Raw genomic sequence first — 144,179 nt, 5'->3', positions numbered from 1 at the left:
AGGCGCATGAAGACAGCAACAATGAAGAAAGCCCAGAGCCAGGAATGTCCTGCTCCCGGCAGAGATTTAAAGCCTCTAATATGTCCTTGGGTGAGATGGCGGAGATGAAGGACATCTTGTAGAGGGCCGACTATGATGGGAAGCATGGATCTTACCCAAACCCAAATGTCAAAAAGGCCAAGATCATGACTAAAGTTGTGAAAAGTCTGCAGAACACTCAGCAACTGTTTACACATCTTGACGCAGAAGCACTAGTGTGGGACACCAGAACAAACTTTTTAGGGTGTCCAACAAAGGTGCTCCAGTGGATACTAGGGGTGTCTCCATATGTGAAACTTTACCCAAATAGGTAAGTATTCAGCTTTAATAAAGGAAAAAAATAATGTCTTCAGTTTGGAATTCTGCCAAAACCGACAATTGTATAACACTTCAAGCAATGTTTCATATTCCTATTTCTTGCCTCAAATATCTGTGTGCTAAGTATACCTTTATTTTATTCACATAGGGGAGAAAAGATGTCAATGGACACAAGGGACCCCCAACCTCCTAAAGAAGGCGAACTCCCAAAACTACAACCTGTGGATGTGGAGGAAGGAGAGGTTTATGAAGTGGGCAAAATAGTGACCACTACAGGTGAGTGTCTGAGACCACAGCTTCAGGTAATCAATGTATGCCTGCATATTTGTATTACATGGTGTGTTTTTTCTTTTAGGTAATGTGGATGTTGTGGAAGAAGAATCTCATTTCACAAGTGCAAGTGCACACATCCTCATCAGGGCAATCATGGTGTGCAATCGGGATTTACAGAAAATCAAGGAAGACATCAATGATGTTGAAAAAAGACTCAAAAACATCATTGATGTTTTAGGCAGAATATAAAATGCACCAAAATGTTATAATTTTTAGATTTTTATTAGAACTTTTCTAAAAAATGAGAAAGCCAAATTTTGAAGATGCACACAGTGTGTCACCATGTGCTATCTGCCATCACGGATATCAAGGTACGTGTTTTGTCGGTGCAATCCCTTCCTTGCAACTAAAGTAGATGAGTGTAAGGGGTTGTACCCCCGAAACACATCCACTGATCCTCCATGATGGGAGCTAGCACATGTTGACTGTGGACATAGGGTCAGGAGGGATATCCCCATTTTGACTCTCAATTTGTGTGCATCTTCAAAATTTGGCTTTCACAGGGGTGACATCACTCCATCTGATGAAGGCAATATCAACACAGTTTGTCTGTTATTGCCTTCAATTTATCAAAGTTAAACTTTGTAAGTTCCTGAGTTGTGTATTGTTTTATGTTTTGAAAAACATGCCTGTTTACCATAAAAAAAGGATATTTCTACTGTCCCAAAAAAAAAAATATATATTTTAAAAATATGTTGGTTTGTTCAAAAACCTTTTTCTAAATGCACATGTGAATGTGCATAAACATTTTTCTTCTCAACAATGTGTGGCTTCTTTTTTCAATGCTCAATAGCAGTTTTTTGCTTAAGTTGGTGTTTACAGTGACAATGGGGGTTATTTCCTAAAGGCAAATCCACTATGCACTACTACTTTTGCAGTGCACTTTTAGTGCAAAGTGGATTTTCCTTTAGTAAATAACACCCACAGTGCTTTATAATTTGCATAATTCAGGCCATTATCGTCACTCCAATTAATTCAGGGTGCTGAAAATGATGAATATTATTATCATTAATGCATTACATACATTAATAACAAAAAGAAGATGTTTATGTAGCAGAATCACAACATCAATAATAGTTAGCTGAAGAAGAGATTGTCACCTCACGTATCAAAGAAATTACGTTGGAAATATTGAAGAAAATGGCTAAAAAAAAGCCCATTGGAGAACCTAGGAGACAGCTAAAAGAAACACAAGCAGTAAATCAAAGGAAATATTTTTCATTTTTTAATACAAATTTATTTAACCACTTGCCGACCGCCTCACGCCGATGTACGTCGGCAGAATGGCACGGGCAGGCATAAGCACGTACATGTACGTGATTTGCCTCCCGCGGGTCGGGGGCCCGATCGGGCCCCCGCCCGGTGCCTGCGGCGGTCGGTTTTCGTTCGGGAGCGATCCCGGACGAGGGGACGGCCATTCATTCATGGCCACCCCCTCGCGATCGCTCCCGACGAATGGAAATCCCCGGTGACATCACTTCCTCTCCTGTAATGTAAACACAGGAGAGGAAGTGATGTATTCTCTCCTCCGTGTCGGTATTTTTCGTTCCGACACGGAGGAGAGCGGATCAGTGAGTTGCACCAACACATCCCACACACAGTAGAACATGCCAGGCACACTCACACCCCCCCTTTACCCCCCGATCACCCCCCCAATTACCCCTGCCCCCCAGTCACAGTGACACCAATGTCATTTTTTTTTTTTTTTTTTTTTTTTGCATTGGTGTCATTTGTGACTGTAATAACTGTTAGGGCAGTTAGGGTTAGCCCCCTTTAGTTCTAATGTACCCCCCTAACCCCCCCAATAAAGGTTTAACCCCGTGATCACCCCCCGTCGCCAGTGTCACTAAGGCTGGGTTCACATTGCAGCGGTTTATGAGAACGAATGTGATTCGCACCGCACTGCAGTGCAAATCACATCCGATCTCTGTGCGATTCGAGTTCAGCCATTCGCCGCACCCGCCGCACCCGCCACACCCGCCGCACCCGCCGCAAATTCGCACGGGACCCTTTTTTTGGCCCGCAGCAGAATCGGATCGCATGGGTGTTCACACCATGCGATCCGAGTTTGCAGATCGCACTGCGATATGCGAACTGATCTGGGGGTGTCAGTAACATTTCACTGACACTCCCAGCAGTTCGCATAGGGCAGTGTGAACTGCCGCCGGGAGGCATGCGATGCGGGAACCCGCCGCGGATTCGCGGCGTTTCCGCATCGCTCCAGTGTGAACCCAGCCTAATAAGCGATCATTTTTCTGATCGCCGTATTAGTGTCACAGGTGACGCTAGTTAGGCAGGTAGGTATTTAGGTTCGCCGCAGCTTTTTATAGCGCTAGGGACCCCCATATACTACCGCATAAAGCCCCCTGATTGCCCCCTAGTTAACCCTTTCACCAGTGATCACCATATAACTGTTACAGGTGACGCTGGTTGGTTAGTTATTTTTTTATAGTTTCAGGGCACCCGCCATTTATTACCTAATAAAGGTTTAACCCCCTGATCACCCGGCAGGTGTCATTTGTGACTAATAACTGTTAGGGCAGTTAGGGTTAGCCCCCTTTAGTTCTAAGGTACCCCCCTAACCCCCCCAATAAAGGTTTAACCCCGTGATCACCCCCCGTCGCCAGTGTCACTAAGGCTGGGTTCACATTGCAGCGGTTTATGAGAACGGATGTGATTCGCACCGCACTGCAGTGCAAATCACATCCGATCTCTGTGCGATTCGAGTTCAGCTATACAGATAGTATGGCTGAATTCGTGTCGCACCCGCCGCACCCGCCGCAAACTCGCACGGGACCCTTTTTTTGGTCCGCAGCAGAATCGGATCGCATGGGTGTTCACACCATGCGATCCAAGTTTGCAGATCGCACTGCGATATGCGAACTGATCTGGGGGTGTCATTAACATTTCACTGACACTCCCAGCAGTTCGCATAGGGCAGTGTGAACTGCCGCCGGGAGGCATGCGATGCGGGAACCCGCCGCGCATTCGTGGCGTTCCCGCATCGCTCCAGTGTGAACCCAGCCTAATAAGCGATCGTTTTTCTGATCGCTGTATTAGTGTCACAGGTGACGCTAGTTAGGCAGGTAGGTATTTAGGTTCGCCGCAGCTTTTTATAGCGCCAGGGACCCCCATATACTACCGCATAAAGCCCCCTGATTGCCCCCTAGTTAACCCTTTCACCAGTGATCACCATATAACTGTTACAGGTGACGCTGGTTGGTTAGTTATTTTTTTATAGTTTCAGGGCACCCGCCATTTATTACCTAGTCTCACTAGTGTACCCCTAAATTTAGGGGTGTCTACTTTCTAAAATGGGGTCATTTGGGGGGGGGGGTTTGTGCCATCTTGGCATTTTATGGCCTTCAAAACTGTAACGCCCTTAGAAAGCCTGAAGGCGGTGCTTGGTTTTTGGGGCCCCGTACGCGGCTAGGCTCCCAAAAAGTCCCACATATGTGGTATCCCCGTACTCAGGAGAAGCAGCAGAATTTATTTTGGGGTGTCATTTCACATATGCCCATGGCATGCGTGAGCAATATATCATTTAGTGACAACTTTGTGAAAAAAAAAAAAGTTTGTAATTTTCCCGCAACTTGTGGCAAAATATAAAATATTCCATGGACTCAACATGCCTCTCAGCAAATAGCTTGGGGTGTCTACTTTCTAAAATGGGGTCATTTGTGGGGGTTTTGTGCCATCTTGGCATTTTATGGCCTTCAAAACTGTAATAGGTAGTGAGAAGTGAACTCAAAAAATTACGCCCTTAGAAAGCCTGAAGGCGGTGCTTGGTTTTCGGGGCCCCGTACGCGGCTAGGCTCCCAAAAAGTCCCACATATGTGGTATCCCCGTACTCAGGAGAAGCAGCAGAATTTATTTTGGGGTGTCATTTCACATATGCCCATGGCATGCATGAGCAATATATCATTTAGTGACAACTTTGTGAAAAAAAAAAAAAAAAAAAAAAAGTTTGTAATTTTCCCGCAACTTGTGGCAAAATATAAAATATTCCATGGACTCAACATGCCTCTCAGCAAATAGCTTGGGGTGTCTACTTTCTAAAATGGGGTCATTTGTGGGGGTTTTGTGCCATCTTGGCATTTTATGGCCTTCAAAACTGTAATAGGTAGTGAGGCGTGAAATCAAAAATTTACGCCCTTAGAAAGCCTGAAGGCGGTGCTTGGTTTTCGGGGCCCTGTACGCGGCTAGGCTCCCAAAAAGTCCCACATATGTGGTATCCCCGTACTCAGGAGAAGCAGCAGAATTTATTTTGGGGTGTCATTTCACATACGCCCATAGCATGTGTGAGCAATATATCATTTAGTGACAACTTTGTGTAAAAAAAAAAAAAAAATTTTTTTTTTGTCATTATTCAATCGCTTGAGGCAAAAAAATAAAATATTCAATGGGCTCAACATGCCTCTTATCAATTTCCTTAGGGGGTCTACTTTCCAAAATGGGGTCATTTGGGGGGGTTTTGTACTGCCCTGTCATTTTAGCACCTCAAGAAATGAGATAGGCAGTCGTAAACTAAAAGCTGCGTAAATTCCAGAAAACGTACCTTAGTTTGTAGATGTGACAACTTTTGCGCAAACCAATAAATATACAATTATTGACTTTTTTTTTACCAAAGACATGTGGCTGAATACATTTTGTCCTAAATGTATGACTAAAATTGAGTTTATTGGATTTTTCTAATAACAAAAAGTAGAAAATATCATTTTTTTTCAAAATTTGCGGTCTTTTTACGTTTATATCGCAAAAAATAAAAATCGCAGAGGCAATCAAATACCATCAAAAGAAAGCTCTATTTGTGGGAAGAAAAGGACGCAAATTTTGTTTGGGTACAACATTGCATGACCGCGCAATTACCAGTTAAAGCAGCGCAGTGCCAAAGTGTAAAAAGACCTCTGGTCATTTACCAGCAAAATGGTCCGGTCTGAAAGTGGTTAAAAAATACATTTATTTAAATACAAATAATGGGATGTTAAAAGATAAAATGTACCCTAGTATAGTCCTTCTGCAGGACCTGAATGATGGCAGAACAGGTCTCTGGAATAAAGATTCACAGAGCCTGGGGGGAGATGCCTGTAGAGAACTTGAAGTCCTGCAGACTTCTCCCCATCGCCAAGTACCATAAGGCGGTGACAAGCCTCTGCTCAGGAGTGATTTCTTGCCCCATGTAGGTGTCCTGCTTTGCAATATAAGGGGACAGCAAAGCCAACAGATGGTGAAAAACGGGGTCCGTCATCCAGAGATAATTCCTGAAATCATCAGGATTTTTCTCACGGATCTCCTGCAACAAAGGCATATGAGAGAATTGGTCACGCTGGAGCAAAGAATTCTTCGCCATGAACTCCTCCTCGTCCTGTTCATGGACTGGACTTGGGACAAAGTGAGAACCCCAACACCAAGCCCCTGCACAGCACAAACTGTACGATGAGTATGTACCGCAACATGGCTTCAAAATGGTCGGCTGGTCAGAACGAACTAATAGAACGCACTGAAAATCAGAAACAAGTGGACAAGAATGCACTGAGAATCAAATACGTAATATAAAAATACACACTGAAAACCAGATGCAAAATGACACACGTTCTGAAGAACAGATACAAACCCACAAGCACAAACTGAAGAGCAGTAACGAACTGAAAAGCATGAGGCTGAAAATTGCAAATTTTCATCTCTCACCAAACTTCTAATAACAGATTAGCAGAAGGAGTCCAAAGTGTGGAGCACTAGCTATTGAACTTCCTCTTTATAGTGCCATCGTACGTGTTGTACGTCAGCGTGTTCTTGATGATCAGAATTTCTGACAACATTTGTGCGACCATGTGTATAAAAAACAAGCTTGAGCTAACATCCATCGGAAAAAAATACCAGGATTTCGTTGTCAGAATGTCCAATTGTGTGTATGCAGCATTAGACTCATGGGTCCTCAAAAGAGCTAAGCTTTGTTATTTTGTAAGCCATTGTTTAAATTTTTTAGGGATTCTTTAATCACTGGCATAGTACCACTGGATTGGTCAATGAGGTTCCTGTTTTCAACCACTTGCCTACAGGGCACTTCCACCCCCTTCCTGCCCAAGCCATTTTTCAGCTTTTAGTGTTGTCGCACTTTGAATGACAATTGCCCAGTCATGCTACACTGTACCCAAACAATTTTTTTATCATTTTCTTCATACAAATAGAGCTTTCTTTTGGTTAATCACTGCTGGGTTTTTAATATATCAAAAAAAAATTTACTTAGTTTCTGTCAGTAAATTTTGTAACTAAGTAACTGTAGGTTTAGGAGATATTTCTTTGACCTACAAGTAAGCCTTAATCTAGGCTTACCTGTAGGTCAAAGTGGTTTGTAAGGGTTTACAACCACTTTTATGATTGTTTTATTTTAAAAAATACCTTTGATTCTGCTTTCTCTGGGATTCCCATCTTACTTGTGGACAGGCGAAGCTCACAAGTATATTCTTCCAGGATACAGCGCTGCTGTATTCCCAGCATGCACCACCTCAACTCACGCATGTGCAGTAAAAGCACGTAGCAGCGCAGGAAACTATGCAGCATGCCATCACAACGGGTGTCATCGGCAGAAGTGCCCGCCGCATTGTTATGGTAAGCTAGCCCTCGGCGCTGCCCATTGACTCCTGGGAAATTATGACACACATATCCCAGGAGCAGTACCGAGGAGAGGCGCCAAGGGAAATGACATCAGGCACCGAGGGGAAGATTAGAAGGGACCACATAGCAACAGGCATTAAAAATTAAGTAAAAAAAAAAAATTTTTGTCCAAATATCATTTGTTAGGTTATTTTCTGCACATTAATGTATACTTATTTTAATGGGTGGAACTCCGCTGTAAATGCTCAAAATATAACTGGATACTAACATTAACACTTTTTAATGTATTTTACTTCAACATTTAACAATAAATTAATTAAATTTAATTAAATAACACCAGGGATTGTTGATACTGGGAATATTTAATTTCCTCCAGGGGGATCAAGAAGGATTTTTTTCTCCCAGACTGGAGTGAATTGGATCATGCTCGTGTCTTTTTTCAACCTTACTAACTATATAACAATTATTACAATTAAAATGTACTTTATGACAGATTCTGTATTAGGCGTATTGACAATGTTACATCATCATTACTATTTAAAGGATTCATGCTTTTAGAGGCAAAAACATTTTTTTATCACTTAACCTGCTAGTAGATTATCTCATCACTACAGCTAAAAATCCATAACTTAAAAGGGACAATTTTTTTTTTACCTAAGTTGCAAAATATCCTGACACGGGTGGATAGACTTCAGTCAGTTCAGTAGGGATCGACCGAATTTTGATCAGTGTGTGTCTTTCCCTGTTAGGCAGAAGTAAATTTTCAGTACAGACAAGCTGTAAAACCTTTCTTGATCAGTGGCGGCAGCTGCTGCTCAGTGTATCCTGACAGTCCTGGGTCCCACTGTCAGAATACAATGTCCCGGGCGCGGCGGAGGGGGGGTTCATCCACCTAACTTTTTTGTGGATAAACAAAGGAAGACGTACTATACCATTGTACCATAACTGCTTGAAAGAAAGGACATTTCATAAGAAAGAATGGGGTGGGTGGAAATGTGTTTTCTCACTTTATACTTTAGTTATATTTTCTTTTTAGTATCAAATAAAAGATAGTACTTATGCTCTAGTAGTCTTTATTTTAGGTAGTAAGTAGTAGCAGTAATTATGAAAAAGTTCTAAATATGTTAAACATTTTAATTGAGGACCAAGGGATGTATTTGTCCCATGTTTTTAATTGCCTGTATCATCTGATTAAAAACTTAAAATCTTTTTCTTTTGGTTTGAGTCAAAATATTAGTTCTTATCAACAAATGGATCTAACTTTTTACCAGTTATTTCATGAAATGGCTTAGTTACAGCAACTAAAGTGTACGAACTTAAAAAAAAAATGACGGTAATCTTATGGTCATCAAAGGGTTAACACCTAAAGTTACATTTTCATTAGTTGTTTCTACTTGATGTAGTTTATTGGCAAGTGCAAAATAACATGGCTATTACATATTTAAAGTGCATTTGATGATAAAAACTTCCAATCATTATATTTACTAGACATGTGCAGAGTAAAATATTTCGTTTCGGAATTTCGTTTTCGTCTGAAAACTTAATTTATTTAGTTACTCCCGAAATTCGTTTTTATTTATTTCGTTTTTCGTTCAAAAATTGCATTCGTCCGAAAATCCACATGAATCACGGTCGAATCTGTCTTTGAAGGCTTATGGTGTCTGTCGAATGTATAAAGAAGATTCGACGGAGCTAGTATATAGCATACTTTAGAACCCTATTAAAGTCTATGGGACTCCAACGTTCAAAATCTAAAGTGCTAATTTTAAAGGCTAATTTGCAAGTTACTGTCTTAAAAAGTGTTTGGGGACCCGGGTCCTGCCCCAGGGGACATGGATCAATGCAAAAAAAAGTTTTAAAAACGGCCGTTTTTTCGGGAGCAGTGATTTTAATAATGATTAAAGTGAAACAATAAAAGTGTAATATTCCTTTAAATTTCGTAGGGGGGGGTTGTCTATAGTATGCCTGTGAAGGGGTGCATGTTTCCCGTGCTTAGAATTGTCCCTGCACAAAGTGTCATTTATGCAGGAAAAAAAGTCCTTTAAAATCACTCGCAGCTATAATGAATTGTCGGCTCCCGTAATACAGAGAACACTCATTGAAAGTCATTGATAAAAAAATAAATAAATAAATAAATAAAAAAAGCGTGGGGGTCCCCCAAATTCAATTACCAGGCCCTTCAGGTCTGGTATGGATATTAAGGGGAACCCTGCCTCAAATTTAAGAAAAAAATTGACGTGGGGTTCCCCCTAAATATCCATAACCAGACCCTTTATCCGAGCACGCAACCTGGCAGGCCGCAGGAAAAGAGGGGGGGACGAGAGAGCGGCCCCCCCTCCCTCCTGAACCGTACCAGGCCACATGCCCTCAACATTGGGAGGATGCTTTGGGGGTCTGTGACCCCTCAAAGCACCTTGTCCCCATGTTGATGAAGACAAGGGCCTCATCCCCACAACCCTGGCCGGTGGTTGTGGAGGTCTGCGGGCGGGGGGCTTATCAGAATCTGGAAGCCCCCTTTAACAAGGGGACCCCCAGATCCCGGCCCCCCCCTGTTTGAAATGGTAAGGGGGTACAAAAGTACCCCTACCATTTCACAAAGAAAGTGTAAAAAATTGTTAAATAAAACAAACACACTTTTGAAAAATTCCTTTATTAAAAATAAAAAAATAAAAAAAAGATTCCAGCGGCGGTAATCCACTCTTGCTATCCAGCGACGGACGGTCATCTCTCCAGCGATGTCTCATCTCATCCAGCGCAGCGCAGCATCCTTCTTCTGTCTCCGTGGAGGAGACACTGCAAGGATTCCGGCGGCTGACGTTTGTTATATACGGAGGGCGGGGCCACCCGTCACCTGACCCCGCCCCCCTCTGACGCAAGGGGAAACCCGGGGTTCCCCGTGACGTATAGGTGACCCCGCCCCCCTCTAATGTAACGGAAACCTGCCTGTGTTACATCAGAGGGGTGCGGGTCACCCCTATGTCACAGGGAACCCCGGGTTTCCCCTTGCGTCAGAGGGGGGCGGGGTCAGGTGACGGGTGGCCCCGCCCTCCGTATATAACAAACGTCAGCCGCCGGAATCCTTGCAGTGTCTCCTCCACGGAGACAGAAGAAGGACGGAGGATTCGCTGCGCTGGATGACATGAGACATCGCTGGAGAGATGACCGTCCGTCGCTGGATAGCAAGAGTGGATTACCGCCGCTGGAATCTTTTTTTTATTTTTTTATTTTTAATAAAGGAATTTTTCAAAAGTGTGTTTGTTTTATTTAAACATTTTGTACCCCCTTACCATTTCAAACAGGGGGGGGGGCGGGATCTGGGGGTCCCCTTGTTAAAGGGGGCTTCCAGATTCTGATAAGCCCCCCGCCCGCAGACCTCCACAACCACTGGCCAGGGTTGTGGGGATGAGGCCCTTGTCTTCATCAACATGGGGACAAGGGGCTTTGAGGGGTCACAGACCCCCAAAGCATCCTCCCAATGTTGAGGGCATGTGGCCTGGTACGGTTCAGGAGGGAGGGGGGGGCGCTCTCTCATCCCCCCCTCTTTTCCTGCGGCCTGCCAGGTTGCGTGCTCGGATAAAGGGTCTGGTATGGATTTTTAGGGGGAACCCCACGTCAATTTTTTTAAAAATTTGACGCGGGGTTCCCCTTAATATCCATACCAGACCTGAAGGGTCTGGTTATGGATATTTAGGGGGAACCCCACGTCAAATTTTTTCTTAAATTTGAGGCAGGGTTCCCCTTAATATCCATACCAGACCTGAAGGGCCTGGTAATTGAATTTGGGGGACCCCCACGCTTTTTTTTTTTTATTTATTTTTTTATCAATGACTTTCAATGAGTGTTCTCTGTATTACGGAGCCGACAATTCATAATAGCTGCGAGTGATTTTAAAGGACTTTTTTTCCTGCATAAATGACACTTTGTGCAGGGACAATTCTAAGCACGGGAAACATGCGCCCCTTCACAGGCATACTATAGACAACCCCCCCTACGAAATTTAAAGGAATATTACACTTTTATTGTTTCACTTTAATCATTATTAAAATCACTGCTCCCGAAAAAACGGCCGTTTTTAAAACTTTTTTTTGCATTGATCCATGTCCCCTGGGGCAGGACCCGGGTCCCCAAACACTTTTTAGGACAGTATCTTGCAGAATCTTTTCTCTCTGTCAAATCTTTTTTCTCTGTCGAATATTTTCTCTATATAATCTTGGACTAATAGAGGTAAGGTTAGGCACATTCGAACACAGGTTCTATAGACACAGATTGTTGTCAGAGTCATGTCGAATCTCCTATTCTATATCGAACTGTTGTAACAATGAAAACGAAAATAAAGCATTTATTTATGTCGGATCTTTCGTTTTTCGGATTTTGTGCTTTCGTTATCGTTTGTCAAAACGAAAACGAAAATAGCTGAAATTCGGACGAAAATGCATTCGGACGAAAACGAATGCACATGTCTAATATTTACTTCCTTGAATTTTGCGACATGTATTCACTATGCTCTGTTGAAAGGCACAGCTGTGTTACAGGTTTCACAGAGCCTGTTTTCTGAACTACAGAGGTTTTAAGGCGAGAAATCTCAAGAGGCAGATTCAGTATTGGAATCACAGCTTGCAGGTAGCAAGGCAAGAAGAGAAAAGTAGTCCTTGGAAACCACATATAAATAGCAAATGAGAAGCATACGCAAACATGGATATCTTACGAAGATGAAAGAGATGGCCAGCAGACAGGCAGCACTCACAACAGGTTATTATTTAAAAATAGATTGCCAATTGTTTTTATTACTATTACAATGCTAATGTTATAAAATATATATGTATGATTTCACCATAAACCCTCTTTTACCAAACTAATATTAGTTATGTATTTAAAATAATTCATTTAGCCTCATTATGTACTAGATACATTTTTTAAATTGTAGTCATAGATTAGACATTGCATTCGCTTTTGGCAAAATATTAGTAAGTTTCAAATTTTCAGGACAATTAGTTGTAAATTATATAGATCAGAATTATTCCAAATGCATGAATCATTCTGATCAAAGGAAAATATCTTGGATCAAACAGTAAGAGCTTTTTGGTGAATGTTGGTTTCACCAGAGGAGTTTATAATGGGGCAGCAGTAAAAAGTGGATACAATTAAGCAAAGGAGGGTGCTATAGAATTTCTCTAAAAAGGAATTAGCAGGATCCTTTTGGAAAATGAAAAGACAATAACATAGTACCTAAATTGCTAACACTGAGAAATGGTGTGTAGACTTTTAATTGCTCCCATAATTAGGATGAAAAATTATAATGAACAATCAGCACTCAAAGAGACCAGCTTCATTTCAGAAATTTCTGGTAATAACATTTTTCAAGTGTAATGGTAGAAGGTTAATAAGACCTTTGGTGAGTTCTGGGGAGGTACAAAATTACCATGCAGTGCATTTAATCTCTATTACTATTATTATTATTTTCTGACTTGTTAATGTTTTGTATCCTTTCAGCAAAATTCACCACTTATATGTATACTTGACATGAATAAAAGTTATCAGAGACAAGCGAGTCCATTCAATCCTTGCAACATTTATATTAACAGTGTAACAATATCATTAGAAAGACATACTAAACCTTTAGACAGGCTGACAATACACAGAATTTTAGTGTATATTTCATGACCTATTTTTATTTTGAAAATAAGAAAAACCTAAAGACTTTGACTTTTGACTTTTTTTGACTTTTATTTGCTTTCTTTTAAACCAGGCTGGAAAACCATGACCTAATCCCTATTTAAATATAAAGTAAACACCAGAATGTAGTTTTACCAGATCTCAGCTCTGATCACCACAAGCTGTTCCATTCATGTTCTCACATTTTTTTACTACCTAAAAAATTAATAGGCAAGCAGAAGTAAAATAAACGATATCTTAAAAACATATACTTCTATTATAGTAAATGGGTATTCTGAGACTTCTGTTTTACTCAGTAGATCTTTACTGCAAAGATTAAGGACTTACTGGATGCAAGAGGTAAAGTTTTAAGTAAAAAGCTTCAGGAAAAAAATGAAAATGCTAATATGTTAAAATAATACATTAAATTCAATTGTAAACAGTTTAAAAAAATATATATATTTGACCATAAAAACAAAGTCCTTCCTAATTTTTAATAATAATAATAATAATAATAATAATAATAATAATAATAAATCATAGAACAGAAAATAAAAACAAATAAAAACAACAAATTGGATCTAAGTACATTTACCTTAATTCAAAATCAAGCGTATGGATGAGTTCATAAACATGAACTAGCCTTCAGCCCAAATACAGATAAGCTTAAAGTTCAGTCTGGAGCTTTAAACTGGACCTGCCATTTGGTGGGAGTGAAGCGACGGGACCAGAAAGTGTGTCAGTAGGCTTTCATCTTTCTGCAGGTCTGCAAGCATTGGGTATCATTCACGTTGATCTGTATTATTGTACAACAAACATAGGATGTACATAGAGGGACTTTTTTTTGTTAAATGACTTGTCAAACACTGTGTCTGTGTATTTACACTTTACTTTTTTGGAAATCAGTATTCATTTACATGAGGAAGGCAGTATCTGGATACCTCCTTATTATTCACAGATCCCCACAGCCACCTGGCCAGGGTTGTGGGAAAGAGGCCCTTGCTCTCACCAACACGAGGATACTATCTTGAGGGCATAGGGCCTAGTATGGCTCGGGGGGGGGGGGGGGGGTCATGCATATGCCCTTTCCTCCCTTTCCTTGCCTGTCAGGCTGCAAGCTCAGATAAAGGTCTGGTGTGGATTTTTGGGGGGACCTCGCTGCTTTTTTTCTTGATATTTGTATGGGGCTTCTTCTTATGATCCACACTAGGCACCAAAGCTTTAGTATACAATTTTGAGAGTGCGATCATCCCTTTTTTTGTTTGTTTGCATGGCCTGGTATAAATAAGAAGTGGACTCCAGACCATTTCTTTTTGTGTGGGTCCCCGCTAACATCTATATTAGACACTCATCTAGAATAAGGGTCTGTTATAATGAATGGAATCCCCATCTACTTTATTTACAAAGAACAAAGTGGCTGGTAACTGTCATTTTGCTGGCAATTTAAACACACTTTTTTTTTAATGTCAGTTTTACTGTAACAGGTTGTATAAATAGCACAGATTTTCAATTTAGGCATTGCTAAAATTGTGGGACTAATACAGCACAATGGGATCTTGTCCCTGTTCTGTGATCTAAGGAGATGAGAATGGATTGTGATCTGCATTAAGGATTTTATTTATTAAAAGCTCTGTCAGACCCTTGTGGTCTTTGATTAAAGAGGAACTACAGTCTGCTCACATAATTTGTAATAAAAACATCTTTGCCATTCTGAAGTTTCCCTCTAACCACTTTGCATTTTATTTTATATATACTGTGATTCTGTACTTGCCAAATATGCTGCAGAAATCTACCTCCACAAATTCTAGTTGCGTCCATTTTAACTGTTGGCAGATGAACCTGCTTCCTGTTCACTTTCTGGATTTACACAGACACACAAAGGCACACCTCCAGCTCTGCAGCTTTCATTGGCCCTCTTATGACTCACCCCCCTCCTTTCCTGGAAAACTCTCACAAGTGAGAGAGGGAGCTGTGCATGATGTCATAAGCCTAGGCTTTTTACCAGACAAGAAACAGGAAGTGGGTTGTATAAGGTAATTACTGGCAGAAAAATATGGTTTACTATCCAAAGTTAAAACAAGGGCAGAATATTTAATAGATGGGAAGTTGAAAATATGACTGAAGGTCCACTTTAAGGTAAGCTGCTAGGGCACATTTGTGGTGGTGTCATAAACCATGAATCAGACTGAGACAGAAGTTAAATCACACTTGTTTAATAATAATAATAATAATAATAATAAAAAGAAACATAGAGAGTTTCAGGAACCGGAACAGATAGCCGGGCAAGCCAAAATGTCAGGGAGCCAGAGATGAGCATAGTAGAACAGCAAGCAGGATCTGGAGCCAGAAGGAATGTCAGCCAAGCAAGTCTTTAACAGGAACACAGGAGAGCGTCTCTAGAGATGTAACCAAGGTGAAGGCAGAGAGTATCTGGGTTGGATGGCTTAAGTAGGGAGGACTGACAAGCAGGATGTCATCAACAGGTGAGTCACTGTGGAGAGAAAGGAGCTGGGAATTAACCGACAGCTGAGCGGCCATCTTTGAGAAGGAAGGCTAAGCACAGCCCTGACAGGTGGATTCTAATGCCCACATTTTTATAAGAGTTGATGCCTAGTTGCGCTTGGATCCTCTCACATTCTTCTATCAATCATCTCCCCATAAATTTTTGCACATGCATTTTGTTGATTGGTACTGACTTTCGGCGTGTTATTCTGTTGAATGGACTATTTTCTATTATTTACTGACACTGATTTTTATCCATCAAATGTTGTATGTTTTTTTCATATTTATTTATTTGTGTTCTTTGATTATTCAATTTGATCTTTCATAGCACTGTAGATTTGGAATCATTGCCTTAGAGGTATCATATTTTTATTTTCTATGTATGTTTAATCTGTTGATGTGTTCACTCAATCTGTAGCACCTTATTAAGCACTTTGGAGGTAGCACATATTTATCTTTATTGTTGCTATTCTTTATTATGTGCTGATGCATTTGAATGTTGGCTGCTGCCCTTATATATTTTTTTAAATTTTTTTTATTTTGTTAGTGTTGTGGTTTGCACATTCATTTTTTAATTTTTCCATTACTAAATGGACAAAAAAAAATGGCTGAACTAATATTTCCCCCAGGGCAGTACCCAGTTCCCAATGCTATTGTTTGACAATCCCTTGCCTCTAATGCCGCGTACACACGGGCAGACTGTATAGCGTACTTAGTCAGTCGAAACACATTTCAGCGGACAGTCCGCTCGTGTGTAGGCTTCAGCTGACTTTTTCAGCGTGCAGTCCGGCGTACTAAGAATTTCGGATTTTTCAAAATTCTGTCCGTCGTACTTTGGTTTCAGCGGACAATCCGCTCGTCAGTATGCTAGTTCGACAGACTAAGAATGGCGCATGCCCAGAAAGGATTTACACGGCGGAAGGGTGCTTTGCTGTGTATTGGACTTCCTATTTCTAGTCCCGTCGTACGTGCTGTACACGTCATCGCGCAAGCTTTCGACGGACTGTTTGTGCATCCGTGTGTGGTCAAGTCCGTTCAGTGGAAAGTACGACAGACTGTCTGTCGGATTGTATGACGGACTAAGTACGCCATACAGTCCGCTCGTGTGTACGCGGCATTAGCCTAGAAAATGGTCATTACTGTTCCTAAACATTTGGCTCCTATTGACTTTAGTGGAGTTTGGATTCAGCACCCAATTGTTAGCATTCTTTGCTGAACCTTTCTTGAAACAAACCCAGGTATGTTTGCTGCATCACTATTCCAAAACCTAGCCTGTTCACTTGGGCTGATCAGAACTAGCAGTGATCCTTCCTCTTTACATTTACTAGCTGTCAGGATTGGTATCATTGGACTCCATTGTCAGGGACTTTGAGCAGTGCCAAAAGCAATATAACAGGTCACTGTCCTGTTTACAGTTCAGAAAATGGGTGAATAACCTGGCCATTTTTGGCAATTTTCCCACCCTAAACTCCAGATAATTTTTATACAATATAATTATATATAATTTTATATTTTTTATACACAATTTGTAAAGGAGCACTACTGGCAGAAAATGATAGATCCCTTCCAATTTATGTTTGTAAGCAAACTAGCTGTAAGGGATTCTGGGTAAGGCCACTGACCAAATATGGTGATGACCATAATTGGTCAATGACATCACTAAGCATTCCTCAGCTGGTTTGTTGACATACAGCAGTTGCTGTGAATCTGTCAGCTGCAACAGGAGTAATGGCGGGTGCACATTGTTGGGTGCGAAGGGTGGTTATGTTAGTGAGTCAACATGGTAAGTCAAAAGATTATCATTACTGGGGTAGATCTATATGATTTGATGACATAATTGAAATCAGATTTACTGTACATGGGGAGGAGCATTGTTTATTTTTTCTAATAAAGGCCTTTCTTCCCAATGTGTGTTTTAATGTACTATATACTTCTTTTTTAATAAGTATCAAGGGAGCTATGCAACCTTACTCATTCACCTGGGAGTCTGGGTATCTGGATAAATCCTTAATCTATGTACCTTTACCATGTTTTTGAAGAATGTGACCTATTATGATTAAGAACCATTGACCACTGCACTCTGCATTTTTCCTACATACTTCTATGCTACTTATTAATGACCTCGGCACTCTGCATTGCTTATTACTGACCCATTGACCACTGCATTACCAATTACTGTTCTCTGCACTCTGCATTACTAATTAAGGACCTACTTACGGCTGCATGTTACATTACTGTCTACTGACCTTTGCAATCTGCATTGCTTATTACTAACCTATGACCTTTGCACTCTGCATTGCTACCTACTGAAGTCTGCACTTTGCTTTACTTGTTACTGACCTCTACATGCTACATTACGTATTAATGGCTTACTGTCCTCTGCACATTGTATTATTTATTACTAAGCTACTGACCTCTACACTCTGCATTGCTTCCCCCTGTCGTCTGCACTCTGCATTATTATTAATGTTCTACTGACCTCTAGACTATGCATTGCTTCTTACTGACCTCTGCACTACTTGTTACTAGAGTTGGGCAAAACACACCACAGTTTGGTTCTCACCAAAACTCCCAAAATGTAAAAAGTTTGGAGCCCAGCCACAAACTCTATTACAGTCTATGGGACCCAAACTGGAAAAATTAAAATTCCCTAAGGAATTCAAAGGCTTATATGCAAGTTATTGACCATAAAAAATGACATGGGGGACATGTATCAATGCAAACATGTTTTTCAAAAAATATTATTTTTACAGAACCTATTTTTTTAACCACTTCCCAACCACCTGGCATACATATATGGCAGCAGAATGGCAAAGTTGCAAAAACCGCCATATAGGTACGTCTGCCCCTTTAAGAGCCATAACAGGCCCGATGCGGGCATGAATCCCTGTTCTGTCAGGGGGAAGGAGACAGATTGTGTGTTCCTACTAAGTAGGAACAACGATATGTCTCCTCCCCCAGTCAGTCACATCCCCATACAGTTAGAATCACTCACAAGGGAACGCATTTAACCCCTTGATCGCCTCTAGTGTTAACCCATTCCCTGACAGTGACATTTACACAGTAATCAGATCGCTGTAAAAATGTCAAAGTAGCACTGATCAATGTAAAAATGTCAATGATCCCAAAAATCTGTCAAAAGTGTTCGATTTGACTGTGTTGCAGCACTGCTAAAAACCGGAGATCACCGCCATTACTAATAAAAAATAAATAAATACAAAAAATAAATACAAAAAATTCCATAAAAATGGCATAAATTTTTCCCATAGTTTATAGACGCTATAACTTTTGCACAAACCAATCAATATACGCTTATTGCGATTTTTTTTACCAAAAATATGTAGAAGAGAATATATTGGCCTAAACTGATGAAGAAATGTGTTTTTTGTTTTTTAATTGGGGGTATTTATTATAGCAAAAAGGAAACAATATTGTGCTTTTTTGTTTATAGCCCCAAAAAAAATAAAACTGCAGAGGTGATCAAATACCACCAAAAGAAAGCTCTATTTGTGGGGAAAAAAAGGACGTTAACTTTGTTTGGGTACAGCGTTGCGCGACCACACAATTTTCAGTTAAAATTTCACAGTGCCATATCGAAAAAATGGTGTGGTCAGGATGGGGTTAAATTCTTCCGGGCTGAAGTTGTTAATGATGCTTAAAGTGAAACATTAAAATTGAAAAATTACTTTAAATATAGTGCCTGGAGAGTTCCCTTAGTCTGCCTGTAAAGTGACATGTTTGTACCGTGTATAGAACCCGCAGCAGCAAAACTGATGCGGGTATATATAAAGAAAAAATATATATTTAAATTGATTCCCACAGCTACAAGCCATTGCTGGAAATACAAAATTGGTAAAAAAAGTGTTCCCCCAAACCATACTGGGCCATATGTCCTCAACATGGGGGGGTGCTTTGTGTGCCCCCCACCCCAAAGCATCTTGTCCTGTGTTGATGGGGACAAGGGGCTCTTGCCGACAACATTGGGCTGTGGTTGTGGGGGTCTGTGGTCAGGGGGCTCATCGGAATCTGGAAGCCTCCTTTAACAAGGGGTACCCCAGATCTCAGACCAACCAACAAGGCAAGAACACTATGCAGCTAGCCAGGCCAGAACCTAGCCCATTCAATCAGGCCACATTTCATTACAGCCAGCCAGGCAAGAACTCAATGCAGCCAGCCATGCCAGGACTCAAACCAGTCAGTCAAGCTAAAACAAAAATGAAGAATTGGTTTACTAGACAATGCATGATTCCCCTTTATTTCCTGCTTCCTTCCTTCGAGAATCAAATTCTGCTAGTTTAGAATATGCTTTTTTCAAATCATTTCATCTCTTTTTTATATAAAATAATGAAAAGAAATAATACTAATAAAACACTAATGCTAAAATCACAATATGATGTGGTGCAGCTCTGTCCTAATTTAGCTGAAATGCATTAACATGTTTCCTCTGTCCGCGTGTCCAAAGAATTTATACTTTGGGATTGATATAAAAAATGATTAATCTAAAAAAAATACATATTAATAACAATTCAAATCATGTTCTAAATTGATTTTCTTTTTTTTTTTTATTTAATAATCTCAATAGCTTAATGTTTGGTTTTGCATCAGAATGGTTTCTATAACTGTGGTATTGTGTATTGCAGAATTCTATTAATAATGAAAATATCTGTCACCTACAAACAACATGCATTCTAAATTTAATTTTAGAAAAAAAAAAAAAACTCTAGGATTGAATTAGTGGGCTTTGGAGAGAAATAAATAATTATCAAACATCTGTGTTCTAAATAGTACGTGCTTTATCAGACAAACAACTGTTACCGTCTCATTGTGCAAAATTGCTTGGGGAAAATACAGAATCAGAAAGTCTAGATCCTAAAGGAAACAAAGAATCTTGGTTAGCTGAGATGTTTAAGGCTTAAAATGCCCAATCTGCCCTCTTTCTTTCGTTTTTAGTGAACATTCTGCCTTTGTTCACAGCAACGTGTAATCTGTAGAAATGATATCCAACTTGAAGAGATTTTGCTTTAAGCTTTTAACTTCCAGTTACATGTAATTGAAGTTCTTTGTTGCTTAACCCTTCCGAGGATATGCATATCTATTCTTCTGTAGTTACTGTGTATATAAACCCAAAATATCTAAACCGAAAAACCAAAACTGTAATACTGTATTTGCTTTCTTTTTTAGCCTTTTTCCCCTTCATTGTCTCCATTACATAGAGGTAAGTTGCTTTGTAGTTCACAGAATATAGCAAGGAAAACTGATGACCATTTTTGAGACTTCAGTTAGGTCCGCAGGAGGTTACAAGGACACACAATTTCTGACAGGATCAAGAGAAATGTTTCTGTACTTAAAAAAATGTATTCAGCTTAAAAAGAATAAATCAACACAACCATCACATTAACCTCTTGAGATCCGCGCTATAGCCAAATGAAGGTTACAACGCGGACCTGCTTTGCCGGGACTACGTCTATTGATGTCGTCCCGTGCACGAGCGGCCTGCGCGCCCCCTGAGGGGCGCGCGCGGCACGCTCTGTGATCGGCAAGTCTATGAGACTCGCCTGATCACGGATCCAAGCAAGGGGTCGATCCTGACCCCTTACCACGTGGTCAGCTGTCAGCCAATGACAGGTGATCATGTGATACAACGGAGCCGGTAATCGGCTATTTTTCCTCCTCGCGAGGAGAGAAAAAAAAAGCCGATAACCGGCGGCTGTGATCGGGACATCAGTCCCGATCACGGCCAGTGTATAAGTGCCCACCTGCCTCCTGCCAGTAACCCACAGATGATTAATAAAGTGCCACACAGCAGTGCCACCCATCAGTGCCCATAGTGCCACCTAGCAGTGCCATACATCAGTGCCCACAGTGCCATACATCAGTGCCCACAGTGCCACCTATCAGTGCCCACAATCTGCCTCAAAAACATTGCTGCACCTCAGTGCCACATATCCGTGCCCATCAGTGTCATCTACCAGTGCCCATCAGTGCCACCTATCAGTGCCCACCAGTGCCACCTATCAGTGCCCACCAGTGCTGCCTCATCAGCGCATTTCAATGAAGGAGAAAAATGACCTGTTTGCTAAATTTTATAACAAACTATTAACCACTTTCAGACCGGACCAATTTGCTGGTCAAAGACCAGACCACTTTTTGCGATTCGGCACTGCGTCGCTTTAACTGACAATTGCGCGGTCGTGCGACGTGGCTCCCAAACAAAATTAACGTCCTTTTTTCCCCACAAATAGAGCTTTCTTTTGGTGGTATTTGATCACCCCTGCGGTTTTTATTTTTTGCGCTATAAACAAAAATAGAGCGATAATTTTGAAAAAAACGCATTATTTTTTACTTTTTGTAATAATAAATATCCCCCAAAAATATATAAAAAAACATTTTTTTCCCTCAGTTTAGGCCGATACGTATTCTTCTACATATTTTTGGTAAAAAAAAAATCGCAATAAGCGATTATTGATTGGTTTGCGCAAAAGTTATAGCGTTTACAAAATAGGGATAGTTTTATAGCATTTTTATTAATAATTTTTTATTATTTTTTTTTTTTACTAGTAATGGCGGCGATCTGCGATTTTTATTGTGACTGCGACATTGTGGGGGACCCATCGGACATTTTTGACACATTTTTGGGACCATTGTCATTTATACAGTAATCACTGCTATATAAATGCAGTGATTCCTGTGTAAATGACACTGGCAGTGAAGGGGTTAACCAGTGGGTGGCAGTGTAGGGGTTAAGTGTTCCTAGGGGTGTGTTACTAACTGTGGGGGGGTTGGGCTTTCATTTAGTGTACACTGATCTCTGCTCCAATCACATGGAGCAGAGATCAGCGTCACTAGTTGCTAGGCAGAATGGGAAAATGTTGTTTATACAGCATTTCCTCCATTCGGCCGCTCCGTGAGACGATCGCGGGGATGCCCGCGGCGATCGAGTCCGCGGGTCCCGCGACCGGACTCACGGGGGTCCCGACCAGCGCGGGAGCGCGCCGCCGGCGGCGCGCTCCCGATGGCACGGCGGCAACGAATATTGGACGTACATGTACGCCAATATGCCTGCCCGTGCCATTCTGTCGACGTACATCGTCGTGCGCTGGTCGGGAAGTGGTTAAACATGATTTTTTATTTTTGCATTTTTTTTGTTTGTTTAGCAAAAAATAAAAAACTCCCAGCTGTAATTAAATACCACCAAAAGAAAGCCCTGTTTGTGGGAAAAAAATTATAAAAATTTCATTTGGGTTGGGTACAGTGTTGTATGCCCGCGCAATTGTCATTCAAAGTGCATCAGCGCTGAAAGCTGAAAATTGGTCTGGGCAGGAGGGGGGTTTAAGTGCCCAGTAAGCAAGTGGTTAAACAATTAGTAAGCTGCAATGTATTCAAATATTTTTCTTGAGTTTCTAATATAATTATGTTGCAGTGACTGTTGTAACTAACAGCCTTTACTACTAAGGTCAGCAAGGGTTCATTTATCTGCTCCTCCTCCTTCCTTAGTTCCATCTTTTATTTAGTCCATACTTTTTTTCTTTATCTTCCTTTCTTTACATGTTCTAAAACATTGGAGAATTTTTTGAGGAAAGACATGATGTTCTGTTGCTTATCTTAAAATAGCTTGCAATGTGATAACATGATAACATATGCAGAGAGCCATTCTTACCCTTTGTAGGTGTTTGTGCAACCCCAGGTACCATGAAAGGAAAGAACTTAAAAAAAGACTGAAACAATATAGGTTACGTGGTAAAACCCAATGTTTGCTTTTTCAATAATGTCAGCCATCTTTTTTTTTCTCGTGACAAGTTTAATAACTGTAGGTACAAAGTTTTTTTTTTTTTCACAAACTTTTGAAAAAAAAACATTTAATTGACGTCCTCTAGTAAATACATTTACACAAGTGATAACATCTTTGTGTTAGACTATTATACATTTGAGATGAAACACTCTTATGATCCACCGAATGAAAAAGCTGCCAATATATTCTTTTGTTTTTAACCACAAAGCCTGACCTGATTTTATTAATTTCATGCCTAAGAGCATGAGTTGGTAATCTTGTTAAATAAGGAGTAAAGATGAGCTAATTTCAGATTTTTACTCTTATATTTTGGACAAAATCAGGAGATTTTTGCAAAATTTACCAATTTTGGAAAAAAGGCATTTCAATTAATTTGAAAGGTAAAATTTAAGTTTTGGTGGTTTTTAGAGATTCAAAGAGTCTTTAAATAGATGAAGAAAACAATTACACCATCCCGTGACTCTTCTGGTTTCATATAAAAGTCCTACAGTAACGTTTTAAGTAAAATGTAAATTAAAAAAATAAAATATATTAGTATCAGCATTCAGTTCCCAATGTACACGTCTGACTTTGTCCCTTCTTTCTAGGTGCACTGTAATACTAGCTGTGATGTCAGGCAGGGGGCTGTGGTGTCTGGCAGCCTTGTATCAGGGGGATGGGGGGACCCTGCCTGGAATCATAGCTAGTATTGCAGGGAACCTAGGAAAATGGGTCAGAGTACTACCTTATTCTCATCAGGAACGGAATATTGTAAAAAAAGGAAAACTTCCTCAAAGCAAAGTACACCATAACATTAAAGTATACAACAATAAGGAAGACAAGGAAAAACACAAATTTTTACAACTTTGCATTAAAATAGATTTTGATACTGTAAGATTACCCTTCTCATCCCTTAAGGTGGGAATGTTGGACAGTAAAACATTGTTAAGCTTTTTAGGAAAGTTAGTCCACTGCTTTCCATAATAAAGGAATCTGATGCTGTTTGGTTCCTTCCAAGGTAATATGTAATAAGGCTAGTTTTTAGATTTAATTTTTAATGCTCCCTTTTTTTTGCAAAAAAATAAGTTGTGCCAGCAACTGCTGAGATTCTGTCTGCATGCATCCAACCATGATCACTGTTAGTATTCACTGATTGTGCAAACAATTATGAATAGCTCAGGCTGATGTCAAGGATGTCAAGCAGTGGTGGAATTATAGGGTTTACTGAGATCGCCAAGGCAATTGGGCCCCATGCTGCAGGGAGCCCTTGAGGGCCCCCCTGTATATCTCAAGGAGCAGGCGGCTGAGTCAGAGCTCCCCGATGTCCAGCCAAACTGTAATCGGCACTGTGCGGGAAGCTCTGAGTCATTACACTGATTACAACTAAAGTGAAAGCACAGTGTGTGCTCTTTGTCTCCCCCTACAGTGCAGTACCCGGCAGGAAGAGGTAATATAAAAAAACACTGCTGTTTTTGAAAATACTTTCTGTATGCATGTGTGTGCATTTGTATGTGCATGTGCGTGTGCGTGTGCGTGTGTGTGTGTGTGTGTGTGTATATATGTATGAGTGTGTGTATGTGCATGTGTGTAGATGGCGATCGGGTTGGGGGCAAACTGGGGGCATTCAAGGGCACACTAGCAGCATTTGATGGCACACTGGCAGTGTTTGGCACAGTGGCAGCGTTTAATGGCACAATGGCTGCAATTGATGGCACAGTGGCAGTGTTTGGCACAGTGGCAGCGTTTGATGGCACAGTGGCAGCGTTTGATGGCACAGTTGTAGCATTTGAGGGCACAGTTGTAGCATTTGAGGGCACAGTGGCAGCATTTGAGGGCACAGTGGCAGCGTTTGACACAGTGGCTGCAATTTATGGCACAGTGGCAGCATTTGATGGCACAATGGCCGCAATTGATGGCACAGTGGCTGCAATTGATGGCACAGTGGCTGCAATTGATGGCACAGTGGCAGCGTTTAATGGCACAATGACAGCATTTAATGGCACAGTGGCAGTGTTTTTTGGGCACAGTAGCAGCGTTTGGGCACAGTGGCTGCGATTGATGGCACAGTGGCTGCATTTGAGGGTACAGTGGCAGTGTTTGACGGCACAGTGGCTGCATTTTATGATTTTTTTTTTTTTTTTTCGCCTCCCAAAAATTTTGACAGCTGCCGCTGTTTAGTATGTATGCACATTTTATGTATGCACATTTAATCCTGCCCACCCTCCCCATATTAGGCAATTTTCAAAAAACTTGATTCACAATTAGAATCAAGTTTTTTTAATCTATGCCGCGCCAGTCCTGAGGAGCTGTGGGCAGGAGTTTTTAGGCGAGGCTGTGGCTTCGTCCTAGTCCGTGGGTCTGGCCTCGCGGACTAGGCTGAAGCCGCAGCCTCACCTAAAAAATCCTGCCCGCATCTCCTCAGGACCGGTGTGGTGTCAGTGCCAATCCTGGTGAAAAAAATAAATCTAAAGAAATTGATTTGCTGAAAATTTGAATCGATTTGACCTCTCAACTCGATTCAAGATTCAAATAGATTTTTTCCCCAGCCCTACCCAATATGTGTACAATAAGAATTTTTTTTTTCTTGCTTGTTCCAAGTACCAGCAAAAAAAATGCTGTTCCTCTGAAAAGCGATCTGTGCTCAGATCACTTTTCAGAGGCATTTGACAGCCGGTAAAGAGGCAATATGTTGCCTCCTGACCACCTGTTTAAACCCCTTAATGTGATTGTAAAGGTTTGCGTTTTTTTTTAATAACAAACATGTCATACTTACCTTCACTGTGCAGCTTGTTTTGCACAGAGTGGCCTCGAACCTTGTCTTCTGGGGTCCATCGGCGGCTCTCGTGGCTCCTCCTCTTATCAGATAACACCCAAGGAGAAGCGTTCTCCCTGTAGGAATTTGGACCGTCGTGTCTGCATGAAGGGAGGACAGAACGAAAACATTCTTATTATCCTTCCACTTCACAGGGAGCAGGTTATTACACTTCAAGCAGGCTCTCTCCGCCAGCCTAAGACATGAATCTACAAGCCTCTGGGGTAAGCCCAGGCGATTAGATCATAGGGTGCCTCAAGTGCCAATCTGATGATCAAACAAGTGACTAAAAAGTGTGACGCTAGTGTAATAATTGTCCACATACAAATGGGTCCGAATAAGGGTGACACCAAGTCCCATACAATCTTGCCAGTGCTGCCCATGTTAGCTAGGCTTGGCGTCTCTACTTCTCTAACTTGATTAAAGTAAACAAGGCTGCAAAACGTTGGTTGAAGTGGTTTAAGAGGGGCCGAATTTTGTAGAGCCGATTGTATCCAGGGTCTCCATGAGGACAACAGAGTTCATTGTTGTTGAAGTGCATGAACCACAAGCTCTGCTCATATCAAGCCCTGGTCATGGAGGCAGAGAACACGGCATATGGGTCAGTGAACCAATATGACCGCAACATACTTGTTTTAACTATGCCCATGTCGAGGGATAGACACAGAAAGGTCTTAAATTCAGAAACCATAATTGGTTTCCAATCTCTGGCAAGGAAGGACTGGGGATTAGCGGCGATGAATTGACCAGCATACAAATTACTTTGGTCCACAATAGATCTATAGAGATCTTCAGCGACGTAAAATCAATTGTTTCCACCTGAATTACGGGTTGGCCAGGGAATGGGGGCAGTACGGGTGCTGCAGAAGTGATGGGCTCCCAATTAGGATTGGCAAATTCTGCAGGAAGGACACTATGGGCACAACGGGCCTGTCTTTGTCTTCTTGGTGGCAGCGGACCACTACTTGTGCTTGCCACTTTGCCAGCTTGAACTGCACTTATGGGACTCTCCATGTCACCACGTGATACAGCAGGCTGGATGTACAGCGAGGGTGTACTAGGCCACTGGTGATTGCCAGTTCACCAGAAGGATGAAGGGCACCAGTACTTCTCTGCTCAATACAAGAGTCCTGTGGTTCTTGCACCTCAACAACAGCAGAAGAAGATTGGAGTCTGGTACGCCTGACCTTGGCAGGGACCACAACTCCGTTGTCAGAGCTATCTGTCATGGAGCCGCTGTGGTCTATAGGATCGTATTCTGAGCCTGAATCTGACAGATGAGTGACTTCTTCTTCACTATCTGTTATGCTCAGAAACGTGTAGGCCTCTTCACTAGTGTAACTTCGATTTGCCATTTTGGGCTCTAAATTTACTTGTACACTAGTGAGACTCACAGGTAAAAAAGCTCCTAGGCTGTCAGCAACTGTATCAAACACTACCAAAAAAAACTGTTAGCAATCGCAAGTATCAGACCTAACTCTGCGAACGCTGCGGTTATGTGTTCAGTGTAAGTGATCGATCGATACTGCACTTGGGTGGGCTGGACTGGGTGGAGGGGCAAAACACAGGTGCTAGCAGGTATCTGGGCTGATCCCACTAACACTGCATTTTTTGGAACCCTAAACTGCTGGGGACACTAGTATAGATCTGATCAGATCAGAGATTGATCCATTCAGATACTATACCACTAAGGGAGGTGTATGCTGCATGCGTGGGTGTTAGCGGTCCTGCCACTAATTAGACGCTGAATGGGGCAACGCAGACCCTAACTGACCCTAAAACCTAACTGATATCACCCGCAAGGCAATCAGAGGGTTAAACCTTTATTGGGTAATAAATGGTGGGTATAAAAAACAAACTACCTAACCAGCGTTACCTGTAACATTTATACGGTGATCACTGGTGAAAGGGTTAACTAGGGGGCAATCATGGGGTTAAAACCTTTTAGTATATGGGGGTACCTGACGCTATAAAAAGCTGACGGTGAACCTAAATAACTATCAGAAAAATTATTGATTAATGACACTGGTGACAGGGGGTGAAAGGGTTAACTGGGGGGCTTAGGTACCCTAGACCTAAAGGGCCCTACCGCTAATTGCCCTAACACTTATAACAGTCACAGAATTACACCAATGCAGCGATCACTTAAAAAATAAAAACTGCTATTGGTGTCACTGTGACAGGGGTTGCAGGGGGGTGATCGGGGGTGATTGGGGGTCTCTGCCTATGTGTACTGGTGTTAGTGTGCTGTTGGTGCAAACTCACATTGATGTCTTCTCTCCTTTGAACCGTAACGAAAGGGCTCCACAAGGAGAGATGACATCACTTCCTCTGCTTTTGCTTACATTTCAGAAGCAGAGGAAGCTTCCCATTCATCAGGAGCGATTGTGAGGGAGAGGCCATGAATCAATGGCCTCCCCCTGAGGACAGATTGCTCCTGCAATGATGCCGACTGCCTCAGGCACTCTAAGGGGGGGCAATTGCGCCCCCGCCTACGGGAGGGGAGTAACATACCCATATGTTATTCTGCCTGCCCGTGCCATTCTGCCACAGTATATCTGCGTGAGGCGGTCGGAAAGTGGTTAAGGTCAATTGGGTCTGTAGGACATGGCAGACCTGAAGATATCTAAAGAACATAAGGTTAAGCAATGAGAAGTCCTCTTTCAGTCTACCAAATGTTTTGAGACTACCAGAAGATAGTAGATGATATAAGTAATACATGCCCCTTACACTCCATATATTTGTATTGGGGATAGAAAGCAGTCCAGGAAGTAATTTATTGTGCCATAGGGGGGTGTAATCATTATACTAAGAAAGTGTTAGTTTCTTAGAGGCTAAATCCTAAATTTTCCTACAGTGAAATAGAAGGGATGTTTGATCCCCCATAGAGTAAACTCCTGTTTTAATGCAAATTGTTAGATGGTGTAGATTGTATTGGCTAGCTGATAAGTGTTCTAGGAAAAGTTTTCTTTTGTTTCCGCTGCACAAAGCCTTGCCACGTGTACCTTAATTTAAAATCAGGTTATAAATTGGGATGGTTGCCATTTTTGTTTAGGAATTGGAATTGGCGGAGTGCCATTGTGCTTTGCTGGGCTTTTGGTGTGTCTCTTGCCTTTGAGGAGGAATATGCTGCCTTCAGGCATACCTGCCCTAAATGTATTTATTGCTAGATATGCCACACTATTCGGAGGTCTTCAAAGTTAGGACAGCACTAATATATATATGAGCCACTGAATTGCATTGCCAAGTTTGCATGTATATTTACAAATGTTTTGCAAAAAAAAAAAAATCCCTAAGATTTGAATTGTATTACATGGTTTGCTTCTGTAGCCGTTACTCTTCAATAGGTTTTCCTAGCAGAGGCGGCTCTAGACTTTGTGAGGCCTTAGGCAAAACTTAGACATGAGGCCCCATTCACACCCATAATGGGAAAAATATTCTAAAAACAATAAAAATTAACTGTATAAATGTGCATATATTAACTTAAATCCTATGAACTATGAATTCACAGTTTCTATAAATTTGTCTAACCAATTATTCTTTAATCAAATATTAAACATATGGTGGGTTGGTATATGTTACACGCACACAGATATAGATCAAATTGTGCAGCTGCCTGCTTATTATGCTCTGTGCTGTCTGGTAAATCTGAATTCATGCAGAGATGGTCATAGACTGCGGAAAATGATACAGGAGATGGTCAGAGCCTGCGTGTGGACAATGATATAGGAGATGGTCAGAGACTGTGTGCGGCCATAATACAGGAGACGGTTAGAGACTGTGTGTGGACATGATACAGGAGACGGTCAGAGACTGTGCAGCCATGATACAGGAGACAGTCAGAGACTGTGCAGCCATGATACAGGAGATGGTCAGAGGCTGTGCAGCCATGATACAGGAGACGGTTAGAGACTGTGCCGACAGTGATACAGGAGACAATCAGAGACTGTGCAGACAATGATACAGGAGACGGTTTTATGGTAATGACAAGCAAACCCTTACCTGGCTAACACGGTAAGAAAAGTTGAAGCCACAGACAGGGTGCTGACAGACAATCACACCAGAAAGATGCGGGAGATGGTCAGAGACTGTACGGAAAATGATACAGGAGATGGTCAGAGACTGTGCGGAAAATGATACAGGAGATGGTCAGAAACTGCGCAGCCAATGATACAGGAGACGTTCAGAGACTATGCAGACAATGATACAGGAGACGATTTTATGGTAATGACAAGCAAACCCTTACCTGGCTAACACGGTAAGAAAAGTTGAAGCCACAGACAGGGTGCTGACAGACAATCACACCAGAAAGATGCAGGAGATGGTCAGAGACTGTGCGGAAAATGATACAGGAGATGGTCAGAAACTGCGCAGCCAATGATACAGGAGACGGTCAGAGACTGCACAGACAATGATACAGGAGACGGTCAGAGACTGTGCAGCCAATGATACAGGAGATGGTCAGAGACTGTGTGGCCACGATATAGGAGACGGTCAGAGACTGTACAGCCATGATACAGGAGACGGTCAGAGACTGTGTGGCCATGATACAGGAGACGGTCAGAGATTATGCGGCCATGATACCGGAGACGATCAGAGACTGTGCGGCCATGATACAGGAGACGGTCAGAGACTGTGCGGCCATGATACAGGAGACGGTCAGAGACTGTGCGGCCATGATACAGGAGACGGTCAGAGACTGTGCGGCCATGATACAGGAGACGGTCAGAGACTGTGCGGCCATGATACAGGAGACGGTCAGAGACTGTGCGGCCATGATACCGGAGACGATCAGAGACTGTGCGGCCATGATACCGGAGACGATCAGAGACTGTGCGGCCATGATACAGGAGACGGTCAGAGACTGTGCAGCCATGATACAGGAGACGGTCAGAGACTGTGCGGAAAATGATACAGGATATGGTCAGAGACTGAGCAGCCAATGATACAGGAGACGGTCAGAGACTGTGCGGACAATGGTACAGGAGATGGTCAGAGACTGTGCGGCCATGATACAGGAGACGGTCAGAGACTGTGCAGCCATGATACAGGAGACGGTCAGAGACTGTGCGGCCATGATACAGGAGACGGTCAGAGACTGTGCGGCCATGATACAGGAGACGGTCAGAGACTGTGCGGCCATGATACCGGAGACGATCAGAGACTGTGCGGCCATGATACCGGAGACGATCAGAGACTGTGCGGCCATGATACAGGAGACGGTCAGAGACTGTGCAGCCATGATACAGGAGACAGTCAGAGACTGTGCGGAAAATGATACAGGATATGGTCAGAGACTGAGCAGCCAATGATACAGGAGACGGTCAGAGACTGTGCGGACAATGGTACAGGAGATGGTCAGAGACTGTGCGGCCATGATACAGGAGACGGTCAGAGACTGTGCGGCCATGATACAGGAGACGGTCAGAGACTGTGCGGCCATGATACAGGAGACGGTCAGAGACTGTGCGGCCATGATACCGAAGACGATCAGAGACTGTGCGGCCATGATACCGGAGACGATCAGAGACTGTGCGGCCATGATACGGGAGACGGTCAGGGACTGTGCAGCCATGATACAGGAGACGGTCAGAGACTGTGCGGAAAATGATACAGGATATGGTCAGAGACTGAGCAGCCAATGATACAGGAGACGGTCAGAGACTGTGCGGACAATGGTACAGGAGATGGTCAGAGACTGTGCGGCCATGATACAGGAGACGGTCAGAGACTGTGCAGCCATGATACAGGAGACGGTCAGAGACTGTGCCGACAGTGATACAGGAGACGGTCAGAGACTGTGCCGTCAGTGATACAGGAGTTTTATTATGGTAATGACAAGCAAACTCTTACCTGGCTAACACGGTATGAAAAGTTGGAGCCACAGACAGGGTGCTGAAAGACAATCACACCACAAAGATGCAGGTGATGGTCGGAAACTGTACAGAAAATGATACAGGATATGGTCAGAGACTGTGCAGACAATGGTACAGGAGACGGTCAGACTGTGCGATCAATGATACAGGAGACGAACAGAGACTGTGCGGACAATGATACAGGAGACGATCAGAGACTGTGCGGACAATGATACAGGAGATGGTCAGAGACTGTGTGGCCACGATATAGGAGACGGTCAGAGACTGTGCGGCCATGATAGAGGAGACGGTCAGAGACTGTGTGGCCATGATACAGGAGACGGTCAGAGACTGTGTGGCCATGATACAGGAGACAGTCAGAGATTATGCGGCCATGATACCGGAGACGATCAGAGACTGTGCGGCCATGATACAGGAGACGGTCAGAGACTGTGTAGCCATGATACAGGAGACGGTCAGAGATTATGCGGCCATGATACCGGAGACGATCAGAGACTGTGCGGCCATGATACAGGAGACGGTCAGAGACTGTGCGGCCATGATACAGGAGACGGTCAGAGACTGTGCGGCCATGATACAGGAGACGGTCAGAGACTGTGCGGCCATGATACAGGAGACGGTCAGAGACTGTGTGGCCATGATACAGGAGACGGTCAGAGGTTATGCGGCCATGATACCGGAGACGATCAGAGACTGTGCGGCCATGATACAGGAGACGGTCAGAGACTGTGCGGCCATGATACAGGAGACGGTCAGAGACTGTGCGGCCATGATACAGGAGACGGTCAGAGACTGTGCGGCCATGATACAGGAGACGGTCAGAGACTGTGCAGCCATGATACAGGAGACAGTCAGAGACTGTGCCGACAGTGATACAGGAGACGGTCAGAGACTGTGCGGAAAATGATACAGGATATGGTCAGAGACTGTGCAGCCAATGATAAAGGAGACGGTCAGAGACTGTGCGGCCATGATACAGGAGACGGTCAGAGACTGTGCAGCCATGATACAGGAGACGGTCAGAGACTGTGCCGACAGTGATACAGGAGACGGTCAGAGACTGTGCGGAAAATGATACAGGATATGGTCAGAGACTGTGCAGCCAATGATAAAGGAGACGGTCAGAGACTGTGCGGCCATGATACAGGAGACGGTCAGAGACTGTGCAGCCATGATACAGGAGACGGTCAGAGACTGTGCCGACAGTGATACAGGAGACGGTCAGAGACTGTGCCGTCAGTGATACAGGAGTTTTATTATGGTAATGACAAGCAAACTCTTACCTGGCTAGCACGGTATGAAAAGTTGGAGCCACAGACAGGGTGCTGAAAGACAATCACACCACAAAGATGCAGGTGATGGTCGGAGACTGTACGGAAAATGATACAGGATATGGTCAGAGACTGTGCAGACAATGGTACAGGAGACGGTCAGACTGTGCAATCAATGATACAGGAGACGAACAGAGACTGTGCGGACAATGATACAGGAGACGATCAGAGACTGTGCGGACAGTGATACAGGAGACGAACAGAGACTGTGCGGACAGTGATACAGGAGACGAACAGAGACTGTGCGGACAGTGATACAGGAGACGAACAGAGACTGTGCGGACAATGATACAGGAGACGGTCAGAGACTGTGTGGCCATGATAAAGGGATAATCAGAGACTGTGCGGCCATGATATAGGAGATGGTCAAAGACTGTGCAGACAATGATACAGGTGATGGTCAGAGACTGTGCGAACAATGATACAGGAGACGGTCAGAGACTGTGCGGACAATGATACAGGAGACGGTCAGAGACTGCGCAGCCATGATAACAACAGAATTAGCATAATTGATAACTTAACTGTCTAATGCTTCTTCATCGTCAACAGGTTTATGGAGAGGGTAACACTGCTGTATTACTTAACTGTAATAGAGAAGGTGGTACTGTCACACCATTCTGGGTGTACTGTCTGGCAGAGGAATATGAATCACAAAAATATCTGCACAGAATTATAAATCTTTTGGTAGAGGAAACATTTCACATATGTGTGTGAATAGATGTTTGCCTGGCGTTAATTTTGAAAGCAGAATGAGCAAGATAAGCAGCAAGATAAATAATTAAAATTAAAAATAAAATAAGCCCTCCAGTTTGAACAACAGCCAGCCTCATTAAATGGCATTCAACTGGAATGTACATGCCCTCAGCCTGTCATTCAACAAGTAAGGAGAAGGGCACAATGATGATCCCATCCAGTGGTGGCTGGCGCTCCAAATTTTTGGGGGGGGGTGCAAACAAACTGTGCCATCAAACGCAGCCACTGTGCCCATCAAGCGCAGCCACTGTGCCATCAAACGCAGCCACTGTGCCATCAAACGCAGCCACTGTGCCCATCAAACGCAGCCACTGTTCCCATCAAACGCAGCCACTGTGCCCATCAAACGCAGCCACTGTGCCCATCAAACGCAGCTACTGTGCCATCAAATGCAACCACTGTGCCAATGAAACGCAGCCTCTGTGCCCATCAAACAAAGCCACTGTGCCATCAAAATCTACTAAGGTCCAAAGAGAATAAGAGAACCAACCTTCAGTATGGTGGAACTATTTTAATCCTATTGATCCAGGCAAACCAAAACCTCAGTAAAGCAGATGACAAGTTATTTTTACAATATGGGAAAATAAAACTGTACATGATACATGAACTATTATTAATTTGAGAAAAGAAGCACTTTGCCATGAATGAAGAAGCTCCTCCAAGAATTGATAATATGACCTAAAGCCCATGCAGAGATAATATAGTCTTTGACTTGGGGGTGCATTGTATATATATATATATATATATATATATATATATATATATATATATATATACACACACACACACACACACACACACACACACACACACACACACACACTATATATATATATATATATATATATATATATATATATATATATATATATATATATATATATATATATATATATATTTATGGTCCAGAGCCCTCTGACCGATACGGATAAGGATGACAAACAAGGTTAACATAAACTCGCTTACTTGAAATGGACCTGAAAGTGTGCCCTGGTCTAACGTACGGTATGCCAAAATAAGGGGGCATACCTTAAAATGAAATGAATATGAAATGGGTGAAATGAGTACTCACTTGAGGAGTATGCTTAGAGAAATGCCCTGATAAAGGGGATGGGTGGGCGGGTATCGCGCACCGGAACCGACGAGGAAGACGGGCGGACGGCTGGTTATATATTCCACCGGGCTCCTCCCATAATTTCAGGCCACCATACTGGCCTTTCTATTTATGGTCCAGAGCCCTCTGACCGATACGGATAAGGATGACAAACAAGGTTAACATAAACTCGCTTACTTGAAATGGACCTGAAAGTGTGCCCTGGTCTAACGTACGGTATGCCAAAATAAGGGGGCAAAAACATCCAGGTAGGGGTTGCACTTTATTGAATCAAGACTGTCACTGGGTGAGTTTGACAAAGGCCTGGGCCATCTCTATTTGCAGATTGGGTATGTAACGGGCAAAACAGGAGGACTTCCATCTACCCAATTTCTTGATAACATGGACCGGGACCCCTTGGCGGGAGGCAGTAGAAGCTGCTTCGATACGGAATGAATGTCCGGAGTAGTGAGCAGGATTGAGGTGAAGGATGCCCAGGAGTATCCTGACATGCTCCATGAACTGGGCTGCGTTGAGAGGTTTCGTGTGAAAAGGCAGAAGCGGGCCAGTTCCTGGTTGGTCGGCCAAAAGGGTCAACAAGCGGATGAGAACAGTGACCGGGCACCAGCGGTTGTTGGTTTTATAGAAGTGTATGTCCATACCCGAGCCAAGCTGCTGCGTCTTGGAGACTGCTAAGTGTAGGATGAAATGGTCTTCGTATCGGACCAGGTGGTGCTTGTACAGCATGCGTGCTGTGAGGCTACTACAAGTAAACTGGCTTGGCCGTAAGAAGCCGTAGAAGGCCAGGTGTATGGCTGCTTGTAAATGCCACTCATGTGGAGACCGAAAGGTGAAGTGGCCAGGATATCTGACATAGTTCTAGAACGTCTCCTGTGAAAGGCAGTCGTTTGGTGCCGGCCATCGGCTGGCGCTTCTGGACACCGCGCATAACAGCCCGAACGGTGTGGTAAGAAAATAAGGAGGGTACGGTAGGGTCCTGGAGGGACGTGAAATGTTGTACACCGGTCAGGTATAGCCGGATCGTATTAACGGATAACACCAACTGCGAGTGGCAGTAGGAAATGAAGGCTACGACTTGCTTGACACGGGACGTCTCTGTGCTGTGATACGTGATGAAGCGGTTAAAGGCCCTCCAGGCTGACTGATAGGCCTTGAGGGTATTGCGGGAAAGGGAGTGATCGATAAGTTCGGTAGCCGCTAGGAGGTGAGGGGCTAATCCAGGGTCAGTTGAGACCAGTCCGGGATAGCTGCTGATGTTGGTCCGGCTCTGGGTACCTAATCGAGAAAAGAGACAAGGTTAAAGCGGGAGAGGGCGTCCGCTGCCTGATTGAACTTACCGTGGATAAAGGAACAATGGATGTTGAACTGAAACAACAACAAGAGCTGGACCAGTTGACGTAGGAAGGACATAATCAACAGAGAGGACGCCTTGGCGCAGCCAGGAATTGCCAGTTACTGGGGAGGCCAGGGAGCTGCGAGCCGGAGGTGGCCAAAAAACAGCCGCAAGCCCGTGGAGGCCGCTGCGTCGGTCATCACCTGGGGTGAAAGGGAAGACACGGAGGGAATGAACAGGGAGACGCCATTCCCAGACGATAGGAATTCCTCCCGCATAGCAAGGACTGCTATTGCCGCGGGATCCAGGCTGAGGACTTGCTCTGGATCCTGTGAGAGGGACAGTAAGACCAATAGGCGTGACACAAAGGCGCGACCCTGAGGGATGATGCGCATAGCGAACTCAACATGCCGTGTAGGGACTGTAGGTGTCTTTTGGACGACTAGACTGGAGAATATGCGAGGATATAATATGCCCCTAAAGATGGCAGTTGTGATGGGCGAGTGTTTGCCGTTGGCTATGGGCTGATGCCTCTGGATGCCTCGTGGTGGGGATCTTGCTGTATGGGCCGTAACGACAGATGGCTCTCCGTGCACTGTAAGGATAAGAAATGCTGAACGCTGGCTAGAAATAGCCTGGGCGTGCTACAGGAAGAAGCCAGTTGCGTGTGACAACATGATCCTGGTGCGGGACGGAAGCTGAACTCAACTGTCCTAAGGAAGAGACGGATAGACAGACAACAGTGAGTGGTTTGTAAGAAAAGCCACAGGAGACGAGTGGCCAATTAAGTGCTGCTGAAAATGACGTGTAGCCAGTTTGTGTGCCACTGAGAACGTGCTTGCCAACGAATGATTGCAAGAAGTTATGCTAAGTCGCGAGCCTTGGCATGACTAAAAGTTGTGTTTAAACATGTGCTTGCGACAATTGCCCGGGAGTTTGTCACTGGAGATGTATACGTAGTGACTGTGAGCAATTCGTGTTACCGCATGTGCACTGCGAAGACTGCAGGAGTTGTGCTTGAATGCATGTTTGGATGCGTGCTTGCGATGATTGCAAGATGTTACCCAGGATGCGTGCTTGCCATGATTGCAAGATGTTATGCTAGGATGCGTGCCTGCAACTATTGCAAGGAGTTGTGCCAGGACTCGTGCCTGCAACGACTGCAAGGAATTATGGTAGGCTTCATGGGTAGCCAGGCTGGAAAAGACAGAAGTCCATCCGGTCCAACCAAATCAAAATAAATAAGGTATCACACAACCCGACACACCCAATTCTACGCCCGCAGCTGATCCAGAGGAAGGCAAAAAAAACCCCAACAGAGCATAGGCCAATTTGCTACAGCCGGGGAAAAAATTCCTTCCTGACCCCTCGAGAGGCAATCGGATTTTTTCCCTGGATCAACTATACCTATAAATATAAGTACCCCGTAATACAACGTACATTTAGGAAGGTATCCAGGTTTTCCCTAAAGCAATCTATTGAGCAAGCCAGAAGTGCCTGCCAGCAAGGATTGCAACAAGTTGTGCCTGGACACCTGCTTGCAACGATTGCAAGAGGTCTATGCACGAATGCGTGCTTGCCATGATTGCAAGAGGACTATGCTCGAATGCGTGCTTGTAATGAGTGCAAGAGGTCTATGCTCGAATGCGTGCTTGCAATGATCGCCAGAGGTCTACGCTCGAATGCGTGCATGCAATGATTGCAAGAGGTCTATGCTTGAATGCATGCTTGTAATGAGTGTAAGTGGTCTATGCTCGAATGCGTGCTTGTAATGATCGCAAGAGGTCTATGCTCGAATGCTTGCTTGCAACGATTGCAAGAGGTCTATGCCCGAATGCGTGCTTGTAATGAGTGCAAGAGGTCTATGCTCGAATGCGTGCTTGCAATGATTGCAAGAGGTCTATGCTCGAATGCGTGCTTGCAACGATTGCAAGAGGTCTATGCTCGAATGCGTGCTAGTAATAAGTGCAAGAGGTCTATGCTCGAATGCGTGCTTGCAATGATTGCGAGAAGTCTATGTCTGGATGCGTGCTTGCAACGATTGCAAGAAGTCTACGCTTGGATGTGTGTTTGCAACGATTGCAAGAAGTCTACGCTTGTATGTGGAGAAAACAGCGAGACACGCCTAAACGAAGCTGTGTTTTCCCTTTTGAGGCAATCTATAATGAAATGAGGCCGAGGAGCAAGGCCCCCAGCAGGCATCCAAACATTGAAGAATCAACTGGACCCAAGCTGGGAAGCGGTATGTGACAGTGAAATGAGAGAACCTGCCATGACAGAGATCCGGATCGCCATGCCACCACTTGCGACCGAGCACGAAACGGATTCTGGAGCATGTACTGAAATGAGGCCATTCCTGGGGCACGCCGAGACGAATTTGGTACACAGATGTGACTATTCGTACCGGAACGTGATAGGTGAAATGAAATGAAAAACCCATGACAAAGACAAGAATCAGAGGACGAGCCCTTGAACCAAACAGATGAATCCTGTCTTTGGAGCATGTACTGAAATGAGGCGTAACAGCTGGGCGCACCGGAACGAATCGGTGCATAAATAAATGCAACAGGATTCGAATCGGAGCGTAATAAGTGACAGAAATGATATGCCATGACAGAGACAAGATTCAACGACTGGACTGATGGTTACAACAAAAGAATCCGTCTCTGGAGCATGTACTGAAATGAGGCGTAGCAGCTGGGCACACCAGAACGAATCGGTGCATAAAAGAATGCGACAGGATTCGAATTGGAGTGTAATAAGTGACAGAAATGATATGCCATGACAGAGATAAGATTCAACGACTGGACTGATGGTTACAACAAAGAATCCGTCTCTGGAGCATGTACTGAAATGAGGCGTAGCAGCTGGGCACACCAGAACGAATCGGTGCATAAGGAATGCGACAGGATTCGAATTGGAGCGTAATAAGTGACAGAAATGATATGCCATGACAGAGACAAGATTCAACGACTGGACTGATGGTTACAACAAAGAATCCGTCTCTGGAGCATGTACTGAAATGAGGCGTAGCAGCTGGGCACACCAGAACGAATCGGTGCATAAAAGAATGCGACAGGATTCGAATTGGAGTGTAATAAGTGACAGAAATGATATCCCATGACAGAGACCGGATTCAACGACTGGACTGCAGGTTACGAAAAAGAATCCGTCTCTGGAGCATGTACCGAAATGAGGCGTAGCAGCTGGGCACACCAGGACGAATCGGTGCATAGAAGAATGCGACAGGATTCGAATTGGAGCGTAATAAGTGACAGAAATGGTATGCCATGACAAAGACAAGAATCAGGGACCGTGCGTGAACCTGCGAGTGACTCAGTCTCTGGAGCATGTACAGAAATGAGGCCGAACCCTGGGGCACTTCAAAGCGAATCGGTGCACCAGAGGTGCGACAGGATTTGCGCCGGAGCGCGGCTAGTGACAGAAATGATTTGAAACGGTAGAAATGAGTGGGACTGAAATGACTTGAAATGAGATGAAATGAGATACATAACACAACTGCATGAATGATGAGATATATTCGAACTGGAGCAGACCAACCGATACGTGCGGACTGCTTGCTTTGTCGTAACAAGCAGTCGGCTGTGAGTCGAACGATTCGACCGATACTAATAGAAATGCTCGGGGAGTCGAATGGTTTCGAATGTCGTACCTGCGAATGAATCGCCTGACGTGGCGTGATCGACCGAAGGTGATAACGACTACATCGAAAGTAGAAACAGTGACATGAGTACGAGAGCCACAGTAAAACATTCGAGCGGTTCGTGAGTTCAGGGAATGTTGATGGGACATTGTAATACATGAACCGAAAAGGGGGTGCCGAAGCCCTACCTGCGACAGCCGGCCCGACGTGTAACGACAAATTCGATGGGTAAGACGACACTCCGACGGCGAAACCCACGGACGCTGATGAACGGGAAGACGGTCAAGACGGAGACGAACAACGCGGGAACTCACGAACAGGCTCACTGCGTCTGGTCTAGGATAGTCGGCCCTTGATATCTGACGTATCAGGTATCGCGCACCGGAACCGACGAGGAAGACGGGCGGACGGCTGGTTATATATTCCACCGGGCTCCTCCCATAATTTCAGGCCACCATACTGGCCTTTCTATATATATATATATATATAGTAATATTTGGGGGTTATTTTAACTTAAAGGTAGAGCTTACCAGTGAGCTGAGTCCACGCAAGATATGCCGTTTTAAGGGCTTGTAGGCCCACTTTTATTAAAGAAAGAAAAGTCCGATAACAAAATAGTTGCCCACACAGGGGTTTCAGCTTGCCACAGCAATAATGTAAGTAGAACCAAAAATACCAAGCCACCTGGCTCTCTTTAGCAGCACTGCTGCTCAGACTAATGCTGCAGCCCTCTCGGCTCTGTAACAGGGTTCCTGTACACCCAGTACCTCAGCACTCTTTACGAGTTTCTTTTTTTCAGCCTACAAGCTTGGACCCTCTGTCTGCTCTGACAGACCGACCTGTGCAGACATGCACACTTCTTCTCCCTTACTCGCCTGGACTCCTCGGGAGGGTGGAGCCCAGAACCATGGTGTTGGCTTTGTTTTTTTACCTGTGCAATCATCCAGCCAGACTGCTGGCTGGTCCCAAAACCCGGTCCCAGGATTGGAGATTCCGTACTACCACAATAAATATATATATATATATATATATATATATATATATAGAAAGGCCAGTATGGTGGCCTGAAATTATGGGAGGAGCCCGGTCGTGTATATAACCCACCGTTCGCCCATCTTCCTCGTCGGTTCCGGTGCGCGATACCTGATACGTCAGATATCAAGGGCCGACTATCCTAGACCAGACGCAGTGAGCCCGTTCGTGAGTTCCCGCGTTGTTCGTCTCCGTCTTGACCATCTTCCCGTTCATCAGCGTCCGTGGGTTTCGCCGTCGGAGTGTCGTCTTACCCATCGAATTTGTCGTTACACGTCGGGCCGGCTGTCGCAGGTAGGGCTTCGACACCCCCTTTTTTCAGTTCATGTATTACAATGTCCCATCAAACATTCCCTGAACTCACGAACCGCTCGAATGTTTTACTGTGGCTCTCGTACTCATGTCACTGTTTCTACTTTCGATTTAGTCGTTATCACCTTCGGTCGATCACGCCACGTCAGGCGATTCGTTCGCAGGTACATTCGAAACCGTTCGACTCCCCGAGCATTCTATTAGTATCGGTCGAATCGTTCGACTCACAGCCGACTGCTTGTTACGACAAAGCAAGCAGTCCACACGTATCGCTTGGTCTGCTCCAGTTCGAACATGTCTCATCATTCATGCAGTCGTGTTATGTATCTCGTTTCATCTCAGTTCAAGTCATTTCAGTCCCACTCATTTCTACCGTTTCAAATCATTTCTGTCACTAGCCGCGCTCCGGCGCGAATCTTGTCGCACCTCTGGTGCACCGATTCGCTTTGAAGTGCCCCAGGGTTCGGCCTCATTTCTGTACATGCTCCAGAGACTGAGTCACTTGCAGGTTCACGCACGGTCCCTGATTCTTGTCTTTGTCATGGCATACCATTTCTGTCACTTATTACGCTCCAATTCGAATCCTGTCGCATTCTTCTATGCACCGATTCGTCCTGGTGTGCCCAGCTGCTACGCCTCATTTCGGTACATGCTCCAGAGACGGATTCTTTGTAACCTACAATCCAGTCGTTGAATCCTGTCTCTGTCATGGGATATCATTTCTGTCACTTATTACACTCCAGTTCAAATCCTGTCGCATTTTCATGCACCGATTCGTTCTGGTGTGCCCAGCTGCTACGCCTCATTTCAGTACATGCTCCAGAGTCGGATTCTTTGTTGTTACCATCAGTCCAGTCGTTGAATCTTGTCTCTGTCATGGGATATCATTTCTGTCACTTATTACGCTCCGATTCGAATCCTGTTGCATTTATTTATGCACCGATTCGTCCCGGTGTGCCCAGCTGCTACGCCTCATTTCAGTACATGCTCCAAAGACGGGATTCATCTGTTAGGTTCATGGGCTTGTCTTCTGATTCCAGTCTTTGTCATGGGTTTCATTTCATTTCACCTATCACGTTCCGGTACGAATAGTCACATTCGTGGACCAAATCCGTCCCGGCGTGCCCCAGGAATGGCCTCATTTCAGTACATGCTCCAGAATCCGTTTCGTGCTCGGTCGCAAGTTCGTGGCATGGCGATTCGGATCTCTGTCATGGCAGATTCACTCATTTCACGGTCACTCATCGCTTCCCGCCTCTAGTCCAGTTGATTCTTCAATGTTGGATTTTATCGGGGGGCCCTTGCTCGTCAGCCTCATTCGCTATGGAGTTGACAAAAAAAAAAAAAAAAAGGGAAAAAAAAAAATATAAATGGAAAAAAAATATATAAAAAAAAGGGGAGAGAAAGGGGGAAAAGGAAAGGGAAGAGAAGAGAAGGTTTCATTTGTTTCTTTCATTGTGTCGTTTCATCTCATGTCTAAATCTCACCTCCACTGTTAGCTAGCCGTTCGTCAGGTGGGAGTCTCAAACAAACTTCACCTTCATCTCCTCAGGTCAGTCGAGTTTCAGTAGGTCCAGCCTGCACCTGGTCGGACGGTGCCTCCTTAGGTAAGCATAATCATCTGGTAGGAGATGCTCTTCAGCACAAACATCCTTCTTTAAAAAAAAAAAAAAAAAAAGAGAAAATGTATTTTCTTTAGGAGTCTCCAACCAGTTTGTAATCCATGTCACCCCTATAGGTCCATATTAGGAGGAAACCCGGATCAGAGGGCTAGTAGCCTCGCCAGACCCGCATTCTGCCACCATGTCCCAGGCTGGCAGTGAGGACCTCACGGCTCCATTATCTCCATCTGTTGTCTCAGAGAATGGCAGCCAAAGGGCCTTCAGAGCGTGGACCATTCCCAGGCTCACAGCCGAGCTAAGACGCAGGGGCGTGCCCTTTCCAGCAACAGCCAGAAAGGCCGAGCTTTTCAGGCTCCTGTTTCCTCCCCCTGCGGCGGTTGAGGCTTCTGCCCAGCAGGCCTCCCTGGGCTCCATCGCCTCCTCAATCTCACAGCTTCACACCCTGGTGTCGTCCCTCACAACCTCAATGTCAGAACTGCAGAGTCGAGTGGCCCTCCTCGAGACCCACCCCGCTGTTCCTCTGCCAGTACCAGCATCCGAGCCAGTTGTTAATCCTCCCGCAGGTATCTCCGGATGTGCACCAATAGTGTACCCGTCCCATCTGGTGTCAGCTAACATCAGGAAGGACATCTTAGAGGGCAAAGACGTCAATTTGGCTTCTCTTCTCATCTCTATTCATGAGCTGGCAGAGAACAAGGCGTATACTTGGGGGGACGTATCAGTGGTCCTCAAAGCCAAGGATTCCAGACTGGACAGGAAACTCTCAATCACCGAGTTTACCTTGGCTTTCGGCATGATGAGGGACATCATTTGCTCAGCCTCCCCTGGCAGGAGGGAGGAGCTGGATCGGTACCTCCATGTGGTAGTTGACCTGGGTTACAAGTACGGCGGTTTTTCATTCTATGATTACCACCGCTCCTTTTCCGCTAAAGCAGCCGCCAGGCTCTCCCAGTTCCAGACACCTATGGACTGGAGCACCATGGATACCGAGCTGTTCTGCCGCCACTTCGCGGGGCTACGGTCCCCTCTGTGTGCGATCTGCCAGTCAGCAACTCATACTGCGGCTTGGTGCGCTAGCTCAGTGGCAGCCCCGCCCTTAGACGGTCCATCTACCTCGGGTGCCGCTCAGGGCCTACAGGCACCGGCACGCCTGCCACAGACCGATAAGCTTGGGCGCCCAGTCAAAACCATGGGCGGTGCACCAATCTGCAACAATTACAACAGTGGGTCGTGCAATTTTAGTCAGTGTAGGCTGCTCCATGTGTGCACCCAGTGTCATAGAGCTCACCCCCGGCTGATGTGCGAGCTCAAGCCGCTCAAGAGGTCCTGACTAAGCCGGCTCAACATTTCATGGCTTAGTGTCTACCTCACCAGTCATCCTACCCCCTCACTATCCGCCTTCCTCGTCCAGGGCTTCACGCAAGGTTTTCATACTGGACTTGTCTCTCTCCCTCACCTCACGCACGAATGCCAGAACCTACGGTCAGCAGCCACGGATGAACAAGCCATTGACCTACTGCTGCAATCTGAGCTAGACCAGGACTTTATCATCGGCCCTTTCGTACAGCCCCCATTTAACACCTGGCGAGTCAGCCCTATTGGGCTTGTCAAGGGCAAGTTCTCTAATAAACTCAGATTGGTTTATGATTTGTCAGCGCCTCATTCCTCTACGGTCCCCAGCCTCAATTCGCTTATCCCCTCTGAGGAGTTCTCCCTTAAGTATGCATCTGTAGACATGGCCATCCAGGTCATTCTTAAAACAGGCACAGGTTCCTGGCTTTCCAAGGCCGACATCTCAAACGCCTTCAAGCTTCTTCCCATCCATCCATCCCTCTGGTGCTGGCATGGCATTAAGTGGAGGCAGCTGTACTACTTTGCCACTAAACTCACGTTCGGATCCAAGAGTAGTCCCTGGCTCTTCGACACTTTTGCGCAGGCTCTCGCATGGATCTTGCTGCACGTAGCCCAGTGTCAGGAAGTCATTCATTATCTGGATGACTTCCTGCTGATAGAGTCACCCGGCTCTCCTCCACGAGATCTGGGTAAGTTGAGGGCAGTCTTCAATAATCTTAACGTCCCCATTGCCGAGCATAAGGTGGAGGGTCCATCGCAGGCCATCACCTTTCTCGGGGTCAGCCTAGACACTAACACTATGCAGGCCAGCCTTCCCCCGGATAAACTGACCCGCATCAGGACGGTCCTGAGGGACTTCACCCGTGCCAGGACTTGTACCAAGAGACAGCTTCAATCCCTTCTTGGCATGCTTAACTTCGCCATGCGCATCATCCCTCAGGGGCGCTCGTTCGTGTCACGCCTGTTAGCCTTACTGTCCCACTCTCAGGACCCGGAGCAAGTACTCAGCCTGGATTCCGCAGCTATAGCAGACCTTGCCATGTGGGAGGAATTCCTATCTTCCTGGAATGGAGTGTCCCTGTTCGTCCCCTCCGTGTCCTCCCTTTCACCTCGGGTGGTGACCGACGCGGCGGCCTCCACGGGCTTTGCGGCGATCTTTGGCAACCTCTGGCTCGCGGCCCCCTGGCCTCCCCAGATACTGGCTATTCCTGGCTTCACTGAGACGTCCTCCCTGTTCGAGTTATATCCCATTGTAGCCGCTGCACACACGTGGGGCCGCAGCTGGTCGGGCCAGACGGTGGTTTTTTCTACAGATAACCTGGCCACTGCGGAGATCATTAATAAAGGCAGGTCCAGGTCTCTACAGATTATGTCCTTCCTGCGGCGACTGACCCAGCTCTCATTGTTGTTTCAGTTCAACCTTCATTGTTCCTTTGTCCCCGGTAAATTTAATCAGGCGGCGGATGCCCTCTCCCGCTTTAACTTTGTTTCGTTTTTTGACCAGGTGCCCGGAGCCGGACCAACATCAGCAGCTATCCCGGACTGGTCTCAACTGACCTTGGATTAGCCCCACACCTCTCAGCAGCAACTCAACTCATTGATCTCTCCCTCTCAAACAATACCCGCAAGGCCTATCAATCGGCCTGGAGGTCCTTTAGCCGCTTCGCGTCGTCTCACAGCGCAGAGTCCTCCCGGGTCAAACAAGTCCTTGCCTTCATTTCTTACTGCCATTCGGAGTTGGCATTGTCTTTTAATACGATCCGGTTGTACTTGGCCGGGGTACAACATTTCACGTCCCTCCAGGACCCTACTAAGCCCTCCTTGTTCACTTACCACGCCGTCCGGGCTCTCATGCGCAGCATTCAGAAGCGTCGGCCGGTGTCCAGCACCAAACGGCTGCCTATCACAGGTGAAGTGTTCAGGGACATGTCAGATATTCTGGCCTCTTCACCTTTCGGTCTCCACGTTAGTGTCGTCCTGCAAGCAGCCATACATCTGGCCTTCTACGGCTTCTTGCGACCAGGCGAGTTTACCTGCAGTAGCCCCTCGGCACGCATGCTGTGCAAGCACCATCTAATCAGGTTCGAGGACCACTTCATCCTACACTTAGCGGTTTCCAAGACACAGCAGCTTGGCTCAGACACGGACATACACTTCTATAAGACCTACAACCGCTGGTGCCCGGTCGCTGTTCTCACCCGCTTGTTGACCCTTTTGGCCGATCAACCAGGGACTGGCCCGCTTCTGCCCTTTTACACGAAACCTCTCAACGCAGCCCAGTTCATGGAACATGTCAGGATACTCCTGGGCATCCTTCACCTCAATCCTGCCCACTACTCTGGACATTCATTTCGTATCGGGGCAGCTTCGACGGCCTCCCGCCAAGGGGTCCCGGTCCATGTTATCAAAAAGTTGGGTAAATGGAAGTCCTCCTGTTTTGCCCGTTACATACCCAATCCGCAAGTTGAGATGGCCCAGGCCTTCGTCAAACTCACCCAGTAACAGTCTTGATTCAATAAAATGTATTCCCTACCTGAGTGTTTTGCCCCCTTATTTTGGTATACCGTACGTTAGACCAGGGCACACTTTCAGGTCCATTTCAAGTAAGCGAGTTTATGTTATCCTTGTTTGTCATCCTTATCCGTATCGGTCAGAGGGCTCTACACCATAAATAGAAAGGCCAGTATGGTGGCCTGAAATTATGGGAGGAGCCCGGTCGTGTATATAACCCGCCGTTCGCCCATCTTCCTCGTCGGTTCCGGTGCGCGATACCCGCCCACCCGCCCCCTTTATCAGGGCTTTTCTCCAGCATACTCCTCATGTGAGTACTCATTTCACCATTTCATATTCATTTCATTTTAAGGTATGCCCCCTTATTTTGGTATACCGTACGTTAGACCAGGGCACACTTTCAGGTCCATTTCAAGTAAGCGAGTTTATGTTATCCTTGTTTGTCATCCTTATCCGTATCGGTCAGAGGGCTCTACACCATAAATATATATATATATATATATATATATATATATATATATATATATATATATATATAAAATATTGTGCTTTCGGCTAAGTCAATGCTGTATTCTAACTTGACATTACATTGGAGCAAGTACAATTTACATAATATATATACCGTATATACTCGAGTATAGGCCGACCCGAATATAAGCCGAGGCCCCCAATTTACCCCCCAAAAAAACTGGCAAACTTATTGACTCGTGTATAAGCCGAGGGTGAGACATGCCTGTCCATCCCTGTGTGTGTGTCCGTCCATCCCTGTGTGTCCGTCCATCCCTGTGTGTCCGTCCATCCCTGTGTGTCCGTCCATCCATCCCTGTGTGTGTGTGTGTCCATCCATCCATCCATCCATCCCTGTGTGTGTGTGTGTCCATCCATCCATCCATCCCTGTGTGTGTGTGTGTCCATCCATCCATCCATCCCTGTGTGTGTGTGTCTCCATCCATCCATCCATCCCTGTGTGTGTGTGTCTCCATCCATCCATCCCTGTGTGTGTGTGTCTCCATCCATCCATCCATCCCTGTGTGTGTGTGTATCCATCCATCCCTGTGTGTGTGTGTCTCCATCCATCCATCCCTGTGTGTGTGTGTCCATGTGTGTGTGTGTGTGTGTGTGTGTGTGTGTGTGTGTGTGTGTGTGTGTGTGTGTGTGTGTGTCCAGCCTACCTGTGTCCCGAGCCTGTGTCCCTTGCCTCCGTCCCGTGCCTTGCCTCCTTGCCTCCGTCCCGTGCCGTGCCTTGCCTCCGTCCCGTGCCGTGCCTTGCCTCCGTCCCGTGCCGTGCCTTGCCTCCGTCCCGTGTCGTGCCGTGCCGTGCCTTGCCTTGCCTCCGTCCCGTGCCTTGCCAGGATCGCCGCTCTTCGTCGGCGCCTCGGCGGCCATTGTAAAATTCAAAAGCCGCGCCTCCGCCTTCGCCTGTGATAGGCGGAACACTGAATTTCCCAGCAGCCTGTGTTCCGCCTATCACGGACATCGTCTCATCCTCGTCCGTAGTACGAGGATGAGACGATGTCCGTGATAGGCGGAACACAGGCTGCTGGGAAATTCAGTGTTCCGCCTATCACAGGCGAAGGCGGAGCCGGAGGCGCGGCTTTTGAATTATAGAATGGCCGCTGTCTGTCTGCTCGACACGCTGATCGAGCAGGCAGACAGCGATGACTCGAGTATAAGCCGAGGGGGGCACTTTCAGCCTCAAAAAAGAGGCTGAAAATCTCGGCTTATACTCGAGTATATACGGTATATATATATATATATATATATATATATATATATATTACAGTTATAGACACTACCTACCCCTGCTCCTCGCCTTGGTGACTAAAGGTAGCACGATTTAGCGAAGCAACACACAATGTTCTCTCTCTGCCCTGCAGTGCAATCTGGGAGTTGTAGTCTCTGCAGAGCACAGGCACCAGACAGCCATGTTGAAGTCTGTGTGCCTGTGCTCTGTGGGAGAACTACAATTCCCGCCATGCACTGGGGCCGCCGTTGCCAACTTTAGGGGAAGGGCTAGGACATGGAGGACGGCGCTGCAGCAGTGGAGCCTGCTATTGGACGCAGGCAGACTGACCATGCCCACACCATCCAGCACCATGTCGAGTGACTGTGAACATTACTGTTATCCTCCCCTCATCCACCACCGCGGACTCCCCCTGCCGCTTGCGAGTCCCAGTCCCAGTGTCCCACACTGTAGTCTGTACACAACAGCAGCAGCACAACACCTGAAAGGCAAATTAGGCAATTGCGCGATGGCGAGGCCCTTTCTGTAGGCAAGGCCTAAGGCAATCGCCTAATTTGCCTAATTAAAGAGCCGCCTCTGTTTCCTAGCCTATACCTACCATTGCTCCTGACGAGCAGGAATTTGAAGTTAACCAAATATTGAACTCTCAGTCTTTCAGAGGAATACTCCAATATCCTCTTAACTGAAAAGAATTTGGACCTCAGGAGAGGTCATGAATTCTTGTATCAGATGTTTTTGTACTTCATCTCATAAGAAAATTGCACCTAAAGTTCTTTCTAAGAACCCAGCCCCAGGCAGGTGGAGAGGCCCCATAAGAGGAAGGGGTTACTGTCACAGATCAGCAGTAAATTTACTGGTGATCTTTTATTTATGGTTGCACAGACCGCCATACAAGCTATTACAACCAGCTCTGTCTTTTGGAATGTCAGTGCAGGGTATCTTTTTGCTTCAGACCCACTGCCTAGGACCTGGCCTTGAGTAGGGTAAATCACTGGGTCATATTTCAGTTTTTGTTGGTACAATTGTATGAGCAGGCTCTCAGCAAGACTAAATCATCATAAAAAAAGGTGAAAGTTTGGTCAGATGAAGCTATAGATGCTTTGCAGGATATTTTGAATGCACCACAATGGAATTTGTTCAGGGAAGCAGGGACTGTAGAAAATCAATGCAGACTTGAGGAAACCACATCTATAATCACTACATACATCAATAAATATGCTGAGGATGTAGAAACTTTTAAAACGATTAAGTCATCTCCCAATCAGAAATCTTTGATTTACAGGACAGTGCCTGTGCATGTTAAAAGGGCTAAACTGAAATATCAGTTAAGATTGGAGAGGGTTTACGGTCAAATAACTCTAAGGACATGTGACACATTTTATAGGCTGTCCCAGAGTATAAAGGGAACAATGCATCTGTGAGATGGTGTGTATCTTTATCCCTGATAATTTAAGTTTTTTTTTTCCTGTTTTGGCTGTCTAAATAACGACATGCCAGTCAAATTAGCCTTATCTTCAAGGAACCTGCCCCTTGCCTTATCTGTCCTGAATGTGAGGGAAGTTCTGTATGGAGTAACTATGAGAAAGGCTGTTGGGTATGTTAATATTGCTAAATGCATTTTGAAGGGTTGCACTTCTCAGTTAGCCTAAACACCTAGATATGTATTTAACATCTTTCCCCAGCAGGAGCAGTATATGTGACTGCTCAGCATTAAGGCCCACCTGCCAAGAGATGGCATATACAGTAATGGCCAAACGTTTTGAGAATAAAAGCAAAGTCTGCTGCCATGGTTTTTATGAAGAGTTATCAGATGAATTGCAATTAATTTCAAAGTCCCTCTTTGCCATGACAATTAACTTAGATGAAGTCATGTCACCCGTGACGAACACGCGTCGGGACACAGCAACCAGGAAGTGACGTAGACCGAGCCCGCAGCTCGTTTATACACTGCTTGTACAGACTGTTTGTGAGTATTTTTAAACTGTTTTAATAACAATAAACCTGTTGTAGCACTTTATACTATGGAGTATTCTTCCTCCATCTCTGCTTAAACCCATGTATATGCCATACCACTGAGGAACCCTGACTGCAATACCACAGAGGAAACCCCCTTAAAGAGACCATATCATTGGTCAGGACCTGGGCACCCCACATTAAAGGGAAAACTCTGCTAAAAGGATCCCAAAAAGCTCTCTATATATACGCTGTTACCTTAGGCTGCTTTCACACTGGGGCGGTATTCAGGTGTTACAGCGCTAAAAATAGCGACTGTGTAGCGCCTGAAAAAAAACGGCCCCTTTCACTCAAAGTGTGAAAGCCCTCCGGCTTTCACACTGGAGCGATGCGCTGGCAGGACGGTGAAAAAAGTCCTGCTAGCCGCATCTTTGGAGCGGTGAAGGAGCGGTGTATTCACCGCTCCTAAACCGCTCCTACCCATTGAAATCAATGGGACAGCGCGGCAATACCACCGGCAAAGCGCCGCTGTAGCGGCGATTTGCGGGCGGGTTTAACCCTTTTTCGGCCGCTAGCGGGGGTTAAAACCACCCCGCTAGCGCCCGTAGACCGCCGCTAAAACGATGGTAAAGCGCCGCTAAAACGGCGGTAAAGCGCCGCTAAAAATAGCGCCACTTTACCGCCGACGCCGCTCCCGCCCCAGTGTGAAAGCAGCCTTACAGCGGTAAGGTAAGGGGACATCCATTACTGGAATATACGGGACCACCAAGGCCATATCCCCTTCCACCAGCACCACTGCCCTTCCCATTGCAACAGCTCCACATCGTATATCTTGTTGAAGAAGTCACATCATATGTGATTTTCAGAATAATCGCAGCACTTTGCACTGAAAACTGACTTTGTGTCTGATACACTTATATTTTTTGTCACTTAATTATCATTTATGTTTGAAGGTTTGCCTATGTGCACCACAGCTGAACACCTGCACTTTATGCAATTTTAGGATCGCAACACGCTGCACTTTTGAATGTTATATTGTGTTTTTTCTTTTTTCTTGTTTTTCTTGTTTCACGGTTTCATGTTGTAGATTTTACACTAATAGCAACGAGCATTATTGTTTTATCAGCCACAGCGGCACATTGGAATATGTGCACTTTTATGCGACTACAGGATCGCAACACGTTGCACTATGGATTTTATATGAATTTTCACTATTTTATGTATTTATGTTGTGGACTATTAGTAGAAATGAGTGTTGCAGTTTAAACTAATCACATAGACATACCCAGACCTGTATTGTTTACTTGATATCCCCCCATTGCGAATTTTATATACTGCTTTTATCAATAGATATATCCTCTTTGTGTACAGCGCACCACTACCTTTCTTATTAATTATTCCCCGAGGTTCAGATATTTCCCTTTCAGTGTGTGCAGCAGTAACCTATCTCCCTCTTTTTCCCTGACGTGGCGCAGGAATACTTCTTTTCCACTGTTTGGAGACCTGGGTCCTGCCCCAGAGGATATGTATCAATACGATTTTTTTTTAAATTTTGGTGTGGGGTTTACCAGACCTGAAGGGTCTGGTATGGATTTTGAGGGGGACCCCATTCCATTTTTGTTTTATTTTGACATGGGGTTCCCCTTAATATCCATACCAGACCTGAAGGGCCTGGTATGGAATTTAGGGGGACCCCCATGCATTTTTGTTTTAATTTTGGTTTGGGGTTCCCCTATGGGGAAATCCCCATGCCATTTTTATCAATGAACTTTTATGTGTATTGCGGACTGACAATTTATTGTAGCCACAAGTAGTTTTAAATTACTTTTTTTCCTTGATGCCGCGTACACACAAGCAGACTGTATGGCGTACTTAGTCCGCCGAAACACATTTCAGCGGACAGTCCGCTCGTGTGTGGGCTTCAGCGGACTTTTTCAGCTAAGAATTTCGTTTTTTTTCGAAATTTTGTCCGTCGTACTCGCATTTCGGCGGACAATCCGGCCGTGTGTATGCCAGTCCGCCGTACTTTTGAAATGAGCGGACTTTTCCCGCCCGGAGAAAAGTCCGCTCATTTCGAGTTCCAGGTAGGCGGGGCCCGCGAAGGAGACGTCGCTGGCCCCGCCGCCTGGTATGGACTTAAAGGGGAACCAAAAATCGGCGTGGGGGTCCCCCCAAGTCCACAACAGACCCTTGTCCGAGCACGCTACCCGGCCGGCCAGGAAAGGGGGGCGAGCGAGCGCCCCCCCTCCTGAGCCGTACCAGGCCGTGTGCCCTCAACATGGGGGGTGCCTTGGGGAAGGAGGGGCCGCGCGGCCCCCCCACCCCAAAGCACATTGTCCCCATGTTGATGAGGACAAGGGCCTCTTCCCGACAACCCTGGCCGTTGGTTGTCGGGGTCTGCGGGCGGGGGGCTTATCGGAATCCCTTTAATAAGGGGGCCCCCGGATACCGGCCCCCCACCCTATGTGAATGAGTATGGGGTACAATGTACCCTCGCCAATGTACGCTCGCCCCCCTTTCCTGGCCGGCCGGGTAGCGTGCTCGGACAAGGGTCTGCTGTGGACTTGGGGGGTACCCCCACGCTGATTTTTTTCGGCGTTGGGGTTCCCCTTTAAGTCCATACCAGGCGGCGGGGCCAGCGATGTCTCCTTCGCACTGGAGACGCGCTCGAAATGAGCGGACTTTCCTCCGCGTGTGTGGGCGAGTCCGTTCATTTCAAAAGTAGGGCGGATAGTATGGCGGACTTAGTACGCCGTATTAGTCTGCTGAAAAAGTGCCGTGTGTGGGCAAGTAGCCCGTTCGGAAAGTCCGACGGACAGTCTGGCGGAAAGTACGCCAGACTAAGTACGTCATACAGTTCGACCGTGTGTACGCGGCATTAGAAATTTCATTTTGCTGTCAGACTGTTCTAAACACGGGAAACATGCACCCCTTTACAGGCATACTATAGACACCCCCCCCCCCGTACAAAATTTAAAGGAATATTATACTTTTATTGTTTCACTTCAAGTATTATTACAATCACTGCTCCCGAAAAAATTGCAGTTTTTAAAACTTTGTTTTGCATTGATACATGTCCCCTAGGGCAGGACCTAGGTCCCCAAACCCTTTTGATGACAATACCATGCATATAAGCCTTTAAAATTAGCACTTTTGATTTCTCCCATAGACTTTTAAAGGGTGTTCTGCGGCTTTCGAATTTGCCGCAAACACCCAAAATTGTTCACTGTTCGGCAATGTTCAAGTGGAACTCATGTTCGACTCGAACATAAACTTATCCCTGTTCAGTATACCATAGTAACATCTGACAAATATATGAAGCTGCAGACTTTGTGAAAATTTATATTTGTGTCCTTCTCAAAACTTTTGGCCATGGCTGTATGCATACTGTCGGTGCCAAGGGGATAAAATGCTTTGAAAAACTGCTTTTATTTTTCCAATGAAACTTGTTTCTAAGCATGGTGTCTTGGGCTTTGCTTCCTCTGCATGTCCGGTTTGTGGCACTAACATACCATTTAAACTGCCTTACTTCCTTGGGTTGGTGCTGTCCAGTCTACAGCATTACCTGTGATCCCTGATTATCGTTTGCCTGTACCTGCTCCAGTTGACCTACCTGGCTTGCTCCTGACTATCCCTGCTTATCTGCCTGTATCTGACCTCCGCCTGTCTTGACTATGTTCCTGCCTGTTCCTTCTGTTACCTTGCTGCCAGCCTGTTGACGAACCTGCCTGTACCTGAGACCACATTCCTGCCTGCTCCATCTGCTCCCTTGCTGCAAACCTGTTGCTGAAACCGCCTGCACCTGACCCTGCTCCAGTGTCCACATGCTCTTGACTTGTCTTCCAACGCTTCCAGTCCATGTGCCTGCACCTGCTTGAGCTCCAGTCTACAGCTGTTCCTGGGTCCATTCTAGTTCCTGCTTCAATTCCAGTCCAGCTCATCCACTAGCAACCTTGCCTGGCACTCCTGGTCCTCCTTTTCTCTATCAGGCGCCTTGAGTCAGAGGTGTAAGAAAGGCCTCCCTCTGCATATCAGACTCTACCACCAGGTACGTGACAATGTCACTACTATTGTAGGCAGGAATAAAATTAATGATGAGGCTCTATATCAGGCATAAATGGATAATTTGTGGAGATGATGCAAGGAAAATGGTCTGCCATTAAATGTGAGTAAAACTAAGGAGATGATCATAGACTTTGGAAGAAAAAGGGTTGGGGGTATGTACCAGTGGTTATGGATAGAGAGGGGTTTGAGATGGTGAGTAGTAGTAATGGTTTGTACATGTATCATGTTTGGTGGGGAAAGTGCAGCAACAAGTGTACTTTTTGAGGAGACTAATGAAAACTGGTTTGCAACAAGAAAAATATTTCTTGCTTTCTGTAGGCTAGTAATAGAAAATATTGTGACATGCCATGTCATTCCGTGGCAGGTGTTACCTGTTTATTATATTTAAGATGTAATATTTCAAAGATATTATGTGGGTTAAATGAGAGTTCTTTGACTAAGAGTGAAAGCTTTAACACATTAACGACATTTATTGGTGAGTAGTTGAAAGTCTATTGAATACACAACCATCTATCTATAGTCTACACCAAGGAATATTAGGTTAAAATAAAAGAATACAGAGTATATTCATCAAAATACAAACAGCAAACAAACATATGACAAGCAGGTATACCTTAAGTGCTGGGAGCTGATCTGATATTTACCGGTAGTGATGTCTTTAGGCCCACATCAGACTCATGACTCCTCTCCTCTATGTAAAATCCAACTAATATAGGCCCATCTCTGATTGACTTGAACAGAGCCCCCCTGATTGGTAATTCTGTTACCCCTCTCCTCCCTCTGTGTGTATATCCTCCAAGATTGGACAATTTCCCCTTCCCCTTAATTTAGCACAGCTCAGCCCCTCAATAGCACCTCCTTTCTTGGGGAGATAATTAGTTTGAAGAGAAATTAATTAAAGAGAAGGTTGTCACCTTCTCTTGAATGGGGCACTTAACTATGCATGGTCAAATTGTCCATTCCTGAACAGATCAAAGATATATTCCCAGCATATAAAACACCCTTTGACGTGAATAAATGGTTGGTTAACACAGGGGAATACAAAGCCTTTATCTAGTTAATGAATTTGGCCCTGACAAGTCTCTCCAACAGTATTCAACTCAGATGGCATCTTTTCCTTGCATTTGAATTTACGACATGTAAATAGCAGAGCATCTCCCATAACACATACCTAACATTCAAAATGCAAGTCAAAAGGAAGTGTTAAATGAATTATATTCTCAAGCCCAAAGCCTGTCATATATTTTCATCTAGATAGGTTAACCCCTTACCAACAGCAATATTTCATACACACTAATCTTATTTCTTATTCTAAACATATATATTGTTGCCTTATGAGGAGTTTATGAGTAATCTCCATTAGCAACTGGGAATATTTGTATTATAGATGTAGATATTAGTATAAGAAATAAAGAAGTAGTTTAGCTTAACCGGCACAGATGGTTTGATGTACAGGAACAGACGTCTGGTCAGCGTATATAATTCAATTAACAATACCTTTGTCTCACAGGTATGCTAAGTGTGGGTGTGAGGGAGATGTCCTGCTGTTTACCTAATGTAATAATCAAAACCCACGAACAGATACCATTTGGGGTGTGTAGTCGGTACGGAGCCGAATTCATTTGCTAGATAAAGGCTTGTGTATTCTTCCGTGCTAATCCACCATTTATCCATTTCAAAGGGTGGTTGATATGCTTAAAATATTTCTTTGATCTGTTCAGGAATGGACAATTTACCCCGGCTGGGACTATGCATAGTTAAGTGTCCTATTCAAGAGCAAACTTCCTCTTTAATTAAGTGGGCTTCAGACTAATTATCGCTAACCAATCAGTGTGGTCCTATGCAAGTCAATGAGAGATGGCCCTTTTTAAGGGGACCCCAACCCTAGGGTAATGGCAGATGAGAACTGACCAGAGCTATGGACCAATATTAGGTAACATATCAGATCATCTCCCAGCACTTACAAGGTATACCGAATTGTCATATGTCCTGTTTTGTATTGTAATGAATGTATTGTACTCTTGTTGTATTTTAAACTAATATTTTACTCCCTCACTTAGACTATAGATATTTTCTGTGTATTAGATAAACCTGTAACGTACTCTAATAAATGGTGTTATGTTAAACCTCCCTTTCCTTTGTCAATAAGAATTCTCTTTTCAACCCATATCATATCTTCTGATTAATAAATCAGAAATATAGATTTTGAAGGTTAACAGTGGCGACCACGAAGTTGAGTACAGGACTGAAAGTATTTAATATAATACCACAATTTGTTTATTAGAGATTAAGGTTATTAGGGGGAATTTAAGCTGAGTCAGCTTATCCAATCTATACAGGGAAAAATATAGGTAAATGTTTTTTTTTTATATGTTTTTATTATTAAGTGAGTATTAGATTAACTCTAAGGAGAGAATATACACCACAAGTTATTATTATTGTTTTTTTTATGTTTTGGATTTTTTTTAATAATTTTTTTTTATTATTATTAATTTTTTTTTTTTAATTTTTTTTATTTTTTTTTATTAATATCCCAAAATTATAATTTAAAAAGTTCTTTGGATGTACCCTTATATACCGGTCGATGTAAGGGGGAGGAAGTAACTTTGCGGGAAAAGTGTTATTAATTTTTTTTTTATTATTGCATTCTTTGGTGCTCACCAAGCTTCATTGCTGTCTCTAACAATTGCTTGAGAGTCCTGCATGGTGAGTACATTTATTTTATTGAAAAGACGCCAATTGAGTGTGGTCTTGGTTTTGTTGAAAAGGTTCAACAAATGTTTGTTTTAATTGAAATGGTCTATCCACTAAATGCATAACATAGCTTTAAGAAAGTAGTTTGTTTGTTTTTACGGTGGAATTTTATAAGCAGTAATATTCGCATTGTTGTCAGTTAAAGTACAGAGCTGTGGAAGTCTTGTTGCTGAATACTGAAGCTAATCTTTGAGAAAGATTATTAGTAGTGTATTAGTGTGAAATAAGGTGCACTGAGCATAGTATAATAGACCTTCCAAAAGTTTTTGTTGTTGTTTTTTTTTTGTATTACTGAATGAGTTACAAATACTAGTGTAAACACGGCTGCGTTTACCTTACCATTGTCAGCATATAGATCCTTGGGGGCTTACAGTACACATTCTCAAAGCTCTTGGTTCTATTGTCCCCTGGGTCAATTGTTGTATTGAAGGCTCAATGTTATGGTGAGCATAATTAGTGTTCCCCCACTAATATAAAAGAGGGTTTTATTGTGAGCTGAAATATTGTTTTATTTTTACTGTATTTTCTGCATTTTTATTTGAGTCTGTTTATGTTTTTTTTTTTAATTATTATTTTTAAAGTGTTTTCCTTCCCTCCTTCTATACGGTAATCTCAAAGTGGCTGTATAGTACAGGGGAAGTTAACATAATTTAGCTTACAAATTTTGCATTGTATAGATTGGTAATGGCTACCATGTCCGGTCTAGAAAGTTTTGTAGCAACGTATACTCGTAAACATAAGAACAATGAATTTGCCTGTGATGCCAAGTTAAAAGTATCTCCTTGGACTTATGTCCAGGAGTTATTTGAGAAACAAGTTAAAACAACCAAAAAAAATCAGCATAAAAGTCTAGCCTTAGCAGGTATGTATGCAGCTTGCATGGCTATGAATACTAAAATGCAGAAATTAGAAGATATAGTCTATAATAAAAATATTACAATTTCTGAGAAGGAAAAAGAGAATACAGCTTTACAGAACCAGGTACAAACATTAACTACCCTTAATCAATTAGTTAATGCCTCACAGGAGGAAAATGTTAAAAGTGTAAATTTGGCCCAGAAAGAAGTGGTACAATATAAAAGCATGCTAACTAAAGTTGAGACTGAGCTGGACCACATAACTACTGCATACAAAGTAGTCCAAAATCAGTTACATGAAGCTAAGAAAGGAACATTTATAGATCACACACACTGCACGCAAACCGAGTCACAGTTGCTACAAACAATTTCTATCCTTAAAGGACAGGCGGCTGTGGCCAACAGATGCGAACAAGGTAATGCTACGGCACCTACTTGTGCCTATGAAATTGGGGACACAGAGGAATATGAAGAGTATTGGGGAGAGGAAGATATGGGTTCCGATTCCACATTTCCTGTGGCGATGGGAGAAATCGCAGAGCCACAGGAAAATCGAGAATGCACCATTGTCATAGACCCACCAGACAACGGGGACCAGCTATCTACAAATGAGGAGCATGACAAGTTCCCCATCATGGGTAGGACCCAGATTTCCTCCTCTACTGAAGGAAATCAAACATTTTTGGGCTTTGATAGTGAAGGAAATGAGGTGATTTCCAATGTATATCCAATTCAACCTGTAAAAACCCTTATGAGTGTAGCGGATTTCATTGGCAAAATTAAAACGAATGAACACATTACTTCACATGCAACCAATGTACAACAGAGGTGTGAGCTCTTAGGTGTGCGAAATCCTAGTGACCAAGTTAAGGTGTTACAATTAACCCTTGACGCCCACACCTGGAATGCACTCCCAGATCAAATTAAGGAAGGCAAAGGGAGCTACAAAGTAACCGTGGCCGAATTGCAAAAAGTCATAAACCCCTCAGCTATAGGTTTGATGGTGGCCTATCAAATCAAACAAAGTAATGAGGAAAATCCTTTAGTTTATGCCAATAGATTGTGGGCAGCATATAACACTAACAATGGTAAAACCACTAGAGAGGACATGGAATATAAGAACCTACTGATACACAATGCCCATCCCGCTAGTCGAATAAAATGTGAGCATTTAATAGATCCTAGAAAACATAGCTATGAGGAGGTGATTGGATTAATACATAGATCATTCCATGCCATCCAAGCCTATAAACAGCACAGGCTTAAGGAAAGAGAAGAGAAACAGCTGTTTAGGAAGGTGGCTGCAGTACAATGCAGGACTACCACCGTAGAAGGCCCCCATGCCCCAGGAGAAGCCAATCCTCCATACAACCCTAACTGGGACAAAAGTTTACAAGGGAGGGGGAGGGGATATAGGGGGAAATCAGGTTATAGAGGCAGAGGCAGAGGAAGAGAAAACTCTCATAGCCACCTATCACAGGGCAAGCATGTCAGTGACACAGAAAGAGCTCCTACTTATGCAGAGTTGCGACAACAATTACAGGCCTTTCAAGTAGGCCCTGGAAAGGAAGTACAGGTAGCTTCCCAGACAGAGGCTAACCGTCATCAATGGTGACAACTACAAGGCCCCAAAATCTTAGCACCTATTTCTCTGGATAGGTGTGGGCGCCCTGTAGTGTCAGCGTTGATTAGGGGCCGTCAATGTGCCATGTTAATCGACACAGGGGCGGCGATATCAATTATGCATGACAAAGATCCCTTAAACTCAACACTATCTTCAGGAAAGCCACTGAAGCTCCAGAGCTTTGCTGGACATAATGTTGAGTCTGCCTTGTCCAAGCCCCTAACAATCCAAATTGGTGAGTTAACCCTAAAACAGCCATTAGCATTAATGTGTTTGCCAAATGAAACCAGCCTGCTGGGTTCAGACTTCTTAATTCCCAATGGATGTATGTTGGATCTGACCAACCTGTTATTATTGCAAGGGGTTCCAACTGATCAGAATAGCACCATTGTGATACCTGATTCTCACACAATTGCAGCCATCAAACGCAATGATTTAAAATATGACATACTGGAGATCATTACAGATCACCCAGAACATCAGCTTCTGCACCCTGTGATAGAAAGACATCAGGGATCCTTTGCAAAACACAAACATGACTGTGGAAAGGTAAATACGGTAATACACATCAGTGGGCCAGACCCAGTTCCGCAGAAACAATACCCCTTTCCAAAGGAAGCTATCAGCTACATACAGGAAACCATAGAGTCACTGCTTGACCAAAAGGTCATCAGACCATGTGTATCAACAACAAATGCGCCAATATGGCCGATTCGCAAAAGTACTGACAATTCGTGGAGATTAACAATCGATTACCGCAAATTGAACAGTATTACAAACAATTGCGCCCCCACCGTTGCATCTGTCCCGGATGTGTTGAGCATGTTAAATCCCAAACACAAATATTTCACAGTGCTGGACATATCAAATGGTTTTTGGTCATTACCGTTGTCAGAAGAATGTCAATACAAATTTGCATTTACATTTCTCGGAAAACAGTATACTTTCAATTCTGTCCCTCAAGGATTTCATAACTCTCCTACGTTATTTCATGCAACCATGAGAGATATTTTAATTGATTTTTCTTCTCCAAAGAATCTTTTCCAGTACGTGGACGATTTGTTGCTAGCCACATGCGACAAAGAAGAACATTTGCGGCTATTGGAGGAACTTCTGCAGATCCTAGGAAAGGCGGGACTGAAGTGTAATCCCATTAAGGCACAATTGTTGAAGGAATCTGTGTCTTTTCTTGGGATTACAGTGACAGCAAACGGACGTAAGATAGCAACGGAAAAGGTAAAAGCCATTCTACAATTACCGCTGCCAGTGAGCATCCCGACTCTGAGATCTTTTTTAGGATTGGTAAATTATTCACGGGCTTTCATCCCTGAATTTGCACAAAAATCTGCACCACTGTATGATTTGTTGAAAAAGGATACCCAATGGCAATGGACTGAGCAACACACCAAGGCAGTGCAGGAGCTTAAAGAAGCTTTAGCGCAAGCGCCAGCATTAGCCAACCCAGAGTACCAACTGCCCTTTCACATTGAGACTGCCATATCAGAGACAGCCATGTCAGCTGTTCTGTCACAGGAAATCCATGGGCAACAGAGACCCATTTCATATGCGTCTAAATTATTATCTCCTGTGGAAATGAAGTACTCTCTATGTGAAAAACACCTCCTAGTTACGTTTTGGGCAGTGAAATACTTCACATACATCATAGGACTTAACCCAGTCATCCTGCACACAACGCACACTCCCACTAAATTTTTACTCACAGACCGAGTGAAGGATGGCAATGTATCCAATGCCAGATTGGCCCATTGGGCTTTGTTGCTTCAAGACAGAGACATTAAAGTTCAACACACAAATAATCCGTCCACTAGAGCCCATGGCCTCCTTTACCAGGGAGTACCACATGAATGTGATATCACCCCACAATCATCGGCACAACAATTCTTTAGACCTTTGTCAGTAAAGGAAACAGTCCCTGAATACGCAGGCCAAATTTTCACAGATGGATCATGTTTTTACGTGGAGGGTTCTCCATGTGCAGGATTTGGAATATACTATATCAATCCACAAGCAAAGACCCAAACATCAATCTTTCGGTCATGTAAAGTCAAATCAGCACAATTTGCGGAAATGGCTGCAATCGCTCATGCCCTAGAACTGATGAAAGGGGACCAAGAAATTGTTTTATACTCAGATTCTGCGTGGGTCTGTAATGCTCTTACAGAATTTCTGCCCTTCTGGCACACCCACCAGTACATGTCCTCAGATGGGTCTCCACTTAAACATGCATCCCTGTTGAAATATATTGTATCATTGGTGCAAAAGTTGCCAGTCAAACCATGGGTGTGCAAAGTTAAAGGTCATTCAGGTACTGCCCCATACTGGGAACAAAATGAGGCGGCGGATTGCTTGGCCAAACAAGGAGCACAGGGAGGGGAGATCTGGGAAATTCCGTCGAATTTACCGGACCTAGTCTTGTGCCCCAGTGTTTGTGCCCTCACAAAATCCTGCATAGTAGTTCCGGATATTTCGGACATACAATGCCAGGATGACAACATTAAGGAAATAATGCAAAAACTGCAAAATGAGACTGGAGAACTCTCTGAGGGGAATACTTTGGCAAAATATATAAAACACCTCACATTGTCAGAAGATAAAAAGGTATTGTTACATCATGGAGATGAAGTAACTTGGGTGGTTCCTGAAAAATACCAAAATGAAATGATTTACATAGTGCATGACCTGCCTACTGGGGGTCATCAAGGGTCAGAGAAAACAGGTGAGCGGCTCAAGAACATAGGTTGGTGGCCTTCCATGATGGCAGATGTGAAGCAGTATTGTGACAATTGTATTGTCTGTGCACAGGTTAACCCCGCACCAAGGAAGATCAATGCCCCTTTACGAATTAGACTGAAAGAAGGGCCATGGAATGCCTTACAAATGGATTACATGGGACCCTTGCCAGTCACTTCTAGAAACAACAGATTCATTTTCGTAGTCACAGATTTATTTTCTAAATGGGCAGAGATCTTCCCAACCAAAAGTAACACTGCACAAAATACGGCTAAGATTTTAGTGGAACAGGTGTTCAGTAGATGGGGGCTCCCAGGATCAATAGAGTCAGATCAGGGGACCCATTTTACTGGAAAGGTGGTAAAAACCTGCCTACAGATGTTAGGGGTGGAGCAAAAATTTCACATTCCATATCACCCAGAATCTTCAGGTCAGGTTGAAAGAGCCAATCGGCAGATTAAGACAATGCTAAAAAAATTTGTACACATCAATGGTAAGAACTGGGATAATCTGCTGCCATTACTGGCCATGGCCATCCGAGCAACCCCCTCATATGCTACCCGGCTGACACCCTTTGAAGTGCTGACAGGTAGACAGATGAGACTCCCTGAACATCTCTGGCTAGAGATGCATACACCTACCATAGACAGACTGTCAATGGACCAATACCTCCTTAAACTCCAAAAAGCGGTAAAAGAGATCCATGTATTTGCCGCAGCACAAATGGGTAAAAGTCAAAAGAAAGCCAAGGCGTATTTTGACAAAGGGGTTCGAGAATGCACTTGGGCCATAGGAGACCGAGTTATGTTCTTGGAACTACGTCCCCTGGATCACAGTCTAAGTCAAAAATGGAGAGGTCCATTTTCTATTATTGATAAATTAAGTCCTTCTGTATATAAAATCAGAATAGAGGCGGGCAAAAAGACACAAGATAAATGGGTTCATGCGAACCAACTGAAACAGTTCCATGGAGCCAAAGAAATCAACTAAAATGTGCTGCTTTCTTTCCTTTTAGAGCCATGAAGTCGATGTGGATCGTTATCCTGCTCCAGCTGATCACAACTACCAAGGAAGAGGAGACTGGACCACTCATCAGCGTGATCGTTGACAAGAATCCTGTCTACTGCCTAGAGGGGGAATCCATTTTATTACCTGTGGCCATTGTAGGGACTGTGGGGAAGCAAGTATATTGGTGGAGTCCCATTGATAATCATCTCGTCTGGGGTAACGGCGTCGCAGGGAATATCACTGACTACCGGGATAGAGTCATGAGTTTTCAGAATGGATCCTTGTTGATTCAAGAGACACGGTTGAGTGATGCCGGAGAGTGGAAATATTCTTTTGTTATCTCCATCCCCTTGTCCAGCAACACACAGGCATCCACTCTTCAGTACGTCCCAGGAAAAGTCACCTTGCACGTGTCCCCAAAGACTAACACCCCTGCTCCTACCATTTTGCCCAAAAATACAGCTGCAATCCCCTACTATGAACCAACATCCTTGGAATGCCCATCACTGCAAGAGGGACCACCTAGTGGCCTAACGGCAACATCAATCCCTGGAATTCTGTTCAATAACGTTAAGTTCATTCATGTACCCGTGGTACTTAATTTGTCCCAGTGGAACATGGCTGAATTTGGCTCATGTGCCCGGACAAATGTGTCTCTGTTCTACTCCTCCTTGCTGGTAGATTTGATTGCCTCCCATGCAAGCCGAACTCAGGACCCATTTGCAGAACCAAACCTCACTCCCCATAGGGGCATTTTCAGATCCAGAAAGTTAAAGGGGTTGGACAGCATACTTGGGTCCATCCCAGGACTTTTTGGATCTGGCATGTCAATTTGGAACCGAGCCGATTTGTCAGCGATTCGCAGGCATATCGGAAATTTTGAACAAAAAGAGGGTCGGCAAGTGCTGAAACCAGTTCTGCAGGGTGTTGAGGGGCTTGCAGAGGAGGAAAGGTTTACGGTGTATAACATGAAAGATATTGCCCAGTTGTTTGAAAAGACACAACAGAAAATCAACGAAATCATAAACATAAATAATCAGAAAGCTAGAGAGGATGGTATGGGGAAAGAGGTAATATGCACTGCGTATGGAAATTTTGTTTTAACCAAGGTCACTAATATCATCCGAGATATCCAAGCAGGTAAAATCCCTGATATATTAAGAGATACCGACCTTACCCAATGGTATTGTACTCACACTAATAATAGTGGTGGAATGAATGTACATTCTGGAGACAAGTGCAAACCTCTGCCAGTTTCCACAATTCGAAATATAGGGATAGTAACACCACACCCAAATAGAGGGCCATTTGCTTGCAAGAAGAGCCCGTCCCTGTGCGCCTACCGGGACCTAATGTATGTTTCCTTCACCATGTCGCTGCCAGTGTTCCATCCACAAGATGACTACTTTAACACGATGGCGTCCATACACTCCCTCGGGTACCTTGAAAACGACGTGTACAAGGAAAGGTTGCACCTCCCCGAAATGCTCATTCAAGTTCAAGGGCGATGGAAAGCACCACACACTGCCTGCTGCACTGTCAAAGACAATAGGTACTTATGCCGTTGTGATGTGTTTGAAATTGACACTCCAGTCTGTGGTCTAAGCAATGACCCGGATCCCACCGCCAAAGTAGCGAGGGACCCCCAACTGGAAAGTCCACGCCACCCACCTCAAGAAACCAGCACAAGTGAGATGGAAGCTAACTGCCCAGTGAAGCTGTCAAAATGGAGAACACCTAGCACAAAGGTCACCTACCACATGGATGGACTGTACTGTGTCGTTACCAATCACCAGACATTTCTCTATGGGGGTCAGTCGTGTCCCATACCCTATCCAAATTTTTGCTTCATTCCACACGAGTACACTATTATTGGGCAAACTGTAGTAACCCCCATACCAGTGTTAACAGAAGACTATATCATTGAGAGTCCCCCTGATGTCCCAGATCCTATAACCTATCTACCCCATTTTGATATAAAAATTGATACTCTGTCAGTAAACCTTCACAATCTGCTCGCAAGGAAGGATACCCATATAATTCAAATTAGTAATGATATGGAGAAAACAGGGAAAAGGTTGAATGAACTTTTACATGATGGGGATTTCAGTTTGGTCACCACCAGGACCTGGGTAGAAATGGGAATAAAAGGTCTTCTCATATTGCAGTGTGGGGTACTGTTATTTATGACGGGTATGGTGATATATCTCGGCCGACTTCTAAGATGGCAGAGAGAGAAACTGAACTCACTAAGGCCGCGTACACACGCGCGGACTGTTCGCCCAACCTTGTTCGGCAAACAGTTTCATCAAACAGTCCGCTCAAAATTTGCATGAGCGGACTTGCCCACACACGAGCGGACTGTTTGACGAACAAGGTTGGGCAAACAGTTCGCTCAACTTTTGAAATGAACGGACTCGCCCACGTAAGGAGGAGGCAAATCCGCCCATTTCAAGCGCGTGTACAGGTAGGCGGGGCCCGCGAAGGAGACTTCGCGGGCTCCGCCGCCTGGAATGGGCTTAAAGGGGAACCCCAACGCCGAAAAAATCGGCGTGGGGGTTCCCCCCAAGTCCACACCAGACCCTTGTCCGAGCACGCTACCCGGCCGGCCAGGAAAGGGGGGCGAGCGAGCGCGCCCCCCCTCCTTAGCCGTACCAGGCCGCGTGCCCTCAACATGGGGGGTGCCTTGGGGAAGGGGGGGCCGCGCGGCCCCCCCACCCCAAAGCACCTTGTCCCCATGTTGATGAGGACAAGGGCCTCTTCCCGACAACCCTGGCCGTTGGTTGTCGGGGTCTGCGGGCGGGGGGCTTATCGGAATCCGGGAGCCCCCTTTAAGAAGGGGGCCCCCGGATACCGGCCCCCCACCCTATGTGAATGAGTATGGGGTACAATGTACCCCTACCCATTCACCTGTGAAATAAAGTACAAATAAAAACACAACACAGGGGAAAAAAATATTTTATTGCACAGCCGGGGGTCTTCCGTCTTCGGGGGTCTTCTCGCCGGACTCCTCCGCTATGTGTGTGTAGCTCTTTTGCCAGCGGAGGAGTCCGGCTTTCTTCCTCCCCGCCGCCGGCCTCTTCTCCCGACTTCGGGGGTCTTGTCCCCCTCTTCGGTTCTTCTGCCGGGCCACCGCGCCTGGTCCGGTGGCCCGGTCTTCTGTCGCCGTCTTCCGTCGCCGCCTTCGGTTCTTCTGCCGGGCCACCGCGCCTTCTTGTAGCTCTTTTACAGGCGGTGGCCCGGTCTTCTGTCGCCGCTGTCGCCGCTGTCGCCTTCCGTTCTTCTTCTTGTTCTTCTTGTTCTTCTCCAGGAGATGTTGACACGTCGCTCCCTCCGGCCGGAATGCCAGAGCCGCCCTGCGCTGTGACTTATATAGTGACAATGGGGCGGTGTCACATGGTATATGTCACATGGGTTGGTCACATGGTGACCCCGCCCCCTTACGATGTCATAGTCCCCATGTGACATCAACCCATGTGACCAACCCATGTGACATATACCATGTGACACCGCCCCATTGTCACTATATAAGTCACAGCGCAGGGCGGCTCTGGCATTCCGGCCGGAGGGAGCGACGTGTCAACATCTCCTGGAGAAGAACAAGAAGAACAAGAAGAAGAACGGAAGGCGACAGCGGCGACAGAAGACCGGGCCACCGCCTGTAAAAGAGCTACAAGAAGGCGCGGTGGCCCGGCAGAAGAACCGAAGGCGGCGACAGAAGAACGGAAGACGGCGACAGAAGACCGGGCCACCGGACCAGGCGCGGTGGCCCGGCAGAAGAACCGAAGAGGGGGACAAGACCCCTGAAGTCGGGAGAAGAGGCCGGCGGCGGGGAGGAAGAAAGCCGGACTCCTCCGCTGGCAAAAGAGCTACACACACATAGCAGGGGGGTCCGGCGAGAAGACCCCCGAAGACGGAAGACCCCCGGCTGTGCAATAAAATATTTTTTTCCCCTGTGTTGTGTTTTTATTTGTACTTTATTTCACAGGTGAATGGGTAGGGGTACATTGTACCCCATACTCATTCACATAGGGTGGGGGGCCGGTATCCGGGGGGCCCCCTTCTTAAAGGGAGCTCCCGGATTCCGATAAGCCCCCCGCCCGCAGACCCCGACAACCAACGGCCAGGGTTGTCGGGAAGAGGCCCTTGTCCTCATCAACATGGGGACAAGGTGCTTTGGGGTGGGGGGGCCGCGCGGCCCCCCCTTCCCCAAGGCACCCCCCATGTTGAGGGCACGCGGCCTGGTACGGCTCGGGAGGGGGGGCGCGCTCGCTCGCCCCCTTTCCTGGCCGGCCGGGTAGCGTGCTCGGACAAGGGTCTGGTGTGGACTTGGGGGGAACCCCCACGCCGATTTTTTTCGGCGTTGGGGTTCCCCTTTAAGCCCATTCCAGGCGGCGGAGCCCGCGACGTCTCCTTCGCGGGCCCCGCCTACCTGTACACGCGCTCGAAATGGGCGGACTTTCCGAGCGGGAACAGTCCGCTCATTTCGAAAGTACAGCGGACAGGCCCACACACGGGCGGACTGTTCGCTCAAACACAGTTTCAGCGGACAGTTTTTCGGAATTTCCGAAAGACCTTGTCCGTCCAACTGTCCGCTGAAACTGTCCGCTGAAAGCCCACACACGAGCGGACTGTCCGCCCAAACACTGTTCAGCGGACAAGGTTGGGCGAACAGTCCGCCCGTGTGTACGCGGCCTAATGGAGATTAGACATAAACAATTACTCACTTAAGTGTGGCGTCGTTTCATTGGACTCAACTTGCCACAAGGGGTCATCTGTTGCCTTATGAGGAGTTTATGAGTAATCTCCATTAGCAACTGGGAATATTTGTATTATAGATGTAGATATTAGTATAAGAAATAAAGAAGTAGTTTAGCTTAACCGGCACAGATGGTTTGATGTACAGGAACAGACGTCTGGTCAGCGTATATAATTCAATTAACAATACCTTTGTCTCACAGGTATGCTAAGTGTGGGTGTGAGGGAGATGTCCTGCTGTTTACCTAATGTAATAATCAAAACCCACGAACAGATACCATTTGGGGTGTGTAGTCGGTACGGAGCCGAATTCATTTGCTAGATAAAGGCTTGTGTATTCTTCCGTGCTAATCCACCATTTATCCATTTCAAAGGGTGGTTGATATGCTTAAAATATTTCTTTGATCTGTTCAGGAATGGACAATTTACCCCGGCTGGGACTATGCATAGTTAAGTGTCCTATTCAAGAGCAAACTTCCTCTTTAATTAAGTGGGCTTCAGACTAATTATCGCTAACCAATCAGTGTGGTCCTATGCAAGTCAATGAGAGATGGCCCTTTTTAAGGGGACCCCAACCCTAGGGTAATGGCAGATGAGAACTGACCAGAGCTATGGACCAATATTAGGTAACATATCAGATCATCTCCCAGCACTTACAAGGTATACCGAATTGTCATATGTCCTGTTTTGTATTGTAATGAATGTATTGTACTCTTGTTGTATTTTAAACTAATATTTTACTCCCTCACTTAGACTATAGATATTTTCTGTGTATTAGATAAACCTGTAACGTACTCTAATAAATGGTGTTATGTTAAACCTCCCTTTCCTTTGTCAATAAGAATTCTCTTTTCAACCCATATCATATCTTCTGATTAATAAATCAGAAATATAGATTTTGAAGGTTAACAATATATATATATATATATATATATATATATATATATATGTATATGTGTGTGTTAGAAGGCTGGCCATTGGCTAGCCTGCATTTGTAGGAGGAGTGTGGGGCTTCTTAATCCCCTCCTCTCCCCCTATGTTCTCGTCAGCTGCATTTCCGGGTTGTGGGCTTCATTTCCGGGTCACGTGTGTGCGGCGGCCGGTCACTTCCGGTTTAGGTCAGGGCGCTGTATTCAAACAGCGTGCGTGTTCTGCTGGCCTCCCGGGGGTCTGCATCAGCATCCGCGGTGTCGGCCGTTCGTTTGCGTGGTGTCCAGCGGTCTGGTTGCTCCTTTTTCCCCTCGACAGCTGTTCGGCTCAGGCTTTCAGGGGTGCACCAATCGGAGGGCCTTGGTGCTTTTAGCATTTGGTAAGGTAGGTCTGGGGTTGGAGTGGGGGGTTCTTGCAAGGGATTTTTTCAGGGGTGGCTGGGGCAGGTTCTGGGGGGATTGGTGGTGATGGCTCATGGCAGGGCATTGCTTGTCTTTTGGCTGGAGTCTGGAGGGGGGGAGAGGGTTTGTTGGTATTATTTGGGGGGGGCAGTTGCTGCTGTGGTGGGTTTCGGGGGGGGGTCGTTGGTTTTTTTGCATTTATCAGTTTGCTGTTTGGTTTTCATTTCTGCCGCCACCCCACACACAGGGTGCTCTTCTCTCTACAGGTTATCCAAGGTTGCTGCGTTTTCATCCAGGTATGTAGTGTTTGATGCGTAAGGGGGGGGGGGGGGCTCAGTAGCTGTATCATTTCTTTTCATTGTTCTACTGGGGGGGGCACGGGCACCTAGGCGCAAGTAGTTGCACCGACATCGTCATGCGCCTTGCTGAGCTTGGTAGTCTCTCAGCCAGGTGGCCAATTCAGCCTCACATGGGCTGCCATCTTGGCCCACCTGGGTCACATCAGGGGGTGCACTGCACCTGGGTCAGGGCCTGCTAGGCAGGGTACTGTGCTCAGTTCTCGCCGGTGGCTGCAGGTCCTCACTGGCAGCACCACTTGCCTCAAGCTGGTTGTTCCTCAGCTGAGTGGCCACGTCTAGCCCCCTCATTTCAGGCTGCCGCTCATCTCTCACTGGAGGACCATGTTCTGGTAGTCTCGGACACGGTTAGGTGGTCTGGGTTCATGTGTCTCATAGGGTCTGCGGTACTGCCTTTTGGTCTTGGTTCCCAGGCAGATGGGCAGGGCGCACACGGCCAGGTTCGCCTCACACCCTGCACCATGGAGCTGGAGTTGTGGGGGTTCAGCGGGTGTTAGTCCCAGCTGGGTGACCATGGGTCAGCACTTGTTTCCACGTCACGGTGCAGGTGCTCAGGGTGGTTGCCTCCATAGGGGCTCCACTTTTGTTCTCCCACCACAGAGCACGTTCCACTCTGGTCAGGTGGTTTCTTGGGTCAGTACGTCATAGGTTGATTCCAGCTTGCATCCGTTATTATTATCTAGGACATTCGTGGTGGTGTTACAGCTGGATTCCTCTTCATTCAGGAACGTTCAAGGTGGGTTCTGTTAGCTTTCATAGGCTTTAGTTAGGGGGGGTTACATGCTAGGATCTGTCACGTCTACGGATCCGTACAGGCTGAGGTTTTCGTTTTTAATTGATTGTATCTGCAATCTTCTCGTCTGTACATTCATACGTCATACGTTGCACGTCACTTACATTCCTATTTCGTACCTACCATGGTCTGTAGGTACTAAGCCCTGAGTTTTCATTTTTAATTTCTTGTTCTAGCGCCACAGGTTGCTTGGGCTCGTGCTACACTCACGCAGGGGGTCACCGTCACTAGCATCTCATGCGTTATGTTCTGTGTTATCAGCACCATTCACCATTTCGGTTAGGTTAGGTAGGTTTGGGCGTGTCAGGTTGTGCTTGATGTTTTGATTGGTTTTTCTACAGATTGGATCATGTCACACGTCTCGGAAAGTGACGAATTTGCGTTCATCCCATCCACTCCGGCTAGGGCTTCGGAGCACGGCAGTACACCATCTTTGAGGAGTTGGACCGTTCCTAGGCTCATGGCTAAAATCCGTGGCAAAGGCATTCCTTTCAAAGCCTCAGCCAGGAAAGCGGAATTATTTAGACTCCTCTTTTCAGTTCCTTCCCAGCCACAGCCCGCCACCAGCGTGGATCAGGCATCCATGGTCACGTCACTGACGCAGATCCATGCGGTATTGAATACCTTGTTCACTTCTGTTCAGCTGTTGCAGGACAGGATGGATGTACTGGAGGCCCGTCCAGCCAGTGCGGTGTTGCCGGTGGCTTCCCCTGGTCTGGTGCGGTCTGCAGGTAACAGCAGTGGGCTGGTACCTTTGGTAGTTCCTTCAGCTTCTGCCTTGTTGCCTTCAGTTTCTCCTGATCATTTCATTCCGGCTAATCTGAAGAAGGACATATTGGAGGGGAAAGATGTCAATCTGGCGTCTCTACTCATTGCATCGCAGGATGTGGTAGAGAACAAAGCTTATGCTTGCGGGGAAGTTTCGGTGGTCCTCAGAACCCGTGATCCCAGGCTTAACCGCAAGCTAAGCATTGCTGAATTCGTACTGGCGTTCTGTATTTTTAGGGATGTCATCTGCACGGTTAGTCCCGGCAGGAGGGAGGAGCTGGACCTCTACCTACACAAAGTGGTTGATTTGGGCCACAAATATGGCGGTTCAACATTCTATGATTATCATAGGTCTTTTTCTTCCAAAGTGGCGGCGATGTGGGCTCAGTTCCAGTTGGTAACATGTTGGAGTAACATTGACAGTTATTCTGGAGGCACTTTGCTAGTCAGAAATCTCCTACTTGTGCTAACTGTCAATCAGCAGCCCACACCGCCAATTGGTGTCCCAATCTGGACCACCCAGGGGTTTCTGGGGCTCACAGGTCAGGTTTTAGCGGTCCTTCCTCTGGGCCTTCGGGGCAATTTGACAAGCTCGGCAGGCCCATCCATTTGCTGGGTAAGGCTCAGCTTTGTAACAATTTCAATTATTCTACCTGTAATTCCAATCAATGTAGGTTGCTGCATGGGTGTGCCAACTGCTTTAGGGCTCATCCTAAAATCACTTATCTGATCAAGCCATCCGGGGGGGGGCGTCTTGACTAAGCCGGGTCAATATTCCCAGGTTGGATTTTTGGTTATGCCATCATCCTTCCCCAGATTTCAGGCGGTTCTTGGTGGATGGGTTTTCAGAGGGGTTTCACACGGGTTTAATCACCCTCCCGTTACAGTCTCACGAATGTGCCAATTTTGTCTCTGCTGCCGACAATGCAGGTGTGGTGGATCGGCTGTTACAAGATGAGCTGTCTAAGGGGTTTGTGATTGGGCCTTTTCTGTCCCCACCTTTCAGTATGTTTAGGGTCAGCCCCATTGGTGTTGTAAAAGGGAAATTTTCCAATAAATACCGTTTGATTTACGATCTGTCGGCTCCTCATTCTCATATTCCTAGTTTGAATTCTCTTATCCCATCTGAGGAGTTTTCCTTGCAGTACGCATCAGTGGATTCTGCCATTCAACATATCTTGCAGTCAGGCAGGGGGACATGGTTGTCGAAAGCAGACATCTCTGACGCTTTCAAGCTCCTCCCGATCAGACCGTCTCTCTGGCAGTGGCATGGTTTCAAATGGCGGGGCAGTTTTACTTCATGACCAAGCTTACATTTGGCTCCAAGAGTAGCCCTTGGATTTTCAACAATTTTGCTTCTGCACTTAATTGAGTTTTGTCTACGCAGTTGGGGTGTGGCAAGGTTATTCCTTACCTGGATGATTTCTTGCTGCTGGAGTTCCCGCCTCAGCCTCCCAAGGATCTTGCGGTTCTCACCAAGCTATTCAGGGATCTGAATGTCCCCTTGGCTACCCACAAGGTTGAGGGGCCTTCCACAGTGATTACCTTTTTGGGGATCACTTTGGATACTGTCCATATGATGGCTAGCTTACCGCAGGACAAGCTGGTGAGGATCCGCGGGTTCATTCATAAGTTGGTCAGGTCTCCGGTGTGCTCTAAAAAAGAGCTGCAGTCGCCTTTGGGTATGCTCAATTTTGCCATGAGGATCATTCCTCAGGGCAGGTCATTTGTGTCTAGACTCCTAGCCCTCCTCCCACTCTTCCGAGAAGCAGACTCGGTAGTGCGGTTGCGGGCTAACGCTAGGGCCGATCTTCTCATGTGGGATCGGTTCTTGTGTGACTGGAATGGGATTTCTTTGTTCATTCATTCTCCTACGTCAGATTCCCCCAGGGTTTTTTCGGATGCCGCCGCTTCGATAGGATTCTCTGCTATTTTCGGGGACCAGTGGCTTGCGGGCCCCTGGCCGCCGGAGGTGGCAGACATTCCGGGTTTCTCATGGACATCTGCTCTGTTTGAGATTTTCCCCATTGTGGCTGCTGCCTGCACTTGGGGTCCCTCATGGTCTGGGCAGACGGTTATTTTCTTCACAGACAACATGGACACGGCGGAGATCATCAACAAGGGGAGGTCAGGTTCTCTTGTGATTATGGCATTCATGCGCAGATTGACGTGGTTAGGCCTTAAATGTAGTTTTCATTTCCAGGGGGAGTTTAGTAGTGGGGTCTTTAATGGGGCTGCTGATGCATTATCTAGGGCTGATTTTCAGCGTTTCTTTTCGCAGTATCCACAGGCAGATCGGAGGGGCATGCCAGTTCCGCCATTTGCCCTGCTGAGGTTGGATTAGACGCTCTAGGTGTTCAAGCGGCCGGCTTAATCAATTCATCATTATCCAAGAACACGCTCATGGCTTACAGAATGGCTTGGAGATGTTTCAATGGTTTCAGGTCCCTCTTCCCTTCCGATAGGGTGGGTGATGTCAGTTACATTCTGGCTTTCATGGCTTATTGCCATGATAAATTGTCTTTTTCCTTCAACACAATCAAATTATACCTCGCTGGGGTCCAACATTTCTTTTCCCTGCTCCATCCTGAGTTTCTGTCATTTTTTGTGGCTCATCCTATTAGAGCGATGCTTAAAGGGATTCAGAAAACGCAGGGGAGGGCAGCTGTCACACGGTTGCCTATTTCAGGGCAGTTGTTCCGGGGGCTAGCGGATTTACTTTCCCTCTCACCCTTTGGGTTGGGTCCTAGTTTGGTCTTAAAAGCAGCGATATACCTTTGTTTTTTGGGTTCCTGAGGCCAAGGGAGGTATCTCGTGCGGGGCGTCATGCACCAGTTCTCCAGAAGCATAGTCTCATAGTCTCACCAGGTGGCCGGAGCATTATCCACTTCAGCTTCCCAACAATAAGAACCGCCAGGTGGGGGCAGGGTTTTGTTATTAAGTTCTACAGATCTCACTCTGACTGGTGTCCAGTGGAGGTGTTAGATCAGCTCATGGGCTTATTCACTGCAGCTCCTCCCGACAGCCCTTTACTACCCTTTCCTTCTCAGGGCCTCTCCTCCAGTCAGTTCATTTACCATGTTAGAATGTTGGTAGGTTGGGGCTCAACCCAAAGCAGTTCTCAGGACACTCGTTCAGGATTGGCGCAGCTTCCGCAGCTTCCAAACAGGGGGTCCCTTCCCATGTCATTAAGTACATGGGACGTTGGCAATCATCATGCTATACTAGGTACATTCCGGATCCACATGCTGAGGTCAAACGGGCTTTTACCATGTTGTTAGGTTGATTATTTCTTGTTGGTTTCATAAAATCACTTTTCTTGATCATACATCACGGGACACAGGAGCTTCATTATATAGTGGGTTATATAGGCACCTCTGGTTATTGGACACTGGTTAACCCCCAATTAAGGAGAATTCCTCCCCTATATAACCCCTCCCATATGGGAGGCACCTCAGTTTTTTCGCCAGTGCCTATGGTGGTTGGTCACGTAAAACATGTGCTATGAAGAAAGCTCTGTGCAGGTTCTTGCGGGAGCCTAAGGGCTACAACAAACCGGATCCATATCTTGGGCTGATATTTTGACTCCCAAGATGATATGGTACCCGGGCCTCGTCATCTGAAGAAACAAGGTTTTGCCTATAAGTCCTCTCCTATTGGAAGACTGGGCTCCGGGAAAACCAGACTTGGTGTACTATTTACATAGTGGCACGAAAGTTTCTGGCAGAGTCTTTTACAAGGTCCAGGTAGGAGGTTCTTCTGAGAAGGAACCCCAAAAAAACCTGAAGGTTGGCACAACTCTGCCCAGCGTGATTGGTGAAGGCTGGAATCTGTCTGTTTTCAGCAATTCCTGCGGCGAGGACAGGTAAGGGAAGTTAATCCTATATAAATTATATTATGGATTTCTTCATTGAGTAGTTGTATGTCTTACCTGGTTTCCACCACTAGAGGGAGTAAGAGCAGCCTGATGCATACTTACATGCCTTTCAGATACACACGCTCAGTGAAGCCTGGTTCTCCCAGATGACTCACATCTCCACTGCAATCTCTGCCACAATGAAGGTAATACAGGGGTCCCACGTAGTCTGGGGGTCCCACGCAGCTCCGATGGCGATTCCCTTCCCCCCTGGATACCGGCGGTCCTCGTGCACGCGTGCACTCCCGTGCTAATGGAGGAGGGGGGAGTGTGGTTGCGAGCCGTGCACGTCGGTGTGCACGGCGCTGTACTGCACAGGCGCCAGGTGGCAGTTTTAAAAAGCCCAGAGCGTCAGGGGGCTGTAAGTGGAGACACAGGAGCTGTGGGCAGTAAGCATCCCAAGGGATTGGATCCAGGCAAACCTAAGACACCTACTCAGCATGAGGTTGTGCAGTTTAAGCCTATATATTTATTGTGAGGCTTTAAGCACAACAGTGATTGCACTTTGTACTAGTACCTCTGCTTTGTAGCTTAGGACTATGTCTCCTCATAAGAGGGTCTCAGGGGGAGGTAACAAGGGCACTGGTAAATCACCTAGGTCTAGAGGTTCTAAAAATGCCTGTAGGTTACCCCCCCCCTGCAAGACTGGAGCCAGCCTCACAGGATGAGTCAGTGCCCCTGTCAGGTTTTGCAGCCTCTCCTAATATTTCAGCCCCGGTATACGTCACTGAGGACTCCCTTAGGGCTACATTGGAGGGTTTTGAAGGGAGAATCATGAATTTTATTGCAGCTTCCCTGAAAGATAGCAGGAAAAGGGGTAGATCGCCTCCCTCTGCTGAGATTCCTCTTTCAGATGACACTTCTGACAATGAGGAGAGATCCCTATCTTGGGACAGGGATCTTGAGCAGTTGGATGAATCAGAGGAAGAGGAGAGAGTCCCCTCCTCCCAGGTGCTCAGAAAGCAGGTGCAGTATTATACTGAATTGGTGCGTACCACATTCAGAATGCCTGCTGCTGAAGTCGCTACATCCTCTGTTTCTTCCCTGGGAGTCAGGAAAGTCCCACAGACTGCCTTTTCCTTTCCAATTCATCCCTTAATGGATAAATTGTTGTATGAGGATTGGGGACATCCCGATAAACTGTTTGCTCCTCCTAAAAGGTTTTCTATGCTTTATCCTTTGGAGGAAAGTTTCACCAAGAAATGGGGGGGTCCCATCTGTCGATGCGGCTGTTTCTTGCGTGAATAGAAACCTGACCTGTCCTTTGGATAATGCTCAGGTATTTAAAGATCCAACTGATAAGAAGCTGGAAACATTATTAAAAGCCTCCTTTTCCATGACTGGCGCTGTAGTGCAACCTACAGTCGCAGCTGTGGGGTTGTGTCAGTTCCTCAAGGAACAGGTTAAGCGGATGCTTGGCCTCCTTCCCAGTGAGGAAGTGGAGAATTATGCAGAAATACCTCAAATTCTGTGTTTCATGATTGATGCGATTTTGGATTCTGTCCAACAAGCATCTCGTTTGTTTCTCCTGTTGGTACACATGCGAAGGGCCCTATGGCTAAAGAATTGGGCAGCTGAGCTATCATGCAAGAAGCATTTGATTGGGTTCCCGTTTAAAGGGGAACGTTTGTTTGGAGAAGAATTTCAGGGGGTAAATTTACTCTCCTTCCAGTCAAAAGGAGCAAACGTCCATCATTTAGGCGTTCTCTCTCTCCCGGAGCATCAAGCTCTAAGCAGTGGCGACGGCCTTCTCAACCCCCCTCTACAGGAAAAGCTCAAGGCCGGGCCCAGGGGCAGAAGAAATCCTGGGGACGAAAGCCTGACAAGCAGAGCCCAAAAGCTTCCTTGTGAAGGGGCGCCCCCGCTCGGCCGAGTGGTGGGAAGGCTCCTGCAGTTTGCGGAAGCCTGCCGGGAAGAGATCCGGGACAAGTGGGTGGTCTCTTCGGTATCTCTGGGCTACAAGCTGGAGTTTCCACCTTCTCGCTTTCTAAGGCTTTCTAAGGTCAAGGTTTCCCAGGGACCCAGTAAAGCAAAGACCGCTATTTCTGGCCTTAGATCACTTACTATCCCAGAGGGTGATAGTAGAAGTGGACTCAGGGTTTTACTCGAATCTCTTCACCGTTCCAAAGCCAAATGGAAGTGTCAGACCTATCCTGGATCTAAAGGATCTGAACCAGTTTTTACGCATCTGCTCCTTCCGAATGCAGTCTATTCGCACTGTGGTCTCCTCCCTGCAAGGGGGAGAGTTTATGGCATCAATAGACATCAAGGATGCATATCTCCATGTGCCAATTTTTCCCGCACACCAAAAGTATCTAAGGTTCGCGGTAGAGCGGCGCCATTTTTAAATTTGTGGCCTTGCCGTTCGGGCTCGCTACGGCCCCTCGAGTCTTCACAAAGATTCTGGACCCTCTCTTGGCAAACCTAAGAGCTCAGGGTATAGCCGTCATGACTTATCTAGACGATTTGCTTCTCATAGAGAAAACAGTAGCGCTCCTGAACCACAGTGTTACCAGAATGCTAGAACACCTGGAATGCCTAGGTTGGTTTATAAACCTAGAAAAGTCGCCCCTACAGCCTGCTACCAGGTTGGAATACCTAGGTATGGTTATCGACACCGCTCAGGGCAAGGTGTTTCTACCAAGGCCAAAAGCCTTGGCCATTGGGGATCTGGTGCGCCTAATTCTGGGCAGAAGATCTTCCCCCATTCGGTTGTGTATGAGACTGTTAGGGAAAATGGTCGCCTCCTTCGAGGCCGTTCCATTCACCCAGTTCCACTCAAGGCCTCTGCAAAGATGCATCCTTGCGGCTTGGAACAGGAAGCCCCAGTCCTTGGATCTTCCTATGCGTCTATGCCCGGGGACATGCAAGAGTCTCGTCTGGTGGTTACAAACTGAGAATTTGCTGCAAGGCAAAACTTTTCTTCCTCTTCCATGGAAGATTGTTACTACAGATGCCAGCCTGACAGGCTGGGGAGCAGTGTTGGAGGAGACGTGCTCGCAGGGGAAATGGTCTGCGATTGAGAAGCTATTGCCCATAAATGTCTTGGAGATCCGGGCAGTTTATATGGCTCTCATAAATTGGTCTTTCAGACTATGGGGTCTCCCTGTTCGGGTTCAGTCCAACAATGCCACAGCAGTGGCCTATATCAATAACCAGGGCGGTACCAGGAGTCTGGTTGCACAAAAAGTCTTCATTCCAGGAGTGGAAAATTGGCAGGCGGATTTTCTGAGCCACCAGCAGTTGTGCCCAGGAGAATGGGCTCTGCACCCCGACGTGTTTTGGAACATACGTCGCAGGTGGGGTACTCTAGACGTAGACCTGTTTGCCTCCAGGTTCAACAGAAAACTGGACAAATTTGTGTCAAGGACAAGAGATACACTCGCTCAGGGGTCGGATGCTCTGACAGTTTCCTGGGATCAGTACAATTTGATTTATGCCTTCCCCCTGTGCATGCTTCTGTCGCGGTTCCTGGGAAGAGTCAAGAGGGAGACAAAGTCGGTTCTTTTGGTAGCCCCGGCTTGGCCCAGGCGACCGTGGTACGCAGAGATCATGAAGTTGGCAGTAGGCAGGCCGTGGATCCTCCCTCTCCGGCCAGATCTGCTCTCACAGGGTCCAATTTACCATCCTGCTTTACACAGTCTGAATTTGATGGTTTCGCTGCTGAGACCCACATTCTGAGAGACCGTGGGCTTTCGGGGCCAGTCCTTTCTACTCTGGTCAATGCCAGAAAGCCGCCTTCCAAGCTTATTTACTACAAAATCTGGAGGGCATATGTTTCCTGGTGTGAACTCAGGGAATGGCATCCTAGAAAGTATGTCATTAGCAGGATCTTGGCCTTCCTCCAGTCAGGCCTAGAAATGAATTTGGCCGTAAGCACTATCAAGGTACAGATTTCCGCCTTGTCAGTGTTTTTTCAGAAACCATCTGCATTGCATTCCCTGGTGCGGGCTTTCATCCAGGGGGCTATGCGGATAAGGCCGCCAGTCAAACCTCCAGTATGCCCATGGGATCTGAATTTGGTTCTCTCGGCTTTGCATGGGCAACCTTTTGAACCTTTGCATCTGGCTTCGTTAGTTCTTTTGACTAAAAAATTGGTTTTCTTGGTAGCCATATCCTCGGCTAGAAGAGTGTCAAAACTAGCAGCTCTCTCCAGCAAAGAGCCTATCTAATTATTCATAAGGACCGGGTGGTAATCCGTCCCAACAGGTCCTTTCTGCCTAAGGTGGTTTCAGGATTCCATTTGAATCAAGATGTAATCCTACCATCCTTTTTTCCAGACCCACAGTCCGCAGAAGAAGAATCTTTGCACACTTTGGATGTGGTAAGGGCAATCAGTATCTATCTTCAGGCAACTGTTCAGATAAGGAAAACTGATTGCTTTTTTATTCTGCCGGAAGGCCCTAGGAAGGGCCAGGCGGCATCAAAATCCACTCTCTCAAGGTGGATTAGACAGATTATTTCTCAGGCCTATAGTGTTAAAGGGAAGATCCCTCCTTTTCAAGTAAAAGCGCACTCAACTAGGGCTGTAAGTGCTTCTTGGGCAGTGCATCACCAGGCCTCCCTGGCTCAGATCTGTAAGGCTGCAACTTGGTCATCAGTCCACACATTCACCAGATTCTATCAGGTGAATGTCAGAGTGCAAGAGGATATCGCCTTTGGGCGCAGTGTACTGCAGGCTGCAGTTTAGGTCCTCCGGTCCATGGCGGTCTATAATTATGATCTGTGTCTCCCTCCCCTCAATCTGAGCATTGCTTTGGGACATCCCACTATGTAATGAAGCTCCTGTGTCCCGTGATGTATGATCAAGAAAATAGGATTTTTATATACAGCTTACCTGTAAAATCCTTTTCTTGAGAGTACATCACGGGACACAGGGCTCCCGCCCCTCTTGGCTTTTACGTGGTTTCTTATTGCTTTGCTACAAAACTGAGGTGCCCCCCATATGGGATGGGGTTATATAGGGGAGGAATTCTCCTTAATTGGGGGTTAACCAGTGTTCAATCACCAGAGGTGCCTATATAACCCACTATGTAATGAAGCTTCTGTGTCCCGTGATGTACTCTCAAGAAAAGGATTTTACAGGTAAGCTGTATATAAAAATCCTATTTTATTCGTGTCTTTTTGCCCTCTTTTAAGTATGCCCTCATATACTTCTCATAAGGCAACACAGGACATGTGCATGATGAAGTTCAAAGGATAATAAAGACAGCTCAAAATATTATAGGTATTTGCCTATCAAATTGTTGGGTATTATGGACATTGGAGAGCAGAGATGACTTCCTAGGGCATACTACATTTTAAAGGATATTACCCATCCTAGTTTTGAGTATTTTAGGATGCTACAATTGGGAAAATATTATAGTAGCTCAGTGTGTGTTTTAATGCTGATATGTGATTTGTTATGTTCTGTTAGAGCTTGCCTGAATTTCATTTTGTTGACCTTGATGCTTCTCTATCCAAAACTAAAAAAGTTTTGGCTTTACATTCACTTTAATGACAGGGGAAAAGAAAATCAATTTGTGCAAGCCTAAACTGTGAAAATGTCCAATGTGTGCATGTGGGTATCGGCTTGCCACTCATCCACAGTACATTTACTGAGGACAGGCGGCACAGCCAGAGGGGATAACATGCACATATATCTTTCAGCTTCTGCTTTTGGTCATGGACCCACTGATCGGCTATAGCCAATCACAGATCAGATAAACAGAGCAGTGATCTGGATGTTTCTTCTCCCTGTAAACAGGTGGTTATCTCAAATGGAACCCGATAGGGCTCTCCCTTTTCCCCCTTGTTGTATATATTGGTATTGAGTATAACGATTCATAAAAAATGTAGACATACAAGGGATTAAAGTTGAGGAAACAGAATATAAGATGTCAATTAAGGATGGGCTTTATGTTTGAGTCAACCATGAGTTCAACTCAAAAATTGTCTGTTTATCAGTTTGCCGAACAGGGAACAAATTCAAAAGCCACGGAACACCCTTTAAAAGTGTATGGGAGTAATCAAACATGCTAATTTTAAAGGCTTATATGTATGGTATTGTCATAAAAAGTGTTTTGGAACCTGGGTCCTGCCCCAGGGGCCATGTATCAATGCAAAAAAAGTTGTAAAAGTTTTTTCGGGAACAGTGGTTTTAATAATGCTTAAAGTGAAACAATAAAAGTGTAATATTCCTTTAAATTTCATGCCTGGAGGGTGTCTATAGTGTGCCTATAAAGGGGCACATGTTTCCCGTGTTTAGAACAGTCCATGAGCAAAATTGCATTTCTAAAGGAAAAAAAAGTAATTTAAAACTACTCGAGACTATAATGAATTGTTAGTCTGACAATACACATAAAAGTTAATTGATAAAAACTGCATAGAATTTCCCCACAGGGGAACCCCGAACCAAAATAAAATAAAAAAAATCTTCAGGCCTGGTATGGAATCCCCGCACCAGAATGTCAAAAAAATGGCATGGAGTCCCCCCAAAAATCCATACCAGACCTTTATCCGAGCACGCAACCTAGCAGGCCGCAGGAAAAGATAGGGGGACGAGAGAGCACCCCCCTCCTGAACCGTACCAGGCCACAAGCCCCCAACATTGGGAGGGTGCTTTGGGGTAGCCCCCAAAGCACCTTGTCCCCATGTTGATGGGGAGAAGGGCCTCAACCCCACAACCTTTGCCCGGTGGTTGTGGGCGTCTGCAGGCGGGGGACTTATCGGAATCTGGAAGCCCCCTTTAACAAGGGGGCCCCCAGATCCCGCCCCTCTCCCATGTGAATTGGTCATGGGGTACAAATGTACCCCTACCATTTCTCAAAAAGGTTAAAAAACACAAGAGACGGTTTTTGACAAGTCCTTTATTAATTTCTTCTTCTTCCCGCTTCTTCTTCCATCTTCTTTCTTCTGGTCTTCCTTCGGTGTTGTTCTTCTTCCTCCACCTTCTTCTTCTCCATCTTCTTCTTGATGTCAGAGGGGGTGACACCCTGTTTACGTAAATGGGTGCCCCCGCCCCCTCTGACAACAGGGGGAAAGCCACAGGGAAGTCCCCGTGTGTCAGAGGGGGCGGGGTCACTGGGTGGCCCCACCCTCCGTTATATAAGAAGTGTCAGAAGAACCGAAGCATCACGCAGCGGAAGACTCCCAGTGAGGCAAATCCTGCGGACGGAGCACAGAAGAAGCCAGAGCAAGATGGGGGATGAGAAGAGCGGAGGAAGAAGAAGAAGATGAAGAAGAAGATGGAGAAGAAGAAGAACACAGAAGGAAGACCAGAAGAAAGAAGATGGAATAAGAAGCAGAAAGAAGAAGAAATTAATAAAGGACTTGTCAAAAACCATCTCTTGTGTTTCTTAACCTTTTTGGCACTTTTTTGTGAAATGGTATGGGTACCCCATTACCAATTCACACAGGGGGTGGGATCTAACCCCCATAACCACCAGGCAAAGGTTGTGGGGATGAGGCTACCCCAAAGCACCCTCCCAATGTTGAGGGCATGTGGCCTGGTACGGTTCAGGAGGGGGCGCTCTCTCATCCCCCCTCTTTTCCTGTGGCTTGCCAGGTTGCGTGCTCAGATAAGAGTCTGGTTTGGATTTTTTGGGGGGACCCCATGCCATTTTTAAAAAAAAAATTGGCACGGGTTCCCCTTAAAATCCATACCCAGGTCTGGTGTGGATTTAGAGGGGGACCCCCACGCAATTTTTTAAGAAAAAATTGGTACGGGTTCCCCTTAATATCCATACCAGACTTGAAGTGCCTGGTATGGAATTTAGGGGGACCCCACTTATTTTTTTTAAATTTTGGTTCGGGGTTCCCCTGTGGGGAAATACCATGCCATTTTTATCAATGAACTTTTATGTTTATTGTCAATTCATTATAGCCGTGAATAGTTATAAATTTAATTTTTCCTTTAGAAATTGTATTTTTCTGTCAGACTGTTCTAAACACGGGAAACATGCACCCCTTTACAGGCATACTATAGACACCCCCAAGTATGACATTTAAAGGAATATTACACTTTTATTGTTTCACTTTAAGCATTATTAAAATCACTGCTCCCGAAACAACTAACATTTTTAAAACTTTTTTTTTTGCATTGATACATGTCCCCTGGGGCTTTAAAATTAGCACTTTTGATTATTCATGTTCGTGTCCCATAGACGTTAACGCTGTTCGCGTGTTCGAATGAATTATCTGCATGTCAATATATGCAGATGATTTGCTACTATATATAACTAATCCAGTGGTGACAATACCAAATCTCATCCAGGAATTTAACCGTTTTGGAATATTGAGTAACTTTAAGGTCAATTATGACAAATCAGAAGCCCTTAATATTACATTATCAATTAGTACACTAGATCTTCTCAAAAAAAACTTTTCTTTTAAATGGCAGAAAGAAGCCATTAAATATTTAGGAATATATATTTCTAGAGATCTAAATAAACTCCAAGAGCTTAATTCTTAGCAGATAATGCAAAATATAATTAGGATACTTCAAAAATATGATAGAATGTTTTTTTTTTTCCTGGATGGGAAGGATTAATATTGTAAAAATGAACATATTGCCAAAAATATTATACATATTTCAGACAATTCCAATATATTTTCCAACAAATTTGCTGGATCAGTTATGAAAAGCTGTAGGGAGATTAATATGGGCGCATAAATCAGCTTGATTTAGAAGAGATATATTAATTAGGACAAAAAAGGATTTAGGCTGGGCTCTCCCAGACTTTTCTAAATATCTTTGTTCTGTATTTTATCAGGATATCAGGATAGTGGACTGGTTCCATAATGGAGAAAATAGGCAATAGGGGGAAATTGGAGGAAGATGCCACTGTCATGAAATTGAAATCATTAACCTGGATAATTAGAGATAGAGAACATAGACCCCCCCCCCCCCCCCCCCAAGAGAGAAATGCCATTGTTGATCAACAATGTTTTCAAGGTCTGGGATGCATTATTGAAAAGGGAGACTTGGTCCACTTATATTGGGCCTATGACACCTTTATTTTGCAATCCTGAGTTTCCACCAACAATGGAAGCCTTGGCTTTTTTTAAATGGCATAGATGTGATGATGTGTGGGTGGTTCAGACCCTGATAGAGAATAGGCTACTCCCTTTGGAATCCTTGGGTTTGGAGAATAAGACCAAATGGATGCAGTATCACCAACTTTAAACTTATACCCAATCTTTGATAAATAAAGCTTTATTAGATATATCATTAACAGAATTTGAACAATTATTATTTCAAAAACAAAGATAAATACATGTATTATCTACATTATATAAATATTTGGTTCCAAAAAAAAAAAAAGGAACAGGAATCAGCCTATTTAATTAAGTGGGAGGAAGAACTTGAGATGACTATCCCTAGATCAAAATGGGAAAGAACGATCCTACTTACACATAAATTATCTAAATCAAATAGACATCAGGAAAGGAATTATAAAATCTTAGCAAGATGGTATAGATGCCTGGTAAATATGCATAAAATAAATAGGGAAAATGAGGAGGTATGTTGGAGATGCTTAAATGCAAAAGATACAAAGTCACATATGTGGTACTATTGTCCAGGGGTCCAGACATTTTGGTCAAGAATCTATGATGTGTAGCATGCCATTACAGGTGTAAATGTACAGCCAGATATATTAGTTTCAGTTGTGTCAATCTATGAAAGTTCTAAGAAAAGATATCCTAAGATTTATGTTAACAGCAGCAAGAAACGTTATAGCTCGAAAATGGAAAAAAACAATAGATCCCTCAATTGAGGAATGGGTGTGCGAGATGAGCGAGATGCAGTCACTAGAATTGACGATAGCGGCAGAATTAGGTCTTAAGGAACAAACCTTAAACAATTGGCAAATATTGAAAGAGTTTAGAACCTCAGCAATTTTAAAGTGGTAGTAAACCCGCTGAATTTTTTATTTTTTTCATACCTGCAAGGGAAAAGGCATAATGAGCTAGCATGCACCTCATATTAGCTCATTATAAAATACTTATCTTAGAATGAGACATGTTCGCTCTGCGTGCTTTCCGGATATCGTGGCTCCGGTGCTGTGAGTGGCCGGCGCAGCGATATCGTCATTCCCGCACATGCTTGCTGGAGATTTCTTTCCGGCAGGGTCCGTCATCTGCCGGGCTTCCAGCCAAGAAACCCCTGTGCGCATGCGCCGCAATCTGTGGCTCATTGCCAGGGGAATAGTGAAATAATATACTTTACAACCGCTTTAAATTATCTGTAGATCTTACAGTGACCTCGCCCCCCCCCCCTTTTTTTATTGTTTTATTTATTTTTTGTTTGTTTGCTTTGTGTGAATGTTAGAGTAGAGTGAATGATGTCGAGTAAAACTATGGAGTAGAGTGAATTACATAGTTATAACATGGTATTATATGCATGAATTAATTGTAAAATAATTGATTATATACATTCTAGTTAGTATAAATTGGATAATTATAGATTAAGTAAATGTAAATTGTATTCTTAATATATCCAAGACATCTTATGTGTATGGGTAAATAAAAAAGAAGAACCCCCAACAGGGATTCACACTGCGCTAGAATAAGTGAGAAACGGGAAAAAGGAAAAAGCAGCTAGCATTAGAGTATAGATACACCAACTCAATTACAAAAGAAAAAATGTGCAGCACTAACAAAGCTAAATAGCCATTAGAAAATACTTACAATTAAATTGATATTGTAAATAACTATGAGATATTTTATAATAATAGAAAAAAATATAAATAAAAAATTCACGTGAATTTTTTTTTCTATTATTATAAAATATCTCATAGTTATTTACAATATCAGTTTAATTGTAAGTATTTTCTTATGTGTATGGGTATTGGTTGTGTAAAATGGAAAAATGTATAAAATAAAGATTGTATAAAAAAAAAAACGAGAAAAAACAGCCAGATCCATAAGTAAAATCAGCAAGTATTACACATTACGTTTGGTACGCTCTGCTGAAGTCACAGTTTTATTCCCAAGTGCTTTATTATCTACTAAAACATGAGTGTATTTCCTCCTTTTTTATTGATTAAATTACTTCTCATTTAAATGGGATTACACTATGTGCCTACATCTTCTTCCTTTTTATAAATCTGTTCTATTGGATCAACTATCCATGTGGCTTTCTGTCCATTACCTATCCCATTGAGGTCCATTTTTGGAGTTGGTCTTCTGGTTGGAAGTCGTGTCCTCTGTGACATTTGGGTGTGTGGTCCTACAAGCCTGATCGACCCATTGGGTATACACTCATTTGGGTTCAATTGCTCCGGTAAGCCTTTTGACTCTGGTGGTGAATCACTTATCATCAGGTTTGGGCATGTTTTCCTTTGTCACATCGTTATCCAGTTTAAATGTCAAGTTATTTTGAACATCAAGCTAAGTATAAAAGAGAATATTCCTGCGCCTAATCAAAGAGTAATCTAATTGTTGCACCGCTGCACACACTGAAATGGGGTACTTGAACCCCAATTGGAGAAGACAAAAGGTAAAAAGGTAGTGGTGCGCGGTACTATGGTGAAGAATCTAGTTAAAACAGGTTTAATATATTCAATAGGTACTCAAAAGATTAGAAGATAAATGTAATATCGTCTCCACTACAAGTAATAAATGGAGCGTAGAAAAAGAAAAGACAATATATGTATATAAAAAATATAAAAAAAATATATATATATGTATATATAGTGAGGGACCCTCACTCCTATGCGTAGTAGTATTTTGAGTGGTAGACAAATGGATAAGAAAAACAATTAATGATAAATAAGACTGGTGGTCCCAATGCGATTTTTTAGGTAGCAGGGTTGCATAAAGTGGCAGTGCTGAATATAAAGAAGGTCCGTGAAAATAACTACTACTGTATTTGTTTCAGTGACTAAAGTACTATACATAAAATAGTGGACGAAATAAAAAATATATAAAGTGAATCACCATGCGATTTGTTAAAAATGACGAAAAACGCATACAAAGTGCTAGTGCTGAACAATAAATAGATCTGAAAAGAAAATCTGCTAAGTCAAAGTATATGTGTAACAGTGTACAAAAGTAATCATTAGCTATATAAGGCAAAAGATGTAAGTAATGCTTGCCTTGTGACTAAAGAAATCGCATATGGTGTTAAAGCCAAAGGAGGGTTAAGCAAAGTGACTCTGTGCGGGTGTCTTTATACCATAGACTTAAATATCGGTGCAGTGCACTAAATTGAATCATACAATCAAAGAAAATAAATCAAATTGTTAAATCAAAACAAAAACACATAAACGATCCAAGTGTTGGTGAGAGGGAAACAACCCTCTGGGAATAATCCAAAACAGAAGGAAAGAGGTGCACAGTGTTTGAAGCTATAAAAAATATAAAAAAACAACAATGGAACAGTAATCCTAGTTAAAATTGTCCATTCAGCTGGTGCAACAACAAGTGGCGATTAGCCCAAAATCGCATGTAACAAGACAGTCGCCTGCAATGCTGGTGCTTAAAATATATGTGCACTATAAGGTAGAGATTTAAACAGTGATAATGGTGATGGTGGATATCTCCCACGTGGTCCTGTGTAATCAGAATATGGGTGTCCCCTTACCTTACAGCTGTAAGGTAAAAGCATATGGTATATGTATCCTCAGGGTTCCTGGTGGTCCTTATCCCTCGAGGTCCTATTCACGTGTCCCCGGGTCCTGGCGTCTCCTGCCTACTGTGCCGTATTGGGCTCTGTAAGTGGTCCCTCAGCGGTACTTCAGCGTGGGGGGGGGGGGAATTGGTGGTATACCTCGGCGGTTTTATGCAAGGGGTTAAACAGATAAGGAGGAAGGGAGCCCCATAGTATAGTATTTTTCAACAGTATTGAAATTTATTTATAAAAACAGCTTTGGTACTCACAAACAGACAGAGTTTTTGTATGGTGTATAAACGAGCCTCGAGCTCGATTGCGTCACTTCCGGTAGCGTCCCGACTAGTGTTCGTCACGGTCACGTGACTTCATCAGGGGATTATTTTGAACATCGTTTTGGATATCTACAATTTATTGTTTGGTTCACCTGTCCAAACACTAAGGATCATAATTTATATTTAAAATATTTTTTTTTTCCTTCACTTCATTGGACATCATTCACTCATATTTTGATTGTGTACATAATATATAATTTTTTTGGTTTATTATACACGTGTATTTAGTGTCTATACACATTGCCTGCATATATATATATATGTTGTCTGAGTTTCTTCCTGGATAATTTATGTGCACTTTATGTATACATATATATATTTTTTTCAGTTTATTTTGAGATTTATTCTGAGCGCTGCACTTACTGTTCACATCCTTTATTAGATATGTTTTATAGCAGAAAGTAGAAACTGTTTTTTTTGAAGGGGGGGGGGGGGGTTGTCTTTTTTTCTTATATCATTTTTAAAAACCTAGTGGTGATCAAATACCATAAAAAGAAAACTCTATGTGTGTGAAAAGAATGATCTAAATAATATTTGCTTACAGAGTTGCAAGACAATGCAATTGCCAGTTAACCGCTTATCGACCAGCCACTGTCATTTTAATGTGGCAGGTCGGCACGATCCCTCGAGCCGTCATAGCTATACATCGGCTTGTGGGATTGGGATAGCAGGCACGCTGCGGGGGTGCCGATGCTTGTGGCCAATGGTCTTGGTGACCGCTGGCCACAATTGATGTGGGCATGAGAGGCAGAACAAGGAAGTGTGTGTGTAAACACACAAATCCCAGTTCTGCTCTGTGAGAAGTGACAGATTGTGTTTTCCTAATAGATAGGAACCACGATCTGTAATTTCCTCTAGTCAGCCCCCCTTCAGTTAGAAACACATAGGAACACAGTTAACCCCTTGATCACCCCCTAGTGTTAACCCCTTCCCTGCCAGTGACATTTTTACAGTAATCAGTGCATTTTTATAGCACTGATCACTGTATAAATGTGTCCGATTTGTGTCTGCCATAATGTTGCATTAAAATCACAGATCGACGCCATTACTAGTGAAAAAAAATAATAATAATAAAAATGCTATAAATCTAACCCCTATTTTGTGGACGCTATAACTTTTGCGCAAACTAATCAATATACGTTTATTGTGATTTTTTTACCAAAAATATGTAGAAGAATACATATCGGCCTAAACTGAGAAAAAAATCGGCTTTAAAAAAAGAAAAATCAGGATATTTATTATAGCAAAAAGTACAAAATATTGTGTTTTTTTCAAAATCGTCACTCTTTTTTTTAATAGCGCAAAAGATAAAAACCGCAGAGGCGATCAAATGCCAACAAAAGAAAGCTCTATTTGTGGGTAAAAAAGAATGTCAATTTTGTTTGGGTGCAGCGTCACACGACCGCGCAATTGTCAGTTTAAGCGACGCAGTGCCGCAAAGAAAATGGCCCGGTCATTCAGCAGCCAAACCTTCTGGGGATGAAGTGGTTAAGGTAGCGCAGTGCTGAATTGCAAAAAATGCCCTGGTCATGAACATTCCGAAGGTCAAGTGTGTGTTAAGGACTAACATTTTTTTATGAGTCAGGAGAAACAGAGAATTCACTGAAATAGACAAACTGTCTTGTTATGCTATTACAGAGCACATGCAGTTTTTAAACCCTCCAGTGCATACTTCTCATTCATTCTTGCTAATAATGCTAGTGGGTGTTTTGCTACCTTTTGAACAGGCGCTTGTCTCATCTTTTAGGTAACTGTGTTAAAATATCCTATTCCAGCTGTAACACTTGTTTTACAAGAGCAGTGTTTTTGTCTGACACAATATGGAACAACATTTGTCATTCGTTATCAGGGGTGATATATTTGTTAGCCTGCAGAGAAACATCTGCTGTGCTTTAATCTCCAGTGTGCAGGCCAATATTCATAGGATACAGCTGCATACAATCAGAGTATTATATGGGGCTGTCCAGTTTGACATGCAGACTAGTTGACAGGCAAATAAAAAGTTTTTACATTTTTTTTTTTTTTTTACTATCTACCTTTTACATATCTATTTATAGTGATTTCATAGATGCATCCAAAGCTATATGTTATGCTTGTGCTAGCTGTGTTAGTGAGCTTTATTTATATAGTAGAGGCAATCAAATGATTAGCATAATTATAGAAATGATGTGATACTCTTGAATATACTGTCCTAACAAGGATGTTATAAATATCCTGCTATTAATTAAAAAAAATGATGTGAATTCTTATAGCAGTTCTGTTTATAGATTTCATGTAATGTCAAGTTATACAATAATATTCTTGAACATATTTGGTAATATACACATTTTTGTTTTTCTCTTTTAAAGCATTGTATTGATGTTTTATAGAAGGTTTTACAAAAGGTTCAAAACACATTCAGACAAAAAGAGAAAATATTTGGATACATTGGATATTTCAGTGCTGTACAGTGTCAGTGTCCAGCTAAACACAGATAATTATAGATAGATAGATAGATAGATAGATAGATAGATAGATAGATAGATAGATAGATAGATAGATAGATACAAAGACTTGACTTAGACAATGCTTTGCATTGAAAATTAAAGAGGAACTACAGTCTTCTCACATAATTTGTAATAAAAACATCTTTACCATTCTTAAGTAGTGATGGACGAACTTCCGTCGGGACATTTCGCGAATGCGAACCGCGAACGCGGCCGATAGTTCACAAACCGTACCGTTCGCGGCGGACCCCATTGACTTCAATGGGAGGCGAACTTTACAAACCTGCAGGTCAAATTTGCAGCCACAAAATATTTACTAGCTGTGCACACATAGTCCCACCACATGGCCAATGACATAACACATGTATGAGGTGAATCCGGGATCGACAACTACAAGCATTCTTTTTTTAAATGTGAAATTGTGACAATTCAGGACTGTGGAGCACATGAAGGCAATGGAGGAGAGGGAAGGTCAGGGTAGGCAAAGAAGAGGGTGCAGGAGATGATCAACCACACTGTGATAGAGAGCACTGACATCAGCAGCGTGACATACAGCAATGACACCTGCACTGTGATAGAGTGATCTGACACCAGCACCGTGTTAGAGAGCACTGACACCAGCACCGTGATAGAGAGCAGTGAGCACTGACATTAGCAGCGTGACATACAGCAATGACACCTGCACCGAGATAAAGTGATCTGACACCAGCACCATGATAGAGAGCACTGACATCAGCAGCGTGACATAAAGCACTGACACTAGCACCGTGATATACAGCACTGACACCTGCACCGTAAGCAGCCCCAGGAGGAAGTCAGCATAGCACAGGGATGGTGGGAGCCCCTCATAATGAGCATAGCACAGGGATGGTGGGAGCCTCTCATAATATCCACAGCAGAGGTACAGCCCCAGGAGTAAGTCAGCATAGCACAGGGATGGTGGGAGCCCCTCATAATAAGCAGCCCCAGGAGGAAGTCAGCACAGCACAGGGATGGTGGGAGCCCCTCATAATATGCACAGCAGAGGTACAGCCCCAGGAGGAAGTCAGCACAGCACAGGTATGGTGGACGCCCCTCATAATATGCACAGCAGAGGTACAGCCCCAGGAGGAAGTCAGCACAGCACAGGGATGGTGGGAGCCCCTCATAATAAGCAGCCCCAGGAGAAAGTCAGCACAGCACAGGGATGGTGGGAGCCCCTCATAATGAGCATAGCACAGGGATGGTGGGAGCCCCTCATAATGAGCATAGCACAGGAATGGTGGGAGCCCCTCATAAAGAGCATAGCACAGGGATGGTGGGAGCCCTTCATAATATGCACAGCAGAGGTACAGCCCCAGGAGGAAGTCAGCACAGCACAGGGATGGTGAACTTTACAAACCTACAGGTCATATTTTCAGCCACAAAATAATTACTAGCTGTGCACACATAGTCCCACCACATGGCCAATGACATAACACATGTATGAGGTGAATCTGGGATCGACAACTACAAGCATTCTTTTTTTATATGTGAAATTCTGAAAATTCAGGACTCTTGAGACAATGGAGGCGAGGGAAGGTCAGGGTAGGCAAAGAAGAGGGTGCAGGAGATGATGATCATCACCAGCACCGTGATATAGAGCACTGACACCTGCACCGTGATAGAGTGATCTGACACCAGCACCGTGATAGAGAGCAGTGAGCACTGACATTAGCAGCGTGACATAGAAGGACCTTTGTGCAACTAGTAGGTTGTGATTAGCAGACTGTACCTCAGTCCCTATACTGATAAAGGATTGCTGCAGAATTGGGCAGCAGTCAGCAGTAGTGCACATTAACCCTATATATTGTGGACCTATACCAGTCCTTAAGGATTAGCAGACTGTACCTCACTCAACCCTGTATACTCTAGTACGCTATACCTTACCAGTCCTTAGAAGGACCTTTGTGGAACTAGTAGGTTGTGATTAGCAGACTGTACCTCAGTCCCTATACTCATAAAGGACTACTGCAGCAGAAGGGCAGCAGTCAAGTATAATATTCTTTCTATATTTGGAAGAAAGAATATTATACGTGTACAGCCCTATTACCATACCAGTCCTGAAAAGAACCTTTGTTGACCTAATAGTAACAGCTACTGATTAAACTGACTGTCCCTCACTGCCACACACAGCTTCCTGTCTGCCCCTATTTAAACTGACAAAACACAGGCTGCTGCAACAATAACTTGAATAGCACTCAAAACTATATCCTGTGCTACTTTACCATACCAGTCCTGAAAAGGACTTTTGTGGACCTAATAGTAACAGCTAATGATTAAACTGACTGTCCCTGCTGCACACAGCGTCCAGTCCCTCTCTGCACTGACAAAAGACAGGCTGCTGCAACAATGACTTGAATAGCAGTGCCTCAAACCTATATCCTGAACTACACCTATACCATGCCAGTCCTTAAAAGAACTTTTGTGGACCTAATAGCTAGCTATTTGGGTCACTGCAGTCTCTCCCTGCTCCACACAGCAACCTCTCCCTATAGTGACATACGAAAGAATGTAAAATGGCCGCCGGATCGGGTCTATTTATAAGTTAGGGGGAATGTCCAAGTGTCCATGTGCTGTAATGTCTCAATTGGCTGTCCTGTACCACATGATGGATGTGTCATCATAGGTCAAAGTTCTTTTACACAGTAAACACGTAAGTCCGCCGGGCGAACAGCGACAATATTCCGCCGATCGGGCGGGCCGCGAACAGCCGAAATTCACCGCGAACCGACTGCCGGGTGAACCGTTCGGCCATCCCTATTCTTAAGCTTCCCTCTAATCACTTTACATATTATTTTATATATACTGTAATTCTGTACTTGCCAAATATGCTGCAGAAATCTCCCTCCACCAAGTCTGGCTGCATTCATTTTAACTGTTGGCAGCTGAAGCTGCTGCCTGTTCACTTCCTGGATTTATACAGACACCCAGAGACACACATCCAACTCTGCAGCTCTCATTGGCCTCTTATGATTCATCCTCCCTCCTTTCCTGGCAAACTCTCAGGATAGTGAGAGAGAGAGCTGTGCATGATGTCATAAGTCTAGGCTTTTTAGCAGACAAGAAACAGGAAGTGGGCTGTATAAGGTATTTATTGGCAATAAAAAGTAAAAAAAAAGATCCAAAGTTAAAACAACATGGGCAGAGGATTTAATTGATGGGGAGATGACAGACCTAAAATTTAGGATTTTCCTTTACCTTCTGCCTCAGTGACAATAGTGATCAGGACAAATATAGTGGTATATCTCCCAAGCAGGGACACAGATAGCAATAAAAATTGGCAGGAGATCTAAACCTTTTCTACTCTATTTAGAACTAAGAATGATTTGCCTTTATATATACTTTAATTGTTTTGTAAAATTATAGAATAGATTCTAGTTTAGCACTTTATGACTAAAGGTTTGGAAGCATTTCAAGGAAATAGGCCATGATTAGGGATGAGCTCGATGTTCGAATAGAACATAAGTTCGACTAAAACATCGGGTGTTCGTCTGTTCGCCGAACAGAGAACATTATGGGGTGTTTGCGGTAAATTTGTGAGATCGCAGTGCATGCTCTATGATGATTGGCCAAAGCATGTACCTGACCTGCATGCTTTGTGCTTTGGCCAATCACAGTGCACTCTGCTGAGAGAGCCATAATAGGCCAAAGGGTGCCTTTGGCCAATCATGGCTCAGGGGGACTAAGTCCATGTCCCATATATATATATATATATATATATATATATATATATATATATATATATATACTCTGTATTCAGTGTAACACAGCGTATTGAAGTGGTTCAGGGGCACACTGCACCAAACTTTAAAAAAAATGGCATGGGGGTCCTCCAAAATCCATACCAGGCCCTTCAGGTCTGGTATGGATTTTAATGGAACCTCGTGCCACATTTTTCAAAATAAATGGTGTGGGGTCCCCCTGTGATCTATACCAGGCCCTCATATGAGCATGGAACCTGGCAGGCCACAGGAAAAAGGAGGGGGATGAGAGAGCACCCCCCCTTGAACCATGCCAGGCCACATGACCTCAACATGGGGGCCCCTTGTTAAAAGGGGCTTCCAGATTCTTATAAGCCCCCTACCCCTACAACCACTGGGCAAGGGTTGTGGGGATGAGGCCCTTATGGACCCCAAAGCACCCTCTCCATGTTAAGAGCATGTGGCCTTCTACAGTTCAGGAGGGGGCACGCTCTCCCCCTCTTTTTTGTGCATCCTGCCAGGTTGCATGCTCGGATAAGGGTCTGGTATAGATTTTGGGGGGAACCACATGCCATTTTTTTTAACATTTTGGCGTGGAGTTCCCCTAATATCCATACCAGACCTGAAGGGTATGGTAATGGACTGGGGGGGAACCCACACCATTTTTTTCAATTTTTTATGTATATTGCCAGGATCTGACATTACATTACAGCCGTGAGCAATTTTAAATTCCATTTTTTTTCTTTAGAAATGTAATTTTGCTGCGGTACTGTACTGTACTAAATTATTTTATAAAAAAAAAATCAAAGTGCCTTTTTTCCTAATCAAAATACAGCTGTCTCATGATCCAGGTTTTTCCCAGTCTGTTTGCAGGGAAACAGTGGCAGGAGGAGCTTCTTGCCCTCTGCTACTGGTAACATATTCAAATTGAAACAGCCTTTGGATATAGAGTAAAAATAAATAATTATTATCAATAAATTGTTTCCAATCTTCAAACAAATATACATTTGAAATCAGAGCTTTATTATTTTTGGCAATAACATTGTGGGGTGGATTTTTGCCAGTCATAGGCTGTGTCACTGTGGGCTGAGTCATAGGCTGTGTTCCTTGAATAACAGGGAGGTGAAGCCTCCATCAATCAAGATGTAATATTCCACCCTCATTGTGTTTAGCTGCTTAGTGGGCATAGAGGAGGAGGAGGGAGTGGCTGTCATTTACCAGTGTGTATACACCCACATGTGTGACCCTATATTCACATGGGATGCTCAGGTGTGATAAAGGAAGCAATGTTCAGCATAGAAACACACTGAAAACTGAGCATGTGCACTAGCTGCCAACACCGCTCTGCAAAATCCCCAACTCCAATGGGGACATAGATTGAAAGGGGAGATAGAGAATAGCAGGATCAATCTGTTTCTTTGCAGAATACAGAAAATTAATCCCATAGTGACCGAGTGAGTATGAACATCGTGTAATACAGCATTTGTTGATGGTTTTTAATTATGTGTGTTTAATGACACTTTAAACGCATGTGGAGATCATAGAATGAGTTTCAGAATCTCATCTTCTGATCTAACATAAAGGCTAAAAGCTAACATAAAGGCTTTTATGCTCTAACTCAGGCTGGCTGCCACATAGGACCCACCTAAATATAAACATTTTACATATTAAACCATGCACCTAGAAATTACAACACAGAAATCCAAGAATCCAGAATCCAGAAAACAAAAATCTGAATAACATTTTTCTGGCAATCCACTCTAGCAAAACAACCCAGTTATGACAGTATATAAACAACCTAACATTGGTAAATACTGTAAGCACTTAGTAATAGCAATGTAATCATTAAATAAACAAAACAATAAAAAAAAAATATATATATATATACACACACACACATACACACATTGCCTTGAAAAAGTATTCATACCGCTTGAAATTACAGCCAAAAACGTAAATGTATTTTGTTGGGATTTTATGTGGTTGACCAAAACAAAGTACCTCATAATTGTGAAGTGGAAGGAAAATTATAAACAGTTTTCAATATTTTTTTTACAAATAAATATGTGAAAAGTGTGGCATGCATTTGTATTCAGCCAATACTTTGTAGAACCACCTTTAGCTGCAATTACAGCTGCAAATCTTTTTGATTGTGTCTCTACCAGCTTTGCATATCTAGGCATCGATGCCCATTCTTCTTTGCAAAATAGCTCAAGCTCTGTAAGATTGGATGGAGAGCGTCTGAACAGCAATTTTCAAATCTTGCCACAGATTCTCAATTCACTTTAGCTCTGGACTTTGACTGGGCCATTCTAACACATGAATATGCTTTGATCTTAACCATCCCATTGTAGCTCTGGCTGTATGTTTAGGGTCGTTGTCCTGCTGGAAGGTGAACCTTCGCCCCAACCTCAGGTCTTTTGCAGACTCTAACAGGTTTTCTTCTAAGATTGCCCTGTATTTGGCTCCATCTTCCCATCAACTCTGACCAGCTTCCCTGTGCCTGCTGAAGAAAAGCATTTCCAAAACATGATGCTCAAACTACCATGTTTCACAGTGGGGATGGTCTGTTCAGGGTGATGTGCAGTGTGTGTTTTCCTCCACACATAGAGTTTTGCTATTAGGCCACAAAGTTTAACTTTGGTCTCATCTGACCAGAAAACCTTTTCCACATGTTTCCTGTGTCCCTCACATGGCTTCTCCCAAACTGCAAATGGGGCTTCTAATGGCTTTCTTTCAACAATGGTTTTCTTCTTGACACTCTTCCAGAAAGGCCAGATTTGTAGAGTGCGCGACTAATAGTTGTCCTGTGGACAGATTGTCATGTGGTCATGTGTCCTATGGTCAGATTCTCTCACCTGAGCTGTGCATCTCTGCAGCTCCTTCAGAGTGACCATGAGCCTCTAGGTTTGCAGTTGTACCATACTCTTTCTATTTTCAGATAATGGATTGAACAGTGTTCCATGAGATGTTCAAAGCTTAGAATATTTTTTTATAACCTAACCCTGCTTTACAATTCTCCACAACTACATCTCTGACCTGTCTGGTGTGTTCCTTGGCCTTCATGATGCTGTTTGTTCACTAAGGTTCTAGCAAACCTCTAAGGGCTTCACATAACAACTGTATTTATACTGAGAATAAATTACACACAGCTGGACTCTATTTACTAATTAAGTGACTTTTAAAGGCAATTGGTTTCGCTAGATTTTATTTAAGGGTATCAGAGTAAAAGGGGACTGAATACAAATGCACACCACACTTTTCACATATTTGATTGTAAAAAAAATATTAAAAACCATTTATCATTTTCCTTCCACTTCACAATTATATGCCACGTTGTATTGGTCTATCACATAAAATCCCAATAAAATAGATTTACATTTTTGGCTGTTACATGTCAAAATATGGAAAATGTCAAGGGGTGTGAATACTTTTTTGTGGCACTATATATATATATATATATATATATATATATATACACCATGCTTTTTAGCTTTCTGTTTTCATACAGTACATTCAAGAATGCACATGTGTGAACATTTTACCAGAAAATAAAACAATAAAAAACAAATGTAATCAGCTTGCTGTGCATGTGGATGTGTCAAGTAGGGATCCTCGGGAGACATTTTTACATAAAACAAATGAAAAAACTACTAATAAAAAGTTAACAGTGACTGTTATCGGCAGTTCCTACAGGTTTTGCAGCCTTGGCTAGAGCTCTCCCCTGTGTCCAAAATGCTTTCATGCTTCTTGGAACTGTAGCTATATCCATATTTCTCTCATTTCTCTTCTTTTCCTTTTTCTTACCTCTGCTTTGCTAACCGTGAGCTCTCCAAGCATTCTCCACCCTTATCTTAGCCTTGGCTATTCTCCCCTTTACCCCCACCCCTTCTCTCCCCCTGCCCCTATCCCCTCCTTTTTTTGTACACTGGGTCCTACTAGACTTAAAACATAGTTTTGCCCCCCCTTTCCAAAAGTAAAAGTCAACAGCTACAAATGCTTTAGCTACTAACTTTTACTATCAGGGTATTTACTTGTTTAGGCATCCAGCGGTGTCCTCACCCAAGCCGATTCTTGAAATGCCTCTCAGGTGCTGGCGCCGCCATCTCAGCTAAGGAAAACTGACACGCTGCGCTCTGTGAATGGGTTGGCTGCGGGGGGGGAGGGGGTCCAAACCCTTCACCTCACTTTGCCGTGGCTAACTGAGCTGGAAGTGGTAGCTGATACCTGCCAAAACCAGGTACCCGCTCCCCCCTTCGCCCAAATGTGGCAGTGGAGGGGGGGGGGCAGAGAAGCAGAGCTCCACTTTAAGTGCTGATCATTTAGCCATGGATAATTATGTGATACTGCTTTGATCACTGTATTTTTATTTTTTTGCCGTTTCCTGCACTTGCTTTGGATTGAGACCATCCCTCAGTATCTATACAGTTTCATGTTGGCAGTATTGCATTTGGGCCATATTGTAATTACATGATCCTCTTTTTTGTTGCCCTATATTAAGGGTGGAGGTCTTGTATATTTGTTTTGTCGAAAACATCAATAAAAATAAAGTGAAAGAAAAGCATGTGTCAAACTAGACCACAGATGAAGAAATCTGTGCTTTAATAGCAAACAAGGCAGTATATGTACAAGTATTAACCATTGGAAATATATTCAGAGTATTGTATACCCAAACTTTCTGTGACAATAGTGTATGTATCTGCACTTTGGATATATTAGAATACAGTTCATGTGGTTTTGTATCTACATGACATATGCACACAAAATCCCTAACATCTGTCAGATAGATCAAAAAAATTTGGGATAATAATATTTTTCTTTTAGGTACATCACAACTAACCCGGGCAATTTTAAGACACTACTACCAAATTATGTAGCCTATTTCCAATGTACATTGGAGGTGCTTATAAAATACTGTGAGGATATGATCTGGTTGCCCTGGCAAGATCAAAATCTGGCATATGCGCAGAAATACTAAAACAGGCCCAATGTCTACATTCGTTTAAATCACTACCCAGGAACAATAATGCCGATCCAGAGGTCTAACTTATCTTCTGAATTTGCTCTCTGCATGCTTTTTCAGGCTTGGGAATTCATGAAGCTAGGTAGAGCTAGGTAGAGTTAGGTAACTAGCCACCAGCCACAGAATTCAAACATTCTTATGACTATAGAAATGCCATCTTTGTTAAAAAAAATTGCATTATTTATGCTTGTGTTGGTAAGATAATTATTTATTAGAACCCCTAATGTTGTCTTAGTGCCAGGATGTTATCAGGCCAGGAAGTAAGTGCATATCTCTTTATAATTGCTTTATCCAAATTCGAAATCTAAACCATAGATTAAAAAAAAAAAAAACAATTATCCTCACCCCACTTCCTTTCTGAAGCCCCCCCACCTATATTTTGTCAATGAATAAGATTGTGTATCTTAAATCCTGCAGTCTTCAGGCTAGCCCATTGAAGTAATGGCTCCTTGTTCTTGTTACTGGAAGTTGGCAGCAATTGAAATATTAGGAAGAAATTGCACTACGGTTTTTATCTATGAAGGATCTTATGAAGATCTAATGGAAGCTGCAATTGTGCTGTATAACAAAACTACAAAAAACAAACAAGAAAAAAGTTGAACTGCGCTAACCTATACTAAATAAATTAATTAATTACACATAGAAAGTGGCCTTACTACTAGGGACAGACCATGCTGACCGCAAGAATTACTCGAAGGCCACACCACTCTAAAGCACCCTTGATAGTGTTCGGGTAAAAAATTAATTAATGTGCAGATATATAGATATCAAATGAATTGTGAGCAAAACAAATATGCAAGTGATAAATATATAAGGATGCTATATAAATTAATAAAAATCGGTCTCAAATTAATAAGTAAAAAAGTCCCACAGAATAGAGTCCAGCAATTAAAAGTGTGCACCCATACGTGAATTGGTGTAAGAAAGCACATAAAGTCCATCCACAAATATCTTGAAAAAATGTGAGCCGTGTTTGATCCACCACCACCTATGTGAAGATTTGCGCCTTACCAGAAATCTCTGACCCCCAATCCCCCAATTGTGTTTATTACGGATTTGATGTATATTCCAGTTACCTGAAACATACGGACATGTAGGCACCACTTAGTTCAAGAGAACAGTAGGGCTAGGGTGTATTATGACACACTTCCAGGTGGTGTGGCAATTACAGTCTGGGTGCCCAAGAAGTAAGTTGGATAACCCTGACTGTCATTCAGCCTGGAAGGAGGATGATCCTGGACCCCTCAAAATGATACATCTGTGAAAGGAAAAACTGAGGATAAGATGAGTATTGCAGAATAAGCTTAGAAAGATTTTTTTTATTTTTTGCAAATCAGCATATCTAAAGAAAAACTAGAGTTCCACTTAAAAAAATACAGATTTTGCCTAGATTTGGCCTGTTTGATTATAGTTTGAATGCTTTGTCAAAACATTTTCTAAAAAATGAAATGTAAAAAACAAAAATATGTAAGCCAGTAATTTGGAAACAAAATGTTTGAAACAGATGCACTTAATTATGTACCTTATAGTGATTAGTAACCGAAACCATCTATAAAAATAAATATGAATTAATCATACAAATGATCTGTGTTCCCCCTGGGACTTTATTCTTCAAGACACTATTAGTGTCTGTAATTTACAAGCGCACATGTCTAATTCTTATTAATAAATGTAATTCTATATATGCATCATGCTGTAACCTAAATGCATTCAATGAAAGGAATAAACTAATAAAGCTATTGTATTTGGAAAGCATATTTAGATATTGTGTCATTTAAATTTATTTATAATGCATAATGTTATAATTATAAAGAAGGTTCCTGTAGATAGAACATAACACTTTTAGCTAAGAATGGTAGTAAAATCTGCAATATTAATTATAATGTTTACAGACGGCCTCCAGCTATAAGATGTCTATTGTATGCATATCTATGTAAAGACTGCTAGCTTGGTACCACTGCTCAGTGTTAAAGTAGTATGTACAGACCACGGGTCTATTCCAAGTATACAGCATTGCTGATCCTGGTGCAGGAAAGGTAATTATGTATAAAAGAGGATAAGTGTATCCAAAAAAATTCAAACATTGCAGCATATCAGTCCTTAGATGCTGTATTTGTTTTCTTTTTTCAGGCTCTTCTTTCTGTCTTTTCACCTGGAAATCCTATGAACAGCACAGTCCCCATCCCTACCATAATCACTTCTCTACTGAATCCATAGAGATAGCCTTGTTTAACACAGCTTAAAAGTGGTACCGTAAAAAAAAAAAAAAAAAACTTCAAACTGCAGAAAAGGCCAGCACTCCAATAAAATTCAAATGTAAACGTTTTACTGAAGTATCATACTGAAAATACACATACACCAACACTTTGAGGGATTGTTGGCCCCTTTCACATATCTTTATGTGGAGCCCAAGGGGGTGACCTCTTGCACAGATCTCATCCGAGCACCCCTAGTAGTTGAGACAGTGTCTGCCACGACAATGGAAGGGTAACACTGTCAAAGTTCAAATACTGAAGACTGGAACTTGGGAGCACTGATATCATTTGAGTAGGGGTACAGCTGGTGGTAAACCATGGATACACAAAATTCAGCTGAAAGCAGGGTTCATTTATAAACTGGGTCGCGTAACAGCTGAACAAGATATCACTGAATCATAGGCAGGATCAAAGTCAGGGACAAGAAGAGGTTGGCAATCGGCAGACAGCGAGGTACAAAGTCAATTGGTGGAATCTTGGTCAGAAGACTAAGCAACGGAGATAGGCAGTAAACATAGGCATACAAGGGTAATCTGAAAGCAGGTCAGGTGGAAGGGGATCAATATCAAGGTAAGTATAAGTTTAAGGAACACAGTAACACAATAAAAACGAATGACCAGCAATGATCCTGTGCGGAACTCAGGTTTAAAAAGCCTGCTTGGTGTTAGTGGCCATGCCTGCACACCTGCATGCACTTTGTGATGTGTGCATGCTGCTATGTGTACATGTGCACACCAACATGTAGTTAGGCTTCTATGTCCATCAACACGTGCAAGTTTATGCACACGCGCATTAGCCTCACAGCTGGCAAGATGTTCCTAACAGCTCCCTTTATCAAGGTGTCAGTGTATTTTCCAATATGACACTTCAGTAAAATATTTTGTGTTTGTTGCTCCGATGAAGAATCTTTTTCTAAAGAATGAAATGTATGATCTAAAGTTATGTAGTTTTGTACCTTGGAAATAAAATGGTGGGAACAGATGCACTTGTATACAATACAGTAAATAGTATTTGAAACCATAGATAAAAATACATATAAATTAATCATACAAATGATCGATGTTCCCCATGAGACTTTATTCTTCAAGATACCATTAGTGTCTGTAATTTACAAGCACAAATGTCTAATTCTTATTAATAAATGTAATTCTACACATGCGTCATGCTGCAACATAAATGCATTCAATGAAAGGAATAAACTAATAAAGCTATTGTATTTGGAAAAGCATATTTACATATTATCTCATTTAAATGTATTTATGATGCTTAGTGTTATGTTCTATCTATAGAAACCTTCTTTAACCACTTTCAGACCGGACCATTTTGCTGGTAAATGACCAGAGGTCTTTTTACAATTTGGCACTGCGCTGCTTTAACTGGTAATTGCGCGGTCATGCAATGTTGTACCCAAACAAAATTTGCGTCCTTTTCTTCCCACAAATAGAGCTTTCTTTTTATGGTATTTGATTGCCTCTGCGATTTTTATTTTTTTGCGATATAAACGTAAAAAGACCGCAAATTTTGAAAAAAAATGATATTTTCTACTTTTTGTTATTAGAAAAATCCAATAAACTCAATTTTAGTCATACATTTAGGCCAAAATGTATTTAGCCACATGTCTTTGGTAAAAAAAAAAGTCAATAATTGTATATTTATTGGTTTGCGCAAAAGTTGTCACATCTACAAACTAAGGTACGTTTTCTGGAATTTACGCAGCTTTTAGTTTACGACTGCCTATCTCATTTCTTGAGGTGCTAAAATGGCAGGGCAGTACAAAACCCCCCCAAATGACCCCATTTTGGAAAGTAGACACCCTAAGGAAATTGATAAGTGGCATGTTGAGCCCATTGAATATTTTATTTTTTTGCCTCAAGCGATTGAATAATGACAAAAATTTTTTTTTTTTTTTTTTTTTACACAAAGTTGTCACTAAATGATATATTGCTCACACATGCTTTGGGCATATGTGAAATGACACCCCAAAATAAATTCTGCTGCTTCTCCTGAGTACGGGGATACCACATATGTGGGACTTTTTGGGAGCCTAGCCGCGTAGGGGGCCCCGAAAACCAAGCACCGCCTTCAGGCTTTCTAAGGGCGTAAATTTTTGATTTCACTTCTCACTACCTATTACAGTTTTGAAGGCCATAAAATGCCAAGATGGCACAAAACCCCCACAAATGACCCCATTTTAGAAAGTAGACACCCCAAGCTATTTGCTGAGAGGCATTTTGAGTCCATGGAATATTTTATATTTTGCCACAAGTTGCGGGAAAATTACAAACTTTTATTTTTTTTTATTTTTTTTTCACAAAGTTGTCACTAAATGATATATTGCTCACACATGCTATGGGCATATGTGAAATGACACCCCAAAATAAATTCTGCTGCTTCTCCTGAGTACGGGGATACCACATATGTGGGACTTTTTGGGAGCCTAGCCACGTACGGGGCCCCGAAAACCAAGAACCGCCTTCAGGTTTTCTAAGGGCGTAAATATTTGACTTCACTCCTCACTACCTATTACAGTTTTGAAGGCCATAAAATGCCAAGATGGCACAAAACCCCCACAAATGACCCCATTTTAGAAAGTAGACACCCCAAGCTATTTGCTGAGAGGCATGTTGAGTCCATGGAATATTTTATATTTTGCCACAAGTTGCGGGAAAATTACAAACTTTTTTTTTTTTTCACAAAGTTGTCACTAAATGATATATTGCTCACGCATGCCATGGGCATATGTGAAATGATACCCCAAAATAAATTCTGCTGCTTCTCCTGAGTACGGGGATACCACATATGTGGGACTTTTTGGGAGCCTAGCCGCGTACGGGGCCCCGAAAACCAAGCACCGCCTTCAGGCTTTCTAAGGGCGTTACAGTTTTGAAGGCCATAAAATGCCAAGATGGCACAAACCCCCCCCAAATGACCCCATTTTGGAAAGTAGACACCCCTAAATTTAGGGGTACACTAGTGAGACTAGGTAATAAATGGCGGGTGCCCTGAAACTATAAAAAAAATAACTAACCAACCAGCGTCACCTGTAACAGTTATATGGTGATCACTGGTGAAAGGGTTAACTAGGGGGCAATCAGGGGGCTTTATGCGGTAGTATATGGGGGTCCCTGGCGCTATAAAAAGCTGCGGCGAACCTAAATACCTACCTGCCTAACTAGCGTCACCTGTGACACTAATACAGTGATCAGAAAAACGATCGCTTATTAGGCTGAGTTCACACTGGAGCGATGTGGGAACGCCACAAATGCGCGGCGGGTTCCCGCATCACATGCCTCCCGGCGGCAGTTCACACTGCCCTATGCGAACTGCTGGGAGTGTCAGTGAAATGTTAATGACACCCCCAGATTAGTTCGCATATCGCAGTGCGATCTGCAAACTCGGATCGCATGGTGTGAACACCCATGCGATCCGATTCTGCTGCGGACCAAAAAAAGGGTCCCGTGCGAGTTTGCGGCGGGTGCGACACGAATTCAGCCATACTATCTGTATGGCTGAACTCGAATCGCACAGAGATCGGATGTGATTTGCACTGCAGTGCGGTGCGAATCACATCCGTTCTCATAAACCGCTGCAATGTGAACCCAGCCTTAGTGACACTGGCGACGGGGGTGATCACGGGGTTAAACCTTTATTGGGGGGGTTAGGGGGGTACCTTAGAACTAAAGGGGGCTAACCCTAACTGCCCTAACAGTTATTACAGTCACAAATGACACCCGCCGGGTGATCAGGGGGTTAAACCTTTATTAGGTAATAAATGGCGGGTGCCCTGAAACTATAAAAAAATAACTAACCAACCAGCGTCACCTGTAACAGTTATATGGTGATCACTGGTGAAAGGGTTAACTAGGGGGAAATCAGGGGGCTTTATGCGGTAGTATATGGGGGTCCCTGGCGCTATAAAAAGCTGCGGCGAACCTAAATACCTACCTGCCTAACTAGCGTCACCTGTGACACTAATACAGCGATCAGAAAAACGATCGCTTATTAGGCTGGGTTCACACTGGAGCGATGCGGGAACGCCATGAATCCGCGGCGGGTTCCCGCATCGCATGCCTCCCGGCGGCAGATCACACTGCCCTATACGAACTGCTGGGAGTGTCAGTGAAATGTTAATGACACCCCCAGATCAGTTCGCATATCGTAGTGCGATCTGCAAACTCGGATCGCATGGTGTGAACACCCATGCGATCCGATTCTGCTGCGGGCCAAAAAAAGGGTCCCGTGCGAATTTGCGGCGGGTGCGGCGGGTGCGACACGAATTCAGCCATACTATCTGTATGGCTGAACTCGAATCGCACAGAGATCGGATGTGATTTGCACTGCAGTGCGGTGCGAATCACATTCGTTCTCATAAACCGCTGCAATGTGAACCCAGCCTTAGTGACACTGGCGAGGGGGGGTGATCACGGGGTTAAACCTTTATTGGGGGGGTTAGGGGGGCACATTAGAACTAAAGGGGGCTAACCCTAACTGCCCTAACAGTTATTACAGTCACAAATGACACCAATGCAAAAAAAAAAAAAAAAAGCAATTGGTGTCACTGTGACTGGGGGGGCAGGGGTAATTGGGGGGTGATCGGGGGCTAAAGGGGGGGTGTGAGTGTGCCTGGCATGTTCTACTGTGTAGTGTAGTGCTTGTGCAACTCACCGATGCTCTCTCCTCGGTGCCGGAACGAAAAATACCGACACGGAGGAGAGAATACATCACTTCCTCTCCTGTGTTTACATTACAGGAGAGGAAGTGATGTCACCGGACATTTTCATTAGTCGGGAGCGATCGCGAGGGGGTGGCTATGAATGAATGGCCGTCCCCTCGTCCGGGATCGCTCCCGAACGAATACCGACCGCCGCAGGCACCGGGCGGGGGCCCGATCGGGCCCCCGACCCGCGGGCAGGCAAGGACGTACATGTAAGCCCTTATGCCTGCCCGTGCCATTCTGTCGACGTACATCGTCGTGCGCCGGTCGGCAAGTGGTTAAAATTATAACACGTTTAGCTAAGAATGATAGTAAAATCTGCAATATTAATTATAATGTTTACAGCCGGCCTCCAGCTATAAGATTTATATTGTATGCATATCTATGTAAAGACTGCTAGCTTGGTACCACTGCTCAGTGTTGAAGTAGTATGTACAGGTCACAGGTCTATTCCAAGTATACGGCATTGCTGATCCTGATACAGGAAAGGTAATTAGGTATACAAGAGGATAAGTGTATCCAAATTCAAAAATAAAAAAAAATCAAACATTGTAGCATAGCAGTCCTTAGATATGGTGGCTGTATTTTATTTATTTTTTCAGGCTCTTTTTTCTGTCTTTTAACCTGGAAATCCTGTGAACAGCACAGCCCCCATCCCTACCATGTTCACTTCTCTACTGAATCCATAGAGACAGCCTTGTTTGCCACAGCTTAACAGTGGTACTGTAAAACAAAACTTCAAACTGCAGAAAAGGCCAGCACTCCAATAAAATTCAGATGAAAACGTTTTACTGAAGTCTCATACCGAAAAATACGCATACGCCAACACTTTGAGGGCTTGTTGGCCCCTTTCACATACCTGTATGTGGAGCCCAAGGGGGTGACCTCTTGCACAGTTCTCATCCTAGCACCCCTAGAAGTTGAGGGCAATGGAAGGGCAAAAGTGTCAAGGTGCAGATACTGAAGACTGGAACTTGGGAGCACTGATATGAGTTGAGTAGGGGTACAGCTGGTGGTAAACCATGGATACACCAAATTCAGTTGAAAGCAGGGTTCATTTGTAAACTGGGTCCCGTAACAGTTGAACAAGAAAGCCCTGAATCATAGGCAGGATCAAAGTCAAGGACAAGCAGAGGTTGGCAATTGGCAGACAGCGAGGCACAAAGCTAATTGGTGGAATCTTGGTCAGAAGTCCAAGCAATTGAGATAGGCAGTAAACATAGGCATACAAGGGTAATCTGAACGCAGGTCAGATGGAAGGGGATCAATATCAAGGTAAGTATAAGTTTAAGGAACACAGTAACACAATAAAAACGAATGACCAGTAATGATCCTGTGCGGAACTCAGGTTTAAAAAGCCTGCTTGGTGTCAGTGGCCATGCCTGCACACCTACATGTACTTTGTGATGTGTGCATGCTGCTATGTGTACATGTGCACACCAACATGTAGTTAGACTTTTATGTCTATCAACATTTGCAAGCTTATGCACACGCGCATTAGCCTCATGGCTGGCAAGATGTTCCAAACAGCTCACTTTATCAAGGTGACAGTGCATTTTCCAGTATAACACTTCAGTAAAATATTTTTGTTTGTTGCTCCAATGAAGAATCTTTTTCTAAAGAATGAAATGTATCATCTACATTTATGTAAGTTTGTAACTTGGAAACAAAATGGTGGAAACAGATGCACTTAATTGTGTACAGTATAGTAATTAGTATTTGAAACCATCTATAAAAATAAATATAAATTAATCATACAAATGATCTATGTTCCCCTTGAGACTTTATTCTTCAAGACATCATTAATGTTAGAAAGTTACGAGCACAAATGTATAATTCTTATTAGGAAATGTAATTTATGTACCACACCATAACATAAATGCATTCAGCAAAAGGAGTAAACTAATAAAGCTCTTGTATTTAGAAAATTATATGTTCATAGTATCTCACATATTTATAACGCATGGTTTTATACTCATAGAGAAGAGTCCTGTACACAAAACATGGCACTTTTAGCTAAGACTTAAAACAAGAAATACATCATACTACAATGCACAGCCTAAACAAAGGTGCATGGCTTAATGGTGGCACCATAAAATAACAAAATAAAAACATTAAACTGCAGAAAAAGCCAGCAAACTTTTTTATTGAAGTCAAATAATAGAAAATATCACAATATCTTGTGGGTGTGCTTTCCCGCTTCATCAAGGTGACCATGTCTTTTCCGGTATGACACTTCAGTAGAACTTTTCCATCTGGAGTTTATTGGACTGCTGTCAGTTTCTGCAGTTTGAACTTTAACCACTTGACAACTGGGCACTTAAATCCCCCTCGTGACCAGACCAATTTTCAGCTTTCAGTGCTCTCCCACTTTGAATGACAATAACTCACTCAGTCATGCAATACTGTACACAAATTAATTTTTTGTCTTTTTTTTCATACAAATAGAGCTTTCTTTTGGTGGCATTTGATCACCTCTGGGTTCTTTATTTTTTGTGCTATAAATGAAAAAAGACCGAAAATTTTGAAATAAATGCATTTTTCTTAGTTTCTGTGAATTTTTTTTGCAAATAATTAGTTTTTCTTCATAAATTTTGGCCACAATTTATACTGCTACATATATTTGTAAAAAATAACCCAAATTAGTGGATATTATTTGGTCTGTGTGAAAGTTATAGAGTCTACAAGTTTTGGTGCAAATCATAAAAAATTGATCACATCTAAAGTACTGGTGGCATATGTCATTTCTTGCGACCCGAACAAGCCAGGAAAGTACAAATACCCCACAAATGACCCCTTTTTTGAAAGTAGACACTCCAAGATATTTAGTAAGATGCATGGTGAGGCAATTTGATGTTGTAATTCTTTCCCACAATTCTTTGCAAAATAAAGATTTTTTTGCACAAAATTGTCATTGTAAGTATTATATTGTTATTTCTCTCACGTGGCATGTGTATACCACAAATGACGCCCCAAAATACATTTGCTACTCCTCCTGAGTATGGCGATAACACATGTGTGAGACTTTTACACAGCCTGGCCACATACAGAGGCCCAACATTGAAATAACACTTTCAAGGGTTTTAGGAGCATAAATTACATATCTAATTTCTCAACCACCTATTACATTTTGTAGGCCTTGGAGCACCAGGACAATGGAAACACCCACAAAATGACCCCATTTTGGAAAGCTAACACCTCAACGTATAATTTATGAGGCATAATGAGTCTTTTGAATGGTTCATTTTTTTCCAGAAGTTTTTGGAAATGTCAAGCAATGGTTACAAGTTGGATAATGATGACCATACAAAGAATATTATGAAAATGAATGATAATGAATGTTAAAAAAGAACATAATGATAAGAATGTAGCCAACAGGGAAGCACTGTAGTGAAATAGTAAGTTCCGACCCTTGATTTTTAGGGTGTCCATAACCCCTTTCTATCCACGTCTCCCATACCTTGTTAAAAGTTGCACATGAAAGAGAGTTAATTGCTAGAAGATGTTCGTAGGTGTAGTGCCGTTGAACTATAGTGGTTACATCTAAAATGTTGGGGACTATATCAGATTTCCACTTTTTAAGTAGTGTTGCATGGGCTGCTCAGAGGATATGGGTTACCACGTTCCTGGGGTATAAATCTCTATCAATATTGAGGATGGCTAAGTCTGGTTTTGGAGGTGATAAACTTCCCATTATCAAGGCTATGAGTTTAAACACCTGTTTCCAAAAACTTGTTAGGATAGGGCATTCCCATAGAATGTGCAGTAAATGCCCTACTTGGTCACAATTACCCCAGCACTTGGGTGAAAGTGATGGAAAGAACTTAGTCAACCTGTATGGTGTGTAATACCACCTACATGTGAATTTTAGCATTATCTTCCAGTGCGTGGTGCAGTGAGACACTTGATGGATTGCTCAAAAAGCCTTTTGCCATTGGAGGGGACTAAAAGAGGCGTGAGGGTCTCTTTCCCATTTGAGCATTGTGCTAGTTTTCTGGAATGTATTTTTGTTTTGTAGAATCTCATAAAAAAGGAAATCCCCTTGTCTATTGATCTTTGTGAAGTATAAAAATTCCATACTTTGGGGTGTGCATTTAGTTTGGTATAGGAAATTTGCTTAGGAGATACACAATGTGAGCACATGTGAAGTAAGATTTACTAGGTAGCTTATATTCTTCTATCACTGCTTCTACTGTTTTGGGTCTAAAGCCTTGCATAAGCTCTGAGCGTCAGCCTAGGTATCTAATTGGTTCTGTAGGTATCTCCAAGCTAGCACCAGGCCTGGGAAGGTGGGAACATTGTAGATAAATCCCAGGGTTTCCATAGGTCACACTCAAGAAGAGTGCCCAAGCTAGAAAGATGAGCCAGTGCTGTTTCTATCTCTGCCCACAGGGAGACATCTGTACTTCTGTACCAAAATTTAATTTGATCTAGGTGAACTGCCCATTAGTAGTCCAAAATATCTACTAACCCTGCCCCACCTATAATTAGGTTGGATTGTTGGCATCATGCTCTTTTGCCTTTCCAGAGGAAATTTCTGAGGAGACTCGACAGTAGCTTTGTGGTATGGGAATGGGTAAAGCTTAAAATAGGTAGAGAATTTGGGGAAGTATGTTATTTTGAAAGCTGCCAATCTCCCTCCCCAGGATAATTTGTGTTGACATAGTAGTATTTTTAAAGGATGTGGCTCAGGTTGTTTTTTAGCCCAATCATCTAACCAGGCAAGGGGGCTATAGCTTCTCAAACCATTCCACACAATTTTTCATAATTTACTGCTCTGTAATACATAGACATTCATTTACTAAAGGCAAATAGACTGTGCAATTTACAAGTGCAGTGGAAATCTGCAAGGACATTTGTTCCAGAGCTTAGTAAATTAAGGGAATTTCTGCTAACTTCCATCATCCGATCAAGTGCAAGCAAAAATGCTGTTTTTTTTTCTTTGCACATGATTGTAGGGATGGACCAAACACCCCCATGTTCAGGTCGCACCAAAAACAGGGAAAACGTTCTAGCGAACATGCAAACTCTATTAAAGTCTATGGAACACAAACATGAAAAATCAAAAGTCCTCATTTTAAAGGCTTATATGCAAGTTATTGCCAAAAAAGTGTATGGGGACCTGGGTACTGCTCTGGGGGACATGCATCAATGCAAAAATTGTTTTTAAAATAATTGTTTTTAAAGGAGCAATGTTTTTAATGATGCTTAAAGTGAAACAAAAAAAATTAAAAATTAATTTAAATATCGTGCCTGGGGGGTCCCCTTAGTCTTCCTGTAAAGCGGCACATCTGTACAATGTTTAGAACATGCTGTAGCAAAAAGGACATTTCTGAAGGAAAAAATATAATTTAAACTTGTTCTGCTTGGTAGGCCAAAAAAAAGGACACATGGCAAAATTGATATTTCCGGAAGAACTACAAGAATTCTGTAAAAGACTACAAATCCCTACACCAGATCTCCCTGGATGGACACTAAGTGGAAGAGAGGGGAAAACTCTCAGGAACAAGATCAATGGCAACTGACCCCTAAGGGAAAAAATGTGAATTGAAATAGAAAACAGCAGAAAGCAGTAGAAGAAAGATGTCGGGGGAGCCTGGACCTGAGTGGGGGGATGGGGCGGGGGATTGGGGCAAAATAAGAGAAAAATAGAAATGAATGAATGGATAGCCGGGAAACCCGGCGGAGCTCAGACCCTTGCGCCCTGATTGAGAGGCGGGATTGGGGTGTGCCAGCCAGAGCACCACCCCAGAACCAACAGATGATGTCTCTTGTTAAGCGTGTGATGCAGCAGTCTCTAAAGGAATGGGTACAACCCGCACGCAGAGCCAGTCCAACACTTTATCTGGCTCCGTGGCTGTTGAGGCCCAGGAGGATTCGGGCCCATTCCAGCCTTATAATGCCTCCCCTGGCTCTTCAGACAGCGAATTGTAGGGAGATGAATTTGTTGGTGCCTTCGACTTCACCCTGGTTTCTCCACTAATTAAGGCGGTCAAAGAGGCCCTCAAGTGGGAAGATCCTTCCACTCCTCTGGCTAAGCAGAAGAAGTTCTTTAAACATCTGGGAACAGAACATGCAAATTTTCTGCTTCTTTCTGAATTGAAGGATATTATTTATGAGGAGAGGAGCAAGGTAGATAAGAAGACTCCTATGTCAAGCAAAACTTCCAGATTATACCCCTTCAAGGCAGAGGAAATGAAACATCTGAAAACGCTCCCCTCATAGACGCAGCACTGATGCGTCACTCTTTTGCCATATCTTTCAAAAACGGGCTTGAGAGGAGAATAGACTAAGATCTCAAAAGAAGTTATGGGTTAGCTGGCATGGTTTGCAAACTCGTCTTGGCCCTCGCAGCCATGTCCAAGGCTATGGAAGCCTGGACAGAGAATGTGGACTCTGTACTCAGAGGTGTCTCAGAAGATCTGGCTAGGGGCTCAGCAGTTCAATGGCCTTCCTGGGGGAAGGTTCAATCAACCTTATCCGTCTGTTGGCCCGGACTATGCTATTCTCGGTCCTGGCTAAGCGGGCCTTATGGTTGTGCCCTTGGCTTGCCGATCCAGCATCTAAGCAGGCTTGGTGTAGGATTCCCTTTGAAGGGCCCTCGTTGTTTGGCTACAGGCTGGATAGTGCTATAACCTGAGCCAAGACTGGCAAGTCCTACCCCAGGATAGGCATCTCTTTGGTCATAAGAGGCCCCAGCGCAGAAGACTCAGTACTTAGTATTCTAGGGAAGCATGCTCCTACAGGCCCGGTGTCAGGTGCATGTATGGAGATCGAGATGCTAAGAGGGCTCCCCTTGCAGCTAAGTGCAGCACGTTCCTGAAGTTGGGAACAGGAAGTGAGGTGCCCAAAGAAGCACAGTTGGTCGGGTGCTTGCTTGCAGTTCAATTAGCTCGGCCGCTGAGGAATGGCCGGAGCAGATGGAGCAGAACTTGCCGTGTTCAGATGAATGGAGAAACCAGGAGCCAGATGAGGGGTCTTACACAGATAGATCAGTCCAGAGAATGCACAGGGGTGAGCCAAGGTCAAACACAGGTAGGGTCCAGATACAAGCGAAAGGTCAAGCCAGGAGATCAGGAAGCAGGAGCAGATTCCAGGAGCAGGCCAAGGGTCAGACTAGGAGATTAGGAAGCAAGGTCAAGGCAAGTCAGGTCACAATGGGTATCTCAGATCAGAAAGCAAGGTCAAGGTACACAAGGGAGCTGAGGAGATAATCCAGCAATGTCCTATGGTTACATGCTAGATTAAATAGGCCACTGGCACCAGCGTCAGTCACGCCAGTTGTGTGCCATTGCGCATGAGCAGTATTGCATGTCCATGTGTGCCGATGCGCACCTGTATGCGCCAATGCGCGCTGATGTACGGTGCATGCTCGTGCACCTCTTGGGACCCTCCGTGGGTGTCCATGAGTGTTCTGGGCACCATTGCCAGCACTGTCACAGCCATGTCCCTGACACCCGGCCTGGATTTTAGAAGAAATTGGAGCAGAGATTGGACATCCATCCAAAAATCTGCTAAAAGCCAGGCGTCCAGTGGACGAGAGTTGGCTAAGTCCTTTTGAGATTGGGCCCACCCAAGCGGGTCAGGTGAGGGCACACCTGCTCCTTTTCCGGCACTTGGCAACTGGGTTGCCTCAATTTCAGATTTCTGGACCATCAGGACGGTCTCCACAGGCCACACATGGTCCTTCGTCAGTACCCCTCCCCCAAGATTGATTTCCATCCTGCTACCACGGTCAGAAGAAAAGAAGCAGGTATTACTGTCCTACATGGATTCGCTGATAGTGCAGGGAGCCGTGGTGCCTGTTCCAAAAAACGAAGAATTTTAGGGGGTATATTCCCCTCTCTTCCTTGTACAAAAGAAAAATGGTTTATGGCACCTGGTGATAGACTTAACCAAACTTAAAATCTGAAATATTCAAAATGGAGACTTTGTCTACCATTCAACTAGCAGTGCAGGTGGGCGATTGGCTAATGCAAATCGATCTGAAGGATGCCTATTTTCATGTGCCTGTGGCAAAAGAATTCCACAAATACCTCTAGTTCAGAGTCGGACAGGAACATCTACAGTTCACCTGCCTCACTTTCAGGCTGACAACCTCACCCCGGGTCTTTTCAAAGGTTCTTCTGGCCATGATGGCTTTCATCAGAACAAAAGGGATACGCTTGTACCACTATCTCGATGACCACCTGTTACTGTACCAGAACAAGGAGCTGCTGTTGATCCACAGGGAGCAAGTTATCTCCACACTGTCCGAATTCGGGTGGCTCCTAAACTTGGAAAAAAGCCAGCTGGAATCAGCCCAATGCCTGGTATACTTAGGGGCCCAGTTCAACACGGTGGAAAACACCATCTGTCTCCCACTGGACAAGATACCAATCATCCAAGGGATAATCTCACAGGCTCTGAGCTCCTCACGTCTGAAGGCCTCACAGTGCCTAAGAATCATCGGCATGATGGTCTCCATGACCCCCATGGTCAAATGGTCTCTTTGGAGGTTACACCCTTTTCAAACAGGGTTCCTTCATCAATGGAATTCAGGGGACAACAATCAGTCCATTCACATATCCGCAGTGATGAGGAACAGTCTCTTCTGGTGGCTCTAGTGCAAAAATCTGCTCACCTGTCACTCCATTGCCCCTGTCTCATGGGTCATGGTCACGACCAATGCTATCAGTGTCGGTTGGGGAGCCCTTTGCAGGTCAGAACTTTCTCAAGGCAAGTGGGATGCCTTCACAACCCGGGCTCAAATGTCCTGGAACTACGGGCAGGCTGATGTGCCCTCCAGTCTTTCTCTCATCTCCTCAAAGGGGAGTCGGTTTTAATAAAAATGGACAACACCACAGCCGTCTCCTAGACCACCCTGCTCTAAGAAGTCAAGCCCATCATGTATTGAGCTCAGAAAAACCTGGCCAATATTTCAGCGATTTTTGTTCCTGGACTTCAGAACGTCAAAGCGGACTTCTTGTCTCGAATACAGTTGGACAACGAGTGGTCTCTTCATTTGCAGATGTTCAAATGGATTCTGTCTTTGGGAGTCATTCCCGAAGGGGAACTACAGTTCCCCTGCAACTTCCAAATTAAGAAATATTACACTTGGGATTGTTGCAGCCAGGCCTTTGGAGTGGATGCTCTGCCGGATCAGTGGAACTTCAACAGGGCATACTCCTTTTCCCCGCTCCCGATCATCTTCAAGTTTCTTCAAAGTCCCCAATCGGAAGCAGTCGAAGTGGTAAAGATAGCACCTTACTTGCCAAACAGGCCATGATTTCGCCTCCTGATCCAGCTCAGCTTCTGGGACCTGGTGCCTCTCCCTCTCAGGCTGGACCTTCTTTCTCAGGGGGGCAGTCCTGCACCCTTGTCCAGTGATATTGAGACTGATGATCTAGTTCTTGAGAGGGAGAGGCTGGAATCACTCCGGTGTGCTTCAAGAGTGATTTCCACACTCATGAGCTCGAAAAAGGTGAGCACCAATAATGTTTATGAAAGAATATGGGCTAAGTTTGTAGGATCTCATCCTCTACAAACAGATCATTCAGAGATCCAGGAGTTCCTCCAATCTGGTCTAGATCTGTCTCTATCCATCAGCTCCCTAAGGTTCCAGGTCTTGGCCTTGTTGGCCTTCTCCGGAAAACATCATGGGCCGTTCATCCTCTAATCCGGCAGTTCTTCCGTAGGGCAGCAATACTCAGACCCCAAAGAAGACTGAGATTCCCCAAATGGGATCTTCCCCTTGTCCTTGACTCACTGTCTGTCTCCAGTACCTCGGGGTCCGTTCTGCTTTCCGTCAAAGACTTTTCTTCATGAGTCGCCGTCACTTTGGCCAAAAGGGTTTCTTGGGTTATGAAGAACCATTTCTGACTTTCTTCCTGGACTGGGTGGTCCTCATCCCTATGCTCGGCTCAAACCCGAAAAGTCACCTCAGTGTTCTATGAAGAAATTGTCCTACCTACATTTAGGGCCCAAGGCCCATCCCCTGGATGTAGGTGAATTACTGAAGGAATACCTGCAAGCTACTTCCTCCTTTAACGCTCTGACTACTTGTTTGTCTTGCACTCTGGCAGTAATAAAGGGAAGAGAGCTTCGACCAGAGCGATTGCGGCCTGGATTGTCCAGTCCATTCAGCAGGCTTATAGGGCTAAGGTCTTGGCTCCTCCAGAGACGGTGACAGCATATTCCACCAGGGGTATGGTGGCTTTATGGGAAGCACACCGACATATGGCTGCACACATCATCTGAAAACTGGCCTTAAGGGCCTCTATTAATACCTTTATGTGACATTAATGTATCTTCTGTGAACTTTGGTTTAAGAATTCTGTCAGTTGAAGGGTTAAATTTAATTTTTTCTTTGATCAGCATACCCACCCATGTGGACTGGCTAGTTATTTCCCACACGTAGCCTGCCATGGAGTCTGCCAGGAAAACTAAAAATGTATTAAATACTTACCGTAATTTTCCTTTCCTGATGGACACCATGGCAGATGGAGGTCCCACCCGTTGGTCAAGAGTTGGCTAATTATGGAACGCAGTTTCTATCGGTGAGCTAAAATTTATGGGAGTGGGGTCCTATAGCATTGGAGAGGAGGCGAAGTTAACCCACACGTATGCTGCCATGGAGTCCATTAGGAAAGGAAAATTACGGTAAACATTTGATATTAAAAAAAAAATGTCTTGCCGTCCAGACTTTCCCCCTCAGGGTGCCCCATGCAGGTGCCTACGCCTTCACACTCCTCTGCAGCAGTTCCAGCTCCCCCGAACTCTCTACACACTGCTGACTTTTGGAAAGCTCTCTTCATTCCTCTCACAACACTTCTAACACTCCACCTCTGCTAGCGTCCCACATGTAACGATGGAGTTTAGGGGCGGGCTGCATCTCGAGTGTCTCTGCACCCTTTGCCCCATGCTTGTCCTTCCAGAGCCAGTCCTATGGCCAGAAGGGGTACACAAGGGGGTGAGGAGAGGGGTCAGTAAGGGGTCAGTGAGGCGGCTGAAGCTCTGCCGCTACATAGTACAGATGGTTTCGCCTGGGAACTACTAGCAAGTGCTCTCTGGCCACACAATTCCTAGGTTCCTTCCCCCTGGAAGGCCCTGATTGACCTTTGCTCCTGCTCCTGATTTTTAACATTGGTGTCTATGGGAAATCTTGGTCAGTTTGACATGGCACTGGCATTGGTCAGAACATGTCCAATATTGGGGTCGGCCAGCTTGCCTAGGTAATCAGTTATACCTGTAAATAAATATTGCAATGCAGTACATGCATTGAGAAGTGAAAAAAGATATTGATTCACTTTAAGTACATTTTTGTTTTACATGCATGCTCTGGTCCCATTATGTACTTAAAAATGCCTGTACACTATACTGACCGCACTAAACTGACCAAACATACTATCCACTAACTACCTGCCTAATCTCCATTATCACACACTATACAGTGGTGTGAAAAAGTGTTTGCCCCCTTCCTCATTTCCTGTTCCTTTGCATGTTTGTCACACTTAAGTGTTTCGGAACATCAAACCAATTTAAACAATAGTCAAGGACAACACAAGTAAACACAAAATGCAATATGTAAATGAAGGTGTTTATTATTAAAGGTGAAAAAAATCCAAACCATCATGGCCCTGTGTGAAAAAGTGATTGCCCCCCTTGTTAAAACATACTATAACTGTGGTTGTCCACACCTGAGTTCAATTTCTCTAGCCACACCCAGGCCTGATTATTGCCACACCTGTTCACAATCAAGGCATCACTTAAATAGGAGCTGCTTGACACAGTAAGGTCCACCAGAAGATCCTTAAAAGCTACACATCATCCTGAGACCCAAAGAAATTCAGGAACAATTGAGAAAGAAAGTAATTGAGATCTATCAGTCTGGAAAGGGTTATAAAGCCATTTCCAAAGCTTTGGGAATCCAGCGAACCACAGTGAGAGCCATTATCCACAAATGGCGAAGACATGGAACAGTGGTGAACCTTCCCAGGAGTGGTCGGCCGCCCAAAATTACCCCAAGAGCGCAGCGACGACTCATCCAAGAGGTCACAAAAGACCCCACAACAACGTCCAAGGAACTGCAGGCCTCACTTGCCTCAGTTAAGGTCAGCGTTCATGCCTCCACCATCAGGAAAAGACTGGGCAAAAATGGCCTGCATGGCAGAGTTCCAAGGAGAAAACCACTGCTGAGCAAAAAGAACATCAAAGCTCGTCTCAATTTCTCCACAACACATCTTGATGATCCCCAAGACTTTTGGGACAACATTCTGTGGACCGATGAGACAAAAGTGGAACTCTTTGGAAGGTGTGTCCAAGTATATCTGGCGTAGAAGGAACACTGCATTTCATAAAAAGAACATTATACCAACAGTAAAATATGGTGGTGGTAGTGTGATGGTCTGGGGCTGTTTTGCTGCTTCAGGACCTGGAAGACTTGCCGTGATAAAAGGAACTATGAATTCTGCTGTCTACCAAGAGATCCTGAAGGAGAATGTCCGACCATCTGTTCGTGTACTCAAGCTGAAACGAACTTGGGTTCTGCAGCAGGACAATGATCCTAAACACACCAGTAAGTCCACCACCGAATGGCTGAAGAAAAACAAAATGAAGACTTTGGAGTGGCCTAGCCAAAGTCCTGACCTGAATCCTATTGAGATGTTGTGGTATGACCTTAAAAAGGCCGTTCATGCTCGAAAACCCTCTAATGTAACTGAATTAGGACAATTCTGCAAAGATGAGTGGGCCAAAATTCCTCCAGGATGCTGTAAAAGCCTCATTGCACGTTATCGCAAACGCTTGGTTGCAGTTGTTGCTGCTAAGGGTGGCCCAACGAGTTATTAGGTTTAGGGGGCAATCACTTTTTCACACAGGGCCATGATGGTTTGGATTTTTTTTCACCTTTAATAATAAACACCTTCATTTACAAATTGCATTTTGTGTTTACTTGTGTTGTCCTTGACTATTGTTTAAATTGGTTTGATGTTCCGAAACACTTAAGTGTGACAAACATGCAAAGGAACAGGAAATGAGGAAGGGGGCAAACACTTTTTCACACCATTGTACACTGCTGCCGAACTTACGCTCAACTCAAACACACAGCCCATCCCATCCCTAGCGATTGGGTACTTTTTGTTGCTTTACCACATTTACTAAGTTCTGGTGCAAATGCCCTTGCAGAGTGCAACCAGGCCCGGATTTACTCCCTTTGCCGCCCCAAGGCCAGGTCCTTCAATGCCGCCACCCCCCCCCCCCACACACACACACACACACACCACCATTCTCGTCCTTTATCGATGACTGCTACAATAAATCAATTAAAAATATATCACCACACACGCGAACAATGAAAATAACTGCCTTAAATTGTACAGACTGAAAATGCTCTGTAATGCAGAAAATGCCTTTTAAAGATTATAACAGTAAGAAACTCCCTACATTTTTTTAGTTCTAACTTTTCTTTTGGCAAACTCATCGATAATATCATCGTAACACCTTTATATACATCCGTGTATCATCTCTATATACTCCACCCTCTATCTTCCCTATATACACCCCTCTATCTACACCACTTTATCATTTCTATATAGTCCCCCCATCTTCTATATATACACTCCTCTATCATCGCTATATACTCCCCCTCTATCATCTCTATATACACCCCTCTATCATCTCTATATACTCCCCCCTCTATCTTCTCTATATACACCCCCTCTATCATCTCTATATACACCCCTCTATAATCTCTATATACTCCCCCTCTATCTACACCCCTCTATCATCTCTATATACACTCCTCTATAATCTCTATATATGCTCCCTCTATCATCTCTATATACACTCCCTTGATCTACACCTATCATCTCTATATACACCCCTCTATAATCTCTATATACTCCCCCTCTATCATCCCCATATACGCCCCTCTATCATCTCTATATACACCCCTCTATCATCTCTATATATACCCACTCTATCTGCATCCCTCTATTATCTCTATATACATCCTTCTATCATCTCTATATACACCCCTCTATCATCTCTATATACATCCCTCTATCACCTCCATATACACCCCTCTATTTACACCTCCATCTATATGCACCCCCCTCTATATACACCCCTCCTTCGTCTCTATATACACCCCCCCTCCCCGGTAGGTATGCCCCATGTCTCCGGTAGGTTCCCCTCCCCCGGTAGGTACACCCCATGTCGCTGGTATGTTCACCTCCCCCGGTAGGTACACCCTATGTCTCCGGTAGGTTCCCCTCCCCCGTTCACCCTCTCCGGTGTGTCTCCTCTCCGGTTACCACTAATCCAGCTACATAACAGGGACCAACAATGGAGGACGGGGACTCCCTTATGACTACATCACTCCTTCTCTCTCCACCAGTCCGGAACAGTCTCTGCTCCCACTTCCACCAATCCAAGTCAGGGAGGGATGAGGGGGGCGGGGAAGGAGACAGAGTTTTGGTCTCCATGGAGATCCGGAGTTTTCGTACTTCATTGAGCAGATCCTGTAGCTCTACAGGTGCCACCAGACACAAGTGTGATGCTGCTCTCTGCAGGTGATAGCGGGGAACTACACCATATCAGTGATTGCTCCATCTCTATATGGAGCTCCGAATGATGTTAGTGTGGGGTGGGCGGCCGTGGCTACAAAAGCCTAGAAGTCGGCGCAGGAGCAGCGCCATCCCTGCACCACTGCTGCCCCGAGGCCTGGCCTCGGTGGCCTTGTGGGAAATCCGGCCCTGAGCGCAACTGTACTTGCAAAGTGCACCGTCTATTTCAGGTTTGCAAATTTTTGTAAAGTTCTGCAAAACCACATTTTCAAATGTAAATATTCTGTTGTGACTTTATCCAGAAAGAGAGGATAAAAGAAATAAGAAGAAATATTTTGGGGTTGGAAAAAAAAACAATTCAGGAAGTGGAGAATGCCCAAAATAAAAAGATTGCAGCTGTAAGTTTTCATTGTAAAAAAATCTGATCAGCTTAATTTGAGAAACAGCTTTAGGATATCTTTTTCTCCAACTTTTCAGAACACCTAAATATACAATAAATGTTCCTGTCTTTTTAGCAAACATATTTTAATAATTAGACGTACATTGAATTTTAACTCAAAGATATACACCCTTTTTGATTTTAGTGTAAAAGTTATCAAATGTTCTATGCATAATTGAGTAAATTAGAAGCTAGATTTATATATTTAGAAACCTATGAGAAGATTTCCTATGGGTGTATATTAGCTACATTTATGAAAATACCTGCAATACCAATAAGTTGACTCTTTAAAAGAAAAAAAAGAGAGAGAAATGCAACTTTTAGACATTTTTGCTAATAATTTGTCATTACTGCCTTCATTTTTGTGTATTAAATACTAATTACTTTCTTTATTGTTTAAAGAGATTAAACGTTAATAGGAGAAACTAAATAAACAGAACGCCTTTCTGCACAAAGTATATAAGCTTGTAATTAATTTGTGGCCTCCTCTGAGCTAATTAACTCATATAAAGAAATGAAGTTAATGAACCATAATTCTAGTCATACAAGTGTAGATACAAGCAGTTTGACTTAATGAATTAATAAGATATTTTGATTCTTATAGGATTTTTATTAGCATTCTCAGTCTGTAGCCATCATGATGCTGACATACAGTTTAAATATTCCAAAAATGTTTTAGTTGTCTGGTCATGTATGGAAATATAAGCTCATTTAACTATGTTAATTGCTAGATGGAATGCTCACAAATACTGTAATTTTATCCTGCAGAGCAATGATGATCCAAATGTGCTTGGGTTCAAATCAAAGGATGTTCACTGAACAGTTAATAAAAGTTTGGAAACTACGAAAGTTTCCCAAACTCCCTTTAAATTTTAAGGGGGACGAATCCTGCAAAATAATTTTTCCTGTGTTTAAGGCTGGTATGAAAGGGACTGTCAAACAAAGGGCATGGAGAGCTGGACACTGTCAGGGGGAACATGTACTAATGAAAAAAATATAACCCTTCAGCAAGAAGCTGAACTTTTAAAAATGTTGCAGCTAGTGTACTCTCAACATGGGGAGGAGTGGTTGGGTAAGTAATAGTATCTATGGTTTATCGTTCACAAAAAAGTAAAATAGTAAATAAATACACACACAAAACACAAGGGTCTGAAATATAAAGTCCTTTATTAAAATAATTATAATATCTTGAAAAGTCCAAAACATTGTCACATGGTACCCAGAAAATAAATGTCCCACAATGTCCAAAAATATCCTATGATGTCCAAAAATGAATGTCCCAGGATGACCAAAAGCAACTCCCCATGATGTCCAAAAAATAATGCCCTATGAAAATCCTCTACCTCAGTTCTTTTCACAGCAGCAACCAATGATACATCCCAATCTGGCAGATTTTTATTGTTCCCTGTTGCAGATTTTCCCTTAGTTTTTGTCTCTTTAAACACCCCCAGAACAGAAAGTGAGAAGAAATCTATCTAACAGATACATTTTACAGGGGTTATAACATTCTCCATTCTAGAGGAGATATCTGGGAGCCTCTTTATTCTAAATAAGTCTTCTCCTGCAGAACTCCACATCTCTTTTGGAGTGCAGAATGCGGGAATGAGGCCCTGGTCCTCATCAACATGAAGACAAAGTGCCTTGCAAAGGGCGATGCATTGTCTCCCTCCCCCAAGGTACCCTTTCAATGTTGAAGGCATGTGGCCTGGTATAGATATCTCAGGTGGGGAAGGCAGTAAGCCTTTTCCTGGACAGTCAGGCTGCATGCCTGCATAAGACCCCTTTCACACTGATTTCACTGGTGCTTTAGTGCTGGAAATAGCCTCTGCTAAGCGCCTGAAAACGACCTCCCATTCATTCAAGTGTGACTTTTCAAACTCAGGCGGTGGTCTTGTGGGAAGTTCCAAAAATTCCTGCAAGCAGCATATTTGGGGTGGGTTGGGAGCACTGTATTTAGTGCTCACAAAACGCCCTGCCCATTGAAATGAATGGGCAGTGCTTCCGAATCTCCTGAAAAGCAGTTCCAAAGTGCCGCAACATAAGTAGCACTCTACCATGAACGCTGCCGTGGCCCCAGTGTAAAAGAGGTCTAAGGTTCCGATATAATTTTTGGAGAACTCCAAGCTGTTTTTTTTAATGGTGTTCTGGCCCTTTAAGAAAAAAACTGTGGAAAAAAAGCATGAGGTACCCCCAAAAAATTTATAAAAGACCCTTATCCAGGAATACATTGTAGTTTGTCTGGAAAAAAGTGAGGGGGTGCAGCCAGCATGTGCCCCCACTCCTGAGCCATACCAGTCTACATGCCTTAAACATTGAGAGGGTATTTTGCAAGGAGAGGAAGTCATCCTGTCCTCCAAAATGGATGCCTGTCCATATCAGAATCTGGAAGTCCCCTTTAGAATATGAAGGCCTTGTTAATAATTCACATACATTTAAAAAGTTGATGAAAACAACCACAGAAATAGTCTTTTATTGAAAAAAATAATCAAATTAATAAATAATGTTCCATGATGTAAATCCAATGTCAGTCACATGGGTCAGCAATTTAGATCAACATCAGTTATACCATACTGCCCCTCATTCTGCCACCAATGACAGATCCTGGCTACTGCAATGTAAACAACAATGCTAATGATCCTAGGTGATGCCATTGACCAATATTGAGCAAAAATGGGCATGTGGCCTGATATGATTATGAATGGGAGGCACACGTTCACTGTCCCCTTAAATTCAAACTAGACACTTATTCAGGGTCACCAGGAAAGGGAAGCAGTGAATATATGCCCCTACCCTCTTAAAACATACTAGACCATATGCCCTTAACTTTTGGGGGTACATTGCAAGTGGGGCAGAAAAGCAGGGGGTATATAATGAAATCCAAAGGGTCCAGATACCGGTCCCCGGGTAAATGATTATAGGTTACATTTTCCCCTTGTTACTCATTCACAAAGAAAAATAAATAGTGAATGCAAACACGCACACTTAGAAAAAAAAGCGCATTAGAAAACAATGAAAATTCAGAACTTTGGTGGGGTTTAGCACTCTGGGTTTAGCAGACTTTTTTGCTTGGATGCCTGAACATTCTGTGAGCTGAACCTTGCTGGTTTGCTCAGCCCTAATGATCAGGTAGCTAGGCCTACGAACAAGAAGAGCGGCCTGGAGATAGTTTGCACTTCCACTAGTATGATAGTTGCCTTGGAGCCACACAGCACTGTGGAATTGATGAGAGACTAAAGGGATGTAGGTACACTCAAGTACAACTCTAGGGGTCCCCAATCCAGCATGATGGATCACCAATCCAGCAATGGAATACAGCGATATTGGCGATTTGAAGAGTTCAGAACTGCCATTAAACAGTATCCGACTTTTGGAGAGGATCACTTCATATAATATAGAGGTCCACCTGATCCAGTAAGCACATCTGGCTGTCTGTGTTGAAGGATCTTGTCACCAATATTGCTGGAAAATGTATTTTTTTTCCATCATGAGGGATCTTGCCTTTCACTTTTGGGGTTTCAGTTCCCATATGTGGAATGGACTTTTTTCCTTAAATTATTGCGCTGCACTAACTATTGTTTTATACATAGTAAAAAACAGACTGCTATACTGCATGTACTATGTATAATGGGACTTACTGAATATCTGCTGAGCACTGCATTACAGTAATTACTAAATACCATTCACAGACAGCTACGTAACTGAAAAGATCTCAGCTAAAAGCAGTGTTTCACTGTCTCAAACTTTTTTTTTTTTGGCAAAATGACAATGATTAATATAGTTAAATATATCACTCACTTGTTCCGTTTTAAAAGACTTCCGCTGTCAGTTTTTTCCGCAAAAAAAAACTTATAAAATTCCATGCTGCCGGTTGCCATATTGCCTGTGGCATGTGAAGCCCACAGGCATCCTCTTCCAAGACACTGTGCTGCTGATGGACCAGCATGCACTGCCCATTCTATTGCCGATCTTGTGCATGCACAGTAACTTTGAATTGGAGCACCCTCAAAAGGATAGGTTGCTATCACAACGGGCGGCATTATAGGAAGTCCCGCCCCCCCCCGTTGTGATGGTAACGGAGCGCCAAAATCACACAATAACTCATGCCAGGCCGCCGCACAGACTCCTGGGAACAATCACAAAAGCTCCCAGGAGTCAGTGCGGATAGAGGAAATTATGTTTTAACCGCACTATCCCCGTCCATATCCGCAGTCCCCACATCCAGGAAGTAGACAGATTGATCAGCATAACAAAGGTACAGTTTAAAAAAAAAAAAAGGATCCGTTTTTAAATTAGATCATCTACATAATCATCATGAGCTATTGTCTTAAAATCAGGTGGAGCTCCGCTTTAAATTGTGTGAGTAATGATATATAGTTACAGTTACAGGCTCCCTTGTGTCTGTATAAGGCATACCAAGACTTTGCATAAATATAGGAGTAATCCAAAAATCACTGTAGATAGCTAATTCAATGAATCGCTATATCAAGAAATCCAGGGTTGAGGTGTGGCAAGGTCTCTCATCCAACAGTGGAACTTTCATAGTTATCCCTTAACCATGAATGCCATCCAATATGAGAACTGGCAAAAAAAGTAAATTTAGTTCATATGGGTATTAACCTCCCTGGCGGTATGATTATTTTGGATTTTAGGTGCTGAAAGCGGTACCATTATTTTGCATGGAAATTTGGCGTTTTATATTGTAGGCCTGCAATTCTTAGGAATAACTCATCCTGGGTATGATAGTAGTTTGAAACACAAAATCATAAATTATAATATAATAAATAACTATAACAAATAATAATATAATAATAATAAAACATATTCAATAATGTAATCAAATCAAAACCACAGAAATTTGCTCAGTTGCAGAATTGTCACTGTTATTAGATTTAGTGTTTGATGACAAATTTCCTCAGAAATCGCTATCGCTCAATTCTGCAAGTGATTCTAATTTATTATCGCTATAACCACTTTTGACATAAAGGGACACTTTTTGGTTGCTATAGACAATCTCCAAATCCCAGGCAGAAAAAACTGTATTTATAATATAAAACTACATGCAGGGCACTGCACAGACCACTAGGGACAAAGGGGTGTGTAATTTTTTTTTATACAGTACTGTAATCTGTAAGATTACAGTACTGTATGTGTATTGTGTGTTTTTACTTTTTTGAATTTGGCGCCGACCTCCGCTCCCGTGCGTAGCAACGTCGCAGGTAACGGACCTCAGCCGCACTCGGGCACTGTGTGAATAGAGCGTAGGCCGGCTCGCACACACGGCGGGGAGGACATTGCAGGATCCAGGGGACAAGGTAAGTAACTCTCCCTGGATCCTGCAATGCGACCCCGAGTATGGCTCGGGGTTACCGCTTATGGTACTGAAATTCCACCCCGAGCCAGACTCGGGAATACCGCCAGGGGTGTTAAATTGTATACATAACTACTCAGAGGGGGACTAATTATGGTTCATCAATGCTATGAAATATCAGTGAAGTCTGAGATTTATCAGTTCAAATAGTCCAGCCAGCATAATGTCACAACAATGTAGTTTCCATTACAGAGCAGTATACATACGTGAAGCAATGTTGCATGCCAGGACTGAAATTCATCAGTTTAAAATGGTCCAGCTTTTTTTTGCAAAAAAATCGTGACTTATACAATCAATATGTAGGTTAGTAAGGCTATCCATTTGTTCCATAATTTATTGACTCAATCTATATAAAATAATAGGGTCATCAACCAAATCTCACAGTAATTTTGTTTTCATCACAGGACAATGTATAAAACAAAATGTATGTTCCTTTATAAATATGGCAGTTTACTCTTGGATAATGCAGTGAGTCAGTCTCAAGACTGAATAGCATTCTTTCTGTATCTAATGGGACTTTAAAGTAAGCACTTAATCCATGTGTTACAACTGGTGCATACAAGTGTATCCTAGTCATAGGGCAGATTCCATACTTCCAGTGGAATAGGGTGGCACTGGCTACTAAATTGACTCCTCTCTGTCTACATGTATTTCATTTTGTGTATTTTTATCCACTGCAACCAATGTCCTTGACATTATACTAACTCTTTTACCAATACTCACATTTCTAAGACCCTGATAAGAAAAATGCCCACCTACTGTATGTAATGCATAGAATTGTAATATTCCTGTGATATCTACATTAGAATGGTTATAAAACAGTTTGGCAAGATGTCGTACTTTGAATGGCAATTGCGCAGTCATGCAACACTGTACCCATATTATCATTTTTCTCACACAAATAGAGCTTTCTTTTGGTGGTATCTACTCACTAAAGACTGACCATTTTGAAAAAAAAATCGTTTTTCTTTGTTTGGAAAATAAAGAAATAAAAAAAAGTTCTAATTTTTTTTCACATATTGTCACCAGTGCAGTACAGCATCATCATATAACTGTTGTGGTGTTTATCAGAGACACTTACTGTGAAAGTAAGTAAAAAAACACATTTAAAAAAACTTTTTTTTGTTTTATTACATTTTTTCTTTTATTTACGATGTTTTTTCACATACTGTGAGCTGAGCAATACAGTGTTACCATTGTAACATTTTTACACACTATGATTGCTTATAACAGTGGATTTCACTGTTATAAGCACTGTTATGTTGCCTGCTACGAAGATCTACATGGTGTCCAGCATGTCTCTATAGTATTTCTGCTTTGTGTCTTTGACAATCCAATGCAATTTTTTTTTTTTTACATGATGTATGTCTCTTTAATGCAATTTCTGTTCCTGCATAAAAAAGTACTTTGTCTTCCCCTTTCCAAATGTGGCCTACTAAAAATCTTTACAAGATATGCAGTGTTTCTTTATATTATTTTAGCTTTGCCTCTTTGACATAATCTACTATAATTCCTATTTTTTTTATAAATGTGCCTTGCCCATCTCTCTCTTTCTTCAAACACAGCCTACTTTGAAGGATTATATAATGAGTATACTGCCTCTTTATTATTTCCATCTTGTGTCTTTAATGTAATCCACTGTATTTGTTGTTCTTAAATACAAATGCCCTGTCTCCTCCTCTTCAATTGTGATCTACTTAAAAGGTTTATATAATACAGTATGTATTGGTTACATTTATGCTTGTTTCATAAATCAGTGCCATTTTTATTTCTCAATGAAAAAGTTCCCAATTTTTCTTAAATATGGTCTACTGATGTGCAACGTGTCCCTGTAATATGTCTCAGACATAATGCACTATCATTTTTATTTCTGGACCAAAAATGCTATGCGTCTCCCTTTTCAAATGTGACCTAATAAAAAGGCTTGCATGATGTACAGTATATCAATATATCTGCCTTTTGTCTCCGACATAATCCATTGTAATTTTTATTTACATTTTTAAAAATGTGCTTCGTCTTTCCTTTTTAGGTTGCTGTCCATACTCTATAATATGTCTGATTAATATCTCTGTAATTCAGATTTTTTCATAACAATTGCCTCATCTCTGTAATGTGGGATTATGATTTTTGAGGTTTTTTGTGCATTCGTTGTTGATATTTTGTTGAACTTTGTAAACAATACAGTGTGGTACTGTGCTAAAAGAAGATTTCATGCAATGGTATGAAACATTTTTTACCACTTATTGACAATTGTTCTGAAATTGACGGATTTAGTTTCAGTATAAACTTAGATTTTGGATCTGTTCTTTCTACTACTTTAACAACTCAATTCTGGCCTATTACGGATAGATTAAAGACCATGTGTCACAAGAAAATGACCAAAAAAGAGATATTTTATCAAGTTATAGTTAATGTAGTAATATGACTGAACAGAAGTGACTCCATTTTGTGTGGCCATAGAGCCATATAAATTCATATATCTTAATTTGTATATTCAGACTCAAGTTAAGATCACTAGTTCTGTTTTTCAACCTTTGTGGCAGGTTTTTCTATAAAGCACACATAGAAGAAAATATAGCTTACAGAAGCATCTTTGCTCTGTACCTTTCTATATAAAGCTTTTGTGGTGAAGAGTAAGGATGAGCCGAACACCCCCCTGTTCGGTTCGCACCAGAACCTGCGAACAGACCTAAACTTCGTGTGAACTTTAGAACCCTATTAAAGTCTATGGGACTCGAACGTTCAAAATCTAAAGTGCTAATTTTAAAGGCTAATATGCAAGTTACTGTCCTAAAAAGTGTTTGGGGACCCGGGTCCTGCCCCAAGGGACATGGATCAATGCAAAAAAAGTTTTAAAAACTGCCGTTTTTTCAGGAGCAGTGATTTTAATAATGATTAAAGTGAAACAATAAAAGTGTAATATTCCTTTAAATTTCGTATCTGGGGGTATCTATAGTATGCATGTGAAGGGGCACATGTTTCCTGTGCTTAGAACTGTCCCTGCACAAATTAGTAATTTGAAAAATGAGTAATTTCTGCAAAAAAAAAAGTCCTTTAAAATCACTCATGGCTATAATAAACTGTCGGCTCCCGTAATACAGAGAACACTCATTGAAAGTCATTGAAAAAAAAAAAAAAAGTGTGGGGTTCCCCCAAGTTCAATTACCAGGCCCTTTAGGTCTGGTATGGATATTAAGGGGAACCCTGCATCAAATAAAAAAAAATTGACGTGGGGTCCCCCTAAAAATCCATACCAGACCCTTTATCCGAGCACGCAACCTGGCAGGCCACAGGAAAAGTGGGGGGGACGAGAGAGCGCCCCCCCCTGAACCATACCAGGCCACATGCCCTCAACATTGGGAAGATGCTTTGGGGGTCTGTGACCCCTCAAACCACCATGTCCCCATGTTGATTGGGACAATGGTCTCATCCCCACAACCCTGGTCGGTGGTTGTGGGGATCTGCGGGCGGGGGGCTTATCAGAATCTGAAAGCCCCCTTTAACAAGGGGACCCCCAGTTCCCGGCCCCCCCTGTTTGAAATGGTAAGGGGGTACAAAAGTACCTCTGCCATTTCACAAAGAAAGTGTAAAAAATTGTTAAATAAGACAAACACACTTTTGAAAAATTCCTTTATTAAAAATAAAAAAAATTAAAAAAAGATTCCAGCGGTGGTAAGCCACTCTTGCTATCCAGCGATGGATGATCATCTCTCCGGGGTCCTGCGATGGCTTATCCGATCCAGCGATGGGTGATTTCTAGTGCAGCGAATCCATCCATCTATCTTCTGTCTCAATGGAGGAGACACTGCAGGGATCCCGGCAGCTGACGTTTCTTATATGAGGAGGGCAGGGCCACCCGTCACCTGACCCCGCCCCCTCTAATGCTAGTGAGGGAAGCCGGGGTTCCCCAATGACGTATGGGTGACCCCGCCCCCCTCTGATGTAACGGAAACCTGCGTTACAGGTTTCCGTTACACACAGGGCAAATAAGCACAGGGGGCAAATTTGGGCAGCAGCATTGTCAATCTTGGGGAGGGGGAAGTGTTAGATGTACTAGCAGATGTAGGTGCTTTAACAAATTGAATCCAAACTTTAGCTAACACTTTATAAGCAGTTACACAAAAAGTTTTTTTCTTTTTGGGATGAAGGTTTTGCATTTATATATATAAAAGCTGATCATTGTAAGCACCCCTTGTCAGTAGTAAATTGTTTGTCTCAACTCTGTAACTGATACATTTGGAGGAGAGCGTGTTCTTTTGAAAAACAGCAGAGTTTCTGGCTGGATCACCAGTATTACATTACAAAGAAAAAAAAACAACAGGGATCAGTTGTCAGACTTGTACTGAACAAACAGTGGTACAACCAGTTGTAATCTGCAGACTGAGATGACTTCAACACAGCCCGTTTCTACTGAAGGAATCCAATGTGTTTCAAACATACATTAAATATGGTTCTTTATCAGGGAGGTACTACACTACAAAATAATGACATTATTATCAAATATACAGAATGTTCAAATACTGTTTTCAACAGAGCTTTTTGATACATATAAACTTTTTCCACTTACATCATAAACATTTATAGGTCCACCTGTGATCCCTTGAGGAGTCCACTAGGGGCCCATTGTGCCGCATTGAGAAAAGGCGATGGCTGAACCCACTTGCAGTGAAGCCACATGAAGGCACATTTCAATTCTACAAAAGTAGGGGATGGGAAAACAAAGATATTTATATAGTTATTAGTCCATCAATGAGCTATATACAGTATATCATGGGGACACCAAATGATCTGGTCCAATCAGAATCGTTCCCCATGAACTTAACATTCTAACACTCTGCCTCTTTTCCTTACTGTGTATCCATCCTTTTAAATCATATATTTTGTATTTGATAAATACCGTAACTGTGCAAACATTGTGCATCATAAAAACGTTGCAACAACTGCCATTTTACTCTCCAGGGCCTCTGATTTCAGAGAATATTTTAATGTTTTGGGGTTCTAAGTAATTTTCTAGGAAAATAAATATTATTTTAATTAAAATCTTTTATATTGTTTATTATATTTATTTACTTCTTCTTTGGTACATGCCCCCCCCCCCCCCCCTGCCAGTGCTCTTTGTTTGTCCCTTAATATACAGCAGGTAAAATAATTATTAAACACATCACCATTTTTCTAGGTAAATCTATTTCTAAAGGTGCTATTAACATGACATTTTTACGACATGTGTCATGAACTAGAAGTGACCAGAACTGTGTGACTGCAACAGAGTGAACCAGACATAAATAGGTGAAAGAAAGTTTATTAGAGTAAATGCATATAAATGTGAACACACCACCAATACAAACTGAGTGAACAAATCAAACAACCAAACAGTGAGATAAACGAACAAACCAGCATATGTAGCAAAAGGGAGTACCAGAATCGTAGTCAAGCCAGGCCAGGGTCATAAATAGGAGGTCAGCAGATGGGGGGACAAGGAGAAAGGGATCAGGTTGTAACAGGTTCAAGAGGCAGGATGCAGGAAACAAGGATCGGGATCAGGGATCAGGTATCAGGTATCAGGTATCAGGTAAACAGGCAGCAGGTCAGGGCACAATACCAGGGCCAGGTGTGTGTGCACTTGCCGGGTATTTATACAATGGCTGCTATCAGTCATGTGACGCCTGACTGCAGAAGGTAATACCTGCTCCACACTGCCAGGATCCCTCCGCTGGTGGACGCCAGTACTGCGGACCAAAGATTGCATAATTCCAGCAGGGAAAAGCTCTTCTGACAGCTCCAAACTGCCAGGAGACACCTGCTGGTGGATCTCAGTACTGCACGCCAAATGATCGATATTACCAGCGGAGGGAACCTTTCCTGACAGTACCCCCCTCGAAGGAGCGACCTCCAGACGCTTCAAATAGCGGTTGCTGGGAAAAGTCCATTGCGTCAAGCTGGATAGCAGGCACAGGAACCTCAAGCTGAGTAGCAGGCACATCGAACTGGGCAACAGGCATATTAAGCTGGATAGCCAGCATGGGCACATCAAGCTGGGCAGCAGGCAAATCAAGGTGGGCAGCAGGCACGGGCACATCAAGCCAGGAAGCAGCCACGGGCACATCAAGCTGGAAGGCATCAGACTGGAAGGCATCAGACTGGAAGGCTGGGACATCAGACTGGAAGGCATCAGACTGGAAAGCCGGGACATCAGACTGGAAGGCATCAGACTGGAAGGCCGGGACATCAGACTGGAAGGCATCAGACTGGAAGGCCGGGACATCAGACTGGAAGGCATCAGACTGGAAGGCCGGGACATCAGACTGGAAGGCATCAGACTGGAAGGCCGGGACATCAGATTGGAAGGCATCAGGCTGGAAGGCATTGGGCTGGAAGGCCGGGACATCAGACTGGAAGGCATCGGGCTGGAAGGCCGGGACATCAGACTGGAAGGCATCGGGCTGGAAGGCCGGGATATCAGACTGGAAGGCATCAGGCTGGAAGGCCGGGACATCAGACTGGAAAGCATCAGGCTGGAAGGCCGGGACATAGACTGGAAAGCATCGGGCTGGAACTCTGGCTCTGGCACTCCGGGCTGGAACTCTGGCTCTGGCACTCCGGGCTGGAACTCTGGCTCTGGCACTCCAGGCTGGAACAGATTGGTGTGTGTGGCGGTAGGTTGGGTTAATGGTAAGATCATTTTGGTTGGGAAAAACTTTCGTTTTTTTCTTTGGCTTAGCCACTGAAGCTCTGTAGATGGCTGCAGGACTGTAGGTAAGGGGTGCAGCAGACTGGAAAGGAGGATTGGGATATGGAAGAGAAGAGGTAACAGTAGCTGGGGGAAGATCTTGTGGGTTTGTAGGCAGTGGAGAAGAGGCAGGTGGGTTGAATCCAGGATAAGTACAGGGAGCAGAGACTGGATATGAGTATTTGGTTGGGAGCAGCGTGTACTGGGCTGCAACTGAGGTTGACATGGCTGATGGGGAAACATACATTTGGGTAGGCTGATGTCTGATGGCAGAGGTGGTTTGTTTGGTTGGGGCTGATTGCTAATACAAAATAAATTATAGCGGATATAACGAATGAATGTGACATGATTCGAGATTTTGTTTAACGAATATCGACACTCTACAGAAATAGCTAATTATCTGAAAACGAATTATGGTAACATAACGAAATTATGTATTTTACGAATGACAACAAAAGGAAACTAAACAAAATTTTCCATTGTGCACAAGTCCACTGCACATCACCCCAAAAACACCACACCAGCACTGAAGATTGGAGGTGGGAACATCATGGTGTGAGTCTGTTTTTCAGCATACGGTACTGGCAAACGTCATATCATTGAAGGAAGAATGAATGGAAAAATTTACCAAGACATTCATGATAAAATCTGCTGCCATCTACCAGGATGATGACAATGAAATGAGGGCGGACATTTCAGCAGGACAATGATCCCAAATGCAAAGCTAAGGAAACTCAAACTCTGAATTGGTTTCAAAGAGAATAAAGCTGCAAGAATGACTTGAATCCAATATAACATCTATGGAAAGAACTAAAGATCAGAGTTCATAGAAGAGGCCCACAGAACCTTCAAGATTTGAAGAGAGTTTGTGTGAAAGAATGGGCCAAAATCAAACCTGAGCAATGCATGCGACTAGTTTCTCCATACAGAAGGCATCTTGAAGCTGTTATTACCAACAAAGGATTTTGTATGAGGTATTAAATAGATTTAAAGGATAAGAGGAAAAGATAAGTGTTTTTGTAGTCCAAATCAGGGTCCAAGCTAGGGGTGACAACGCTGTTCCTCCATAGATAGGCTGAGTGAACACTGTCATCATAGAACAGAAAGTGTATTATAGTCAAAATTCCCAAGTGAAAAAAAGGATAAAAAGCTTATAATTGTTTTAAGGTTTAAAAGTGCTATAATTTCTACCTAGCTATCTGGATACTGAAATTTACATTTTATTCTAGATTACATGCTGGGGCCAAGAGAGAGACAGCTAAGACCAGAGACACTTTAGAGATCTGCGCATCCTTCTAAATTGTAATTGAGTAGCTAAAATAAGATATATGTTGTTGAGCAATTGTCTATACACGGAACAAAGAAACACACCCAGAGTGCATTGCAGCATGTGCTAAAGTGTCATCAAGTTTAGCTAGTTGCATGTGCAGATAGCCAATGTTGAGCATGTTGAACAATGTTGAGTATAGCATACCCCAATCTCTTTCTGCAGAACCCCATGTGCTTTTTTTTAAGAAAATGGGTTTATGGTATTTGTGTGCATAGTTAAGGCAACTTTTTACTATTTTTTGGATGTATGTTCTGTTTGTGATAACCAACTCATCTGGATTAACTGATGTCACACATTTTTATCTGAATATGATTTAAAATGAATGTCTTCTTTTATTGCCCCTGTAACTAGAGCAAAAGCACATTTGTAAATATATTTTTAGCACATTTTGATGTCAACATACATGATGTGATTTATCTTGCTTGCATCATTTTAAAGATTAGAATTACATAGTTATGTAGTTAGTAAGGTTGAATAAAGACACCAGTCCATCCTGAGTGTGTGTGTGTGTTTACAATTATCACTATCCCTGTACATTGCATTTCATTAAGATTCTCATCTATTATATTATTATTTTTAGGTACCCATATAGCGCCATCAATTTATACATACATCACATCGGTCCCTGCCCTCAAGGAGCGCACAACACAAGGTCCCCAACCCACATTCATACACTAGGGCCAATTTTGTACAGAAGCCAATTAACTTACCAGCATGCCTTTGGAGTGTGGGAGGAAACTGGAGTACCTGGAGGAAACCCATGCAGGCACAGGGAGAACATGCAAAAACCAGGCAGCTAGTGTAATGGTTGAGATTTGAACCAGTGACCCTTTTTACTACTAGGTGAGAGTGCTAGCCTCTACACCACTGTGCCACCCTAATTAGATTACTTATTATTAGAAGTAGCAATAATTGTGAACTGAAATTCTGAAAACTAGTAAGCTGCTAGTATACTATTTTGGTAATCATCCAATGTGGACATTTTAATATGTGGCTATTTTACAGTGTAAGTGTACTATGCTATGTCTATAAATTTGACTACTTTCAGCAATGATATTCAGAGGAGTGTTTCTGAGATTTGGATATTGCTTCCCATGTATATTGCTATAAGGAGCAATGTATCCAATAAACAGTTATTTTCCCAGAAGAAGTATTTAAAAAAATTACATCTGGAACAACTGTGCATAGTAGCCATTTAGCTTCTAATTTAAATTTGCAGACAAACTGTCCTTGGTAATAAAAAAAAAAAACAAAGTCCACAATAAAAATAGTCAATAAAAACAGCAGCACTCACAGATATCTGAACACCAAAATGTCAAAAATAAGCATATACAAAAAGTAGGTTGTGCTATTTGTAAAATAAAAACAAAAATCAAAATGACATACTGCATTTAGCTCTCAATGACCAACAATCAAACTGGAAGTTATAATTAAAAGTCCAAAATTAGTCATACTTAAGAAAAAGGTCATTGTAAAAATCTCTCTCATGAAAACCTTCACCAGCTCCAGTGCTCTAACCATTACCCAGCAAATCTGCTTACCAGAGGGTCAGACCTCATCACAAAAGAGGTCCAACTGCTCTTTTTACTTATCCCAGTGGGATGGATGGCTCTCTCCTTAATTCAGAATGGTGGTAACTAGTGATGGACGAACTTCCGACGGGACGTTTCGCGAAAGCGAAATGCGAACGGACCCAAACGTTCGCGAAACCGAACGTTCGCCGCGGGCCCCATTGACTTCAATGGGAGGCGAACTTTGCAAACCTTCATGTCGAATTTGCGGCCACGTGGTAATTATTAGGGGGTAAAACGTAGTCCCACCATCTGGACAATGACATAATACATGTATGAGGTGAATTTGGGATCGATAACTACAAGCATTTTTATTTTATTTGGGAAATTGTTCTAACAATTCAGGACTATGGAGCTAATGAAGGCAATGGAGGAGAGGGAAGGTCAGGGACCAGGGTAGGCAAAGAAGAGGGTGCAGGAGATGATCACCAGCAGCGTGACATACCGGAATGACACATGCACCGTGATAGAGGCATCTGACAGCAGCACCGTAATACAGAGCACTGACAGCAGCACCGTGACATACAGCGCTGACAGCAGCACCGTGACATACAGCGCTGACAGCAGCACCGTGACATACAGCGCTGACAGCAGCACCGTGACATACAGCGCTGACAGCAGCACCGTGACATACAGCGCTGACAGCAGCACCGTGACATACAGCGCTGACAGCAGCACCGTGACATACAGCGCTGACAGCAGCACCGTGACATACAGCACTGACAGCAGCACCGTAAGCAGCCCCAGGAGGAAGTCAGCACAGCACAGGGATGGTGTGATCCCCTCATAATAAGAACCCCCAGGAGGAAGTCAGCACAGCACAGGGATAGTGTGATCCCTTCATAATAAGAACCCCCAGGAGGAAGTCAGCACAGCACAGGGATATCATAAGCAGCCCCAGTAGAAATATGACACCGCTCAACCTCTTCAAAGAGGAGGGTAGGGGCATATAGTACGGTGTGCTTTTTTGGGTCAAGGAAGTGAGCCAAATGAATTAAGAAGGTCTGTGTGCTTGATTAAAAAAATAGTTTATAGACATATACATGGTCTACTGGTCACATGTGTTGAATTCCTCCGAGATCCATGCCTCATTCATTTTTAGAAATGTGAGGTAGTTAACACTGTCGTGAGCTAGGCGAGTACGCTTATCGGTCACAATCCCCCCTGCTGCGCTGAACGTCCTTTCGGACAGGACACTGGATGAGGGGCAAGCCAACAGTTCGATTGCAAATTGGGCAAGCTCTGGCCAGAGGTCAAGCCTGCCCACCCAGTAGTCTAGGGGTTCATCACTCCTCAGAGCGTCCACATCGGCCGTTAACCCAATGTAGTCGGACACCTGACGGTCTAGGCGTTCCCTGATGCTGGATCCGGATGACACCTGTCGATGGGTCGGCTGAAAGAATGACCTCATATCCGAAGTCACCAACACATCTTCAAACCGGCCTCTTCTTGCAGGCGCTGTTGGATTGGTACCCGCAAATCCTTCTCTGGGAGTGGGAATTGCTCCTCTGCCAGCGCACGCAAAAGCAGAATGCAGCATTTCTCGAAGCAAGGCCTGGAAGTGCTGCATTCTGACAGCCCTCTGCGACGGCGGTAACATTTCCGCCATTTTGTGTTTGTACCGGGGGTCTAAGTACGTTGCCACCCAGTACTGGTCCTTGACCCTCATGCTTTTTATACGGGGGTCCCTATTAAAACACTGGAGCATGAAGGCCCCCATTTGCACTAAAGTGGAAGCGGTGTGGTGGCCTGGCTCCTGCTCATCATCCAGGATAATGTCGTCCTCTTCATTCTCCTCTCCCCATCCTCGCACAACAGGGATCCCAGAAAGGTTTAAAGCATGCTCTTCTTGCTCCTGCTCATCCGCCCCGGCACCATCCTCCTCTGACTCCTCATCAGACTCCTGTTGTTGACTTGTCTCAGATAGAGTAGCCCCCCCTGGGAATTCATCCAGCATTGCGACTTCCTCATCTTCCCGCTCCTGCTCCTCCACAGCCTGATCAATGACACGACGCAATGCACGCTCCAGAAAGAAGGCATAAGGTACCATGTCACTGATGGCGCCATGGCTGCGACTGACCAGTTTGGTGATCTCCTCAAATGGCCGCAGAAGTCTGCATGTGTCGCGCATGAGCAGCCACTGGCGCGGTGAAAAAAAACCCAGCTCCCCAGAACCGTTTCTTTCGCAGAGTTCATACAGGTAGACGTTAACTGCACGTTTCTGCTGGAGCAGCCTATCAAGCATATAGAAGGTTGAGTTCCATCGCGTCGGGCAATCGCAAATAAGACGTCTGACCGGCAGATGGTGTCGCCGCTGAATGTCAGCAAGGCGAGCCATGGCCGTGTAAGATCTTCTGAAATGGGCCGAGATTTTCCTTGCCTGCCGCAAGATGTCCTGGACCCCAGGGTATTTGACAAGGAATCGCTGCACGACCAAGTTTAAGACGTGTGCCATGCACGGCACGTGCGTGATTTTGCCCTGTTTCAATGCGCTAAGCAGATTGGCACCGTTGTCACACACCACTTTACCAACTGTCAAATTGAGCGGTGTTAGCCACTCATCTGCCTGTGAACGCAAAGCTGAAAGGAGTGCCGGGCCAGTGTGGCTCTTTGCTTCCAGGCACAACAGACGCAGCACGGCATGGCAACGTCTCACCTGGCATGTGGAATAGGTTCTGGGGAGCTTGGGCGGTGCAGCGGAAGAGACGCTAGCAGCGGAAAAGGAGGAGGCAGCTGAGGAGGAGAGGGAGGAGGATGGAGTAGGAGGAGGAGAAGAAGAGTCAGGCCTGCATGCAATCCGTGGCGGTAAAACCAAATCTACACGGGTGCCACGGGTTACATGCTTGACGGCCGTCAGAAGGTTCACCCAGTGGGCAGTAAAACTGATATACCTTCCCTGCCCGTGTTTGCTAGACCACGTGTCTGTGGTCAGATGTATCTTGGCACCGACACTGTGTGCCAGAGATACATTCACTTGCCGCTGAACATGGCCATATAGCTCTGGGATGCCCTTCTCTGAGAAATACTTCCTTCCTGGGACCTTCCATTGTGGTGTTCCAATGGCCACAAATTTGCGAAAGGCCTCCGAGTCCACCAGTTTATATGGCAGTAGTTGGCGGGCTATGAGTTCTGACAAGCCAGCCGCCAACCGTTGGGCAAGAGGGTTATCCGGCGTCATCATTTTTTTACGCTCAAACATTAGGCCCACGGAAGCCTGCCTTTTTGCAGAAAAATGTGAGCTTGGCGTGATGGAAGGTGGAGTGGAGGACAATTGTGAGGAGAGAGGAGAAGGAGAAGTAGAAGACGAGGCTGGACGGTGAGAGCCTGCAGTGTGGCTTTGTGTGTTCCGTTGCTCCCACTGGGCTCGGTGATGGCTGCTCATGTGCCTTCTTAAGGCGGTCGTCCCTAGGTGAGTATTGGGCTTACCGCGACTAACGCGTTGACTGCAAAGATTGCAGATGGCAACGCTATTGTCAGCAGCGGACACGTTAAAAAAAGCCCACACTGCGGAGCCATGTGCCGGTGTCCTGGGAGCGCCAGATGTGACCGTACATGGTCGATGACTCGCTCCTGATACATTTGCAGTCTGCTTTGTCCCTCCTGTGCAATGTAAGTTATTCCTGCTTCTCCTCCCTATCTGCTGGTCCATATCTCCCTCTGAACTCCCCTCCTCTTCCTCTCTTGTGGGCACCCACGTGACATCACTAGACACGTCATCATCAACGTCACCTTCCCCACCGCTATAAGTAGAGATCTCGGAGTAGGCAGCAACACCGGGGACCAACCTCCTCCTTGGGCTGATCTGGGTACTGTCGTCAGACTGCTGAGTAGCGCTTGTTGCTACCTCCTCTTCCTGATCCAATACCAAGAGTGGCTGCGCATCAGAAATGTCCTCTTGATATGGATCGGAAAATAATTCCAGTGACTCAAGCGGAAGGTATGTGGTGGTGGTGGTGGTGGTCGTGTTGTTGGTGGTAGTGTCTTTGGGGGTGCACATAGCAGAGAGTGAAGAAGAGGGTGCAGATCGAGAGGATGAGGAGGGTGCAGAAGAGTAAGGCTGAGCGAGCCACTCAACCAAGTCTGGTGCATCCTTTAAAGTAATTGAACGCACCTTCTGCAACTTCCCACTTTGGCTCAAGCCTGTTGCTCCTGCCCTACCCCTACCACCCCTGCGGAAGGGCCTGCCTCTTCCTCTGCCTGTCATTTTTTAAATGACCCTGTGACAAAACTCTTAGTCCCTATACCGATGAAGGACTGCTGCAGTATAGGGCAGCAGTCAGCAGTGGTGCACGTCAACCCTATCTATTGTGGACCGATAGCGGTCCTTACAGAACAGCAGACTGTACCGCACTCAAGCCTATGTACCGTAGCACCCTATACCAAGTTACCAGTCCTTATAAGAACTTTTGTGGACCAAGCAGGTTGTGTATTAGTGTTTAGCAGACTGTACGTCAGTCCCTATACCGCTGAAGGACTGCTGCAGTATAGGGCAGCGGTCAGCAGTGGTGCACGTCAACCCTATCTATTGTGGACCGATAGCGGTCCTTACAGAACAGCAGACTGTACCGCACTCAAGCCTATGTACCGTAGCACCCTATACCAAGTTACCAGTCCTTATAAGAACTTTTGTGGAACAAGCAGGTTGTGTGTTAGTGATTAGCAGACTGTACGTCAGTCCCTATACCGCTGAAGGACTGCTGCAGTATAGGGCAGCGGTCAGCAGTGGTGCACGTCAACCCTATCTATTGTGGACCGATAGCGGTCCTTACAGAACAGCAGACTGTACCGCACTCAAGCCTATGTACCGTAGCACCCTATACCAAGTTACCAGTCCTTATAAGAACTTTTGTGGAACAAGCAGGTTGTGTGTTAGTGATTAGCAGACTGTACGTCAGTCCCTATACCGCTGAAGGACTGCTGCAGTATAGGGCAGCAGTCAGCAGTGGTGCACGTCAACCCTATCTATTGTGGACCGATAGCGGTCCTTACAGAACAGCAGACTGTACCGCACTCAAGCCTATGTACCGTAGCACCCTATACCAAGTTACCAGTCCTTATAAGAACTTTTGTGGAACAAGCAGGTTGTGTGTTAGTGATTAGCAGACTGTACGTCAGTCCCTATACCGCTGAAGGACTGCTGCAGTATAGGGCAGCGGTCAGCAGTGGTGCACGTCAACCCTATCTATTGTGGACCGATAGCGGTCCTTACAGAACAGCAGACTGTACCGCACTCAAGCCTATGTACCGTAGCACCCTATACCAAGTTACCAGTCCTTATAAGAACTTTTGTGGAACAAGCAGGTTGTGTGTTAGTGATTAGCAGACTGTACGTCAGTCCCTATACCGCTGAAGGACTGCTGCAGTATAGGGCAGCGGTCAGCAGTGGTGCACGTCAACCCTATCTATTGTGGACCGATAGCGGTCCTTACAGAACAGCAGACTGTACCGCACTCAAGCCTATGTACCGTAGCACCCTATACCAAGTTACCAGTCCTTATAAGAACTTTTGTGGAACAAGCAGGTTGTGTGTTAGTGATTAGCAGACTGTACGTCAGTCCCTATACCGCTGAAGGACTGCTGCAGTATAGGGCAGCGGTCAGCAGTGGTGCACGTCAACCCTATCTATTGTGGACCGATAGCGGTCCTTACAGAACAGCAGACTGTACCGCACTCAAGCCTATGTACCGTAGCACCCTATACCAAGTTACCAGTCCTTATAAGAACTTTTGTGGAACAAGCAGGTTGTGTGTTAGTGATTAGCAGACTGTACGTCAGTCCCTATACCGCTGAAGGACTGCTGCAGTATAGGGCAGCGGTCAGCAGTGGTGCACGTCAACCCTATCTATTGTGGACCGATAGCGGTCCTTACAGAACAGCAGACTGTACCGCACTCAAGCCTATGTACCGTAGCACCCTATACCAAGTTACCAGTCCTTATAAGAACTTTTGTGGAACAAGTGAGTTGTGAATGTTTAGCAGACTGCAGCAGAAGGGCAGCAGTCAAGTATAATATCCTTTCTATATTTGGAAGAAAGAATATTATACATGTACAAGCCTATTACTGTACCACTGATACCAGTCCTGAAAAGAACCTTTGTGGAACTAATAATAACAGCAAGTCTTTAAAATTACCCTCACTGCCTGACAACACTGCTTCCTTCCTGTCCCTATACAAATTGGCAAAAAAAGAGAACGATTAGTGGTTACTGGAACAGCTCTTTTGTGGACCTTGATAGTAACAGCTAATGATGATGATGATGATGATGATGATGAAAGACTAATCTGGCTGTCCCTGTAGCATACACCGTCCTTTCCCTTTCTCTAAACTAACAAAAGACACTCAGGCTGCTGCAAGAATCAGCAGCACAGCAAACCTATCAACACCTAACACCTATACCAGTCCTGAAAAGAACTTTTGTGTACCAAATAGCTAGTGGTTTATCTCTCCCTACTCCACACAGGAACCTGTCCCTATCGTAACAGAAGAAAGAATGTAAAATGGCCACCGGATCGGGTGTATTTATAGGTTAGGGGGAATGTCCAAGTGTCCATGTGCTGTCATGTCTCAATTGGCTGTCCTGTATCACATGATAAACGTGTCACCAAAGGTTAAAGTTCTTGTATACATTAAACACGTAAGTCCGCCGCGGCGAACGACGGAAAAAGGCGTTCGAACGTGCGGACCGCGAATGTCGGAAATTCGCCGCGAAACGACCGCCGGGCGAAACGTTCGTCCATCACTAGTGGTAACCGCATACAATGAAACAAAATCTCAATTGTATATAAAAACAAGAGACTACATAGTATATGTAGGGGTATCTGAAGGTGTTATGTGAGAAGCTTTTCATTTCAGCTTGTTCATTAAGCTTTGGAAATGAAAGCTAAAAGCTGATTGGTTGCCATTCACAGCTGTTCTAGATTCTGGTTGAAGAAAGGGGTGAGTTAACATGGACTACTCCATAAAAATTGCCATGTAACATCAATGGTGATTAATGGAATCTCAAAACCCAGTAGTTGAACATAATTCGAAGTAATTCAAATTCAATATATTTACCGTATAAGAAAAGTATAAAAAATTCACTGATAACTAAACAGAGGATTGCTATGACATGATTACATATAGAAAGAGCATTACACAAAACTACCCCGTCTAATAAGAGGGGGGAGAAAATTGGTGCAGATACAGACGATATCCTCAATTAGTTTCGCAACCAAGTTGCTTCTTCGGGAGGTGTCTTAGCATCTAAAAATAAATACAATCTCATAGTTACAAACACAATATGCAAATTCATACAGCAACATTATAGCAAAGTTACTATACACATGAATTAGTGGAGTTTGCTTACACAAAAGACAGCGCGACTCACCAATGCCAAACCAAAGAGGAAGCCGGCAGAGGCACAAGAGACATCCTAAGCGCATGAATCTCCCAGGGCAGACATGGGAGGCA

The 144,179-nt window shown here is 43.9% G+C and overlaps 2 protein-coding genes across 2 annotated transcripts; both read left to right on the top strand.

Annotated features, from left to right (window-relative positions):
* The first annotated feature begins 60,054 nt into the window (after positions 1 to 60,054).
* Positions 60,055 to 63,678, top strand: LOC143998073 (protein NYNRIN-like). Its single transcript, XM_077493832.1, has one exon. It carries the CDS (start codon positions 60,055 to 60,057, stop codon positions 63,676 to 63,678), a length of 3,624 nt encoding a protein of 1,207 aa, XP_077349958.1.
* On the top strand, positions 61,030 to 116,406 carry LOC143998072 (uncharacterized). The gene is made up of 8 exons (XM_077493831.1): positions 61,030 to 61,173; positions 63,704 to 65,955; positions 71,111 to 71,212; positions 71,276 to 72,099; positions 73,090 to 73,308; positions 112,737 to 112,880; positions 115,696 to 115,980; positions 116,035 to 116,406. Exons 2-8 carry the CDS (start codon positions 63,708 to 63,710, stop codon positions 116,404 to 116,406), a joined length of 4,194 nt encoding a protein of 1,397 aa, XP_077349957.1. The 5' UTR covers positions 61,030 to 61,173; positions 63,704 to 63,707.
* Positions 116,407 to 144,179: the final 27,773 nt, after the last annotated feature.

Source organism: Lithobates pipiens, unplaced genomic scaffold, assembly GCF_037356315.1.
Source record: "Lithobates pipiens isolate NorthernLeopardFrog02 unplaced genomic scaffold, aLitPip1_a1.2 Scaffold_19, whole genome shotgun sequence".
NCBI lineage: Eukaryota > Metazoa > Chordata > Amphibia > Anura > Ranidae > Lithobates > Lithobates pipiens.
Note: the sequence above shows the minus strand (reverse complement) of the source record. Positions and strands in the feature narration are given on the sequence as shown.

Excerpts from the sequence above, each read along its gene's own strand:
- LOC143998073 (XM_077493832.1), top strand. The coding sequence starts at position 60,055 with ATGCATGACAAAGATCCCTTAAACTCAACACTATCTTCAGGAAAGCCA.
- LOC143998072 (XM_077493831.1), top strand. The coding sequence starts at position 63,708 with ATGAAGTCGATGTGGATCGTTATCCTGCTCCAGCTGATCACAACTACC. Across the intron at positions 71,213-71,275 it reads CAGCACCATTCACCATTTCG|ATTGGATCATGTCACACGTC; the intron begins GTTAGGTTAGGT and ends GTTTTTCTACAG. Across the intron at positions 72,100-73,089 it reads TGTGGGCTCAGTTCCAGTTG|TTGGGGTGTGGCAAGGTTAT; the intron begins GTAACATGTTGG and ends TTGTCTACGCAG.